We start from the raw sequence: 123,357 nt of genomic DNA on the forward strand, positions 1-123,357 counted from the left end.
CATGAATTCATAGGAAAGAAACATGGGTAAGGATTAAAGAAAAAAAAACTCTTAAAAGAAAAGATAGACAGCAATCTCTTGGACATCAGCCACAGCAACATATTTATGGATATGTCTCCGCAGGCAAGGGAAACCAAAGCAGAAAATAAACTATTGAGACTACATCAAACTACAAAGCTTTTGCACAGCAAAGGAAACCATCAACAGAACAAAAAAAAAAAAAACCTCAGTGAGTGGCCTTTTTGTTATACATCAAATGATACATCTGATAAGGGGTTAATACCCAGGATATATAAAGAATTTCTATAACTCAACAGCAAAAAACAAATAATCCAATTTAAAATGAGAAGACCTGATTAGACATTTTTCCAAAGATACATCAGTGGCCAACACATGGAAAGATGCTCAACATCACTAATCATCAGGGAAATGCAAATCAAAACCATGAGATACCACTTCACACCTATCAGAATGGCTAGAATCAAAAGATAAGAAATATCAAGTGTTGGCAAGAATGTGGAGAAAAGGGAGCCCTCATGCAGTGTTGGTGGGAATGTAAGGTGGTGCAGCCACTGTGGAAATCAGTATGACAGTATCTCAAAAAATTAAAAATAGAAATACCATACAACCCAATAATTCCGCTTCAGGATATTCAGCTGAAGAAAACAAAAACACTAACTGAAAAGATATATGCACCCCTATGTTTACAGCAGCATTATTTACAATAGCCAAGACACGGAAGCAATGCAAGTGTCCATCAACAGACGAACAGATAAAAAGAAGATGGGAGGTAGACAGAGAGATAGATAGATATAAAGAATGGAATGTTACCAGCCATAAAAAAGAATGCAATCTTGTCATTTACAACAACATGAATGGATCTAGAGGGTATTAATGCTAATTGAATTAAATCAGAGAAATACCATATGATTTCATGTATATATGGAACCTAAAAACAAAACAAATGAACAACAACAAAAATAGACTCATAAATACAAAGAACAAACCAGGGCTTGCCAGAGGGGAGAGGGTAGATAAATGGGTAAATACATAAAAGAGATTAAGAGGTACAAAATTCCAGTTATAAAATAAGTAAGTCATGATGATAAAAAGTACAACATAGGAAATATAATGAATAATACTGTGACAACTTTGTAGAGTGACAGGTGGTAACTACACTAATCATGGTTAAGGATTTTGTAATATATATTAACTGTTGAATCATTATGTTGGTCACCTGAAACTAGCCTAACAATGTATGTCATATTATGTAATTAAAAATAAATTTTAAAAATTAAGGTTTCTCCACAACTAGGTATTTAAGAAATTGCACCAAATTTATTATCCCTGTGACTTCCTGACCTACAACTTGTCCAACCAGGCCAGTCTCCTCTCCTTTCCCAGTAAAGCCCACTGAGGCATCCTGACCGAGAGCTTCTGTCTTGCTAGACTTGTCACCTGAAATATCCTCTCCCTTCCCAACCCTTCTCATTATCCAGATCCTACATCTCAAGTCCTTCTCAGGACTCAGGTTGAAATCCTCCACCTCCTGCTCCATGAGGCCTCAAAACACTCCAGTCCACACCAAGTGGGCCACCAAAAAAATTCCTGCACTCGCCAGGCAGACAGCATAATCACAGTACGGTCTGGTATAATGTAGGGGAATGGTGGGAGGTACGGCAAATGCAGTGGACTTGCCCCATCTGAAGATTTTCAGGTTCATAATTTTTTAAGACACTGTGTTAGAGCTCTTAATATTAGGAGCCTCTGGGGAAAGGAACTGGGTAGCTGGAAAATAGAAGAGGAAAGGAAACCTTTCATTGCATATACTTTTATACTTTGTAAAGTTTAAAGTATCTTCACAAAATACCAAATTGAAAAATAAAAATGAGATGGGAAAAAATTTTCATGACTAAAAATACTATGCCACTCAAAACAGATGTATCAACCCAAGGACTGTCAGTGCAGCACCTCTAATTTATTATTTGTTCCAGTTCATTTGGGTTAATTAATTAAATAACGCCTTGGTTCTGCTACTTATCTTCTTCATAAATATATACTCTATCTCTCAAGAGAATGCCAAGTTAAGGAGGAAAAGAATCATGTCATGTTTCTTTTTTATCTCTTTCACTGTCTTAGATTGAAAACACATGTGAAAAGTACTCAATATTTGGAATCATAAACATTTAGAATTTTAAAAGTCCTTAAAGATCTAGGCCACCCTGTCATTTTATAGATGAAAAACTGATGCCTATAAAGACTAAGAAATATATCCAGCTATCACAGGACAACAACCCAGGACATGATGAAAAGAATAAAAACAAAAGAAAAAACAAAAGCACATACACAATTTTGAGTTTACTGTAAAAGTATAAAGGATGCCCACTAGAGGGAGCCAATAGTCCATTAACTTGAAGGTGAGGGTCCTCAAACTGTTTCCTTCAAAAGGATAAGGAAAACTTTTTCCCAGGGCCACAGAATGACTTAAGAGCCACACACCTAAACAATGTAAATTCAAATTTCTTTCACCAGAGGTACAAACAGATTTTCAAATCTCCAGCATTAAAAAATATTTTTAACATACAGTAAAATTGGCTTTTTTTTTTGGTACACAGGTCTATCAATTTTAATGTATGTTTTCATTTATACAACCACCACAATCAAGAAACAAAACAGTTCCATTATTCCCCAAACCTCCTCCTCTGACTTTACAGTCACCCCACCCTACCCACCTACCTACCATCCACCCTGTGCACACAATGGCATTCCATCATAGACGTAAAAATATTTATCCATTCACCAATGGAAGGACATCTGGTTTGTCTTTAGCTACTGGCAATTATTAATACAGTTGTTATAAATATTCATGTACAAGTTTTTGGGTGAAAACAGGTTTTCATTTTTCTCAAGACTGGGAATACTGAGTCAAATGGTAAATATATGGTCAACTCTAAAAGAATATGCCAAACTGCTTTCCAAAGTGACAACCCAAGCTTCCTGCCTAGAAGAGATGATATTTCCAATTGCTCTCCATCCTCTCTAGCTCTTGACATTATCAGTATTTTTATTATTTTAGCCAATCCAATTGACACACAGTTGTATCTTATCATGGTTTTAATTTGCATTTCTCTAGTGCTAATCTTGTTAAACATCTTTTCAAGTGCTCAGTAGCTATCCAAGTATTCTGTTCATTTTTTAATTGAGCTGTCTTCTTAATGCTTAGTTTTGTATATTCTTGACAGCAGTCCACTGTCATGAATGTTGTTTTCAAATATTCTCTCCCCATCTGTACCTTGTCTTCTCATCCTCTTAACAGTGTCTTTCACAGAGGAAAGGTTTTAATTTTGATGAAGTTCAAGTTATTATGTTTGTTCTTTTATGAATCATGCTTTTGGTGTCATGTCTAAGAACTCTTTGCCTAACTCCAGCACGTAAAGATTTTTGCTATTTCTTTCAAATTTTTATAGTCTTACATTTAAATCTTTGAATCAACCTTTGCATAAAGTATGCAGTTTATATTTGAGATTCTTTTTTTTTTTTTTTTTTTTTTTTGCATACAGAGGATATATATCCAATTGTTCTAACACCATTTGCTGAAAAGACTATTCTTTTTCCTGTAAATGTTATACCTCTATCAAAACTCAACCGGGAAGCCGGGGTGGCTCAGTGGCTGAGCCTCTCCCTTTGGCTCAGGTCGTGATCCTGGGGTCCTGGGATCAAATCCCAAATCAGGCACCACAGGGAGCCTGCTTCTCCCTCTGCCTATGTCTCTGCCTCTAAGTGTGTCTCTCATGAATAAATAAATAAAATCTTAAAAAGATAAAAACAAAAAAACTCAACTGGCCATATTTGTTTCTGGACCACCAATTCTGTGCCAGTCTAAGAGTCTATCTCTTTACCAACACTACAGTCTCCATTATTGTGGCTTTATGTAGAAATCTTAAAACTGGGCAGCATGCTTCTTGCTTTTTAAATTAAGAATGTGAAAGTAGCATTCAGTAAGGCTGACAATATCTACATAACAAATTCTAGTTTCAAATTAAAATTAATATTTTGGAAATAGGACAAAAAGAAAGCAAATATGAGGGAAAGAACGCAAAGAGGGAAATGAAGAGAAAAAAGTAAAAAGTAGGAACATGAGATACACAAGAGGTAGAAACACAGAAAGAAAAAGAAGGAAATAGAAAAAGGAACAGGGAGAGGAAGGAAAATAAAAAGAAATGTTCTCTACATATCGGATCTCAACCCCTAAACCTAAGCAAGTGAACTGAAACACCTTCCAATTACTACTATTCACCAGAGCTAGCTAATGAGAGCGGTTCAAGGCTACATAACTCCCCAGACCGGGAACCCCATCCTCCTAAAGATCTACAGTAGGCCAAACACTTTCCTCATTATATCATCCAAAACAAGCAATTATCATAAAAGCCACTTCAATTTTTATGTAACCCATTACAATAGGTTTGTTTTTTTAAAAAGATTTATTTACTTATTTATGATAGACATAGAGAGAGAGGCAGAGACACAGGCAGAGGGAGAAGCAGGCTCCATGCCGGGAGCCTGACGCGGGACTCGATCCCAGGACTCCAGGATCCCACCCTGGGCCAAAGGCAGGCGCCAAACCGCTGAGCCACCCAGGGATCCCCTACAATAGGTTTAAATAGGTTTAAATACTTCTATATAACTGCCTGCTCACATACATAAAGGGACAGATTTGATGGTCAGCCTGGAATTTCCTTAACTAGAACATTCCTGGGTACTAGGTTGAGATGTTTCTCTTTTTTTAAAGATTTTATTTATTTATTCATGAGAGACACAAAGAGGGAGAGGCAGACTTAGGTAGAGGGAGAAGCAGGCTCCATGCAGGGAGCCTGATGTGGGACCCGATCCCGGGACTCCACCAGGATCACACACTGGGCTGAAGGCAGACACTTAACTGCTGAGCCACCCAGGCATCCCATGGTTGAGATGTTTCAAAGAGAAAAGCATCTGGTTCTCTTTGGAGGAAATATCCACCCTGTCCAGCTCCCTGGGTTGCCATGAAGATCAAATGAGATCATGGAAGGGAAACTGCTTCATAAACTGAAACGTCTTTTACAAATATATATAACTGCCTCTCCTTATCAGAAGTGTAGGGCCAGGAAACTTTGTTCGACGCAGATGACAGCAGCTGGCTCAACCATGTAGACCTTTTAGTGAAATCTACTACAAGAGTTTTCAGTAGCAGCAAATTCAGAACTCTTTCCAGACACTGGCATTAGAAACAGGAAGGACGTGGTTCAGGTGGTTCAGTAACTAGTTCTAGGCACTTCTCTGCAACATCTCTGATTTACGGACATTTAGATATTAGGATCTTTCCTTTCTTAAATACTAAAATTCACTCTATTATCTATACTTATCTCTTTGATTCTTGAGGGAAAAAAAATCACAGTTAACAAATGTAAATGTAGTCACAGAAGAAACATGACACACAGTCTTCTAAAACTAGAAATAAGATTGGACACGTTCCAAAATAAAAGCTTAGCTCATAATTTGTTACAAAATTCTTCAACATATGCTGTGTGTGTGTGTGTGTGTGTGTGTGTCTATTTTCTATCTTTAAAAAATGTTCTAAGAGCCTTTGGTATTTCATGTAACTTTCTCTAACTCACAGACCCAAGAAACCACCCACCCCCTGCTATATTTATAAGTGCTTTGGTTGATTATGTTTACCTTACTTCCTTTATTTGACAACTTCCTTGAACACAGTCCTGATCATTTCATGTATTACCTAGGACTTAAAATAATTTAGGAATTCTATAAACATTCAAACACATGTTGGCCAGGCCAAATATTTCTTGTTTATTATTGTGTGTTAACTCATTCAATCACTGATTTATTTAATTAATTAAGTCAACCTCGTGTGAAGGAAATGGAGGTGATCTAGCACACCATAAGAACACAGGCGTCAGACACAGGCATCTCAATTCCAATCCTGACTCTTCTACTACCAGCGGAGAGACTTTGGAGAAGTTAATAACTTTGGCCTTATTAACTTCCTAATCTTTAAAACCAGGATAACACACTGTATCAACCGATGTTGCATTAAATGACAATAATGTGACAAAAGAGCACATCACTGGTCCTTGAATATGTTAGTTCCTTACCTGCAGCAAGAGCACTTGGCTTCCCATTCCAGCCTCCTTGATACTACTTATAAAGGCCCCCCATTCATAAAGCTTGATATTTAGAAGCATGTTCCCTACTCTTCCCAGAGCCCTGGCACACAGCTGTGAGGATCCTGAGAACCAGTCCCGAAGCTGCATGCGTCCAACAGCTGCCTCCATGCTCATTAGCTCATTCTCCATTCAAGGCACATGCTCCTTAAAAATGATTCTACATATCTAAATAGAGTTCATCCCAGATTAATCTAAGAAATTAGCAAACATTGGTAGTTAACTCATAGAACTGCTACCCAGGAAAATGGAAAGCTCTGAGTTTTCAGATGGCAAACAATGGAAGAAAATATGATTATGATTCACAGGTATTAGGAATATAAAGGGAAAAATATTATTTAATGGACAAATGTAATGTGCTTGTGCACCTGATGTTTTAAAGGGGGACACACGATGAAGTCTTCATAGTGACACGAAGCATGCTCGGACAGTCAGCGCTGGATGGTCGGCTCCTACAACATGCTCCGATTTTACTCTCCTGAGGACTCTGGAAGCCTCCTGGGGCACAATGGATATTACACCACTTAAGGTCACAATAGAACAGATTGGAAATTACTCATCCAGAGAATCTTTTAGAAGTGTTCTAGCTAAGTTGTGATGGGGTACAAGCAATTACAGTTTCCCAAGAGAAATAATCACTTACGAATTCCCAATGAAGCATGGCATGCAGAACCAGGGCTAGAGTTTCCACTGCCTGACGCTAACAAGCACTACGGTCTCAGAATAAGCTAAGATCACCCAAGATCCTAATTAAAAGTTGGATGAGCAAGCCAGCCAGAAATAACCGCCAAATGGAGAGACAACTAATTACCCCGATGACAATCCTTATATCTGGAAGCCAGATATTGTCAATGAAATTCTATAAAGAAGTCCGAAGCTGGGGATCCCTGGGTTGCTCAGCGGTTTAGCGCCTGCCTTTGGTCCAGGGTGTGGTCCTGGGATCTGGGATCGAGTCCCGCATCGGGCTCCAAGCATGAAGCCTGCTTCTCCCTCTGCCTGTGTCTCTGCCTCTCTCTCTCTATGTCTATCATGAATAAATAAATAAAATCTTTAAAAAAAAAAAAAAAAAAGAAGTCCGAAGCTAAACATGCAGCAATGTCTGGTCTTAGCCTTGGTGCTGGTGGCCACCCTCACATTGCCCTGCAACCTTTTGCAGCAGCTAGTCCACAAAGGACTCAAAAAAATAGTTCGGGTAGGAATAGATGGTTTTCTCTGCTCAAAACCATGGGTTTTAGTGGCCCCAAACTGCCTTACTAAATGTGTTGTAAGAACATTCCTCATTTTTCTTTTTCTTTCTCTTTTTTAAGATTTTATTTATTTATTCATGAGAGATACAGAGAAAGAGGCAGAGACACAGGCAGAGGGAGAATCAGGCTCCCTGTGGAGAGCACAATGTGGGACTCAATCCCAGGACCTCAGGATCAAGCCCTCGGCCAAAGGCAGATGCTCAACTACTGAGCCACCCAGACATCCCTCATTTTTCTTTCAGAAGAAAAGAAAGCAAATGTTAAGGGTCCATATTCTCCACGTCTTCTTTTAATCCCCCCTGCTTCTCAGCCCTCTGGTGGGCCTCTCTGTCGATAACCGCACACTCCTCTTTTCAGGACAGTGCAGCTTCATTCCTCTTTAATATTGTCCCAGTCCCTGAAGCTTAGGGAGGTCCCCTCTACCTCCAGCAATGAAACAGCCTAACATGTAGGGAAAAGGAAAGTCTAAGCAGAAAAACGTGAATTCTTTCCTTGGATGATCAGGTGGTAAATGTCCAATCACAAAATATCACTAAAACATGAACAGAAACATTTGGAGAAAAGCAGACATACATGCCTGGGGTTCATCAGGGACATCAGAGAATTCTAGTACAGCTCTTCATACAGGCCCTGAGATCCGCTTAAAGATCAGACCCATTCGGCCACTGACTCCCGAATACACCCCTTCTCACTGCTAGAAAGGCCCAACCCAGAGCTGCCCTTTCACCCTCTGAGATCTTCGAGAAGTACTGGAGCCATCCTGGCCGGTGTGCACAAGGCAAGGGCACGCTCTACAGACCCCAGACCATTGCAATAGGCTTTACTGTAACCACACATGGAGTTCCTCACTCAACAAATCCCAAGTAGGAGCATCACACCACTGGACAAGAGAGAGTCTTCCATGTGAGGAAGTTTCCAGAGACTGGCCAGATGCAGTCTCCCTCCCCAAATTCCCACCCCCCTCGAGTTTACTCGTCACCGTTACCTATACAAGTGACGATTGTCTTCAAAATCTTCCTGACCCCATTTTCCCTTGATGTCTTCAATAACATGATTCTTGAGGAATTTTTTCAGCAGCTGGACCGTCTGTTTGCGGGTCACCTCGGGGCCAAAGTTCTGACTGCATCTCAGCAACTCATGCAGCCAATCCACGGCCTCTGCCGCTGTGAAGCAACGATCATAACTCTTGAAACGACAGCGATGTTTCCGTAAGGGCATCCTGGTGCGGAAAAGCTCCACCGTTTCATTCCACTGGGAAGGAAAGGGAGAAGAACATTCAGGAATGAACGGATTTTTTTTTAAAGGTTATTACATCCCAAATATTTAAAACAACGAATGCATTTCTTCCAATGAAAAGACTGCCTCGGTGACAGACCCTTGAATTTTTTTAAATTAGTTCCATGCCCAGCGTGGAGCCCAAGGTGGGGCATGAACTTGAGACCCTGAGGTTAAGATCTGAGCTGAGATCAAGAGTTGTTTGCTAAACCAATGGGGCCACGCAGGTGCCCCAAGCCTTGATAATCTTTTATTTACAACCTTCTCACTCAAAATTAAAAAAATAACTTTTAAAAATGTATTCTACTCATTCATTCAGTGAGTATTTAAGGAGATTTTACCATCAAGTTGTTCCATTATGTGAACTTAATGGATTCTTACATTATTAAGAAACAAATGATCAAAACCATGGGTAAAACTGAGCCCAGTGCTGTGTAATTCACTTCTTGAAGCCCTATGTTTATTATGATTTCACCTCATTCAGCAAATATGTACTGTTTATTACATGAAAAGCATTATAAGGAGAAAAAGAGAGATGTACAAGACATAGTGTCTGATGTCAAAACATGTTTTAAAATTCTGCAAAATATTTTCCTATTTAAAAAAAATAAAACTAGACATCCACCCCTTCATCAGCCTTCCCTAGATTAAATGAAATGTTCACATATGGTATCCTTCCTACATAATTACACCAGCATCTTTTTTGGACCCTAGGCTTCCTGCCAGCCCTCCTAAAAATCCTGGAAACTCATGGTCTTATGCTCATAAACCATTCTCCCCTTCTCCCACTCTTCTCTTTCAGGTGATCATTGCACAATCTTTACTTTTCACTTCTCTTCCTACTGATATCAGAAAATCTTTTTCTAACAATTCCAGTTCTGATCTTGGTATATTCTTTGTGTTTTTTTCCCCCTTCTGGCTCCTTGTTTTCCCTTCTGATCAGGCCTTTTCTTCCAGGTTTCTCTTCATCCCTCCTCCTGCCCAGCCTCCTCTGCAACTATTATCCACTTCTCTTCTACACAACACCAGAGGCTTGCAGGACCAAAGCCACATGTGTGCAAGCACGCAACCTGGCCATGGGGCACAGTGCCCAACACATGGAAGGGATTCAACAAGCAAATGCTTAATTGGTCTTTCACTTTCTCTACTTTCTTGAACTACCTTCTAACTTGATGCGATTTAATTACACTCTGATTCTGAATCATGTCTTTCTCCTAGCCAAATTCAAATATCGTTTTGCCTTATGTATATACTAATCTTTCTACTTCATTTGACACTGCTCTATGCCATTCTCCAAATTAAGTTGGTCCAGATTTAAACAGTTTTTAACATCTTAAAAACACAAAAGAAACAAGGCAAGCCACTGCAGGATAACATTTAACTAGAATTTCTAAAACAAGAGAACAAAAAACTTAAATCAAGAAGGAATAGACAAAAAAAAAAAAAAAAAAAAAAAAAAAAGGAATAGACAAGGGCAGCAGGGTGGCTCTTGCGTCACCTTCAGCCCAGGGCCTGATCCTGGAGAACTGGGATTGAGTCCAGGCTCCCAGCGTGGAGCCTGCTTCTCCCTCTGCCTGTGTGTCTGCCTCTCTCCCTCTGCATCTCTCATGAATAAATAGATCAAATCTTAAAAAAAAAAAGGAACAAAAACTTCTATAGGAAAAAAATGGAAAATGACTTGAACAGGCATTTCACAAAAAAAGATCCTCAAATTTACCATAATATATGCAAAAATATTCAACCTTATTAGTTAGAAATGAAATGCTAAAGAAATCCACAATGCAATACCACTACATGCCTACAAATGGCTCTAATGAAAAAGACAGGCAACACTAAATGCTGGTGAGAATGGGGAGCAACTGAAAATCTCATACATTGCTGGAGGGATCAGAAATCAGTACAAGCGCTTTGGAAAACAGGCTGGCAACCTCTACAAAAGGTCATGATCTCAGGGTCCTGAGTGAACCCGAAGTTGGGCTCCACGCTCAGCTGCTTGGGATTCTCTTTCTCCCTCTGCCCCTACCCCATTCATGCTTGCTCACTCTCTCTCTCTCCAACTCTCTCCAAAAAAAAAAAAAAAAAAAGTGACTTATTCATGCAATGGAATACTGCATAGTAGCAATAAAAATGAACTACTGCCACATGCATTAACATAAATGAGTATCAAAAATAAATTGTAATCTTGATATAACAAGGCCAGAATAAAAGTAAAAACTATATAATTCCATGGGGCTCCTGGGTGGCTGTATGATTCCACTTACATAAAGTTAAAAAGCAGGCAAAACTAATCCACGGTATTAGGAATCCTAACAGTGGTTAGTTTGTACAGAGGTCAAGACCGAGAAAGGCAAGGGCTACCTATGGAGTCTTAGGCATGTTGCATCTCTAGATATGGGTGTCAGTTACATGGGGGTGCTCACATGAAAACTCGCTAAGTTGTACTCATTTCATTATACCACCTCTACCTATAAACACAGTTTTAAACCATCTCCATGTGTTTTTAACCATTGTTGTTTTAATCTCTGCTGACACATACCCTTCATGTTAGTCCTGATCAAGCATGTTAGGAGTGGGGAAGTAGAGTTAATAAAAAAGATTTTCAGGGTCACCTGGGTGGCTCAGTAGTTGAGCATCTGCCTTTGGCTCAGGTCATGATCCCAGTGTTCTGGGATCGAGTCCTGAGTCAGGCCCCCTGGGAGAACTTGCTTCTCCCTCTGCCTATGTCTCTGCCTCTCTCTCTCTGTGTCTCATGAATAAATTTTAAAAATCTTAAAAAAAATTTTTTTTCATACATTTTACGTTGACTGAATTACCATAATCATTATTAGTTAAACTTAATGCACAGTACTTTACACACTACCTAGTAAAGATAATGAAGACAAGGGTCCTTGGGATCCAATATTTCAAAACAGAAGTAAATATGCCTATTAATTAACTCCCAACTAGTGAGTAGTTCCTTTATTTAATTAGGTAAGTAATATACATTGTAACAAATTAAATGCAGAAGCAAACATAAAAGAGCCTGCCCTGTCTCTCCCCAATCTCACATACCTATTAAACATATACACACACATATAGAATTTTTCCCTTTTTTAGATATGTGTTATTATTACTATTGTTGTTTGCTTCCTTTTTTAAAAAATGAGATCAAGGGACTCCCGGGTGGCTCAGTGGTTGAGCTTCTGCCTTTAACTCAGGTCATGATCCCAGAGTCCTGGGATCAAGTCCCACATCGGACTCCCCTCAAGGGAGCCTGCTTCTCCCTCTGCCTGTGTCTCTGCTTCTCTGTGTCCTCATGAATAAAAAAATAAAATCTTAAAAAAAAGAAGAAGAAGAAATGAGATCAATTCTATTGTACACATTACCCAACTTATTTTTGCACAGAACACACCACAGATGTCTTTCTGTGTCAATACCTGTAGATCTAGCCCATTCTTATGAATGAATAAATTCCATAATTTACTCAACCATTTTCTAACTTATGGGCATGTATCTGTTTCCACTTTGTGGTCTTAAAATATTACTCTAAAAGCCTAAAGGACCATGGGGCACCTTGTGACTCAGTCGGTTAAGTATTTGACTCTTGATTTCACCTCAGGTCATGATCTTAGAGTCCTGAGACCAAGCCCCACCTCAAGTGGGGTCAGGCTCCATGCTCTGCATGGAGTTGGCTTGTCCTTGTCCGTCTCCCTTTTCCCTGCTTGCACACACATATGTGTGTGTATGTGTGTCTCTCTCAAAATAAATACATAAATAACCTAAAGGACCAAAGCTTTTATTTTTGATAGAATGGATTTCTAAAGATTATCAGCATATTTAAATCAGATATAACAATTCACAGTCCCACCAGCAATATAAGAGCATGCTGCTTTATCACTGGCCATCACCAGACACTTATCATTCTCATTTCTGCCAATCTGTAGTCAAGAAATGATTATCTCTATATTTTGTTTGCATGTTCCTAAATTCATCTTCAGTAATTCTCATTTATTCATCTGAGACGTGATATTTTTCTATTGGGTTGTCTCTCCCTTTTTTTAATCAATTTTTTTTAATGTTTAAATCTAGCATTTAAGTCAAAATGCATAGAAGTCAGGAAAGTTACTCTATTTTGCTCAGTTCAGCATCCCCACAACTGAGGACAGTGCCTGTCATATGGTATAATGTGTCTCCTAAAAGTGTACTGAGTGAATAAATACGGAATATCAATCCTTTTAAAAATATATTAGAAATATTTTCTCCTGGCTTATCAATTTGTTTAGGTGGTCTCTAGTTATATGAAGATTTTGTTGATAATGATGATGTTTATGAAACAAATATATCTTTATTTTCTTTATAGCTTCACACTTTCCTCCTTTAAGGGAAGGAAGCTGGAGATTTCCACATCGAGAGGTATTAAAAATATTTTCAAAGTTTTCTTTTAATATTTTATAGGGATTTTTTAAAAATATTTGAATCTTCAACTAGAATTTTTTATGGTGGGAGGAGGACATCTCTAACTTTATTTTATTCCAAATGGAGAGCCAATTATGTCACCCTTTTATCAATGAATTGAAATATTGTTACCTTATATAGTATCTTTCTTGATTCTGTTCTAAACTCTCCTTTTTATCCCACTGAGCTGTTTCCATCTTCCTAAGCAATACTACAACATTATGATTATAGTCAGTTAATACTAAGTTCAAATCTCTGATAGTCAAGGTCATCTACAATCTCTTTTGAATTCTCATACTTTTCCTCTTCAGTATGAACTTCTCATTCAATGCATTCTACACACAGAAAAAAAATCTATTATGATTGGGTTTTCACTGATCCTGCTGATAGCTGATTTTCATTTCACAATAGATATTTTCTACTAAGACATCTTTATCAAAGCTCATATCTCTTAAAATATTTATGAGTTTTCTATTTATTTCTGTTGATGTTTTTTATTTCTGTTGATTATTAATGGCATTTATCATTATGGATTATATTTACTTGATCCATAAAACAATTTACAATTCTAAAACATAGTCTCTGTTTCCACATATTTCCAAAAATAGTTATGTTGTTATTTGGCTACTATGTCAAGAAAGAAGAATTACATTACTTGTAAAATAATTCAAAATTCTAAGTCATACTTAGAAGGAAAATATTGTATGCCAACAAAGAACAAGACAGAGCTTGAGAAAGTGATTTTTTTTCCCACAACATATTATTTGAATAGACTTTTTTTTTAAGATTTTATTTATTTGAGATAAATACAGCACAAGCTGGGAGTAAAGGGAGAAGGAGGCTCTACGCTGAGCCAGGAGGCCAAGGCAGACATTTAACCGAGTCACCCAGGTGCCCCTGAAGAGATAATCTTTATAGCAAAGGGAACAAACACAATTGTTTGTGATTTAAAAACGTTTTTGTTGTTGTTTTACTTACCTATCCCTTAAACTAGGGATCTGAAATAAGGAATCATGAAATTGTTTTTACTTCACATCACGAGACAAAATACAGCACTGAGTGTTGAAATGTGCTTCCCGTTCTTTTCTCCAGGATATTTATTCCATTTCCTTCCTTCTTAGTACCAAAATATTTTGACAATGGTCCTATAATGATATAGCACCTGGCCTGGTAGCAGAGACAACCAAACTCTACATCTAGCTGTACTTGCTACAGACGCTGGAGCAAGACAAACCTCATTAAGCCAGTTCACCCCTTTAGGCCTCAAGAAACTGAACTAGACAATCGTTCATGTCCATTCTAGTTCTCAGATTCAATGACAGTTCTAAGTGTTTTAAAGTTTACCACTTACATCAGATGGTATAGGTAACTCAGAATTAAGTTCAAAGAATCGGTAGATTAAAGCAGTTTTTATAAAAGCAATTTCCCTTCCCATTCCTCCATTAAAATGATGAACTACAGTTGACCCTTGAGCAGGTGTTGAAACCACATAGCTCCACTTTATATGCAGATTTTTGTTGATAAATACAGCACAGTGGGGACCCCTGGGCAGCTCAGCGGTTTAGTTAGCGCTTCCCTTCAGCCCAGGGCGTGGTCCTGGAGACCCGGGATGGAGTCCCACATCAGGCTCCTGCATGAAGCCTACTTCTCCCTCGGCCTGTGTCTCCTCTGCCTCTCGCTCTGTGTCTCTCATGAATAAATAAAATCTTAAAAAAAAAAAAAAATACAGCACCATACTGTCAACATATTTTCTCTGCCTTACAATTTTCCTAATAGCATTGTTTCCTCTAGCTTGTTATAAGAATACAGTATATAATACAACATACAAATTATGTGATAATTGTTTATGTTATCAGTAAGGCTTGCAGTGAAGAGTAAGCTGTTTGTAGTTAAGCTCTGGGGGAGTCAAAAAGTTATACATGGATTTTTCAGCTGCGCATGGGTGGGCACTCCTAAACCCCCCATTGTTCAAGGGCCAACTGTATTTATATGTGGGTTACAAAAGTGAAAGCTATTTCAGTGAAGATGCGTGAGTTGCTAATCAACTTCCATATTCACCATCTAATGACTTAGAGCCTGCCATTTGATTTCTGGCATAAAAACTCACCTAGACAAAAAAAAACAAAAACAAAAACAACTCACCTAGTCCATAAAATGTTATTTGCAGATAAGACTTTGGTACTTTAGAAAATGGAGCTGTACATATTTTGAAAAAGTAAGGAGTCATGAAAGGAGGAAGTAAAGGCCTGCTCTTTATATGCTAATAGATTTTCCCAAGCTTTTTCTGAAGACTGTGTTGAGGGTGATGTTGGGACAAGGGGGAAATGATAAGTGGGGAGAGGGAGATGGAAAGGTGAGCTGGGGAAGATAAGAAAAGAGAGGACTAATCACAAACTTTGTGATTTACCTGGGAAAAGTTTTAAGGCACAACTGAATTATGCTCTGGGAAACATTTATAAATTTTATAATGAGGTTAGAGCATCTACAATGATGACAGGTCTCACTGATAAAGCAGGAAGTTTCACTTTTTGAAAAGAATTTCCTATTGTTTTCTGTGCTTTCAAAAATCTTAGTTTAAGATAAAGGGTCACAAACAGAATAAATCTGACAACTGAACCCACTACCTAGGAAATTCTGGTAAAATTGAGGAGCTTTCGTTAATTATTCACATAATTAAATTTCCTGCTTAACTTGATGAGTCTTGGCCAAACTTGACTTGAGTATCACTTCTTGAGGGCTGATGGCTTCGGGAAGACAAAGAACACGTTTCTGTATAAATTCCTCTGATAAGGGGCACCTGGGTGGCTCAGTCAGTCAAGCATTTGCCTTCCACTCAGGTCATGATCCCAGGACCCTGGGATGGAGCCTGGACTGGGCTCCCTGCTCAGCAAGGTCTGCTTCTCCCTCTCCCTCTGTGTCTCTATCTTCCCCTGCTTGTGTGCATGCTCTCTCTCTCAAATAAAATCTTAAAAAAAAACAAAAAAAAAAAAAAACTCCTTTGATGAAATCTTAACATGAATCAGAATGAAGCAGTTATTATATAGGTATTATGCATCTATGAAAAGCAGTGATTCATACAATCCAGTGAATCAGATTAAAAACCATTCCGATTATGGTGTAACTTTTTTTAGTTTAAAGCAAGAAGGATGAGAACTAGTTACCCCAAGATCCTGAGCTGCTGTTTCCCTTGCATAAGTGGTGTGAATTTGGGAGAGAGGGATGTGTTTTTTCCCTCCACAAAGGAGAGCTACGTTTTTGAAAGTCCCTGATGAAGCAAATCGCTCTATCATCCCTCAAGACGGACCTACCAACAGCCCTGATCCCAGATGGTTTCAAACGATAGAAGCACCTGTGAAGTGGAAGTAGATATGAAGACACTATTGTTTAAAAAGCCCCTCTATTTGTTCCCTGTCAGCACCATCTTAGAGCTTGCCCAAAGGAAAAGCTAAATTTATATTTGCCGAGTTGTTTTTTTTTTTTGTTTTTTTGTTTTTGTTTTTTTTTAATGAATGAATCCTTCTGAGTGCCTGTGCTACGTAGATGGTTTTGCAAAGAGGAGTGCAGTAACTCCTCCCACCTCGTTCCTATCTTTTCCTGGATGTCCGTTAGGGTGTACAGAACACCTTCCCAAATGGGAGGTGGCCAGAGGTGGTAACAGACCCAGGAGCCAGGTCCCTTCCTCCCAAATTACCAGCAGGCGTCCACAGAAAAGCCTCTAGGAACCTGCGAGTGGTCACTGGCATTGCCAAACCGTCACCACGTAACTCCTCTACAGCGACCCTCTGAAACAGCAAATCACTGGAATGACCTGCTCCAGGTCGCAAAGAAATCCACTGCGCCTCAGAACCCTGAAGAGCCCAGCTCCCAGGGGAGAGCGCAGCACCTGGGCCCCGGGGTCTGTCCGGACTCTTTCACAACCTCCCTGGGCTTAACCGCTGGGTTAGGAAGCGGGGACAGAACCGGGACCGCCCGGGCCGGAAGGGCGGCCAGGCCCCCCCACTGCTGGGCTGCGGTAGGAGGAGGGCACCTCGGGGTCACCACCGTGGCCCTCGGGACGGAGGCAGCACGCCCTGCCTGGCGGGGGGCGGGGTGGAGGGGGCAGGGGGGAGGGGGGAGCCCTGAGGTTACGGCCTGGGGCTTTCCGCTCCCGGCGGCCGGCGTTCGCTACCAGAGGACAAAGGGGGTGGGGGTGGGGGCGGGGGTGGGGGACGGGGTGGGGACGGGGTGGGGGTGGGGTGGGGTCACCCTGACTTCCGGGCGCTTTAAATCGGAAGGCATCCCTCGCTGCCCAGAACCAGGCCGACGTCTGGGGGACGAAGCTGCCCGCACCCACGACGTGCCGAGCTCCAGACCCGGCAGCCCTTCTCGTGCATCGTGCAGACAACGGGCCGCCCTGGGCGACGCAGGTCGCGCCTCCAAACCCGGGCCCCGCGGGGGGCGAGCGCGGCCCAGTTCGCCTTGGCCCAAGCCCCGCGCGCCCACTCACCAGCTTGGTGGCCCGGTACGGCCCGGGGCCCACGAGGCGGTGCTCCATGGCCGGTACCCGCGGCGGCGGCGGCGGCGGCCGCCCCAGCGCCGAGCCCCGCGCCGCAGTTTGAATCGCGAGCCCGAGCGCTGCGGGCGCTGATTGGGCGGCGCGGCGGCACGTGACGGGGCCCGGCGGGCGGGGCGGGGCCCGGTGGGCGGGGGCGGGGCCCGGTGGGCGGGGGCGGGGCCTCAGCGCGGAGCGGGCCAGACCCCCCCCCCCCCCCCGGCCTGCGCCCCCTCGGCCACCGGGTGGACGCGGGTGTGCGAGCTGGTGACGGGAAGGGCGGCCCGGGTGGTGGGATCCCACGTCCGCTGCACCCAGGCCGGTGCTGCCAGTCGGTTGGGACGGGCGGGCAGGGAAATGAAGCGAGCGACGGCCTCTCCAAGGGGGCGACCCTGAAGCTTGGGGGCGGGCCCTGGGCTCCCGGGAGTGCCCCACGCAGCTGCACAGGAGCCCCGATTCAGCGTCCCTCCCTTTTTTGTCCTTTCGGTAGAGTCCTCCACCTCTTGAATTCTGTGTTTTATGGCAGCCTGACAACTTCTGTGCTTTGCCATGGCGCTGGGTCTGTTTTACTGCTCAGGATTTTCCTCCTGGGAACCGCTGGTCTGATTTGCTGTTGTTACAAGGGATAAATGAGGTCTACACCTGCAACTCGAGTTCAGAGTTCAAATTTGAGGCGGGGGGAGGGGGAGGCTTGCTATTTGGTCACCTCAGTGAATACCCAGGATAAGCTATCATCATAGAAACCTGGGTCAGGGGCGCCTGGGTGGCTCAGTGAAGTGGCTACCTTTTGCTGGGGTCATGATAGCAGGGTCTTGGGGGCTGCTTCTCCCTCTGCCTCTGCTGTCTTGGCCCCTTCCCACCCACCCCCCAGCTCTGCAAGCTCCCCCTCTTTCTCTCTCTCTCTCTCAGATAAATGAAGTCTTTTTAAATATCTGGGTAGAAGACCAGACTCCCAACTTCATAACACCCCTCCTATTTAACTGCATTTTAGAAAGCCCCCTCCCCAAATTCTGAAATGACAGGTATGTATTACTTTTTCAATCAGAAAAAGCAGTAAAGACAATATAAAGATAATTTGTGCCTTCCACGAATGAATCCTTTTTCAAAAGATTCCAATGGGGCACAAGAGGAAGAAGAAAATGACTTCAGAACCTTTTCCATCTGGGGCCTGTCACCACCAGCCACGACTGTGGAACCGGGATTTGAAACAAAACGCCAGGCCTTGCTTCCTGAGCATTTTCTCAAGAGTCCATCGTGAGATACAGACAAGATAATTCCTTTTACTGGAAAATGGTATCTCCAAATGATCTACACATCTGAGGCCACCGTCTTCTCGAATGTACTTTAAATTTGGCTGCTGATAAGCTACCAGTCTTTCAGCATCACATAAAAATGATTGGGAAATTTCTGTGCACATTCTTCTCAACCATGTTTAAGTGCAAGGCCAACAGGATCCTGTAGAAGCTTTGACTCAGCCTCAGAACATCTTTATAAGGTATTGAGTACTGGCAATTTCACCATCACCAGCTGACTTGCCACTGACATTAGGAAATGCCCAGCTGTGGAGCAAAAAGCAGCATAGGCATCAAGTGTATTATGGGGTTGGAAATTGTGTTTCTCAATCACTGAGTAGGGAGTGGTTGGGAGCAAGGCCTTCACTGCCAAGAGAGTTCCTGACTGTCACATTCAATCCTTCTACTGCCTGAAAGGTCTCCCAGCCAGTTGGATGGGTCGTTTTGAAAGAACTCCTCTGCTGAAACCCACATCACTGACTGCTTACGTTGGACTTTGGCCATTTAGATTGTACTGCAACTGCATTCAGCTGTGTTCCTTGGCATTGAAGTCATGAAGACAGTCCATGTGCTGAGGTTCTTAAAAGTTGTAAAATCCTGTGACTTGAGTTCCAGAGCTATTGGTCTGTATTATCACTGCTCTACTGGGAAATGTTCCTCTCCCCCCCCCGCCCCAAAACTATATTAATACTCTTTACTAATAGGGGCATCATATTCTTTGGAGATACAGTCAATGAAGAAAGGCTAAAGATATTTGGAAAATGTAACACCATGCTATTTCATCGAAATTGTTAACTCATTTTTATTTCAGCATTTAAAAAATAAATACCGCAAAAAATAGAGATTTACATGCATTCATTCACTTATTCGATATGCATGAGTTCCTACAATGTGCTGGGCACTGTTCCAGTCACTGGAATATTATTTCAGGAGAAAAGACAAAGTCCCTGTTCCCAGAAGCTGACATCCTAGTAGGGGGAGGAGGCAGCAAGCCAACTATACACATAAAAATATATATAATTTATCAGGCAGTAATTGAGTGTCAGAAAGAAAACTAGAAGAAGAAAAAGGAGAGGATGGTGGAGACAGGGATGTTATTTTGGCTCAGGTGGCCAGGGAAATTTGAGCAAACAATCTGAGTCAAATAAAGGAGTAGCTGTCTAGGGGAAGACCTTCTAAGCTGATGGAATAATGGCCCATGTTAAAGTCTGACGTGAACACATGATTGTCACATCTGGGGAACATGGAAAGGAGGCCTGTGTTCGCTGGAGTAGAGTGAGTGAAAGGGGTGGGGGGGATGGGTTTGGACACAAAGAGAAGAGCTCTTTAGGTCACATTATGGGTCAAGGGATTTGGCTTTTACTCCAAATTGGTTGAAAATGTTTTAGAAAGTTTTGAGAGCGTGTCAAGATCTCAATAGGTTTTTTTAAAGTACCGCTCTGGCCACTGTGTGGGTAATGGACTGGAATGGGGGTAGGTGTGGAGTGAAAGCAGGAAAACCAGTTCAGAAGCTTGAAATACCCTAGGAGAAAACAATAAATGTGGTTGATACACGGCTTGGCACATAGTGCCTTTCAGCAAGTACTTGTTGAAAGAATAAATGGATGAGCAAGTAAAACTAAGCTTTATAAGTTATTTATCTCCTAAAGATCAATTCATTCTGTCTCTAAGTGTATGTCTTACATGCATAGACTCTGCACTATAATAGCTAACATTTATATTTTCAATATAACCTATACAATTTGCTACTGAACCTACTATTCTGTTTTGTCTTTTTTTAAAAACAATTATTCATACCGGCTCCTCCCTTTTGAGTCTGAGGAAACACAATCCATACGTGATGTCTTGTGTTAAAATCACACACACACATACCCCGCTCTTGCCACTTCACAGTCAAACCATTACAGTTCAAAGTTAGCATAATAAAAGCTTTGCCAAGGATATAGCTGACTGGATTCTCATATTTGGGTATAGTTTTATTTTCTCCCACATCCTGACAGTGCCTCTTTGTTGCCATAGCTAAGTATAATACTTTATTTCTAGGAAAGCCATTGGATGACAAAAAGAAAAAAAAATTAACTAACATTGGTCTGGCCAAGGAATATCAGATCAATTCAGAGAAGAAGATCGTGGAGACAGGAAAGCCATTTAGAAGATCATTGAATGAACGCAGAGCTGAAAATCCAGGAGCAGCAGAGCATTATGAACACAGCTATGAAAGCTTGGGCAAGACTCTTCTCCTGTGTGTCAGTTTTTAATTAAAGAAAAAAAAAAGGAAATAGGAGCACCTGGGTGGCTCAGTCAGCTAAGCATCTGCCCTTGGCTTAGGTCATGATCCCAGGGTCCTGAGATGGAGCCCCACATTGGGCTTCCTGCTCTGTGGGGAGCCTGCTTCTCCTTCTCCCTCTGCCTACTGCTTCCCCTGCTTGTGCTTGCTCTCTCTTTCTCTCTGTCAATTAAAGAAATAAAATCTTGAAAAAAACAGAAAATGGTATCTGCTTCATAGGGCTATTGAAAGACTTATTTAAGAAAATACATGCAGATTTCTTAGAATTCTACTTCCCTTGTGCAGGTGAGCAGAATTCCAAGGTAGTGTCCATGATTCCCAGGCCGATTGTACATACTCCTCTTCCTATTTTTTTCTGTCAAACATGACCTCAGGTACTGCAGCAAAGAGAATTTGCCTATGATATTAAGGTTCCAAATCAACTGACCTTGGTATAGGGAGATTATCTAGATGAGCCCGAGTTAATCACATGAGCCCTTTAAGAAGAGAGTTTTCTCCAGTTGGTTGCAGAAGTCAGAGATTCGAAGTGGAACTGAATTCTTTACCGTGAATGAACATGGAAGCAGATTTTTTTCCCCCAGAGCTTCCGCTGGGGAACTTAGCCTGGTGGAGGTCTTGATTTTAGGCTTCTGACATCTGAACAGAGAGCACAGCCACCCCACTCCAGCCTTCTGACCTACTGAACTGTAAGCTAATAGATCAGTATCATTTTGGGGAGGGTTTTAAAAAGATTTTCTTTATTTATTCATGAGAGACACAGAGAGAGAGGCAGAAACAGACAGAGAGAGAAGCAGGCTCCTCACAGGGAGCCCAATATGGGACTCGAACCCTATACCCAAGATCACACCTTGAGCCAAAGGCAGATGCTCAACTGCTGAGCCACCCAGGCGTCCCTATCAATACTGTTTTTAATCATTCAATGTATTGTAATTTTTATATGACAATAGATAACTGATATATCTTGTATACACAAGCTTTCAATAAATGCACTACATGTAGCACATGGTAGGAGAGGGGATAGTAGAAATGTCAGTACTTAATGAATGGTTAGCTATAAGGATCAGAGAGAGGAAAAAGCCAAATGTGCCTCTAAATGTCACCTAGAAGACTGGCAGAAAGACTGGACCATCAGCCACCAGTGAAACAGGATTTATCTGGGTAAGCAAGAAGGAACAAAGAGAAGAGATTTGACTCTTCATAAGAATCACCACAGTAGCTTGCTTAAAATTCAGTTTTATGGGGATGCCTCGGTGGCTCAGTCAGTTGGGCATCTGCCTTGGGCTCAGGTCTTGATCCTGGGTTCCTGGGATTGAGCCCCCTGAGTCAGGCTCCATGCTCAGCAGGGAGCCTGCTTCTCCCTCTCCCTCTGCCTGCCACTCCCCCTGCTTGTGCTCTCTCTGACAAATAAATGAATAAAATCTAAAAAATAAAATAAAATTCAGTTGTATGGATTCTATCCACAGAGGTACCTACAGGTATCTATATTCCATAGGGTTGTTTTTATGGTTTGACTCCTTACCAGTGACTCCAGAATCCATGACTTGCCCAGATTTCTAATTTTGATGAGACAAAACCTTAAAACTCCCACCCTCGAGGCTGATATGCAAGAGTGTGTCATTCTGCTTGGAGGTGAGCCCCGGCAACCACCAGGATTCTCCCCACCCCCAATACGCCCTTGACATTCTCTACTCTTCATGTTTATGCACGTTACGGGGAAAATATTTACTAGCATTTGAGGATTCACCTGAGTCATCGGACCTGTTCCTCCTAGACACCAAAGGCTTTGCAAGAGAAGTTGGGGTTTGGAGGTGCAGCATTTGACTGGCAGTGAAACATCCAAATAGAGATGACTTGTGGTTGAAAATATTAGATCAAAAGGGCAGGGGAGACAGAAGTGGGTGAGCTGGAGCCCTAGAGGTATGTGAGGACTGTGAGGAATAAAAAAATCGAGAGCAAACAGATGGTGGCTTCTCCACTATCCCATATCAGCCCTTTGAACTTACAACTCTGACTGACCTGTCTCTCTGGCCCTCAATCCCGCTGCTTCATCCCTGAATCTAGGCTTCCCTACCCACTCCTGCCACTTCACTTACCATATGTCCCCAGCCTGCCCTGAGCTGGTGACACCTTGATTAGGAGCTGGCCCCATTCTTGGTTCCCTCTCTGTAAGGCTTAAGCTCTGGACATCCTTCAGAGACCTTCTCTTCCATTTTACTGCCAAAGGCACCAGAGTCCAACATTAGCCTCAGCAGAATTACAGATCAATGCATGTTACTGAACTTTTGGGTAACTCCCAAATAGCCGAATAATAAACTCCAGTATCAGCAGATAAACTGTCTTGACCCATAGAACCTAAGCTCACTTTTAAGAAAAATCTACAGGGGCACCTGTAGGCTCAGTAGTTGAGTGTCTGCCTTTGGCTCAGGTCTTGATCCCAGGGTCCTGGAATTGAGTCCTGCATCGGGCTCCCCGCAGGGAACCTGCTTCTCCCTCTGCCTGTGTCTCTGCCTCTCTTCGTGTGTCTCTTATGAATAAACAAATAGAATCTTGAAGAAAGAAGAAGAAGAAAGAAGAAGAAGAAGAAGAAGAAGAAGAAGAAGAAGAAGAAGAAAGAAAGAAAGAAGAAAGAAAGAAAGAAAGAAAGAAAGAAAGAAAGAAAGAAAGAAAGAAGAAAGAAAGAAAAAGGAAGGAAGGAAGGAAGGAAGGAAGGAAGGAAGGAAGGAAGGAAGGAAGGAAGGAAGGAGAAAAATCTTCAAACCAGGATGACATCATCTGCATTTTTAAAAGATTCATCGCAAATAGCCTGTGAAATAGCAAATTTAGTTAATACAGCCAAAAAGAACTCAGTTTAAAAAAAAAAAAAAAGTAGAGGAAGGGGGAAAATGTGCCGAACTTTCAGGAAACACTACTGCCGGGTCTCACTGCCACACACCTGTAAGCAGGGGCAGGGCTTGCCCCCCCCAAGGTAAGATCTTTAATGGGGTATTTCCTACAGCAGCAGCAGAGGGTCCTGAAAGCCAAGGCCCTTGAACCACAGACAAACACAGGAGCCCAGAGAGTGAGGAGCGGGCCAGGGGAGCCCTGCTCAGCCAGAGCAGGGGTGAAGCGGGAGGGCGTGGCGGGAGCTGCTGAGGAACAAGGGAGGCCTGTGAGTTGGGGTTGGGGCCGGCTGTCCATGCCCGCTGAGCTATCTGGAAGGGCTTACAAAGGCAACAATGGTTATTGTGTCTGCCTACAACACTGCCGCTCTTCTTCTCTTTCAGAGTTAAGAAACTGAAACTAGCTGGGATATATATTTTTAAAAACCATTTTAAGCATTTGCCCCTGCCAACAATGATTATTTTCTATTTCATATTTTTCTCTTGTTCATTCCCAACACAGATGCCTTTCCCCTTCCTTCCTTCCTTCCTTCCTTTCTTCCTTCCTTCCTTCCTTCCTTCCTTCCTTCCTTCCTTCCTTCCTTCTCTCTCTTAACTTTTCATTGGTTGTAACCTATATAGACAAAAGCGCACCCATGATCTGGAGAGGGTTTGAGGAATTTTCACAAAGGGAACCCTTGCAACCAGCACTCCAATCAAGAAACCAAACAGGGACAGCTCCTGAGCAGACATTCTTACACCTGCTCTGGTCTCCGCACCCCAAGAATAACTGTCATGAGTCTTTGGCTATATAAGAAAAAAAAAGTAACAAGGAGTTTACCCCACACCAAAGAGGGAACATGAGCCAAGTCACATACTAGGAATTTAGTCCATGTACAAGGTAACCCAAGCACCAGCTGTGAAAGTGGAGAGGGAAGGGATCAAAGGATTTCATTTAGTGGATAAAACACAGCATTCAGGGGCACCTGGGTGGGCCACTTGGCTAAGTGTCTGCCTTCGGCTCAGGGTCCTGGGATAGAGTCCTACGTTGGGTTCCCTGCTGAGCTGAGAGCCTACTTCTCCCTCTCCCTGCTGCCCACCCGTCACTTGTGTACTCTCCCTCAAAAAAAAAAAAAAATAATAATAATAATAAATAAAATCTTAAAAAAACAAAAACAAAAAAACCCCGCAGCACTCAGTTTCCAGCTTCACTGGATATACCATTTGTGACTTTCTCCTTTCATTTAAAGAGAGAATTTCTAGACATTCAAACCTGTTTGACCACATTTTCTTATCTAGCTCTCTTCTGAAAAAATCTCTGGCTGGGCTGCACCTGGAATCAACAATAGGACAATGTTTTGATTCCAGCTCCAAGGAGGGAACAGGAGAGTGAGTGTCCGTGGTGTAGATTTCACTCTGAAGTGGCTCCTCCAAGCGTGTCCACACTTTGGAACCTTCAAAACTTATGAAAACACAGATACCACTCCTGACTCCAGGCTCATGTAAGTAGCTGCTCTGGGGAAAAGGGACAAGAGGATCAACCACAGAAATGCTATCATCTGATCCTCTCCCACACGCCAGCTGACAACCACAGGTAGGGTTCTGCAGGCCCTCCAAGAAGTGTCCTGAGGGCCTGGGCAGCATTACAGCAGGGAGTGCCTCCTGTGGGTTCTATGCTCAAAGCTGAAGAAGCTATCAGAAGTAGCATCCTAAAGGAATGTTCAATAAAGGCCATAAGCAGTGTCAAATCAGGTCTCCAAACTGGGTCAAGAAAAGTAAAGAACCCAAGGAGATGAGAGCAGAGGAGGTACAATGAAACAGGCTTGAGCAGAACCTACAGTAACTACAGATCTGCAATGCACAGACCTAGAACCAAGTCTCGGCCAGGAGTTTTTTAAAGAGACAAGGACAGCAATTCCATTGACCAAGTATTCTTGCCTCCTGTCCCCCAAATAGAACCTAAACCTGACCACACCTTATTATTATGACCCAGCTACCAATTTTCAGGAAATGCAGAGGATGGGAGACTATGGGGGGATGCAACCAGCAAAATCTGGAATTCGGGAGAGTCTATAATGAGCAGGTGTTTGCAACTGCAGGGAAGGGGGAGAGTAGAGGATGGAGGAAGAACCCATAAGAGATTTAAGGGACACATGAACTAATCACACTGCATGGACATTATTTGAACTATAATTCAGCCAACTGTAAAAATAATAAAAATGAAAGCATTTGAAAAACAATTATGAGATAATTGGGAGTTGGAACACTGAACAGATATTTACAGATAATCAGGAATTGCAGTTTAAAGTTTTAGACATGATATTTGTATTATAGTTATCTTTTCAAAGCCTCCTTGGTCTTCTAGGGCAGTGGTTGTAGAACTTTGGCATGCATCAGAGCCACTCAGAGGACCTGTTAATCCACAGATTACTGGACCCTCCTCCCAGAGTTTCTATTCTGTAAGACTTTTGGGGGGCCTGAGAATTTGCATTTCTACCTAGCTTGATGATGGGGACATGAAGGCTCCTATTACTATTCTATGTACTTTTGTTATGTTGGAAATTTCTATTTTTAAAAGTTCTTTTTTTAAATAAGGGAAAAGAAAAAAGCATTTGACCACATCCAACATCCATTCCTGATTTTAAACACACACATGCGCACACACACACACACACACACACACACACACACACATCACAACAAACCAGAGAACAGAAGGGAGTTTTCTCAACTTAATAAGAATCTACGAACATCCTACAGCTAACATTATGATTAATAGTGAAAGAGTGAACACTTTCTCCTTAAGATCAGGAACAAGAGAAGGATGTCTGATTTTTATTCAGCATTGTACTGGAGAGTCTAACTAGTGAGTGTAATGAGGCAAGAAAAAGAAATAAAAAGCATCCAGTTTAGAAAGAATAACTAAAACAGTTTTTATTTCTAGATAACATGATTGTCTATGCAAAAAATCCTATGAGGTCTACAAAATAGCTCATGAAGCTAATAAGTTTTTGCCTTCTAAGCCTATATCCTATCATAATCTGGGGACCCCAGTGAATACTCCGATCCTCACTTAATACTATTTCCACATAGACTTCTTTAGGGTAGTGGTTCTCAAACTTGTCTCTGCATTGGAATCACTTGGGAAGCTTCAAAAACCACTAATGCCTGGGGGCACCTGGGTGGCTCAGACAGTTAAATGGTTAAGCGTCTGCCTTCAGCTCAGGTCGTGATCTCAGGATCCTGGGATCAGCCCGTCATCAGGCTCCCTGCTCCGCAGGAAGCCTGCTTGTCCCTCTGCCTCTCTTCCTGCTCCTGCTCTCTCTCAAATAAACAAATAAAATCTTTAAAAAAAAAAAAAAAAACTAACAGCAAAAAACTCTTGATGTCTGGATTCCTTTTCATATACGTTGTTTTTAAATTGTCCTGAGACTGAACAGCCTGGGCATCGGATTTTCAGGAGATTCTAATGTGCAGTCTAGTTTGAGAACCACTGCCCTAGAAGCATATTTCTGGCCATGGAACTTCTCTGAACAGTGAGTTTAGGAAGTGAAACAGCAAGCCTGGCTCAGGCCCTACTGGGTTTTCTTTGGGATCTGCTTGCCAACAAAGTTGATTAAATCTGTTCTGCTCCCGTGAACCATGAATTTTATGATAATAGGCCCTGTGGCAAGGCGCACGGGGAACAGGAGCTAGGAGAAACCTGTGGCTCTCCAGGGGTGAGTAGGACAAGGCAAGTCTGTCCAATTTAGGCATAGAGAAGTTCCAGCAAGCCTACTTAGTGAACAGGCTTACAGCCATCTTGTCCTAACACTTACCTCCTCGACTTTTATTTGGAAATATTTCAAACCTACAGAAAAAAGTTCAAAGATTAGTCCAATGACACCTCCGTACTCTCCACATATGTTCATCAATTGTTGACCCCCAGCCTCCCCTGCTGAACCCGCAGAGTTCAAAAGGCAGCTCCTAAATACAAGGGCATTTTTCTACTTAACCATAATACCATTTACCTCTCCAACTATCTCAAAATTTCTTTTTGAAGAAAATGAAATTACCTATTTTAAGGATCCCACACTGCATTTACTTGTCTTTTTACTCATCACGCTCTGGAATAGTCTGCCTCCTTTTTACAAGATACTGACACATTTGCAAAGGCCAGAGTGTGTTGCATAATACGACAAAAGCAATGAGGCTTCCTTGTGATTAGATTCATCTTAAATATTTAGCAAGAACACCATGTTGATGAGATTGCATGCTTCCAATTGCATCATATCAGGAAGATCGTGTCATTTGGTCCTATTATCTCTGCTGCAGAGTTTAATCACTTAGTTAAGGTGGCACCCACCTGAACTCTTCATTTTGAAGGTATCCTTTTCCTTCATACTTAATAAATAAATAATCTGTAGGGTGAATCGATGAGACCATATGAATAGCCTGTTCCCCAACAAGCTTATATCCAATGGTTTTAACATCCACTGGTAATCAGTTATTATAACAGTTGTTGCAAATAGCAATTTTCTTTTTTTTTTTTTCCTAAAGATTTTATTTATTCATTCATGAGAGAGAGACATAGGCAGAGGGAGAAGCAAGTTCCCTGCAGGGAGCCCGATGTGGGACTGAACCCAGGACCCCGGGATCACGTCCTGAGCCAAAGGCAGCCACTCAACTGGTAAGATTTCCGGGCACCCCATAAATAGCAATTTTCTAATTCTACCATTCCTTTTACGTTTTTTTTTAAAGGTTTTATTTTATTTACTCATGAGAGACACAGAGCGCGAGAGAGAGGCAGAGACACAGGCAGAGGGAGAAGCAGGCTCCATGCAGGGAGCCCGACGCGGGACTCGATCCCGGGTCTCCAGGATCATGCCCTTGGCTGCAGGCGGCGCTAAACCGCTGCGCCACCGGGGCTGCCCTCCTTTTACGTTTTTTAGCTGACATTCCACTATAAAATAAAGAGCGTTTGTCCCCTTTACTCCACTTCCGGCTTTTTTTCCATCTGCTGCTTTTTTGAGAATCATTAGGGACTCATGAATCTTTGCTTAGTTAACAAATCATGATTCATTCTTGTTATCTCTCTCTTTGAAACCAGCTCTCATCTTCTTTCAATATGTCCTTTGTTGTCTTTAAGAAGTGCTTTTATGTTTACTACAAGATATTTCAAGCTCACTTTGTATGTTTTGTGCCGGGTTAAGCTAAGTAACCAGGATAAAATCTGAAGCAAAACAAACACATTTGAGGCTTTCATGGAGCTTACAGTCTAAGGTGGAGGGTAAATATGAACCAGACAATTGTACAAATATTTAAATCTACTGTAAGTACTCTAAAAATAAGCATGCTATTCTAGAATTCTAGAGTTCTAAGTGTACAAGAGGGGACTTGATATACTCTGAGTAGTTGGGAAGGCTTCCTTAAACATAGGACTATTGTGGACACTGCTGCTATAAACATTGGGGTACAGGTGCCCCTTTGGATCATTACATTTGTAACTCTGGGGTAAATACCCAGGAGTGCAATTGCTGGGTCATAGCGTAGCTCTATTTTCAACTTTTTGAGGAACCTCCACACTTTTTTCCAGAACTGCTATACCATCTTGCATTCCCACCAACACTGTAAGATGGATCCCCTTTCTTTGCATCCTCACCAACATCTGTCATTTCCTGACTTGATTATTTTAGCCATCCTGACTAGTGTGAGGTGGGATCTCATTGTGGTTTTGATTTGTATTTCCCTGATGCCAAGTGATGTGGAACATTTTTTCTAGTGTCTGTTGGCCATTTGTATGTCTTCTTTGGAGAAATGTCTGTTCATGTCTTCTGCCTGTTTCTTGATGGGATTATTTATTCTTTGGGTGTTGAGTTTGATAAGTTCCTTATAGTTTTGGATGCTAGCCTTTTATCTGATATGTCATTTGTAAATATCTCCTCCCATTCTGTAAGTTGTGTTTTGGTTTTGTCTACTGTTTCCTATGAAAGAGCCCAGATGTCCATCAACAGATGAATGGATAAAGAAGATGTAGTATATGTATATACAATGGAATACTACTCAGCCACCAAAAATTGAAATCTTGCCATTTGCAATGATGTGGATGGAACTAAAGGATATTATGCTCAGTGAAATAAATCAGTTACAGAAAGAAAATTACCATACAATCTCACTCGTATGTGGAATTTAAGAAAGCAGAAGATCATAGGGGAAGAGAGGAGAAAATAAAACAAGAGGAAATCAGAGAGGAGATAAACCATAAGAGATTCTTAATCATGGAAACAAACTGAGGGTTGCTGGAGGGGAGGTTGGTGGGGAAATGGGGGTAACTAAATGATGGGCATTAAGGAGGGCACGTGATATGATGAGCACTGGGTGTTATATAAGACTGATGCATCACTGACCTCTACCTCTGAAACCAATAATACATTATATGTTAATTAATTGAATTTAAATATTAAAAAAAACATGAACTGAAAAATAGGAGTTACTCCATTCAGGGGTAAGGGGTTTGTGTATATGCTGGGGCCAGTGGTGGTGGTGGCGGCAGAAAGTAAGGGATATGGTCAGTTGAGCAGGTTTCAGACAGAGGTTAAGAGAGGAACTTGAGAAGCTCAAACAGTGTGGAGGTCTTTATTCAGCTAGGCTAAGGGACTATCTGTGTGGCAGGGAGGCTGGGCAGATGCTGACTGCATAGGGCCCTGAGGGGAAGTTAGAGGTTTTAGTCTTTATCTTCCAAGTAATGGGAAGCCATTAAACGGCTTAAGCAGGAGAGGGAGTCATAATTAGATCTGCATTTTCTTTTTTTTTAATTTTTATTTATTTATGATAGTCACACAGAGAGAGAGAGAGAGAGGCAGAGACACAGGCAGAGGGCTCCATGCTCTGGGAGCCCGACGTGGGATTCGATCCCGGGTCTCCAGGATCGCGCCCTGGGCCAAAGGCAGGCGCCAAACCGCTGTGCCACCCAGGGATCCCCAGATCTGCATTTTCAGACGAATAATGGCTAATACAGAAAAAAATGGGCTGGGGAAAGGATGCGTGTTAGCAATCAGATGGAAGGCTCTTTGCAGTAGTGCAGAGACCTGCCAAGTAATGCATTACAGGGTTGTGGCTGTGAAACATCACTGTCACTTCCTGTCACTTCCTGCCCCTGAAGCTAGCACACACCCATTCAGGGCTCTGGAAAGATTTCTAAAGACAAAGGGGAAATCTAGTTAATGGGCTCCTCCCTAAGCTCTCCCGACCAGCCCCTACTCTCTCTGCTCCCTGGTTTTCTTTTACATCCAGTAGGGAAACACAAAGGTGTTTCCTTTGTGATAAGAGATGATCATGGTGAGTGTTTAGGAGCAGAAAGGTACACAAAGACAAAAACCAAACACCGTTTGGTTTCAAACATAGGGTAGAGGTCTCTGGAGGAAGGGACAGAGATGGAATGGGGGCTAGAAATTTGTTTAGCTCTTTGGTGAGGAGAGGGGAAGGATGGATGAGAGGCTAACGGGGCTGCTGGGCACAGGGCTTACCTTGACCCAACCCTTCCTCCAGAGGATCTGCTCTTCCACCACCATAAGATGTGGCATCACCAAAAACCTGCTCTGTGCCAGCTGTGGAAATGGTTTGGAAGGGGGAGCAGGGGTGATGGTGAAAGCAGAGCGGGAAAGAACAAGGTCTATGGTGAGGTGGGGACAGGGAATGTAGGAGAGAATAATTTCAGCAGTGACATCAACCTGAATGATTCCTTAGAACCACACACAATTCACAGGCTATTTCAAGCATTGTGAGAGATTTTTACAAGCTTTCCAACTCTTTAAAAACACTGACATAACTCAAATATGTTTAAATAACTTTAAAAACAAATATATTCACATAACTTAAAGAACTTTAACATAACTCTGACACCAAATCTGACAGGCAAGGTAAACGCCAAGGGGAAGGAGTCAACATAAAAGCGATTATCTTCACCATTTTGAGTGCATGGTTCAATGGTACTAAGTACATTCACAATGTTGGGCTGCCAATCTCCAGAACTCTTGTCATCTTGCAAAACTGAAACTCTGTACTCATTAAATAACTCCCTGCCCCTCCCTTCCCCCAGCCCCTACCAACCACCCTTCTACTTTCGTCTCTATGAATTTGACTTTTCTAAGTACAACATGTAAGTGGAATCACACAGTACTTGTCATTTAGTGACTGGGTTATTTTACTTACCGTAATGTCCTCAAAGTTCATCCATGTCTTAACCTGTGTCAGCATTTTTTTTTCCTTTTTAAGGATGAATAATATTCTACTGGCCACAAAATATGCCACATTTTGTTTATCCGTTCATTGGTTGATGCACACTTGGGTTGCTTCCACCTTTGGCTAATAAAACAAATGCTGCAGGGTGTCTTGGTGGTTCAGTTGGTGAAGTGTCTACCTTCCCCTCGGGTCATGATCCAGGCGTCCTGGGATCGAGCCCCGCCCGAGTGTGGCTCCCTGACCAGTGGTAAACCTGCTTCTCCCTCTGCCTCCTGCTCCCCCTGCTTGTGTGCGCGCTTTCTGTCAAATAAATGAATTAAATATTTTTTTAAAACCCCAATGCTGCTATGAACATGAGTGTGCAAATATCTCTTTGAGTCCTTCAATTCTTGTGTGTATCTACCTAAAGGTACAATTGCTGGATCATATGGTATTTGCATTTTTAAGTTTTTGAGGAACAATCATAGTTTTCTCCATAGGGAGAGTTCCACTTTCTTCATATCTTTACCATCCCATGTTACTTTGTCATTTTTAAAAATAGTAACCATCCTCATGGATGTGTGTTTTTTTTCCAAAATTATAAAAATATATGTGTTTATTGTGAAAATTGTAGCTTTAGAAAAAAGAAAAAGAAAAAGGAAAGTTAAAAAAATTAAAACAGGTTTCATTTTAAAATGAAGCGAAGTGTTGCTACATAAATGTAAAAAAGAGGCTTTGCTTAAAAAATACAAAGATTTTATGAGAAAAATAGGCAAAGACTGGACACAAGAAAGGTGCCAGGGATGAAATAGAAGTAGCCTATAATTATGTGAAAGGATTGATATCAGGGGCTGTGGTGACAGGATGGGAGCTGGTGTAGTTCTCTGGCTACTTCCAATCACTGAGGACACAGAGTCCAGGGCCGTGGTGTGGCCACTGCAGCAGGAGGGTGGGGTTAAAAAATGCTTCTGTTCTGCTCTGCAAGGGCTGTCACCCAAATTGGCTTATCCATTTAATATGAGAACATGGAGGCTGGATGGCCCAAGGAAACATCTCCCTCCCTAATGCCAAAACTAATGATATATTTGAAATGCTCCAGAAGATATGGAAGAGAATTGAGTCCTTAAAAAGTTCTGAAAACACAAGTGAGTTGATTGAACTATACATTTTCTTTCAGAGAAAGAATGCTGGTGCTATTTTTGGGGGGGAAAAAAAAGCAAGACTCTTAAAGCACTCTGTTCAGACATTCAGACGTCAATGCTGGATGGAAGTTATGATGCACACATGTCAGTTATCACACCCATAGCAAAGCACCGCCCTGGGGAGTTCTGAAGGCACCACAGCGCCCACTGAAGTCTGAAACCATGTGGTGGTTTCAGCCCCCAACACTTTGAAACACCTCTCACTAAGAGGTGACCTCTATGTCTCCTCCTGTGAATCTTGTAGGCTTGTGACATATTTCAACCTACGGAGTTTGGAAGAAGTGATGTCCAGTAATTTCTGGGATTAAGTCCTAAAAGGGCTTGCAGCTTTGCCCCAATTTGCTTAGAATGCTCACTCTACATACGCAGTTCCTTCACTAGGTCCTCCCCCCTTGGGCCCCTGCCACCCTGCTGTGAAAAGCTGAGCTGCAGGGAGGTCAAATGTTGATGCCTGAATGATGGTCCCAGCTGAGTCTAGCCCTAGAGTTATCCCAGCCCAGATGCCAGATGTTTGAATGAAGAAGCCTCCAGATTTCAGCCTTCAGCTTTTCAGGACATTTTGGCCTTTTAAGTCTAACTGAGGCCCTAGACATCAGAGTAGATATGAGCAATGCATGCTGTGTCCCATCTGAATATTTGATTCACAGAACCTGAGAGCATGACAAATGGCTGATTGTCTTTTAATGCTACAAGTGTGGACAATTTGTTGTGCAACAGTAAATAACCAAAACAAATAGTTATTAGCACTACAAAGAAAGTAATTTAGCTACTGATTAAGATTATTGATTGACCTGTACCTGGTAGAAGACTTGGTGGGATCACAGGTGCTTAAAAATCAAAGAATTTAGAATATACAGCTAGCAGTCAAACTTTCTAGGAACTCTGTCTTCATTCCACCGGTAGAGTTATTCTTATGGGTGAAATCTTGTTAGGGCTGGAGGCAGACCCTCTTTGATCTTATGGCTGAGTTTACCATCAGTGGAAATGCCCTGTGGCTGTGGGATTTCACAATAATGTTTGATGACAGAGAAGATGACCTATAGGATTCTGCATGTGGGAAAAAGAAGATATGGTCCTACTGGCTATGAGCTCCTTAGAGCTCAGACCAGAAGAGAATATGATAATATAGTTCCTCATTGAGGACTTGGTATCTTATTGGATGCAGCTGTGGTTGGAATAGGGTCAGGTTAGAGGTAGAGGGCCCAGTCCCCCACTTACAGGGGTTCTCTTGAGGCTTAACAGGAGAATGAAACGGCTAGTTATAGTGCCAACAAATTCTGGGAGTCTGTAGTAAATACAAGGGGAGCAGATTGGGTATGAACAAATAAACCATAGAGTTACTTTGATTATGATTATTCCTGAGGGAGGTGGTGGGGAGAGTGGCTCATGTGGTGATCCTGGAGGGTCTACTATTAAGACACTTTCCACATATTTGTCAAGATCTATTACTGTAAAACACAGTGAATCAAACAAATGTAAGTGAGGAGCATCAATAAAAATTGCTGGAACTTTGATGGGCCCTTTGATCTGAAGGGCAGCTCATGGCCATTACAGAATCACAGGCTAGATACTTGATATACAGTATTTGCTACCAGATAACAACAACAACTACTACTACTGTTTGTCTACAGTTGCTACTGCTCCTCCTACTGCTGCTGCTACTACTACCGTTGTTACTACTACTGCTGCAACAGTATGTAGATATTAAAGATTGGCATTAAAGAAACTTTTAATAATAAAAGCAGTATTCTGGATACAAATTTAGCTCTTGGTTATGTAACAGTTTAAACATGTAAGAGTAGAAAGAGCAGTATAATAAATTCACAGTGTCAGTAATTATCACCTAAGGCCAATGTTGTTCACCTACAGCCCAACCACTGTTCCCCAGCCTAGCTTTCATAGCATCTCCCTGGAAAATCGTAATACCCTTCAGTTCTTCGGTCATATTTGGGGCCCCAAAATAAATCACATGAAGGGGCCCTAACCCACATCTGTTGCTTAGAGACAAACCCACCTGCGTCCACCCAAAACCAGTCCAACCAACCCACAGATCCACGAGTGGAAAGATAATTATTTGTTGTTGTAAACTACCAGGACTCTGAAGTTGATTGATATGTAGCATTTGCCAATAGTTACCTGAAACTTATAACAGAATATTAACAGTGGACTTCTTTTAATGAATAGAATATGGTATATTTTTCACTTTCCAATTGGGTTTTGTGTGTTTTCCCCATTTTCTACTTTTAACCTGTGTTACCTATTAAGTTGAGGTGGGCAAAAGTGATATAATTTAAGAGTAGATGTGGGAGAAAAAACAAAACAGTGGAAATAATTATATTTCTTTTCACTCTATACTTAAACTAGAACAAATTGCTTGTTTTCCACAGGGCGGGCAAGGTTACCATCAGTCAAGCATTGGGAGTTTCACAATGTAAACAGTGTAAAAAAAAATATGACAACTTAACAATAGAACCATTATGGGCCTGTCTTGGTGTTCTTGAAATCTTTCTTTTAATTAGGCAAATGCAGAGACCCTTCTTTGTTCCACTGCCTCTAAACACCCAAACCCCACATTTTTGCCTTATCTAACAACTTTTTTCTTCTTTTATTATAAACGTAATGAAAGGAGAAACTGTGAAAGGATCAATACATTACTCAGTCACCAACTCCTTAGAGGGAAAGGATTAAAAATGTAGCTCTCACAAAACTGAAGAATCACACCTACCTATTTATAAGCCATGGCAATGGTCTGTCCCATCTTCTCACTTCACATATCAGGGTAGAGTAATTTATCTGTACAATCCATGTCTTTTTTTTCCATATTAGCCCATTTTGCCTTTGGTTATAAGAATGTCTTATGTATGTTTGCCACCTGGATATGTACAGCCATAAAAACATATCCCCTAAAAGGATACATTTGAAGAAGTTAATTTAAGAACATTCTTAACTGGGTGACAGGCATTAAGGAGGGCACGTAATGAGATGAGCATTAGGTGTTATACTATATGGTGGCAAATTGAATTTAAATTAAATAAATAAATAAATAAATAAATAAACAACAACAACAAAAAAAACCATCATTCTGTAATCTGGGATATTTGGCTGGCGCAGTCGGTAAAGCATGCAAATCTTGTCCTGGTCCTGAGTTTGAACTCCATGTTGGGCATGGAGCCTGCTTAAAAAGAACTAAAAATAAAATAAAATAAAAATTCTATACTCTAATGTTACTGAAATATTTTAGATCAGTAGCTTTTATTCTTCAATTTTACAATCTCAGTGTATTAGAGACATGACTTTTTATTAAAAGTTCAGAGCGAGGCAACTAGAAGTACTTAAATGTAGATTATTCATTTGATAGCATAATATCTAAGTTTCTCTCTCTCTCTCTCTCTCTCTCTCTCTTTTGGTGGGAAAAAATAGATGTTGTTTATTGTTTATTTTACCCTGTCAAAGGGAACAAAAGCACATTTGGTAAAATATTACTATATGATGTTTAAAAAGAGGAATCAGGGGCGTTTGGGTGGCTTAATTGGTTAAACGACCAACTCTTGATTTTAGCTCAGGTCATTATCTTAGGGTCCTGGTATCTGCCCCACTGGGCTCTCTGCTCAGCAGGGAGTCTCTTTCTCCCTCTCTCTTTGCCCCTCCCCCTTTACTCGTGCTCTCTCTCTTTCTCTCTTTCTCTCTAAATAAATTTTTTTTTTTTTTAAAGGAACAACTCAGGGGGGTTTCTGTGTAGGTCCTCAGCTCCAGTCTGGCTCAAAATGGCTCACATAAAGGACTATCAGGCAAAAATACCTAGCTACCAGGGGGCTATGAGGTGAAACAGCAACGGGGCACTGGGCTGGAACTGTTGGTTTTGCAAAACAAAACACATTCCTTTCCCGCTTTTGCCCTTTCCCCTCCTCCTTCTGCTGATAGCTTTTAGCCCTCTGATTTGAGCAACTTTCCTAGTTACATCCTGGCTTACAGTATCAATTGTGCACTTATTAGAATGGCTATTATCAAAAAGATAAAAGATAAGTGTTTGCAAAGATGTGGAGAAAGAAAACACTTTTTCAATTTTGATGGGAATATACACTAGCACCACCATTATGGAAAACAGTATGGCGTTTCCTTAAAAAAATTAAAAAAAGAACTACCATATGATCTAGCAATTCCACTTCGAGTATATGTTCAAAGGAAATTAAATCATTATCTCAACAAGATATCTGCACTCCCATATTCACTGCAGTGTTATTCACAATAGCTGAGAAAGGGAAACAACTGAAGTGTCCATTGACAGATGAATGGATTAAAAAAATATGGTGTGTGTATATACAATGGAATATTACTGAGCTTTAAAAAAGAAGGATCTCCGGTCTTTAGTGACAACATGAATGAACCTGGAGGATATTATACAGGGTGACATACACCAAACATTGAAAGACAAATACTGCATGATCTCACTTATATGTGGAATTTGAAATGGTCAAACCCATAGAAGCAGAAAGTAGAATGGTAGTCACCAGGGGCTGGGGCTGGGGGGTTGTGGGGAGCAGGAGATATTGGTCAAAGAGTACAAAGCTTCAATTATGCAAGATGAATAAGTTCTAGAGATTTAATGAACAGTGTGGTGACTATAGTTAACAGTATTGTATACTTGATATTTACTAAGAAGGTAGATCTTAAGTATTCTTACCACAAGAAAGGAAGAAAATGGTAATTACGTGAGATAAGGAATGTGTTAATGAGCTTGATTATGGTGATTATTCATAATATACCAACATCAAGTTGTACACTTTAAATATGTACAATTCCTATTTGTTGATTATACCTCAATAAAGCTGAAAAAAAAAGAAAATAAAAGAAAAAGTTACATAAGCATACAATAATGAATTAAACAAAGATAAGGTTAATTGTAGTACAGGTCTCACAACCCTAAACTATTAGAGCCCATTAAGAAATAACAACGAAGGGGCACCTGGGTGACCCAGTTAAGCATCTGCCTTCGGCTTAGGTCACGATCCCAGAACTTCGGGATTGAGCCCCCTGTCTGGCTCCCTGCTCGGTGGGGAGCCTGCTTCTCCCTCTCCCCCTGCCCATCCCCCTGCTTGTGTTCTCTCTGTCAAATAAATAGATAAAATCTTAAAAAAAAAAGAAAGAAATAACAAAGACTCCTACACAAAATAATAGTATGATTATGAATCATAAATAATAAGAAATTCTAAAAGCTGTCGTTATATTCAATTTGGAGATGTTTGTGTCCCACGCTACGAGAGAAGACCAGGAGTCTGCATCATTAGCCCACAGTAGTCAGTAGTGGCTCAGAAGGAAGAAACTGGCGGTTACCAAAGTGGGGAAGCAGACCACTAGATAGGAAAAACAATCACATATCATACCACCACCACCACCTAGCAGCAACAGACACTCTCCTCCTTCTTGTAGCCAGGAATAAGAAATTAAATGCTTAAAAAAAAAGAAAGAAAGAAAGAAAGAAAGAAAGAAAGAAAGAAAGAAAGAAAGAAAGAAAGAAAGAAAGAAAGAAAGAAAGAAAGAGAAAAAGAAAAAGAAAAAGAAAAAAAGAAATTAAATGCTACTCCCTTAAAGTAACTCTGTTTGATTTGACTAGGTCAAAATATAATGCTGTTTTATGCAAAACTGCTCTCTAGTAAATGAATTAAATAGTGACAAAGGGAATGTTTTGAAGATTTACTTATTTGAGAGAAAGAGCCTGAGTCAGGGAGAAGGGCAGGAGAGAATCTTCAAGCTGACTTCCCACAGAGTCCACCTCAGGGCTCCATCTCTCAATCTATGAGATCACCACCCATGAGGTCATAACCAGAGATGAAACCAAGAGTAGGACGCTCAACCAACTGAGCCACCCAGGTGCCCCTGAGAATATTTTAAATGAGGAATTGCCACGCGAGGCTATTTTGCCTGTAGGTATGAAACTGATTCATATTCTTAAAATCAGTCTTAGAGAGCTTCTTTCCTGACAACTGTGATTACTTTTACAAAGAGTAGGGGAATTGTGGAAAGAATTTATCTTGATTCACCTGCAAAACGGTACAAGGAAGAAAGCTGGAAGATTACACAGTACACAGGTAGAGAAAAACACATGGGTAGGAACCATAATGTCAGAAGAACTCTCAAGGGCTAAAGCTGTAAGAATTTCAGCAGTCCACAGGACACCATAGGGCTATGAACTAACAGAAACCAGAAGACACTGCATTGAGCTCTCAGTCAGTAGCCTCAGGTTTGAATGCTGATTCAAAGACCTCCAAGATGTGAGACCCAGGAGAGTTTATTTCGATAAAATGCAAAGCATAAGACCAAGAATAAAATCTGCCCTGTGAGGAATAGATGTAATTTTACATGTCAGATAGGATTCTTGGTCCACAAACACATGACTCCAAAAAAAAAAAAAAATAGTAGTCCAATTTCTAACCCTGACCTTTATTTTTTACTGGTTTGACCTTGTTTATTTTAACAAATGAAAATATACCCTCCATTATTTCCAGTTTTCTCAAGGTATGGGAAGGTGAACAGTAGGGTGGGGAGGAGGAGTGGACATGTGCCTTTTGTCATCTGACTTTCCAGATGGTCCTTGTGATGTCTGTTGATCTTCCCTCTCTCTCTCTGTGCATTCAACAGCTTCTTTCTACATTAGGATCATTCCAAAAGCCCAGGCTTTTCCTGGTCCTGTGTGACCAAATGCCCTATACAGCCACTTCTCTTGGAGTACCACCTCTCCAGAAATAATATCAGAAGAAAGGTGAAGGTCCCCTCTGCTCTCAGGAGCCAAAGGGAACTCTCAGACTCTTTAGATTTATTCCCTACCTGTCCCTAGAAAATTAAAATACTTCCATTTCCTTGAGATTTACTAAGTACATTCTAGTTTCTGAGGGGATTATGTTGTACCTAACCATAGAGTATTCAACATCACAGCAGGGTTTGGGCAGCATCCCACAAAAACACTCATATTTCTGCAGTGAAATATATTAATAGTTACTTTATGGGGATGAATAAAAAGACAAAGGGTCTCTCAGTGCCTAAGTCAGACTTGATCACCAAATATTTGTGCTGAAAACTTGTAATCTTTGGGTTTAAGGACCTTTTGGATTTCATAATCACAGGAAAAGGTGGTGAATCTGTAATTAAGCTTGAATAAGTTAGATGTGAGTATGACTAATTATGATATAGTGCAACCGAAATTTAAAAGAGGAAGGTGTTGCTAAGAGGGCTTAAAATATCTCTAAAAACTTCATGGAGAAGAAAGCACTTGCAAAAGACTGGGGAATATATGGAAACTGGCAAAGATCAGAAAATAAAAGCATCCCCATGTGAGGAACAAAAAGGACTCGATTATACTAAACATCATTTGTCATGGGAAAAACACAATAAAATAAATAAAATAAAAACAATAAGAAACTGATCCTTAACAATAGAGAACAAACTGATGGTTACTAGAAGCAAGTTGGGTAGGGGAAATGTGAAATTAGTGATGAGGCTTAAGGAGTGCACTTGTGATAAGCATCAGGTGATGTATGGAAGTGTTGAATCAATATATTGTACTTCTCTGAAACTAATATTACACTTAATGCCAACTAACTGGAATTTCAATAAAAACTTAAAAACATTCTCATTTATATGGCATTCTGGAAAAGGCACAACTATACAGATGGTAAACAGATCAGCAGGGGCCCCTGAGGGGCTCAGGGTGGAGAAGGGTTGAACCAGGGAAGCACAGAGCATTTTCTAAGGCAGTGAAACTATTCTGTATCATACTGTAGTGATGAATATATGGCACCACACATTTGTCAAAACTCAAAGAGCTTTAGAGCACAGAGTCAAACTTGTAAAATCATTTAGAAAGTGAGAGAGTCCCAGGAAGGAATGCAGAATGGTAACAAAAGAACCTAACTGTATTATAAATATATGAAACAACCTCATTGAAGAGGGTGAAGGGGAAAAGGTGCTGACCTAAGCAATTCTGGAAATGAGTGGAGTCCATAAATAAAAAACAAGAACTCTAGTTGATAAAGTTGATATATTAGAATTGAACTATTAAGTATATGCATGACAGATGTGAGAGCCAAGTTTCTCACTCCTGGAGTTACAGACAGGCAAAGGGCAAAGGCTAGAATGATCCATGTGGTAACAGATAGAATTGGAGATATCAACACGAATTCATTTTTACCTTAAATATATACAGATGGTTACATATAGAAATACAAGTGTGCAGTAGTTAGTATACACACATACAATTCTTTGCTGTCAGCTGAGAGGGCCTAGAAGCAATGACACTTCATAGCCCTGAGCACACCTACTGCCAGCTCTTGGCTTCTAATACCATTTCTCAATGAAAGGGATCAGGATCCCTTAGAGAATTGGCTGATTCTAGAACTAGGGCAGGAAATACACAAGATGAGTCTGGAGCATCTTGCAGTGCCAGAAGGTAAAGAAGTGGGAACATGTCAAAATGACACAGGAGCCATAGAGAAGAACTCTCAAGGGCTAAAGCTGTAAGAATTTCAGCAGTTAAATAAGCAACATAATATTAGATTGTATCTCCAAGTACCAAATGGGTATTCATGAGTCCATACTCATATAAACAGATCATTGAATAAATAAATGAGAGAGAACAGGCAACTTACCCTGGCAGAAGAATTCCAAATAATTTGTGGAGCTACTTTGCGCTCAAGCAATTACCCTTACATGTGACTTCCTTCCAAAGTATAAAAAGAGAAAAAAGAGTAACATTATCTCAACCAGGTGACCAAGGTTAGTATCAACAATGAAAAGTCATATTGATAGTATATAACCCTTAATATGATGTGAGGAGAATGATACTTTACCTCTGTCTTCCTCCTAACAATTAATAACCCCTGGTAACAATTCCCCCTAACAATTAATAACCCCTGGGTAATCATGAGAAAAATATCAGATAAATTCCAACTGAGGCACATTCTACAAAATACTTGGCTAGTATTCCCCCAAACTGTCAAGGTCATCAAAAATAAGGACAGTCTGGAGCACCTGTGGCCCCATTGGTTGATTCTTCATTTCCCCTTGAGTCATGATATCAGAGTTGGAAGATCGAGCCCCACTTTGGGCTCCCTGCGAGCCTACTTAAGATTCTTTCTCTCTTCCTCTGCCCTTCTCCATCCCCACCCCCACCCTGCTCTCTAAAATAAATAATCTTAAAAAAAAAAAAAAAAAAAAAAAAAAAAAGCCTGGGAAACCAGGACAGCCAAAGCGAGCTTAAGGACATAGGACAACTAAATATAGTGGCATTCTGGATGGAATCTTGGAACAGAAAAAGGACAGTAGGCAAAAACTGAGGAAATCTGAATGAAGTACGGACTTTAGTTAATAATAAATTATTGATATTGGGACAGCAATTACAATAAATGTACTATATTTATGTAATATGTTAATCGGGAAACTGGGTATGCATATATGGCAATTTTCTGCACTATATAATTTTTCTGTAAATCTATTCTAAAATCAAGTTTATTTTTAAAAAGAACCCCATTCGTGCACCACCCCAGATTTTGAGGTTTGTGTCATTTTGCTCTTCTCATTATTGTCATCCACTGTCTTCTTGGTGATATCCCACATTCAGAGTACTTTATCATCTAGCTATTTTTCATTCTAAGACTCATCATCATTGAGGCTCTTCAACATTCATGTGGACATTCCATCCAACATCATGCCTAACCTTCATCAATCTGTTCAATTCCAATACCCATCAGACATTTCCTGAATCAGCCACTCATTTCCAGAGCCCTATAATACTACCTCTGCACTTTGAATCATTGACCGCAGATGACAGCCCCCACTATTCCCATTCCCCTCCTTCTTCGAGAGTGATTGAATCCCTGATGTTAGCTTGAGAGTCAGCTAGGATAAAAAGAACACTTCCCAGATTTCCTTCTACTATGTGTGACCCATATGACTAAATTCTGGACACTCTTGTATCACTTTTATTATAGGTCCTTAAATGGAGAGAACAGTTCCTTCTCTTATCCTCTTCTCCTTCATGCTGACTGAAATCTGTGTATTGATGGCTTGAGTTCCAACATCCATTTTGGGTCATGAGTTGACTATGGGAATAGAAGCCACATATGGAGACCTGCAAAACCAAAGGTCCCTGGGTCTCTGACACTATAGTGCAACCAACCCAACTCTGACTGCCTATCTCTGGAACCTTATACGAGAAAGAATTTCTATCTTAAGTAACTGTTATTTTTAGGTTTTCATCATTCCTAGTTAAACTTACAAATCAGTTCATTCCCTTATTCCATCAACCTTTCTTGGCAGCATAGCATAAGAGCTAAGAGTAAGAGCTTCGAAATCAAAGAGATTTGATTTGATATCCAGCTCTACCACCTAATAACTTCCTGATCTTGGTTAAAATATATGTAAATGGTATATTTACATAAATATAAAGCATCAATTCCTTATCTGTAACTACCTCATTGCATCTATCTTGCAGGGATATTGTGAGAATCTTAATGCATGAGACATATAAGGAACTCAATAAGCACCGTTATCCTTTAAGAGTCTCACTCTCAGCTCCCATAATGCATCACTGCATCCAATCCTGCTGGCATTCTCAAGAACCTCCCTTGTTCTGCTGTATCTTCCTTGCAAATCCCCACTTTGGTCAATGCAAGTGTTCTCCATGCCCACATGATTTTGGGCCTAACACAATTATGCAAACTGGGACCACTACAAATGTATGATCTCTAGCCTCAATGGGGCTCTGCTGGAGGCTGGGAAATATTTGAAATCTGTGTCTATCCCTAAGCATATCCGTTTCCCACAATTTATGCAACCTTTTCACTCTTCATTTCTAGAATAAAGAAACATATTTATGCTGCTTTTTTAAAAGAAAAAAATTTCCCTCAGTCAATTTATCCCATCCCCTCTGCATTCATGAATACCTTACTCCAGCTAAAGCAGAAATAACCATAACCTTTATTCTCTTTTGGGCTAGGGACTCACCTTCTTTTCCTCCCCATTTAAATCTGCTGAATCTGTATTCTTTGTGCATATGTTCATATTTTTACCAATTACTATAAAGTGCTTTTAAATACATTATTTCATTTAAGCCACAGAACAATGTAGCAAGGAGAACTTGTATTATTGTTCTCATTTAATAGATGAAGAAACAGAAGCTGAGAGAGGTTAACCAGCTTGCCCAAGGTCACCTGGCATCTAACATCCATGTTTCATGGCTTCAGATTCAGCCCACTTTCCACACTGCCCCACCACTTCCCTAGACCCTGCTAACCATCCCATCCATGGTCAAACCAGATGAGACTCTCCCTTCAGAAGCTCTCTCCCACCCACCTTTCTTTCTAGGTACACATGCTGGCTCTCCTCCACCCATCCTTAATCAACAAATTTAGCTCTACTGTTAGTATCTAAAGCCACCACCCTACCCACCCCCCAGAAGCCTCTTAAGTACTGCTTAGATCAAACCTCATCTGTCTCAAAAATAGTCGAATGTTATCAATTTCCTGGAGAATCAAGCCCATGTGCCACAGCCAGGTGCCTCCAAGGTCTGAGCCTGCCTCCTTTTCTGGTCTCATCTCTCTGTATGAACTGCAGGGAAGCCTCACTATCATTTGGTCTATTGGCCATTTCCTAAACTTTCCTCTCCCTGGGCCTTGATCTGTTATCTCTTTTCACTTACAATTCCATGCCCACTAACCTACCACCCATTTTGAAATTCTGTACATCTTAAACACACAAGATCTAAGTCCTTCATAGAGCCTTCCCTGCTTTCTGAGTGGCAGAAAGTTCACTCATATGGCACCTAGATGCCCTGTCACATAATTTCCTCTGTCAGTTGGTAAGTTTCAGGAAGCCCCTCTGTGCCCAAGGTATCTTTGTATCACTCTAATACCTAGCGGGGCTCTGAATATACCAAGTATGCAACAAATGTGGAAAATGCTCTGGTTACATAAGTATTCAGCATTAAAATCACCTAGCATGCAAACATATGCAGTTAGATTCCAAAATAAAAGAGACACACACCACACTACCACAAATATATTATAATAGACACACACGCACACACACACACACACACAAACACAAACTTTGACAATATCCATGGAGTTTCCCATAGTCTTTAAAAATTTAACAGAAATAAGAGATAACTGAGGAAACATTAACTCATAATTTTATAATTTAGGGAACGATATATTCCACCCAATTAAGAATTCAACTCAGTTAAGATTGACCAGCGGCATCCCATAGACATTTAAAATTTTGTATTTGTATTTATTTACAGTACAGACATAGGTTTTCAAGGATTCATAGAACTTCATGTTGTAAACCAGGTTTTTTAACTGGTCTCTTTGTTACGTAAGCAAATCTAAAGGCAATAAAGTCCTGAAAAGTGGATGAAACCTTAACAGAAACTCTGTGTGACCCACAGAGCCCTTTAATAAGACAATGTCCATGTACAACCTACATCCAGTGATATTCATTTTGATCTAATGATGTTTATATGGAGGATACTTGTGCTAGCTGTGATTTCTTTTCATGTAATGTTCCAGCTCTCCACTTCTAGTCACATCATTTAGAACATGGTTCCATCACATGTTGCTGTTAGTTCACAAGCAAATCAGACATCTTAAAGACAACAGGAAGGTTACAACAGGTTGTACAATGCAGGGCAGAAACTATTATGAAAACCAAACTCTCCTTGCCCATCTTTTCTTTGGGCTTTCTTTTGGTCTTTACCCTGCTTGGGTCTTTGGGAGTTGTGTGCATTGGGTAAAGTACCTAGGACACCGTCTCATTTTAGCATAGGTTGGCTGGCTGTGAAGAGCTAAAATGGGAAAAGAGTTAAGGAACCCTGAGACCCTCAGAGAAATAAATTATAGCTGCTGTTCTTTTAACTCTGCTTTCTGTTAATTTTTTACTTAAGAAAAATAAGATATTTCCCCCTTTATCAACTCTCACCTTCTCATATTGTAAGCAAGTGAAATAAGTAAAGGTCACTTACAGGCAAATAGCCTTATAAATCTGGTAAGTGTGAGAGAAGAGGCCATGGTATAGATTAAATGTTTGGGGTGATATGCCTAACTACAGGAGTTTACAAGGAGTTTACTTGAGCTTTGATGTACAATGCTATCACTGTGTGTTACATAACTGTGGCCCATAAGGACTAATTGTTTAAAGTCATATAAGCATAAGTAGTTCTTCAAAATCGAGTACAAATATAACAAGAATGAAAGCAACAGGGAAAAATTCAGAAATGTCCAAATATCATTGCTTCTGGGGCAAAACTCTATTGACCAGTATTTTTGGTTTGCCAACAAGAAAACGTGAGAACAAGAGAATTTTAGAAAGCAGTAATTGTAAAGAAACAAAACTAAGCAAAAATGAGTTTCAGGTCTTCATTATATAGTTTATATAAATCCAGGTTATTAATGCATAATTCTGGGCAATGGCTTTCCATGCACTGTATCTATAACAACTATTAAACGGCCTCTCTCTTTCTCCTCTATTTAGACACCCTTACATAACCAAGTAGTCCCTAGAGAATTTCTGTGCCACCATTTGCTTCCAGTTGCTTCACAAATGACTCTAACCCACCTCTGGAAACTGTGTATAATGGGCGGTCCGAAATCATTTATGATTTAAAAGTGCTTGTAGTGTGCTAATGATATGAACATTTATATACCTCACCAAAACATATTTAACCAGATAATCCTTTAAGCCAAGACAATATGAGAAAGTGACATTGTAACATACAACAGACCACAGATTTTTCCCACTGAGCTACAGCCTACTTTTTCCATTGACAAATTTCACTTCCTTCCGGAAGTATACAAAGTTAACTATAAAATAGTAACAGCACAGTGTTCATTAAGCCACAGAACAAATCATCTTGTTTTCAAAATATTAACCTAACCTTAGTGTCATATGCATTGATGTAGTAACCGAAAGAACTGTTACTTCCAAACAGTATATACAACAAAAGTGCTGTAGGGAAGTCTTACCAGCAGAACTATTGGTAGCTACACAAGAGATCCATTAAAAATTACTGTTAGTGACGTTAAATGACAACTTATCAAAAATTCACTTAATTTTCACCAGTGTTAGCTCTTTAGAACAACTCTAGAGTAAACAGAGTGTCTTCTGAATATAATCAACAAGCAACAAAGCCAGAACCCACAGTTAGAATTTCAGAGTTGGTAGAAGGAATCTATAGTAGAGCATGGATCTCTGTCTGTGTTCAAAATATCTAATGATATTTTTCATCTATACCGGACTTCTTTGAAAAGTACTATACTGTTTCATATCCTCCTTTCATTGTAACAAATGTATTAAATAAAACCTTTAGATTAAGTTTAAAAGCAGCTGAAAAACTGCCTGCTTTAGGCTCTAATTAGACTCTGTTATCTGGGAGCTTTGGCTCTCAAATATCAGAAACCCCAATAACTTATCATAGAAATACAAGCTCTTGGTTTTGAAAAATATACAAAATGCACTTCACATGGAAATAGCTCTTGATTGTCAAGGAAAGTAAGATACCAGTCTCATTTATAGATTCACGTTGTGCTTGCATTTCAATGATCTTTGTTTTTGCAGATTCCGTTTTTCACAGTTTTGGGCAGCCTCTGGCCTTTGGTGTAAGCACGGTACCAAAAATGGAGAAAGAGCAGCAGAAAGATGCACCCATAACTCATAATGATGTACAGAAAGACTGGAAACTGGTACTTGCAATCTTCCATGAAAAAGAACTGGCCTATATGGATGGTGACAATAATGAACTGGACCTAACAGATGAAAGAATGAAAAATATTATTCAGATATGAAGTCACAAAGGAGCAATTATTTAATGCATTCTTTGGCTGCTTATGTTTAAACACTCTTCAACCATATCCAGGCTACTGTTGGGTATGGAATTTTATCTTTATATCTAGCCTCCATGGGTGTTAGAGTGGGTGGGACAGAGTCAAAATCAAGATGGAAATGGGGAACCACTATTCAGTTCTGCCCAACTACACAACTCCAGTGGGCCCCACATACATGGCCCTAGAGCTGTGCAGTGGGGCAGCCCTTTTGTACCCAAAGAATCATCAGAGCAGGTTTTCTTGGCAAGTCTTCGTCTTGAGTCCTGAACTTGACAAAATGCACATGGGACTCCTATATTATGGCCTAATTTTCTCTAAGAGTTTTGATTTCAAATATTCTGTCTTGCTGTTAGATGAGGTATTTCAATTTGGGGGAAATACAAACATTCTAATTAGAGCCCCAGCAATTCTGTAGGAACCAAAGCATCCCTGGGTCCTTGTACCTGCCACTTGTCATCCACAGCTATATCAGGGTAAAAATATATCCTGCTAATGACAGCAGAGAATCTGTAAGGAGTGAAACAGCATTGATGACTGTCCTCATGAGGCCCGGGAGCTCTTTGTTCCAGGACATTCTACACAGCTTAATGGGAAGATTTCCCAGGCTAATGCCCAAGTTTTTTGCATATCTTTTTTCTCCTGATTAAAAGGCAACATGTGCTCTGTGGGAATGTTAGAAAAGTAAAACGCCATAAAGAAAAATAAATAACAATTACCTATCATCTATCCAGTTATAACCATAGTTAAGCTTTCCACAGTTTCTTTATGATCATCCTCAAGCTTCCTTTCATTATCTTAAGAAACTTCGATGACATGCATATGCAGTTGCTACACTTATTTCTCTCATTTTGCAGACACAAAGATGATACCTTTGGGACCCTTGGCTCGGTGACACTATCAATATTCGACTCAAGTGTGTTTGTGTATAACCAACATATTCAAGATAATAATAAATATCTATTATTTGTTCTATTTGAGTATTTTGCCACATAATTAAAAAGGTTTTATAACATTCAAGAGTAGGTTAAGTGAAAAAAAAAAAGCCCAATACAAAATTGTCTATGCAGTATAATGCAAATCAAGCAACTGGTATACACATATATGTGGAATTATGTTTATTTTTTCTTTCTCTTTGCTTAATTAGATGTTCTAATTTCTCAGCAATAGTCATATGTTACTTTATAATCAGAAAAAAATACTTAAAAAGAAAGCAATTATGAATAATTTTCTTGCAAAGTAGGAATTAAAATAATTTATAATTTATTTCACTATTTCCGTGCACTTGGTTATTTAGAGCATTGTCAATTTTGTCAATATATATGATATACTGTGACTCTACCTCTTTAATCAGCAAGTATGTTTACCATTTAGAAGAAAAACAGACTCACAGGCAGGGATGGGGGAGACTTATAATGCCCTCATAGTTATATTCTCTTCCTCAAAATCATTTAGACCAAGAATATGGAATGTCTAACTTCTAATTTAATATTATGCCTGTTGTGATTCAAATAACCTTGAGATTATCTTGATCATAATTATATTTATTTTATATAAAAGCATAAAATGGTATAAAGATGGCATAAAGATATACATTCTGGTTTAACTGTCTGAACTCTTGGCTACCAAATACACTTTGTTTTCAACACAGTGCTGGACAAAAGTTTAAATAAGATGGAAAGGATAATGATGGGGTGCAATATAGGGGCTATACATTCTATATTCCTATTTTTTTATGACTTTTGTGCTTTTGTTAGTATCCTGATTCATAGGGAAGAGAAATGACTCCAGTTTAGTTTTATATCTGGTTTTAAAGAAAACTAATTACTCACAAGTTGTAATGATGTCAAATACTTTTTCCACCACAGATACTTCTGGAAGGCTGGTCCCAGTGCAGACAGCCCATAGTAGGAATACATGACTACATGTACAGCTGTATTTAGAAAGGCATGGAATGTTCCCAAACCACCTGGAAAATAAAATTATTGTAAAGTGGGGGCAATGCTCCTTAATATATGATTCATTTTTGTCTGAACTGAGATTTCAGAATAATTATTTCTTTAATTTTAGTAAAGAGAAAAACATATACAACATCAATGTTGTTAAATAGTTACTAAATGAGAGGGAACTGGATAACACGTTCATTCAGTAAAATGAGATGTAAATCTTCAAAAATAAGTTAGAATGCCTTTATTTATTGTTATATCTTAACCTTAAGATGGTCTTTTGATTTAGGTTCACTTTAACAAACTAAGTTGAGTTACTTTTTAAAAATGGTATATGCGTAATAATAATAATAATCAAATTCATTTTTTTAGTAAGGGTTGGCATATATAAAGTATACAAATACATTAATCTTAAGTGATGATTTTGCACATAGGTATACGCACCCATAACCATCCACATAGAACATTTCCAACATCATGTACAGTTTCTACGTCTCCCTTCCAAGAATATGCTCCTCCCAATGTAATCTTTATGCTGACTTCTATCATCAAGTACTAGTTTTCCTGTTATTAACCTTTATATAAGTAGGATTATACAGGATAATCTTTATCCATGTTGCTATGCATATTAGTAGCTTCCTTTCTTACTGCTGTATAGTATTACAGTATTACACTGTAATGCATCACAATCCATTCTCTTGTGCTACAAAACTTTGGCAATAAAACCACTGGCTTTTATTAGTAGGCTATGCTGAGTTTGCCTTAATTATTTAAAAACAATTATTGTTTTCCCAAAATAAACATTTATTAATTGTTAAGCCACCTTTGTTTACACTTCCATTTGATTACTATCAATTATGACTTCCTATTTTGGTTTTCTTCTTCTAACCACTACATCTCCCACTGATCACATTCAATTTAGAACAGAAACAAATAACCCTGGAGAACAGAAGCAAAGATCAACTCAATTGTCTTTTTAGCTGGACTTGTGTAGTACAGTGTAAGGCGTAACAAGGTGACTAGTTGATAGTAGGGCAAGAGACCAAAAAACTCCTCCTTAGCATCTTTCCTAAGAGGCACAATCTGGAAGAAGCTGCATTCTTTATATATAGCCTGATTCAGCTTAGTGATGCTGATCTGGGATTTAAATTTTTCTCCAAAATATTCTACTTTTTTTTATTTCAGTCTTCTTTAATTCCAGAAATAAAATGAAATCTCACAAATGTGGAACAATTACATTAGAAAAAGGACCAAATTCATAAACACTACATATTACAGGAAATTTAAAACAAAATAAAAATTGTTGCATAGTAGAAACAGATTACATTTCAATAATCATTCATAATTGCAGAAATTCTGGATACTTCTAGATGTTACCACTGGTAAAGTACTCCTTTAAAGTAACCTGTTTTAAAAAATTATTTTTGAGTTATTTAAATATTCCCCCAGTGCCTCATTTATGCTGTCCTGTGCTTCATAAACTTTCTTCTCCTAAATAAATAAAATTGCAGCTAATTCTTTAATTTTCATAAACTTCAAGTCAGAAGAAACTGAATTAATGAAGCTTATTAACAACCTCCCACCTTTTATTATTTACATTTGGGTTAGTCTTTTTTCCCCAAAGAAACTTGAGTTAATAAATTATAGTGGTGTGAAAACACCTTTTCTAGGGTGATTTAAAAATATAGTAGTTGTCTATTTCTGATAGTTTAGGAGTCAAGTTGCTTAGCATAAGCCAAATACCTCTCACGTCCATTTGTGTCTTGTGATTATATAAACACACAGGAAACAAACTACATCAGAAACTTTCTAAGATGCCTGCCCCATTTTTTTTGGTCGAAGACTATTTTCCATCCAGAATCTTTCACTATTTAAATGTGCTAAAATGAGAAGGATCCAATGGGCAGGAATTTAACAAAGCACTAGTGTACCTAACAGGGTTTAGTTAAGGATTACTAATCAAAATCAGCTTCCAAATAAAATTAACTTGCTGATTTTGTCTAGTTATTATTTTCTCAGATATGTTAATAAGTTTGTTCATAGAACAGTCACGTTTTAATTCATAATGTTTTTCACATCTCCTTTGGAAGGCTTTCCTAATAAAGTATTTTCTAATCTTGCTTTCTCCTTTACAACAATACTTTTGCAAAGATAACATCCCTGAATGAATTACAATTAGTGCCATCTCATTTTATTCCTTTGGTTTAGAAAAAGGAATCACCTGGGTAGTAATCACAATTCTACATATCTCTGGAAGGGAGTATGTACATAACGAATATAAAAACCTGCCAGAGAAACATTTGCATCATATTCCAAAGAAAAGTTGGAATTCTTATTATGCCAGAGAATTGTACAACAGGCAAACAGGAAATTAAATACTAGATAGAGATCAGCTGTGCTCAAATTTTTGAAAGAACAGTTTAAACTGGAGTTTCATTTTAGGAATGAAAGTCAATGCCAGACCACATTTCTGGAAATATCTCAGCTCTTGTTGCTGTACTTGTCACTAAGTAGATATTAGGTGTACAAGTATTTACTAGATTCCACATGCAAGACTGAACAGAAATGCCGACTTGAGGAACATATAAGAGAGAAGAAAGTATTTACATTTTGAAAGCAGAAGGGGGATTAAGGTGTGGACAAAGAACTCATTACAAAGTGTTTGATGTCTACAAACAGGGTAACATTGAAAAACCAAGGAATTTCATGTCTAAATTTTCATTATTGAAAGCAATGCCTATTTGGAAATGGAAGCCATACTATCAATGGCTCAAGAATAGACACTAGAAAAGTACTCAACTCTATTCTTCAAATAAAGTTCATTTTTCCCATTATAGAACTAATAGCTATTCAATACAGAAAAATCAGAAAATACAGAGGAAGATAATGATGGAGAGGGAAAGCTCTTTTTTGTGTCAGCACCTCCAAATAACTGTATTTTGGGGGTACTGCTCCCCAATCTTTTTCCTATTTATACTTATTTTTCAGTGTTGTAATATTCTGGTCTCAGAGAAGAATCTGAATAAATAAATTATAAGGGTGTGAAAGAACTTTTTCTAGCATACTTTAAAAATAGAAGAGATACCTATTTCTGATAATTTTGGAGTCAAACTGCTTAAAGGAGAAGATGAACTAGATGTCAATATCATTTACATTTCACAGTTATATATATATATATACACATAAGAATTCATAATCATTTTATTAATGGGTAGTTAGGTATTTTTCAATTTTTGGCCAAAGAATATCACTCTACAAAGAACTTATGTGCATGTGAGAGAAAACAAATACATACAAAGATAAGTAAAATAATGGAAATTAAATAATATAGCTATCCTTGATTTGTAAAAGGACACAAATGAGACTATCTTATCATAACATGAGCTACATTTTTACATCAACATACATTATAAGAAAAACCAGCAACATTTACTTTTTAAAAATTCATGACATATAAATGCCAATTTGGGGAAAGGAAACACCTCACATACTGGAAAATCTGATGCCCAAAAGCCACGTTAGGAACCGTCCTTCTGGCTCTGCTAAGGTTCTGGTATCTCTTTCATGCCAATGGCTTATTCATGCCCTCTCATTCTCTGGGACATGAAGATTTTCCCCCATGCCTAGAGACTCTAAAACTCATATAAGAATTCTTCAACTGTGGTTTCTTATTTTAGTCCTGTAAAGTCAGAATGCCCAAAAGAAATGAGCTACTCACAGAAATTTTAAAGCTTTGTCTAACATGGGCTGCAGATTTACTCAAAGACTTCTTAAATTTAGGAAAGATTTATTTTTTATTTATTAAGATATATTTATTTCTTAAATCTTCGGACCAACTTTTGCTAATAAGTATACGTACTTGGGGGATATCATTTATTTAACACTTTATGATAGGGCAAAATTATTTAAACTGTTTTTTCCGATTCTAGATGTTCAGAGGCATAAAACCAATGCCAAAGGAACAAAAGAGTCTGATGCCAAGCTTTTGATTTAAACCAGTTTTGACTTCAAAATAATATCAAAACAATATCCTTCCACCACAACTTGACACATCTTTAAAGAGTTGGTAGGGAATGAGATGTGTATCAGTTACTGGAGTTTTGAAAGGAACGAAGGCTGGAACTTGAGAAAAACATTCTAACTTTCTAGAAACCTGGAAGGAACTGATACCTAACTATATTTCTATAAAACTAAGGCTTCTACCATTTTATTTGTTTGCTGTTTATTTATTTAAGGATATTTAATAGAACTATATGGGAAAAGAGTAAAATCCAAACAAAACAATGAAAGGATAAAAGTAGGAGACCGTACCCAAAAGTCATGAGTATCTAAAGAATGGGGGGTGCGGGAGGGATCTAGGTTGAGAGTCTCACATTTATCTTTCAGGTAATAATGAAAGTCAGAAGTTTAACCAAAGTAATTCTTTGATGTTTTGAGTTTCTTCTAAATCATATATAAGGACAGAAGAATTTGTGTTCACAACATACAGAAATGTAATTGTTTATAACACATGATCCCAACTCTCCCTTGGCTACCTGCGGCAAATTTGACTCCAAACCACCAGGTCCATGGCATGATGGTATGATGGAAGACATGCAGGAAAGTCACTTGGCTATTTTTCTTACGCAGAACAAAAAAGATCTGAAATAATTTTAAAAAAATCAAGTTCATAGAAAATCATGCAATGATTTATCTACTGTTACAAAAATACTGGCAAAGTACAAACATCATAATTTACATTCAAAGGGCTGCCTTAGAGAATGCTCATAGAAGCAGCTGATTCTCCAAGGGGCAGCTTAAAAGCTAATTAGTATTAAGAAACTTAGATATGATGACTAGTCATGGGAGAATCAATAAAAAAGTGTTAAAGAAAATGTATGCAGATTTGAAAATCAAAAATGGAAAGTGAAGAACTTAGCCAAATATCATTGAAAGAAATGTTACTGGTAGGAAAACATCCACGTGGATTTTAAAGTATATGGGAAAGCAGAGAGTCTCAATTCTTAGGACAGAAATTACTTTATATTGCTCTCTAAGATAGCCTACCAATTTAGATAAGGGAAAGGAGGACTTGCAACAGAGCAAAAAGTTAGCATATAATTATTAAAGAAAGATGAAAAGGGAAGAACTCAAGGGGATTTGGGGAAATAGGATGGGGGGAAAAAGCAGCCTGGGAAAAATGAGAAAGGCAACAAAGGCACTATCCAGACTGAATGTACTCATGGTTTGCAGAAACCCTACAAACAAACAAGGAGGAGAACTGGAAGGCTTTTACAGGGGAGTGGGTTTTAAAAAAATTCAAAAGCAGAATTAAGTGTTCAAGAAATATTCAAAATTCAGAATACCAGTGATGAGTCAGACTTCTAAATATAGAACTAAGCAGAACAGCACAAATAGAAGTATCCATAGCAGTATTTGAGAAATGCGGTTTAGGGAAGGACATAGAGGTAGCAACAGTTTCCTTATGGAACCTGGAAATGAGCACAGGCAAAGCAGAACAATGAAGCCAAAATGCATTTGCTTATGCACATGGAAGAAGGCAGCATGATGCAGGATGCAAAGGAAAAGCCCCACATCAACTATCTGGGGTCCTGGTCCCAGGCAGTAGCGGCATTCCTCTGGGTGAGTTACTTACCTTTCTGGCTTCAATTTATTTTCAGATTGAGGGCTCTGGACCAGATCAGTGGTTCTCAACCCTGGCTGCATATTACAATGTCCAAGAAACTTTATAAAAATTGCTATGCCTAGTCTCTGACTGTAGACCATCTGGCACCAAATCTCTAGAGGTGAGGGCCAGGGTTTTTTTTTGTGTGTGGTGGTGGTGGTTGCTTTTTCTAATGCAGTTAATTCTCCTGAACCATGATGGCTTAGAACCACTGAACTACAACCAGGGTCTCCCAGTGTGGACCCTGGACCAAGAGCAACAACATCACCTGAGAACTTAAAAGAGATGCAACTTCTTGAGCCCAATATACTGAACCAGAAACTGTAGGGGTGGGGTGCATGTTATCTGTGTGTTAACAAGCCCTCTAGGTGATTCTAAGGCATGCCCAAGTTTAAGAACCACTGTATTCTATGCTCACTAAAGTCCCTTTCAATTCTAACAGTATGTGATCATTCAGCTGAGAAGGTGAAGCATGTTGAGATTTGCTACAAAAAATACACAATCTGTAATAGGTATTTATAATATGTATTCTGAGGAGAGAACACAGTTGTCTTAGACTCAGAACTGGTTCCAGAATAACTGAGATCCACATGCCCCAACAATGAAATAAATGTCCAGCTTTCCTAAGCGACTCTGAAAACAGAAGTAGGTTTTCTCCTTTCATCATGGACCCTAATCCATGGCACTTGCTTCTCCCAGAGCCCAGTCACCAAAATTCAGAGTTGATCCTCAACAGGATCTTAAGTTGGAAGAGAGAAGATCTAGTAAGCATAAACTTCAGAAAGGCAGATGGAGATAGTTTTGTTGTTATCAAAATTACTGATATCCCAGGGCTAACATCCTAATGTAAGTTTATGAATTTTGAAGCATTTATCCTCTTAAAGGAATATGGATGACACAGTGCTTTGGTTTATATCAAAAGAACGCAAGGTAAAATGTTCTCTGTTCTTTGCTTCATGAACCTGCTTCCCCAAACACTAGTTATCCATCTCCATAAAGATGCACAGTTTTGCAGAATATGTGACAGTTACATACTTATCTTAATCAGGTAGTAGATACATAACAAGAGCTTTTGGAGTTTGCAAAAGATTGAAAAAAAATGCTTATCCGATTTTCTAAAATTACTGATAATAAAAGGTAAAAAATAATTGGAGTTCTGCCGGAAGTGGAAAGATAACAAGAATTATCAGACAGATTAACTCCAGCAGTTTATTGCTTCCACTAAAAGATCAAACATTTACCAAATGTGGTAACCACATACTCACAGTATCTAACAGCTCAATAAATTTGGAGAAGTAATAAAGCCAGCAGGTGCGTGCCATCTGCAGAAACACACATAGATACGAATTTATTTTATTTTTTATGTGGAGGAAATTTTTATTTTTTTTAATTTTGGCAAAATATACATACTGAATTTACCATTTGTAAGTGTTCAGTTTGGTGGCATTCTCATTTTTGTGCAACCATCACCACCATTCATCTGTAAATCTCTTCTCATCTTGCAAAAGTGAGACTCTGTACCTACTAAATAATCACTCTTTACCTCCCTTCCCCACCATCCCTTGACAACTACCATTTTACTTTCCGACTCTGATTCTAACTACTCCAGGTATTTCACATAATAGAATCATACAGTATTTGTCCTTTTGTGCCTGGATAATTCCACTCAGTGAAATGTCCTCCAGGTCCATCAGTGTTACAGCACATGTCAGATTTTTTTCCCTGCTAAGGCTGGGGATTATTCCATTGCATGTATGTACCACATTTTCTTTATCTGTTCATCTGTCCGTGGACATTTGGGTTGCCTCTATTTCTTGGCTACTGCAAAAAGTGCTGCTGTGACTATGGGTATACAAATATTTCTTTGAGTCTCTGTGTTCAGTTCTTCTAGTTAAGTATCCAGAAATGGAATTGCCAGATCCTATGGTAATTCTATCTTTAATTGTTTGAGGAACCAGATATGAATTTATTTTTAAATCCAGGAAGGTAAAAAATAAGAGCACCAACTTTCATTTAGCAGTAAACCACATACCTGACTTTATGTTTGATTCTTTCTGATCATTTTTAGCTTTTTTTTTCTGTACATATAATTTGATAATCGAGTCATTTACTTCTTCTGAGTTCACATAAGTGTTAAAAAAAGAGTCTAAAATGTTTTAACATTTAATTTGAATTATGAGTTTTTCCAAAGAAAACTCACCCTCAGTGCTGAAGGTGACTGTGAGTAGTCAACAATTTCGCATCGAAATGAATAACCTGTGCCCCAGCCAGACATCACAAACTGGAAGAGAGCATATGTACATTAAAGGACGAAGCATCTGCTCAACAGCTATAACAACAGGACTTTGGATTGTGTCTCTTTACCACAATCACAGTTGACTCCGCATGCAGTGCAGACGAAAAGGCAGGCTAGAACAATTACAGACTGGGAACTCCTTTGATAATCAAAGCAACAAGCATTTTCAAAATTGTATACTCATATATTACCTACATCAACTTTTTTCTGACTCAAATGTCCATGTCTTGGAATGATTATTCTGATACAGTGGAGAATAAAACATTGGGTGTTTTGCCTATATAGCAAACACTGGTTGGTATATGCCAGTATACGTACACATATGTATATCTATATATGCCTGTGAATACGTTTACATACTCTGAAGGGGATAGCAAGGTCTGAAAACAGTCTTTTCTGGTGATGTCTAATCTTCTCAATCAGTCAATAAGTAAATGGGCAAACCAGAATTTCTCACTGTACTCATTAGATGGCTGCCACAACTGGGTTTTCCTGTTCTTGGCTAGTGTGTGTAATGTGAAGTGGTAGTCCATGACTCTTAAAAATCAAGATTGATCAAACACAAGACTCAGATATCAGTTAATTTTGGATTCCCATGATGAGTAAGAGAGGAAAATGTTAACAAGAAGAGTGCAAAATGGCATGTCTTAATTCCAGCACACCCACAAAGTGACCTTAGACTAGTGGTGAGAAGAAAGGGTCTATTGTTGTTATCTGAACCTTAATTCAAAGATTATTTTGACATTCTTTTAGTAGGATGGGGGGAAGTTCTTTTAAAAGAGTATCTGATTCAAACAGAAACTAAGGAAATGAAAAAAAACAGTATCTGAAAATGAAGAGCTAAGGGCTCTACTTTTAAATGAGTGTATAAATTAAATGGTTGGCTTAACTGAGTGTTCTGACAATACAATCAGCTCTTCTCTAACATCCTATTCTCACAAGTCCCAGCATCTTCCCTGGAATGTCTTATTTCTCAGTACAATGGTTACATCATTTTCTGCCATGAGTGCACCTTCTAAATTTCTATTTTTAATTACTATTAAAGCTAAAATGAAAACTTCACCATAAATTAGTTTTTAAAAGCAAAAATTTATGAGGTTTATCAAAATATTTTAATGCTGAAAACCAATAAGATGCATAAGAGAAAGAACAACTCTTTAGACCATGGTATTCAAACTCATACCATCCTTTCCTGATATTAGCTCCTACCTTGATTCCTAAGATATTTAATTCCACTGTCAACTTGGTAAATGGTGAAATCTTTACAAAGATGATCAGAAAAGACATATTTTATGGGTTAGAAAAATGACTTACAAAAACAAATCAACAAGTTTTTCTCAAAGGAACAAGGGGATGTGTATAAAAATAGCTAATTCTACAAAATCCTGATCTGTCAGTGACCATCATATTCTCTTCCATTCAGATTCTCTTCTGATTGCTGCAAGTAAAACTGAAAGTCCACTTACTTAACTGGGATGATTGGCTTTCCACTTTACCATACCTCAAAAAAGGACTGAGCTGAACAACAGAAGCTCTGTGACATGGTCTCCTGTGAGATCTTCACTGGTCTCTCTTTATCAATGTCTGACTGGTGCCAAGTAACTAGCACATTCAAAAACCATCACTCTACAGTCAGGCATGTGGGTTCCCTTTGTGTGATATACTCCCCTTTCATCTTGCTCATGTTTTCAAGATTTATAACCCATCTTGTTCATATTTTCCCTAACATTCATAAGTGGAGGTGTTTCCTCTGTATACCTAATGTAATTATGCTCTACCCAATAAACCATGTGTTCAGTGTCCTGTACATGATATGCTGACCAGCTGCCAAGAGTCTTTGTTTAAAGAGAGAGTAAAATTGGTGCTTTCCTGATACTAAATTTAAGAACATTCTAATAGTCTATGGAGCTTTTGACATATATTTCTATGTTTCAGGCTATCAAGAAGAAGGAGCAATAATTTGTATTTGGCAGGTAATAAACCCCAACTTTGGCATATAAGTAACTCTAGTATGAGTGATTAATGGGAAATAGAAACTGCCAAATTCAGATATTTTCAAAACTTCTTTTACACTGTATTTGCTAAAGTAGGAACCCAAACTTAATGGCTATAATTAAATTCTTTTCCTGAGAAACATATTTGGGGACATCACACTGAATAACATAATCAGACATAGAGTATAAAGGGACGTGAGAAACAATTTGGTTTCACCTTGACTCTATAAAATGGGAGAACTAAGGCCCAGAGAGGTTAAATAACTTGCTCAAAAATCAGGCAGTTGGTTAGTAGCATGACTGGTATTAATAGCTCCTTGTCTCCTGGCTTCTAGGTCTGCACTTCACTGTCCTATAGGCTGTTTCCCCGCCCTCATAACTTGGTAAGAGCATGTATTTTTTCTGCTCCTCACCTCTACTAACCCTTCCCTTTCAGTTACTTGTGATCCATAACAGTAAGGTAGCCTGTAGTTAATTTTGGTAAATACGTAGAAGAAATAGAAGGTAGCAAGGCAAGTCCAGACTTTAGGGAAGCCAATGAGAAATGAAGCTACAACAAATATAAGGTGACTCAATCAGGTAGATTTGCAGTGGGAATCAAGTTGGAGGGATACATATGGAGAGGTCAAGAGGGGCTGCAGGGGTCATGGTGGGCCCTCAAGAGTTTTTCAGTTATGTGGAAGCACAAGCTATGCAGCAAAGAAGTAAATAAGGAGTGGAAGATGAGAAAGCCAGCCAGTATTGGAAAAGAAGCAAAGAATCCCAGAAAAGCAGGTAAGTGAGGCTGGTGAAGGTTGTTAATAGTACAGTAGGTGAGAGAGAATCCATGAGTCTACTCTTGGGCCTGGAAGATCCCACTCTCTCTTATTGACAAGGGACAGGTTCCTTCACCTACTGCTTTGTATGAATTTAAATTCTCTGTCCCCACAAGGGCCAGCTAAACCAAACCTAAACAGTCCACCATCTTATAGCTCATCAGAAGTTCCTACCATGGTGATGATAACTCATTACAGAGTCAAGATGAGCTCCCAATGTCAGACAGACCTGGATTCAGATATCAGTTCTCCAATAACCAGGCATGTTATTTTGAATGTTACTTTGAGAGTTACATAACTTCAAGTATGAGTTGCCTTAAAACCAACACTTATGGATTCATTCAATCATCTGTTAAGATTAACTGTTGCAAGTTACCGGACTTAATGTTAATTTTTCTCACTACTTGTGAAGTAGACTATACTGAGATCCTCTAAATAGCTCAATATCTGGTCCATACATAACAATTTTTTTGGCAAAGATTTAAGATAAATTTCTAAAATTCCTTATATCTCAGTTATCATTATAATCATAACAAGAAACAATGACAGAAATACAGGAAGATTCAAGCAAAATTCTCCCATTAGGAATACTGAAGACACTTGCCTCATAACACATATACACAGAAAAGAGTACTATGGAAAAATTGTACGTTATCATTGCTTTCTTCAGTTCATAGGGCTTTCGATTCTCCATGAGCTTTGGTCCTAGAGAAGTGACAAAATAGACATAGAGTCCCAGGATGATGGTTTGTGGCAGAGGTGAGGACATGAGGAGCCAGTCTTCAACTCTTGGATCTAAAAACAAAATATAAGTGCACATCCATTTAGTCAAGAAATAACTGACAGCAACCAGCATTTCTTTAAGCAAGCACCTAGATTCTAATATTGACAGCAGACTATTCAATGATCTACTATCTTGCAGAAGGATAAAGGGAAATCACATTTTAAATTGTTTAATTTTTTTTAAATTTTTTATTTATTTATTTATGATAGTCACAGAGAGAGAGAGAGGCAGAGACACAGGCAGAGGGAGAAGCAGGCTCCATGCACCAGAAGCCCGATGTGGGATTCGATCCCGGGTCTCCAGGATCGCGCCCTGGGCCAAAGGCAGGTGCCAAACCGCTGCGCCACCCAGGGATCCCACATTTTAAATTGCTTAAAGAGGAAAAGAAAAAAATGAAATCATTCATAACGTCACCATCCATCGGTGACCATGTTAACATCCCACCAGTGGTCTTCTTTGGTCCTGGTTGAAAGTCCTTCTTTCATTGGAGGTAAAAACTAGACATATTCGTATGGCTTATGATGTTCCTATATTCAAACTTTGGATTACCCACTGACTGAAGAAATTCTACAAAGTTCAAGCAGTTCTGATTCTGTCCTTTGGTCCCCATTTGTGTGACAACTTTTATTTACTGTGACCTCCGTGGTGAGTTTCTGGCCCCTGGCTAGCGCTCCTCCTGGCCATTTCAACTGCACTTGGCACCCACATGTCCCGGAAAATTTGTTGAAGGGCAAGAGGGAACTAATAATAATAATAATAATAATAATCATAGAAGCACTAAAAGATTTCAGTGCAGTGTACCTAGATGGCTGATTTCAAAACTTTTTCTGAGTTAATGCTGTGACGATCTTAATATGAGGGGGAAAAGTTTAGTTTTGAGAACTCTGTGTTTTTATAAATATCAGTGTAACCCTTTGTTAAATTTCCAGCTTGTGCAAGATACTTTACCAAAATTGTTCCTGCTAAGAGCATCAGTGACTTCCTTTGGAGATGTGTTTCTGTTCTTAACAGACATCATAGGCATGGCTGAAAACTAGATTTTCTGTGTGTCCGTAAAGGAATTCCTGAATTAAAGATATATTTCATTTTATTCTTTTAGTGACTCAGCGGGGGGAAAATATCAGATGACATCATCTTTCTGTTCTTCCTCTGGTAGCAGCAGAAAGAACACAAGCCAGGAAAAGCATGCTGGGTTGGCTCAGGAAGCAGAAAAAAATAACTTTAAAATAAATAATTTTTTCCTGTAATTTAATATTTTAAGCATACACCTTCCTTTAAAATCTTACGTGTGACTTTCAAGTTCTATAAACTTGAAAAGATTATGGTGTCTTTTGGGAAAAACTGGCTAATATTATGTTACTTTCATAAAACAATACACCAAGTTTGTTTTTGTTTTTGTTTTAAATCCTATTTCAGCAAAGCTTTGGAGTCAGCTTGGCCTGAGTTCTGATCCTGGCTCTCCCACTGACTCATGGGATCTGGGGCCACCAAATCCACATCTCTGGACTTACTTTCCTCATCTGTGAATCGGGCATAAAGCAGCATATATGTCCCAGGAGATTTAAGGAGTTACTATATGTAAAGAGCTCAGCACAAGCTCAGGGCTCAAGGATTATGCACTGCTACTATTACCGCAGATATAAATTCTGTCAGCATAGCAGAATCACCCCTGTAGTATTTAAAGGTCAAATGATCACAAAATGACCCTGCTCCAACTGTCTCAGAATCCAGGGCCATGGGTCCGAGGCATCCATAAGATGCTGAGGTGACCCTGATGAACTGTCAGAGTTAAGAACCAGGGGTTCGGTGCTTCCCTCACCTATCCTGGGGACCTCAGCATCCCTCACTAGGTGCTTGATAGTTGTCTTTCACGTGGTTTCCATGCCCCTGATCCAATCTGCTACACCTTGTTTTCTAAACAACTGCTAAATTCACTTTCTAAAAGTACAGCGCTGCTCGGATTATTCCTCTGCTTAAATCAGCTCTCCCAACTGAGCAAATGAAATTCAAAGTCATTAGTATCTTTGATGTTCATGACTCCAGCTATTGTTAATGACTCTGACAACTGTTCATGTTCCCTGCCTTCTTGCTCAGTAACAGTTATATCTTTCTGAATAGGGAGACCACTTCCATGTGAGGTAGGGGACACCCCCTGACAAGATGTCCACAAGTCAAGGCATGGATGGTGACTTGATAGGGAAGTTTAGGGGGTACTGCTCAATGACATTTGATGTCTCTGATCAGACTAAATTTGAAGTCTGTGATAGAGACTCACTCTGTGATTCCACAAATTACAAAAGATTCAGGGATGAGGTGATCTCTGTTTTCCCCAGACACAATAGGCTGAGGGAAGAGCGTTTCATATACCTTCTCTTTGGCATCAGGGTTGGGTTTAAGTGTCATGAGTAGGGCCAAGATGAAATAAGAGGATGAGAAGGCAATTGTCTGGAGTCCATACCCCAGTCATTACTGAAGTTCTGACTTATTGCTAGCCTAATAATTCTTTTCTAAGAGTGTTCCAGAGAGAGTAGAGGGAAAGGAGAAGTGCCCCATACATAGAATTTTAATGAGCTTTTCCATCAACTACTTGTAAGAGAGTGTTCTCTTTTTAAGTAGCATGTACTAGCTCAAGTACACCCTTTAAAATTCAATGCACCAACCAGATGAAGAAGCTGGAAGGAAAAGCAAACATGTACCTCCACCACTTTGTGAAGTATTAAAGTTTCAGAATGGCAGCCAACCTTACTCATACTCCATCTTCTTGTAAAAAGATGATAACTAGGTTTGAAAAGCCATTATTACTAATTCAACACAAGGAAAGTTGCTTTTAAAACATTAAAAAGTTTCCCTTTCTCTACAGTCCAAAATGCTCCTAGAGCATTACTTCAAAATTTGACATTTCATATCTAAGAATCATAATAAATCCTCTTATAGCTTATGTGTTAATTAAACCGTATTTAAATCTGTAGCTGTGGAATTTTCCATGTGAAATAATTATGCACGACCACTACATCTCTAGCAATCAGAAAATCAATGAATAACAGTAGGTTTCCCGAATGCTACTCAGAAACAGGGCCAAAGCCAAGAATACACTTGAAATTCTTGGCCCTTGATCATGGGTTCAGACCTTCCCAGGGTAAGCAAAATAAATCTGAACTAAGATGGCCAGGAGTGATTTCTAATGGCTCTCTGAGATCAATATCACACTAAACAGAAGCAAAAAAAACACCTCTCCTGTTATACCTGATAGTGTTCTCACAGAGTTGCATATCTAACACAAAACATTTTTAACCCTCTAGGTCCTGATTTTATATATATATATATATATATATATATATATATATATATATATACACATTCATACATATATATGTATATACATGAATAGGCATTTTTAAAAACACATGCTATATTAAAAGTATTTTCAGGGATCCCTGGGTGGCGCAGCAGTTTAGCGCCTGCCTTTGGCCCAGGGCGCGATCCTGGAGACCCGGGATCGAGTCCCACATCGGGCTCCCGGTGCATGGAGCCTGCTTCTCTCTCTGCCTGTGTCTCTGCCTCTCTCTCTCTCTCTCTCTGTGTGTGTAACTATCATAAAAAAATAAAAAAATAAATAAATAAAGTATGTGAAAGCATCAGCAGTCTTCACTCTCCTTAAAAAAAAAAAAGTATTTTCAGATAACAGCATTCTTTCCATCATCTATAACAACCACCACCATTTGTGTTGGGATATTTCCTAAGTTGCAGAGTACTTTCATGCATATTGTATGGTAGCTTGCAGGTACCATTTTCACCTCTGTTTTGCTGAAAAAGAAATGTCTATTTACCACAGACAATAATTTGTTCAAGATCACCTAGCCAGACCATGGAAGTAGAACTTAAATCTAGGTCTTCCCATTATACATCTCCATACCCTCTCTCCTCCCTTATGACTTCAAATTAGAGTAACCAGAGATATAGCACTGCCTGCCTCTCCCTCTCCCTTTCCCTATACTGCTTGGAATGCTTTTTCATGGGGCTCCCTTTATCTCTCTCTAACCACCTCCAGCCCTTTAGCATTCCTTTTTCTGACATAATGTAGCTCAGCTTTTCAAGTAAGAATTCCTAATAAAAAGCAGAGAGTCATTACATGAATAAAAGTGGAAGTGGAATTCAGAAGTAGTTCATTTAAAAACATTTTATACTTCCAGCTCTATACAGATATTAATTATCATCTAAATCAATTTGGCTCTTGAGTTAGGATATCTGAATTTCTTGAGGTGCTGTATTTGGTATAGCGAGTAGCAAGAGACTTTGGGCTTCCAAACAGGTCCATTTCAAAAAATGCACCCAAATCTACTTGGCTCCCAAGTTCAAATCATGACATTTCAGGTAGCAAGGCATACTCCTACTTTGAAAAGCAATTAAAATATCAATATCTTTTAAAATGCAAACAAAAGTGAAAGCCATTAAAACAAGACAAATAAATAGTACTGACTTTATGAGAATTACTGTGAACCTTAAGAAAAAGGTGACCTCGGGATCCCTGGGTGGCGCAGCGGTTTGGCGCCTGCCTTTGGCCCAGGGCGCGATCCTGGAGACCTGGATCGAATCCCACGTCGGGCTCCCAGTGCATGGAGCCTGCTTCTCCCTCTGCCTGTGTCTCTGCCTCTCTCTCTCTCTCTCTCTGTGACTATCATAAATAAATAAAAATTTTAAAAAAAAGAAAAAGGTGACCTCTAAAAAAATCTGTATGTTCTCAGATTCATTACATAAGTTGAAAAACTAAGAAAAAAAGGAAGAAATATGGAAACAGTCATTCTCCATTTCCCTACCAGATTGAAATTTCTCTATTTATGGGATACTTAAAACCAAACCAAACCAAAACAAACAAACAAAAAAAAACAACCCTTGGCATTCTTCCAGGGCAAATCTGTTGGGACCTTTTTTAGTGAAATAAAATGGGTCTTTAGCAATCTCCTGAGAAAAATGGCAACCATCTTTGCTGAAATCTGCATAAATTGGAAAATAATTCCAGTTGTGTTAAATACCAAGAGATGGCACTTATCTTCCTGAATTTGGTGAACATGCAATTTCTGATTAATAGGGAAGAGCTCATCTGAAGTGGTGATGCTGGTGAATATGTGTAAAATAATTCAAATGTGAAATATCAGAAATCTAATCAAAATCAGAAAACAGGTTCTAGTCTTTTCTGCCAAAAACTAACCACAGCTTCAACAAGGTCACATCTCTAAGCCTCAGTGTCTTTAATTCTAAAAAGAGTTTGCTTTGATGATACCACCTTTGATGAGGTCCGCCTCAGCTCTGATTCCTTGTTTATTTAAACATTACTTTTTTATTTATACACACACACACACACACACACACACTCTGAGAGAGAGAGAGCGTATGTGCAAGTGCCCAGGAGTGGGTGGGGGAGACGTAGATGGAGAGGGAGACACAGAATCTTAAGCAGGCTCCATGCCCAGCATGGAGCCCGATGACAGGCTCAATCTCACAACCCTGAGATCATGGCCTGGGCCAAAATCAAGAGATGGATACTTAACCGACTGAGCTACCCAGGAGCCTCACCTTTTTTACATTTTTAAAAATGTTCTTTGATAAGTTATAAAAGCAATACACATTTGTGTGGTATAGAAAAAACAGACATAGATAAATAAATACAAATTACCCATAATCCTATCACAGAGGGACAAAAGCTCTCACAATAGAAATGTATGTGGTGTATTATAACCTGTTTTTCATTTAACACATTTAAACTTGATTTGGCATTAAATGTTCTCCTAGAACATTGATTTTTTTTTTTTAAATGGGCAAAGCAAGAAAGACAGACACTTCAGAATTACTCATGGATGACCCTATGAAACACTCTCAGTCCTTTCTGATACACCCTTGAGGGGGCAGCCCCTCCTTTTCAAGAATCATCATTGTTGGCATTAACTGCTATTTCCCTTAAGAGCATGAGGGCAGAAGCAAGCCTTAGAGGGAATGGTAAGTTGCAGTCTCTCATTCTGTTTCAGTAAAATCCTATTTAATATTGGAATCTGATGTAAAAAGGAAAGATGCACCTTAAGGAGGAAGTTTGGTTACTCACCAGCATCTTTGATCCAATTATCATAAAGACGTACAGTTCTTGATGTAAGCTCACTGAAGGCCATTTTCCACAGGATTTACTGGCTCTTACACTGCGTTCTTCAGTACAAGAAAAAAAGAAATGAGTTTATGATCTATAAATGCAAATAAAGCCAAGTTCTAATAAAACAATATTATAAATGCTAAATATTTAATAGAAATACTTGGCAAAACAACAAACTTACACTGAGGGTAAATGCATTAGTAAACCACAGTAAACCCTGATACTGTGGCAAACATTTAAGATTTTTCATCATTATAAGAACAATGCTTACTTTGCTGAAAAAGGCTAACTAACATTCTATGTACAAGATATAAAAGGAATAAACAATTCTAAGAACTTTATTAAGTGTATCTCCCTTTTATGGCAACAATGCAGATCAGGAAAGGATTGTACCTCCCATGGGAATTCTGAAATAAAAACCCAGTAGAAGAAAGTCAAGAAAATACACAAAACATTCAAAACATTCTGAGAAGCTACTCTGAACCAGGACTTACAGCTGATCTTCAGGCATAACAAGGTCTTCTACATGCAAGTCTTTACAATCTAAGTGGACTACTACTGGTAGAAAGAGGGAAGGAAAGAAGATCTACAACAGCCAAGGAAAAGTTGCCTCATTTATCTGGACAGATAGATAAGAACAGTTGGGGGAATAAAATCAACAGGGAAAGGAAACTAGCTCTATTATACATTAAAAGATAATCTAAATCTTCCATAATTAAAACAATGTGACACTGACACATGAAGAAGCAAACCAATAGAATAGAGCAGAAAATCCAGAAATACACCAAATACAGATAGGAATTTAGAACTATATTTTGTAAATTCTCAGATGTATGTTTTCCCACATTTTAACACCCCTGAAATCGACATATGTCTTCTATAAAATGAACAGTGTATTTGATTCAAAGTCATAGAGTGGGAAGATGAAATAGCTCTGGAGATGGATGGTGGTGATGGTTGCACAACAATGTAAATGTATTTAATGCCACTGAACTTCACATTCAAAAATAGTTAATATGGTAAATTTTAAAGAAATTCTTTAGGCCTACAACAGGAAAATTTAAACTTTCTTCTAGCATTTTGAAAGCCATTTTAAAACATATATTTACATTATAAGTGTAAATATATATATAATATATAATAGAATATATTCTAAATATATAACATATACACCTCATATAGAATATATTCTTTTACATTTATATTTATAATACATATATAAACTTGTATCCTCGGTATAAGTTTGTTGTTTTTCCAAGTATATGATAGAAAATATTGTATTATACAATAGAATACATATTTATATTTAGAATATAAAATATTTATTTTTAAAACATATCGTATATGATAAAGGTAGCATCTCAAACTAGTGGGCACTGAATTACCAGCAATTCCTCAAAAAATGATGTGATACTAGATAGCCATCTGGAAAAAGGACATTGGATCCAAACATTATACTGTAAACGAAGATAGACTCCAAGTAGATCGAAGATTTACATAAGAAAAACAGAAAAAAATAAAAAGGAACCATGGAAGTACTATTTGACAACATAAAGAATACTTTTCTAGCCTTGGAGTGGGGAAAGGACTTTCTAACTTTGATTTAAAATACAAAAGACATAAGAGAGGGACGCCTGGGTGGCTCAGTGGTTGAGTGTCTGCCTTTGTCTCAGGGCATGATCCCAGGTCCAGGGATCGAGTACCACATCAGGCTTCCTGCATGGAGCCTGTTTCTCCCTCTGCCTATGTCTGTGCCTCTCTCTCTCTGTGTCTCTCATGAATAAATAAGTAAAATCTTAAAAAAAAAAAAAAGACATAAGAGAATAGTAACAAATGTAACCACAGGAAAATCAAGAAGAAAAAATTAAAAAGTAGAAAATGACAAACAGGAAAAAATATGTTCAATTCATACTACAGACAAACGCCACTCTCCTTAATATACAAAGAGTTCAAAAAATTGATAAGAAAAACACTTATAAGTCAAGAAAAATATGGGCAAATTTCATAGGAAAGGAAATAAAAATGGCTTTTAAATGTATGAAAAGTTGCTTACCTTTAATCATAGTAAGAAATCTACAATTTTTTATTGCAGTGGATGGGCTAAAGTCCAAACATTTTATCATTCAGATTGGCCTAAATCCAAAAATGTATTGAAAGGACTGTGGCAAATTCATACAGTGCAAATGATCATAACCCTTAGTAATGGTAATTTCAGTAGAAACTATAAATGCATATTTTTTAAGCTAGCAATGCTACTCCTAGAAACTCATCCTATAGATACACATGCACATATACAGAATGACATATATTCAAGGTTATTTATTGCATCAGTAACAGCAAAAGACTGGAAATAAGCCAAATGTATAATAAATGTGTACTGGATAATAAATAATACATCTAAACCATGAAATATCATGCTCTTTTAAATAAGAATGAGGAAGTTTTCCATGTGCTGATATGGAAAGATATCCAAGATAAATATCTATATGAAAAAATCAAAGGAAGTTACAGAATTTTAAAATGACTTTTCTATATAAAAAAGGAGGGAAGGAATGAGGATATAAATTTGCATTTATTTATGTCAGCACAAAACAAACTGAAAAGATATCCACAGGTAAGCGAATGGGGTACAAAATGGGCTGAAGGGGTAGAAGGCAGACCTCATACTGTTTGGTTTTTAACTAATGTAAATACGTTACCTCTCCAAAAATAAAGAATTAAAATATTTTTGGAAGATTTTATTTGTTTGAAAGAGAGAGAGGAGGGAGAGGGAGAGGGAAAGCACAGATGGAGAGGGAGAGGAAGAAGCCGACTCCTTAATGAGCAAAGAGTCTAATGTGGGGCTTGATCCCAGGACTTTGAGATCAAATGCTTAACTGACTGAGGCATTCCAGTGCCCAAAGAATTGAAATATTTTATATTTCTTAAAAAAAAAAGGTAGGATCAGCTGCACCTTTGCTAGAACATTCCTATTTAAACACCCATACACAAATGCACATACACAGACAAAACAGAGATTTTTTTTAAAGATTTTATTTATTTATTTATTCATGAGAGACAGAGAGAGAGAGAGAGAGAGAGAGAGAAAGAGAGAGAGGCAGAGGGAGAAGCAGGTTCTATGCAGGGAGCCTGATGTGGGACTCAATCCCAAGTCTCCAGGATCATGCCCTGAGCCGAAGGCAGTGCTAAACCGCTGAGCAACCTGGGCTGCCCAAAAGAGAGATTTTTATCTTAATTCCTCAATAGTCCATCCAAGGATCCTCCAGAGGATCTCTCCAAGTTCAGGAAGTATCTCAGCATGGCTTTGGTACATCCTGTGTCCTTAAGATGAGTTCAGACTCAAGACTGGCTGTGGTGATGTTGGATCTTTCCCAAGTCATCCTAGACTCTTGCTTCCCCATGGATTCTTTCTACAATGAAGATGGGGTCAGAAGCAGGGGCTCTAGGGTCACAAAAGCCTTGTTTTGAATCTCACCTTTTAATAGCTGTGTGACCCTAGGCAAAATGAAAGCTTAATTTCCTAATCTGTAAAATGACGTTTCTACAATCTACCAAGATAAAATAAGGTAACTCAGAATTGTTTTGGGGACCATGTGAGATAATATATACTCATAATGTTTAGAGCACAAAATCCAATAAAGAATGAACATTAAATCAAAGTCAGACATCATCACTTGCAGAGATAAGTTGTGCCAATTTAATTGGAGAGTATCTTGCCAAACTTATTATCTAGTAGAGTTGAATGGCATTTTATGCAACAAATCTAGAGAAAACTCTACTACTTTTATTTTAAGAACAGGGATGTTGATTATACATGATTCTTCCCTTGATATTTTTCAACTGTTTTGGTATAAGTGGGTTTTTAAATTTTTACTTATTTAATTTTTTTAAAAAAAGGTTATTTATTTGAGAGAGAGAGAGAGAGAGAGCGCACAGGAGGGACGGAGGGAACGGGAGAGAGAATCTCAAGCAGACACCACACCAAGCATGGAGCGCAATGTGGGGCTTGATCTCACCACCCTGAGATCATGACCTGAGCTGAAGCCAAGATTCACACACTGAACCAACTATACCACCCAAGTGCCCTGGTGTGTTTAGACCATGCTAAAAGCTACTTATCTGTGCACCTTAACCACAGATAAAAAAGACACCAAGCCACTATTCTCATAATTAAACTGCCAAAATCATGCTGTTTAAATTACTCCAAACCAGAGTGAGATTTTAATTATATATGGTATACGCTGAAGTTACATTTCAAAGTATTCTTCTGTTTTCTGTGCAATTCCTTCCTCTTCTTTTTTCCCCCACTCATTCCACACAGGACATTTTCCTCTCCTTAACCTCCCAAAAGCACAGAAACTCAAGAAACCACAGTCTTCTGCAGGTCAGAAATACTCATGGGCAATAAACAGAGCTGGTTTCTCTAATCCCAAACATTCTCTAATCCCAAACACAAGCCAGAGATAAAGGGAGAAGGGAAGGGTAGTCAGATGAGCAATTCGTACTAGATGGGAAGAAGCAGCAAGAGCAGATGTTGTCCAGGGAGGTGAGAGATGGAGCACCAGTGAGGTAGGAAAGGGATCCATTAGCCCACATTCCTGGAGTGTGGTCTCTCTCCCTGATCCTTTACTTGTAAATACTGGTATCCAACAGTCCTTAACACTTGTAGGCCCGCCAGAAGAGAAGGAATGTGCATATCTGTGTAGAGATGGGAGATGAAAAGAAAACCTGATCCTTTAACCCTGTTGGAAGTGACAACACACAGCTGAGAGTTTTCTAAGCTGGGACAGGACTGGACCGGATGCCAACATTACCTTATAGGGATTGGTCTAGAAAATTGTTAACTGAATTTGGGGAGGCCTTGGTGGTCCTGGAAAAGATATAGTGCTACTCCTAGTCTAGAGTCAGGCATCTCCTTGACCCCTAACTATCCTGTGATCTAACATGGCCACTTGACTGCTAGACAGTCGTATATAGAGAAGAGAAGAAACTTACTCCATGTGGTGAAGTTTTAGAGATATCTTCTAGCTAATAGCACCCCTGGGACCTTAATAACCAATTTTAAATGCTTGATAGCATAAAATTTCAGGATTAGTGATGCCGAAAAATCAGGGTTCTCATGTAGGTGAAGCAGAGACTTAAAACTCAAAAACAGGAGACAAATGACCACACATCCATCAAGGGAAGAGACAAGGGAGGAACTGGAAGGGTCCACCCCCACAGGCCTTGTTGCTGGAGTGACACTACCTACCATTAACCCATGAATTCTCCTTGTTTTTGACAGTATCACATGGTGACTGGGTCATTTGGTAAAGAAGAGACTGAAACCGCCCAGACCTTAGGTCTACATTAATGATGTCAAGTTCAAATGTGAGAAATGTACCTGATGCCAATGGAAGGCACTTCCGTGGGTGGAGACTATTCAAAGCCACAGGCTGCTTATGTCTGTGGAGCATGGACATAACGCCAGAACACATCAGATACCACAAGTGTGTGGTATCACTTCATCCATTTGGCTCAAAGCTATCTTAACAGTAATCGCAACACAGAACTCATCTGAAAGAACTTCTTGGTGGGATTTACCCAGATAAGGACAGGACCTTAGAGCTGTCTGTGATAGGAAGTACCTAGCAGAAGTCCAGAACTCTAAACCCGTGGCCCACAATTTCCTGGCGAACCCTCATGGGTAGAGATTTATCCAAACCCTGTAAAATATGTACAGGATACCTTCTCTGGGGGAAAGGAGTGGCAGAGTCAGCATATGGCTTTCCTGGGGCATGTCTATCATCCAGGAACAAGGCCTTATGGTTTTACCTTCCCCTTGGATGTTCAAAAGGTTCTGAGCTCCCCTCACTGATATTTGCTTTGGAAATGTGACATCAGGGACAACCCTGCAAGAACAGATCTGGTTAGCCACAGATACTGCTAGAGGACACAAAAGGAGCCTACAGGAAGGTACAGCATAGGGGTGGAGGTCTATCGTGGAAATAAGGACAGCAGCATAAACACAAAACAGCTGGCCTTCCTGTGGAAAGCCAGGTCTGGCCTCATATTGAGGTGTGGTTTGAAATTTTACCCTTGTACAAAGCAAAGAAGGGGGGGTGCAGGGCAAATCAAGCCATTACATAGAAATCACAATGGCTCATCGGAGAACTGATCAGGGAAATGTGCCTTCAAATGCGGACGGCTTTCTAAGGAGACAGAGCAGAGCCAGCTTGGAAAGGAAAAGGAAAAGGCCCTCAATGCTGACTCACCAGAAGAGGACAAGGGGGTTTCAGTAGTGAGTCAGAGCTGGGTGTTGGGACCTCAGCCGACCGGGTGGTAAAAGGTCTTCAGCTTAAAGTGTCAGACAGCCTCTCTCTGAGTAATGAAGCTAGAAAACCAGAGTCCACATGGAGTTTTGGGAAGAAAAAATGCTGACAGAAGAAGTAAAAATTGCGGGAAGAAGTCAAAGACTGCTAGAGAAACTTCCACCTAGATATTAATCTTCGGGTTTCCTGTCTATCTCCCGCCCTGCCTGTTTCCTCCCTGGATCCGGTTTCCCCTGCCACCCCCATCCGCTGTGTAAGCAGAAAGAAAGCTTCAAAGAGCTCCCGAGTCTAAGCATGGACAGAAGGTTTGGGCATCTGAGCTTGTTCCATCCCAGTGGAGAGGCTAGGGGAAGGGGAGCAGAAACTTTTAAGCACATTAAAACTTGAGGATGGACTACAAAATAATTATTTATGGGGCATCTGGGTGGCTAGGTTGGTTAAGTGTCTGGTTTCAGCCCAGGTCATGACCCTAGGGTCCTGAGATCCAGCCCTACATCCGCTCCCTGCTCAGTGGGGAGCCTGCTCCTCCTTCCTGCTTGTGCTTTGTCTCTCTCTCTCTCTCTCAAATAAATAAAATCTTTGAAAAAAAATTGTTTGAACCTGGACTTCTGAACCTTGGCTCTCCTGGCACTTGGGGACAGACAATTCCTACCTGTGGGAAGCTGTCCTAAGCATTGTAAGATGTTTAGCACTAACCCTGGCCTCCACCCACTAGATGCAAGAAACTCCCCAGTTGAGACAACCAAAAAATTTCGAGAAACTGTCAAGTTGCCAATCCCTAGTTGGGAACCACTGGTTTAAACTAAACTAGCAACATTTATTCATCTGGATAAGAATAGTTGTTTCAGAGTCACCACTTTAGCAATTATACATTTCAGTGACACTGTCATTCAAAAATATTTTTGAGCTTTTCTTTACAAATTGATTTCAATGTTTTTCAGAATGTCATTTAAATGGCTTTAAAGGAAAAAAAAAACATCTTTGTCTATGACTTCTAAAAATCAGGTCATAAACCAATTATAAGTTAAGAATGAATCTGGGGGCACTTCGATGGTTCAGTCAATTAAACATCTGACTTTAGCTCTCAGGTCATGATCTCAGGGTCCTCGGATGGAGCCCCAAGTTGGGCTCCCTGCTCAGTGGAGAGTCTGCTTGTCTCTCTCACCCTCTCTTTGCACCTTTCACCCCCACTCTCTCTCTTTCCCACTAATAAACAAATAAAATCTTTTTTTTTTTAAAGAATGATTTTGAAGGTAAATGGATGAAGCTGAACTTCACCATGTTAAGTGGAGCAGGAAGAGAGGGCAACAGAGTAGCTTTACTTGTAATTTACTACTAACATTTTCAACTTATGCTTTGTAGCATTAAGACAATTAAAAAAAAATCCAGAAATGTTTAGTGTCATAGCAACATTAGTGGGAAAAATGTATAGTAGCCTCAGGTGACTTAGGAAACACTCATTTATATGTGTACATTTCAGCATATTATTTTATTTTATTTTTTAAATATATTTTTAAATATTTATTTATTTATTCATGAGAGACAGAGAGAGAGAGGCAGAGACACAGGCAGAGGGAGAAGCAGGCTCCATGCAGGAAGCCGGACGTGGGACTCGATCCCTCGACCTGGGATCACACCTTGAGCCAAAGGCAGACACTCAACTGCTGAGCCACCCAGGCGTCCCTCCAGCATATTAGTTTGAGTCTTTTTTCTCTATCATCTACTATGAACTCCAATGAAAAGAAAGTGAATTTAGAACCCAAAATTTTTCAAATGACAAATTTTCAATGTTGCTAATTACCACACATGTGTATGTGAGTGTACTATAATACACACACACACACACACTCTGCAGAAGCAAAAATACATGTTTGACATACCTTCCATATGGGATTTTGCATTTTATTTTAATTTTATATATTTATGTTTCTTCTTGGGATTTCCTTTATCACTTCCCCTACTTTTTTTTTCTATTTCTATTCAATAGCTAGGTTGTATAAATTATCTCAGGAGTGAAACAGAACAACAGAAAGCAGATGAACAAAGTTTTATCCTGGTTTTAGAGTTAGGAAAGCTTAGGCACTTAGCCATACAGAAGAACCGAAGGACATAAACAAGAGATCTGAGAGGAAACATCTGAGGTCTCCATGCCTCCTACCACAGAAAAGCAAGCTTCAGGACTGAGGGAGGAAGAGTTGGAGGGAAAGCAATTAGTGCCAATCTCAAAGAGAAGGACAAGAAGCCCTGGCTAGGTGCCAGGTAGGATTATGGGAGAGAGCAGGAGTGGTCAGGCTCAGTTACCTGGGCAAAGGAGGAACAGGGATGATGGGGACTTAATCTGGCATGGAGAGTTTCTCTTACTCTGGCATGGAGCAAGAGCACCAGAAACACTTCTGATTACCCTCCACAGACCCAGAAAAAATGCAGAAAAGCTGTAGAAAATGAAGCAGGCATGCAGCTAGCAACAGCATGGATCTTTGAGGACAAGTGGCCAAAGTGTTGATGGGATGAGACCCTGGATAGCTCAGGGGATAGCAGTGTAGACAAAGGACACCGAGGACTAAAGGGCTCCTCCTTCCAACTAACTTGATCTCACATAAGCTTGTTTTAACTTGCTGAGGGGGACGGAGAGGGTTAGCCATATTTAGAATTGCTTGAATTAGGTTCCTGCCACCTGAAAGAATAAAGAAACTTTTATTTAAAAAATAAAAATCTCTAAAGAAAAGAATTTTGTTCTTACATAGCTGACTTTGTCAGCTGAGATTTGGAGCCATTTACTTGAAGTATGGTATCAGGTCACTACAATTTTTCTCCTTCCTCTATCCCTTCTCTTGGTGGTTGCCAGACCACTGAGATAATCAGAATTACTTGGAAAGAAATCTGGATTCAGTTAGTGTATTTGGGGAGATTCTGGTGATGGGTCAGGTTTGGGAACCTTTCTAAATGCTGTATAAGCCATTCTCAGAGACAGCAACACCCACAACATGAGGAAATGGCCTAAAATTCGTGACAAAGGATCCAGTTAATGAATGTCATCTGGATATGATAAGACATCTGGGTCAAGGAGGGCAGGAACAGGAGGCGCAATCAATACTGGAAAGTTCTCTGATGATGTAAAACATCCCATAAGAGATGTGAAATTCTGGGAGATCTTTTAGTCAGCACATACACCCAAGATAGAAGGAAACTAACCTATTTTGAGAGTGAAATAAGCTTGAAGTGCCCAAACACCTGGGAAAGGGAAAATCATCGCTACATCTTAGGTTTTAATAAATTACAGAAAATTCAAATATAAGCCTTGTCTTTTAGGCAAACAAAACTGACCACAAATATCAAATAAAGAAACTAACTTCCTGTTTTGCAAATAGGAATGTTATAGTATCAGGGAAGAGATTTTTGTCTGTAAGAGAACACTCAATTTGAAGTGGCTTAAGCAGTAAAAGGATGAGTTCTAGAAAAAGAAGTCTAACGGTAGGGAAAGGTCTTTTGAGTTGATTATTATCAGTTTTGTTGTTTTGGTGGGAAAAGATGGTGGCAGTCATTCCAAATATCACATTCTCATACATCTTCATCCAGACCATAAAGGGGTCTTTTCTTTGTGTCTTCTTTTTAGGAACTTCCAACTCCTTCCCCATGCTCCCTAGAAACCATTGAAACGTCCCTTCCCAGAGGTGCATCCCATCCTAAGCCAAGCACTGAGAAACGACTGGGATCCCAGTGGCTTCTTTAGGGTAATTGGTACTGCATTTACCGCAACCCCACAGTGACATGGGGAAGCACAGGGCTTCAGAGAGGAAGAGGAGCCTGAAATAAGGAAAGGGGGTTAGCTTCGAGAAACAATGTCTGCTGAAACTGCCTTGAAGAGATTACCTGTAGTGACATTTTTTTTTGAATATTTTTTTATTGGAGTTCGATTTGCCAACATATAGCCTAACAACCAGTGCTCATCCTGTCAAGTACCCCACTCAGTGCCCGTCACCCAGTCACCCCATTCCCCCTGCCCACCTCCCTGTAGTGACATTTCTAACATGGACTGAAGTTCTGAGAGTGAGCCCATCTACGTGCTGCTTGTACAGCTGATAGGTGCTCAGGATAAGCTAACCTTGACTTTTTTGTTTGTTTAAATAAGACATGGTTAATAAGTTAAGCACTCTTTGCAGCACCACAGAAGACTTTCTAGTCACTTTTAAGTATTTGCTATTTATAATTATCTTGTGCCACAGTCTCTTTGATGATACAGATGACACATTCCAAATTCATAAACAGGACAGCATAGGGTTGAACTCACAAGTGTAATCGTTATGCCACTTCCATGAACTTACATTTTCCTGACTGGTATGCAACGAGTGTTTCTCACCCCCAGTAACAATGACATGATAGTACATACTAACACACTCTCTATATGGATAGACCCAGGCCTGCCCTTCGATCAGGTTTAAGAGTTGTGATTTCCATGTCAAGCAGGATCTCAAAACAAATATCTTTACCATACATTCCATTTCTTACTATTCCATTGTTTCATCTTGATTTCTACTTCTCTACTTTCCATTAATAGAGACAACTATACATGCAAGACCCAGCAGACTAATTCAGATTACATTTCTGTTGGGCTTGAGCTCTACAACTTTATCAGTACTGCTGAGTTTGAGCAAAGAAGCAGGTAAACTTTGGATGCTCTTTGAACAACTTCAACATGTTAATAGGACAAGAAAGCAGTGATATTAGCAACAGGCTCCACCAGGAAATATAAATCATGTAAAACTTCAGCACAATGCTAAACATGCTATTTATTGTGCTTACTCTCACTCTTGTGGGCTTCCCAGAGGGCTTCTCAATCTAAGCAGAGCCATTAGTATCCTTGACAAGTCTCTGGTCCCAATTCAGCATTTAACACTGGAAACATGAGGCAAATTTAGAGAAGACTCAGAGAACATTTAGGGTAAATAGAGAACCTGCTTAAGTCATTAGCAGGTATAAAACTCAGTCTGAGAACATGAAAGACTCCTAACTCTGGGAAACGAACTAGGGGTGGTGGAAGGGGAGGTGGGCGGGGGGTGGGGGTGACTGGGTGACGGGCACTGAGGTGGGCACTTGACAGGATGAGCACTGGGTGATATTCTGTATGTTGGCAAATTGAACACCAATAAAAAATAAATTTATAAATAAAAAAACTAAAAAAATGCTTTAGCTTTCTAGAAAATTCACTTGTGTAGAGACACATTCTGTCAATGTTAAACAAATTAATTTTTTGCATAATAATAAAAAAAAACTCAGTCTGGTGCAGTAGGGAACAGGACAATAAAGACAGGAACCCTGTCCTCAGATAGCCTCAACATGAGGAAAGATTCTAGAAGACGGGATGAATAAGTCTCAGAAAAGCATCCAAAAAAATGTACAGATGGAAGTGACCATCAGGACCAACAGGACTTGATTCTCTGTCAGAAGAACTGAGGAATACCTCAAGGACAGTTTAATTCCTATTTGTAACTTAAGTCCTAGAACAGTGGCTTGAGTAAAATAGTTGCTTGATAAACATCTGCTGAAAGAATTTTGAAATATTGCAAACTCAGGAAAAGAAGAAAGAAAGAAAGAAAGAAAGAAAGAAAGAAAGAAAGAAAGAAAGAAAGAAAGAAAGAAAGAAAGAAAGAGAAAGAAAGAAAGAAAGAAAGAAAGAAAGAAAGAAAGAAAGAAAGAAAGAAAGAAAGAAAAGAAAGAAAAGAAAGAAAAGAAAGAAAGACAAGGCAAAGGGGCCAGAACAAATACCCCATCCCTTAGGCCTTCTCCACTACTTTTTTCCAACAAACGCCATACTCTCTTGGCTCATTTCTTCTTCAGACCAAAGGTGTTTTTGAGCATTTGTTATTGTGCAAGGAAGTGCTGAGCAGGATACGATATTATTTTAAAACTGTGGTCCCTCAATTCAAACAACTTTCGATTTGGCAGGAAAAATAAATGCCTACACAGATACCTAAAATGCAAAGCAGAACACAGGGTCACACAAACAGTTCACAGAGAGTACTACAGCTTCTAGGAATGAAGGTTCACCTCCTGCACACATGACCAGGAAGAAAGGCATAGCGGAGGGGAGGATACATTACCTGAGCTATGAGAATAAGATTTCAATAGGCAAAAATACATGCACCTGGGAGAGAGGAGAGACATGAACTGCAAGCAGAGGGACCTCCAAGGGGAAACTCATTCCTTTGTTTAATCAACTAATATTATTGCTTTTTAAAATTTTTACTGGATAGGATTGATTGATCTTTATTTATTAAGGTATAATTGACATACAATATTATGTTAGTTTCAGGTGTGCACCATCGTGATTTGACATTTGTATGCATTGTGTAATGGTTACCACATTAAATCTAGTCAACTATCGCTCACCTTACAAACCTAATACAATGCTATTGACTACATTCCTCATGCTATATATTCCCATGACTTCTTGTATAACTGAAGTTTGTACCTCTTAATCCCCTTCACCCCCCTAATCTCCCTCCCTATGGCAATGACTAATCTTTTTCCTCTATCTATAAGTCTGTGTTTTGTTTTGGTTTTTAGCTCCCACATATATAAATGATATCATGCAGTATTTGTTCTTGTTTGACTTATTTCACTTGGCATAATACCCTCAAGTTACACACACACACACACACACACACACACACACTGTATCTTCTTTATCCATTTACACATTGATCATTGACGAACACTTAGATTGCTTCCAAAATCGGTTTTGTTTTGTTTTTTACTGGATATGGTTGATTGATTTTTATTTATTGTAATATAATTGATAAGGCAATATCAGCTTTAGATGTTCAACATAGTGATAAATAATGCTGCAATTAACGTATATATTTTTGAATTAGTGTTTTTGTTTTCTTCAGATCAATACCCAGGAGAATTGCTGGATCATATGGTAGCTCTATTTTTAATTTTTTGAGGAACCTCTCTACTGTTTTCCATAGTGGTTATACCAATTTATATTCCCACAACAGTACTCAAAGGTTTCCTTTTCTTCACATCCTGATTAATACTTGTTACTTCTTATCATTTTGATTTTAGCCATTCTGATTGGTGTAAGGTGATATCTCATTTTGGTTTCGATTTGCATTTTCTTGATGATTAGTGATGTTGAGCATCTTTTCTTGTCCCTGGTGTCCATTTGTGTGTCTTCTTTGGAAAAATATCTATTCAAATCCTCTGCCCATTTTTAATTGGATTGTTCATTTTTGTTGTTGTTGTTGTTGAGTTGTAAAAGTTCTTTATACATTTTGTATATTAATCTCTTATCAGATACATGATTTGCAAATATCTTCTCCCATTAAGTAGGTTCTCTTTTCATTTTGTTGATGGTTTCCTTCACTCTGTAAAAGCCTTTTTAAAAAAAAAAAGTTATCTATTTTAGAGAGAGAGAGCAAGTGAGCCAGGGAAGTGGCAGAAGGAGAGGGACAGAGAAAGCAGACTCCCCCCATAGAACCTGATGTGGGGCTTGATCTCAGGACCCCAAGAACACCACCTGAGCCAAAACCAAGAATTGGATACTCAATGAACAAAAAGTTCCATTTGTTTACTTTTTTTGTTGTTGTTGTTTCCTTGCCTTTGGAGTTTACTTTTTTTGTTGTTGTTGTTTCCTTGCCTTTGGAGTCAGAACCAAACAAACAAAAACTACATTGCTAAGACTGATGTCAAGGAGCTTACTGCCTATTTTTTCTTCTAGGAGGATTATGGTTTTAAATCTTACATTCATGTCTCTAATCCACTTTGAGTTGATTTTTACATAAAGTGTAAGATCGTGGCCCAGTTTTCTCAATACCATTTATTGAAGAGACAGTCTTTTCCCCATCATATATTCTTGACGCCTTTAACCATATATGTGTGGGTTTACTTCTGGGCTCTCTGTTCTGTCCTATTGATCAATATGTCTGTTTTTATGACAATACCATACTGTTTTGATTACTACCGCTTTGTCGTATAGTTTGAAATCTGAGCGTGTGACATCTCTGCCTTTGTTCTTTCTCAAGATTGTTTTGGCTATTCAGGGTCTTTTGTGGTTCCATACAAATATAATTATTTGCTCTAGCTTTGTGAAAAATGTCATTGTAATTTTGATGGGGATTGCATTAAATCTGTAGATTGCTTTGGACAATATTAATTCTTCCAATCCATAAGCACAGGATACCTTCAATTTCTTTCTTCAGTGCCTTATACTTTTCAGTGTACAGATCTTTCACCTAGTCAAATTTATTCCTTCACATTTTATTCTTTTTGATGTGATTTAAATGTAACATTTTCTTGATTTCTCTTTCTGATATTTTGTTATCAGTATGTAAAAAATGCAACAGATTTTTGCACACTAAGCTTGTATCTTGAAACTTTAGTTAATTCATTGATCAGTTCTAGTAGCTTATTTGGTGGAGTCTTTGGGGTTTTCTATACACAGTATCATGTCATCTGCAAATGGTGGCAGTTTTACTCCCGCCTTTCCAGTTTGGATGCCTTTTATTTTTTTCTTTACTAGGTGATGTGGGTAGGACTTCTAATACTATGTTGAATAAAGTGGGGCTAGTGAGCATCCTTGTCTTGTTATTTACCTTAAAGGAAAAGCCTTCAGCTTTTCACAGTTAAGTATGATATTAACTATGGGTTTTTAATATATGGAATTTATATATGTTGAGATATGTTCTCTCTATACCCACTTTGTTGAGAGTTTTTATAATAAATGGATATTGAATTTTGTCAATTGCTTTTTGTCAATCTACTGAGATGATCATATAATTTTTACTTTTCATTTTGTTAACATGCTGTATCACATTGATTGATTTGTGGATGCTGAAACATCTTTGCATCCCTGGGGTAAATTCCACTTGATCACAGGGTATGATCATTTTACTTCATCACTGAATTCAGTTTGCTAACATTTTCTTAACATTTTTGTATCTAGGTCTATAAGGGTTATTAACCCTTCTCTGGCTTGGGTATCAGGGTAAGTTGGCCTTGTGAAATGAGTTTGAGAGCCTTCCCTCCTCTTCAATTTTTTGGAAGAATTAGAGAAGGATAGGTATTAAATCTTCTTTGAATGTTTGGTAGAATTCACCAGTGAAGCTGTCTGTTCCTGGACTTTTGTCTGTTGGAAAGCTTTTGATGAATGATTCAATATCCTTACTAGCAATGAGTTGATTAAGATGTTCTATTTCTCCCTGATTCAGTCTGGAAGACTAAATGCCTGGAATTTATCTCTTCTAGACTGTTCAACTTTTGGTGTACATCATTCATAGTAGTCTCTTATGACCCTTTGTATTTCTATGGTATGAGTTGTAACTTCTTTTTAATTTTATTTTTTTAAATATTTTTATTTATTTATTTGACAGAGCGAGAGAGCACAAGCAGGGGGAGCACCAGAGAGAGAGGGGGAAGCAGACATCCTGCTAAGCAAATAGTCTGATGTGAGGCTCGATCCCAGGACCCCAGGATCAAAACCTGAGCTGAAGACAGATATTTAACCAACAGAACCACCCAGGTGCCCCTTCTTTCTCATTTTTTTTATTTGCACCCTCTTTTTCTTGGTGAGTCTAGTTCAAGGTCTTTCAATTTTGTTTATCTTTTCAAAGAACTAGCTTAGTTCCATTGACCTTTTTTTGTCTTTTGTCTCCATTTCATTTATTTCTGCTCTGATCTTTATTATTTCCTTCCTTCTAATAACTTTGGATTTCATTTATTCTTTTTCTACTTCCCTTCAGTATAAAATTAAATTGTTTGAGATTTCTCTTGATCTTGAAGTAGGCCTGTATTGCTTTGGACTTCCCTCTTAGAACAGTTTTGCTGCATCCCAAGGTTCTGGTAGGTTGTATTTTTATTTTCATGCTAAGTGTTTTTATTATTTCTCCTTTGATTTATCACTCAGTAGTCGTTCAGTAACATATTGTTTCATCTCCAGGTATTTGTAGTTTTCCAGTTTTCTTCTTATACCTGATTTCTAGTTTCATACCATTATGGTCACAAAATGTGCTTGATAGGACTCCAATCTTCTTGAATTTATTGAGACTTTGTTTTGTGGCCTAACATGTGATCCATCCTGGAATTGTTCCATATGCACTTGAGAAGAATGTGTATTCTGCTGCTTTTGGATGGAATGTTCTGTATATATCTATTAAGTCCACCTGGTCTAATGTGTTATTCAAGGCTGATGTTCCTTTATTAATTTTGTCTAATATATCCATCGATCAAGTGGGATGTTAAAATCCCCTACTATTATTATATTGCAGTCATTTTTCCCCTTTAGGTCTGTTAATATTTGCTTTCTATATTTTGTACTCCTATGTTGGATGCATTTCTATCAAACAATATTCTTAAGTATCTGTTACATGTCCAGCACTGTTTTAGGTGCCAGTGATATAAAGAAAACAAAACAAAAGTCTGCCTTCATAAAATTATAGAAGAGCTCCCAGCGCATTTCCAAAATATTTGTTAGTATATTCTGGTAATGCACAGAATTATGGAAGGGAAGAAAAGAAAGATCAAAACAAGAACGGCAGATTCCAGTGGTGGTACTTGACTGTGGAGGCACCAAAAGCCAGGACAAAGAATTTTTTGGGGTTTGTTCTGTTGATGATGAAGAGTCATTAGAGGTTTCTCAACCAGGGAATGTCTCAACTAAGGTGGTACTTGGAAAGATTAACTGGGTGGCAGAGTCCAGGGCTGGGTAACTGTAGGTGTGGTTTGGAAGTAGGGAGAGCAATTATGCAGCTATTGCATCCTATTGGGAAGGATCCAACATAAACATCACTTCCTCTGAGATGTCATCTCCGATTTAATCAGTCAGGATTAGGTGTCTCATGGAGATGTTCTCATAATAAGCTGTCTTATATATGATAGCACTTATTGTGTAATATTGCAGATGCCTGTTTATTAATTCTTATCTTTCCATTCATCAAAAGGGAAGAAACTGAGCCTCATTATCTTTGTGTTCCTAGTGCCTAGACAGGTGCCTGGCTTGTGGCAGATAAGATTTGTGGTATTGGTGAAAAAGTCAAGTATTATACATTAAACTGTATCCCCTTAAAATTCGTATGCTGAGTTCAAACTCCCAGTACATCCGAATGTGATCTTATTTGGAGAAAGAATCTTTATAGAAGGTAAATTAAACATATCTAGAAAATATTCACATAAAAACCTATATGCAAATGTTTATAGTGACTTTATTCATAATCACCCCAAACTGTAAACAACCCAAATATTCTACAACTAACAAATGGATAAACAAACCGTGGTATATCCTTTCAATGAAATGCTGCTACTCAACAATAAAAACAGAGACTACTGATATTCACAACATGAATCAATCTCAGTTATGTTTATGCTAAGTAAAATATACCAGACTCAAAAGATCACATATTACATGATTCCATTTATGACATTCTGAGTAAAGCAAGACTATAATGAGAGAACATAGTGGTTGCCAGGGGATGGAGTTTGGAAGGAGGGGTGATTACAAAGCACAACACAAGGAAATGTTTTAGGGTGATAGAAGTATCTGTATCTTAACTCTGATGGTGGTTACCTGATTCTATGAATCAAATCTCACAGAACTATTGGCTAAAAAACAATGGATTTACAACTTACTGAATATAAATTAAAAAGATTTTCAAAAACCGCCAAAAGCAAATCATGTATAGATTTTTAAAAACCCCCAAAAGCAAATCATGTATAGAAGGAAAGAAATTTAGGCTGCATCAGACTTCTTTAAAGCAACATTCAACAATAAGTGAATTAATACAAAATTTTGAGAGAAACAAAGTATAACCCAGGAATAAAGGCAGCAGAAATACTTCTTCAAAAATGGAAGAACTTAGGGAATATAACATCCATCAGCTTTCCTGAAAAAAACTATATGATAATAAAATCAAGACAATTTAGAGATGAATAAAAAAATTCAGGAATAGAGAAGGCCTTTCAAAAAGACCCATTTGGTGTGCAGAACCCATTTAAACATGGAAAGAATATCAGGATTACAGAACAGAATGCAAATACTGTAAATCCCTCTAACATAAAGCCATAACTGACTACAAATAATGTTTAATGAATGCTTATTATACAGCTGATTCTTTATGTCAATCAACTCATGTACATTCACCAACAACTCTATCCTACTCTACAGATGAGGAAAACCAAGACAGAGTGTTGAATAACCCGGTGGTCTGGTCATTGAACCAAGCTCCACTAATCACTACATTATACCGCCTTCTCAAATTAAAATAACTTAAGACACATATCTGAAGGTGGGAAGAAAGAAGGGGAAAGAAATGTGAGATGCCAGTATCCTCATATTTTATATTAGTGAGTCTAAATATGGCCCCAAATCATGATTGTCTAAAATGGTTTTTTTTAAAGATCTTATTTATTTATTCATGAGAGATACAGAGAGGGAGGTAGAGACATAGGCAGAGGAGAAGCAGACTCCCTGGGGGGAACCTGATGCAGGACTTGATCCCAGTGCCCTGGGATCACACCCTGAGCCGAAGGCAGATGCTCAACCACTAAGCCACCCAGGAGTCCCTAAAATATTTTTTTTTAGAGAATTAACTCCAACCTTTTTACACGATTTCACAATCTCTTTTCACAATTTAAGGACTCATTTAAGAAACCTATCTGTGGGCAGCCCCGGTGGTGCAGCGGTTTAGCGGGGTGTGATCCTGGAGACCTGGGATCGAGTCCCACGTCAGGCTCCATGCGTGGAGCCTGCTTCTCCCTCTGCCTGTGTCTCTGCCTTTCTCTCTCTGAATAAATAAATAAATAAATCTTAAAAAAAAAAGAAAAAGAAACCTGTCTGTTTGGGAAAATATTTGTTTAAATTTCAGCAATCTCCTCAGGTTCACTTCAGTTTCTTTTTTGCCTCATACAGTCAATCAGAATTAAATTTAATATGTTTTTATTACAAGTAGAATGAATGACTAATTTTGTAAAACTCTGTCTAGTTATCCAGCTAGTCACCCAGAACCAGCATTTTATCTTATTCACACCTAGAAAATATACCTGAATGATGTTGATATAATAATAACATCTAATAATGATATTATTTCTATGATTATTATAACATACTATTTCTGGGTGGTTGGATTTGAGGTGATTTATTGAAAAAAAAATTTTTTTCCTTGTGTTGTCCTCCACTGTTTAAATCCTCTATAATGAGTATATACTATTTATGAGAAAAAGATGATTTTTTTCTTTAAAAAATCATATTAAGAAAATGATGAAATGTTGATACTTTTTGAGGAAACATGGTGGTACCCATTGGATATTAATTATATATCTGTAGTTTTCTGCATATCTGAAAGTTCCACTTTAAAATATTTTTTAGAAAAGAAAGAAAAGGGATCCCTGGGTGGCTCAGCGGTTTAGCACCTGCCTTTGGCCCAGGGCACGATCCTGGAGTTCCGGGATCGAGTCCCGGGATTGAGTCCCACATTGGGCTCCCAGCATGGAGCCCACTTCTCCCTCTGCCTGTGTCTCTGCCTGTGTCTCTGCCTTTCTCTCTCTCTCTCTCTCTCTCTCTCTCTGTCTATCATGAATAAATAAATAAATAAATCTTTTAAAAAAAAGAAGAAAGAGAAAGAAGAAAGAAAAGAAAGAAAGAAAGAAAGAAAGAAAGAAAGAAAGAAAGAAAGAAAAGAAAGAAAGAAAGAAAGAAAGAAAGAAAGAAAGAAAGAAAGAAAGAAAGAAAGAAAGAAAGGAAGAAAAGGGGTGCCTGGGTGGTGCAGTTGGTTAAGAACAATTCTTGGTTTCAGTTTAGGTCATGATCTCAGGATTGTGGGATCCAGCCCCCAGTTGGGCTCTGGGCTTGGTGCAGAGTCTGCTTGAGATTATCTCTCCCTCTACCCCTCCCCCGCCTCAAATAAATAAATCAATCTTTTTTAAAAAAGAAAGAAAGAAAAGAATGTTAAACAGCTAGTATTGGTAGTGTACAAGAAGCTATGGAGGAAAACTCATTCTCTAGTGTTGAATGAATTAAAATGGAGAAAAAGACTAATGAATTCTGAAACTAACACATAACCTGGAAACTCTTTTAAGTATACTGCACAGTTGAGTGGTAAAAATCAAATCTAGGTCTCTAGGGTTAAGGAGTAATTGAAACTAGTTTGTCTAAATATATATAAATTTTATCCTTGAGGAAGATTTAAGCTGGCGGGACCCCAAGCGTTGATCCAGTTGTGTGGACCAAAGCTCTGAAAATTTTTCCAAAAAAGAGCTGGGCCCAACTCTCAGCTCTAATGACTTCTCGGCTTTTTCCTATTCCATGCTATTACTCAAGATACTTATTTATAGGAGGAAGGAGATAGAAGTTGGTAGAGTGAAAGATTTATTTTAAACATGGAAACATCCTAAATACATTTGTAGGACCAGGAAAAGGTGGTGGTAGAGGAGAGGCTGAAATTGTGTAAATATGTGTGTGTATATGCCTAGATGAGAATTTGGATTTCACAGAAGTCAGAACAAAGTAGGAAGAAAACGAAGCGATGCCCTGGCCGCATCTGCATGGAGTCAGGCAACAAAAAGTCTCTATTTCAACACCTTGACCTCACCTGTAAGAAGCTGGATTTCTAAAGTGCATTTATATTTCATTTGTTGGGAAATTCAAAGTATTGCATCAAAACGAAATAATAATGGACACTTAGTTTTCTAGAAAAGCCACAAATACTGATTTAGCCCACAAAGTGAATATATATAGTTTTAGCTGGAGTTCTGGCTCTGAGAAAGAGAGATTTCTCACACAGCAGAAGAAGAGGGTACCTTTCCTAGGTCCTCAAGATAAACTATATTTGGGTACATCTTATTCCCAGGGCATTCTGCCCTAAATCCCCCAATACAACTATCTACCAAGGCCTTACCCCCACCAAAAATGTTCCAAGTATACAATTACCTAATCCTTCAAACAATAAACAGAAAAGTCAATTTATTAATTGCAACTCAAGTTGGCTAGATACTGGAAAAAAAAAACAATTTCATTGTTAATTAGAATAAGAGAATAATTCTCAAACTTTAATGTGCATTAGACTTTCCTGAGATACTTATTGAAAAGGCATATTTCTAGGGCTTCCACTCTCCCCACTCTTCCCCCCGCCCCATTGCCATGGCAATCTCATTCCGATGGGCTTTCAATCATGCTTAGGTAAACACTGCACTCTTACTTTCTGGTTTCTTTAAAAAAACAAAAAAAGCAGTGCTGTTAACACAAATGAGTGTTTAACTGAGTGTTACAGGTACTTAAGAAAATGAAATAAAGCATTTCTTATAGCATAAAGAAAAATGTTTTGGGATAGAACTATGGAAACAAGTTGGCCCAACCTAGGGCAGTGCCCCTAGGATCCTCTTCCTGCTACGTATTAATACTTAATACACACCTTCATTTCACATTCATGGGTGAGGAACCTGACATTAGAATTCCATACGAAAGGAGAAAGCAGAAGGTGAGTTCATCCATTCATTAGAGCCTTTTCACACACGGGTGTTTCTAAGCCTACTCCGTAGCTTATCCCAACTTCTGCTGAAAGAGACTCTATGGAAAATTCATAATGTTAGAAATATTGTTCTGTCTATAACCAATGACAGATTAGTCTAGGACCATATATTTATTATTCAGGTGAATCAATTACTAAATTATACAAATTATATACAATCCTACAGCACAGTATATATAACTAGTACCGATATTCTGCTTTTCGGCACTGGGACAGCCAGGTCAGTTTTTCATGGCTGGCATCCTATCTGATATCCATGCCACATTGTTTGTTAATATTCTGGTTCTCACTCATGCACGTACTTCTATATCTGGTAGTCATCATAATGCATTTTATGTTGCTTGTAAACTTGTCTTACATCACCTAAAACTTCATAAGCTCTTGTGGAGCAGGATGGAAGTGATGTTATATACAAATTTTTAAAAATATTTTTATTTATTTATTTATTTATTTATTTATTTGAGAGAGAGAGCGCGCGCATAAGCAGGGCAAGCGGCAGAGGGAGAGGGAGAAGGAGGCTCCCCACTGAATAGGGAGCCAGACCCAGGGCTCAATCCCAGGACCCTGATATCATGACCTGAGCTGACAACAGATGCTAACTGACTAAGCCATCCAGGTGCCCCTGTTGTATACAAATTTATACTTTATACATGACTAACCCAGGGGTGGTAAAGCAAGGAATGTCTAAGGTATTAATTAATAAGTATAGAAAACTATCATAACTGATGATCAAACTTTGTTGCACTGGCTAGCAGGAGACCCAACTTTCTGACCTTCAAAATTAAGTTATAAGCATAAGCTGATAAGTCATATATATCTGTAAATAACTCACGTGACAATGTCAACTTTTCATCATTTTGCTGTTTAATTTTATACTGCTTGTACTTTTGACTTTTACTAAAAGGCTATATTTGATCTTCTCAAAAGATTTCCTTTAATAGGATTTGATTCTGAGAAACTTGAGGAATGAATTTTCATTAAGGTCAGCTGTACTTTTTTTTTAACTCTAAGGATAAGATTAGTTGCATTTTACTCATTGAATTTATGACCATTAACTAAATCCTCATGACTTAAAGAGAGACATATGCATTAGAGTATGTGTGTGTGTGTGTGTGTGTATATATATGTATATATATACACGTATATATGTATTATATGTTATAATACATATATACTATATAACATGCATGTATACTATAATGCTATAATTAGTAATAATTATATAATACTGTATACCATAATATATGTACATATACTATAGTTTACATATACTATAAATATATACTTTTACATTGTATGCTTAATATTATGTATAACACAGTCTAGAAGATAGTATTGTTGAGCTAGTGTACTGGGAATTCTAAGATTTCTCTTTATTAGCTTCAGTGTCTGTTAATTCATTCAACTTGGTTCCTGATAAGTAGCAGGACTAATTTGAGTTTTTTTCTCTCTCTTTCCCACTATACTTTGTTAGAAAGGCTAATGAATAATGAAATACCAAGAATGAAGATCAGGAGCTCAGAAATTGGGGCCTGGGTAACCTAAACCTTCAAGGTTTACTTGCAAAAATACAAAAGGTGCCAAAATTCAGTACTGCTATACATAGGATTTATCAGAAACACATTCTTTGCTATTAGTAATGTAAATTTCCCAGAAATTTGGTGTGTTTTCCCTTTTGGGCAGTAAATCAAAAGACAGAGTATTGCAAAGTTTGAAGAATTTGTAATTAATCAAATTGTACATAAAAATGTTTCCTTATCCTTTGTTTACTGTGTATCCCTCATTTGACCAAACATAAATCCTGTATATATCTAAAAATTTTTAAAGTGAAATAAAAACCATGAAAATAATTCTGGCATAAATAAGCACAAAATCTTCAGAGTAACTAAGGCCATACAACATCTTTTTCAGAATAGCTTCCTACAAGATACTTATCACCTACAAATTTTCAAATTTCAGATATCCATATAGCATAGTAGCTTGCTACTTTTTTGTCATCTAGAACTTCTTTTTGATAGACTTCAATAGCTGAAATAATCAATTGTTATATAAAAATGCAGCCCTACCACTAAGCCACACCATTTAAACTATGAAGGATTTCACCTTCTCTCTTCCACTTTTTCCCCATGCAAAATAGATTCAATATTAAAAAAAAAGATAGATGCAATATTCTTTGGATTTCTTCCAATGTGTCATCTGAGCTATAAAGTTATGATTCTTCCAAATAAAATTTAGAACTATAATTCTGAACCATGTTTATATTAAGTGTGTTGATTTACATCTCTCACTCAAACATCATTCGTGGAGCTCTCAGAAGGCTGAACTATGTTTTAAGGATAGTAACAAGGCAATCTCTTCCTTAATTCTGTAAAACCTCTTCCCCAAGCCACCATTGTCATCCTACGCTTCTTATGACCCCAGCGCCCCTTTATTCTCTATTAGAATACTGCTTTATTTACCTAGTCTCAATCTTAACCTAAGACAAGCCCTAGAAAAAAAGCAAAGATGAGAAATATAAACAACAAAAACTTATCTTGAAAGGCAAGGAAAGAGCACAAAATAACAAAGGGATCCTTGCCAATAAGTTGGACAATGGAGAGCAAAACTTATTGTTTGTCATATACTTACTTTTCATTAGAAAACATGGGTTGTGATAGGACAAAGTTCAACTGTTTGTCACCTATGTTAGTAAATCAATATCAGCAGGAAAGAGCCCCTCACCAGGCTGGAGCAGACAATCTAAGTGGAAAAACTAAGAATAGGCATATGATGATAAAATAAGGGGAAGAGATTGTTCCTGAATAGATAAAATAACTGTGATGTATAACAGTGGGGATTCTGGACCCCATCACCTCTAAGTGATGCTTAGAGGAGGGTGTGATTGTCCTCAGATAATCATTTTGTTTGGTTAAAGGTGTCCTCTTTCAATGGAGTTGTACACAAAGATTAGGGTCCTCCCTCTTGCTAAACTCAAAGAAAGACTTTTCCAGAGTTCATATCTAACCCTGATTTCCCTGCAGCCCCACACTGCTGATCTCTCCTTCCTTTCTTAAGTCCTGACTTTGGCTTTCAGGACATAGCACTCTTCTAATTGGCCTCATGCCTATCCATTGATCAGCCCTTCATCATTTTGTTCTGCTGAGTTTTTTCTTCATACTCCCACACTGGTGGTTTCTCCTCTCAATCTGTGGCATTTTTCCCCTTTTCTTTTCTTTCTTTTTCTTTTTTTTTTAAATCTACTTGCTCCTACTACTATGGTAACATCCCAAATCTATACTCTGAACCCCAACCCTGTACCTATGCCAGAGTCCACCATTCTGAACTGCCAATAAACATTGTAACTTGGACATTCCACCATCGCATGAAACCTAACTAATCCCAAAAGGAATTCATCTTGTCCAACTCTTGCCACCAACTGGTTTCATTACCCAACACTGATGTTAATGGCTTGACATTTCTTCTGATCCACAATATGACAATCATGTTTGACTCTGTTCTTTCGCCTCTAACCTGTGAGCTACTAAAAATTCTCTGACTTTTCTTAGATGAAACTTTTCCCCACCATTCTCCCTGCTAACAACCAGAACCCCACTGAACACCTGTATTACTGCAACTGGGCCTGGATAACTCCTGCCTACACTCTTATTTCTTTAAATTCATGCTTATGGTTAATATTGTTACCAGAAAAAAATTCATCCCAACATATCGGCTTTATCTTCCTTTCCCTCTCTTCCAGAACCTACAATGACACCCTATTATAAATCACATCAAGTCCCAAGTTGTTAGCTCCATTATCTGAGTCCACTTTCTCCATTCAAATTTACTTCCCACCACTCTCTTCTACTCTGATGTTAAACACTCCCCCTTTTTCCCTTTTTTTCCAGTAAGCTATTTCTCACCTGTCCCTACCAGCCCCTCCCAACCCCAAAAGTCATCAACTGTTTGGTTTTGTTACTATCACATTTTTTCTTCTTACTAAAATAGGGACTTGGAAACTTCAGAGGGTACTTATTCACAGGCCATGAGCTCAGTTTTAGCACATGAGGATCTGTAAGGAGAAGCAGTAGACAGGCAGAACTGGACAGGCAGTTCAGGGCTGAATAAAGAAGATCCCTAAGGGCAAGTGTGTCACACTTTTTTCTCTTAAAGACTTAGCTCTCAGGTAAAAACAGTGACACAATTATGAAATTACAATAAAGCACAAACAAGTAAAACAAATTATCATCTCCCTTGTGACTACTATATTAGAAGATTGGTGAGAACAAACACTTCCTGCCATGGGAACTTTGCCACTGTGTGCCTCAGATGAAAGCAGTTCCTCTGCTTTCATAAATTGCCCAAAAGGTTCAAAAGCAAGGCAGCAACAAGTTCTACTAGGCAAGGCAGACCTTTTCTCTGACAAAGGTCAGAAAGACTTTCCTCCATTGCCCAAATCAACCTGTGACAACCTGAAACCCTTACTGGGGATTTTTGCAATGAAAAAGTTGTCTTGGTTAAAGTTTTAAAAGTTGGTACTCCAGAAAAGGATACCATTTTAATAATGAGCTAAAAGATGCAAGCAAATAATGCAAGCTTCAACAGCTGGTTAAAGCTTAAGTAGGAATTCATAGGGAAGAAGCAGAACCAGAGATGATAATCAGCTTTCTCATCTGGCCTCAGGAGTCTTGGAGTATTGCTCAAAAACCAAAAAGGTGTTAACAGATCCTATGAGGAGGGAGTCTTCTTGAAAAATCAAAGGGAGCTGACCTCACATACCATTGGCAGCGCAACCTCAGGCACATCTGAAATCAAATGTTGCCTCTATTTCCTGAGGCAAGGGAGAGCCAGTTGCCATCCAAGTTATCCGAGAGAATAACAACAGCACCCACTTATCCAGGGCTCTGCATCAAGTACTAGACTAGGTGTTTCATTCGTATTATCTATTTAATCTTCATAGCAACACTATGAAAGAGATATCATTATTTCTATGTTACAGATAAGGAAACTGAAGCTCAAAGAAGTAACTTGTTCCCAATTACACAGTTATTAGGTTCCAGAGCAACTGTTCAAAATTTAACAGGACTCTAGTCTATGCTCATCTCCTCTAGCACCCAGCTCTCCAGTATTGAGGGTGGTAAGAGGAGCAAGATGGCCAAAAAAGAAAGCCAATCAACCAATGTTTGTTAGCCCCATAGTAGGCCCCGTGCTGGGGATTCAAAAGTGGACCAGAAAACCACTTCACACCCACTAGGATGACTGTAATAAGAACAACAGAGGTGTTGGAACATTCACACATTCATACAAATGCTGTTGGGATTTGGAAATGGTGCAGCCACCAGAGAAAACAGTTTGACAGTTCACCAAATTACTAAACATAGTTACCACATGAGCCTACTCCTAGGTATATATCACCAAGAGACCTGAAAACATGTGTCCATAAAAAACTTGTATCTAAATGTTCATAGCTGCATTATTTATAACAATCAAAAAGTAGAAACAACCCAAATACCCACCGGCAGAGCCAATAAATATAATGTGGCATATCCATACAATTAAATATTATTGAGCAATAAAAGGAATGAAGTAGTGATTCAGGCAACAACATGGATGAACCCTGAAAACATGCTAAGTAAAAGAAGCAAGTCACATGACATCCCTATCATATGCTTTCATCTACATGAAATGTCCAGAAAAGGTAAAACATAGAAACAGACTGTAGACTGGTAATTTACTTGGCTGGGGAATTGGAAGGGGTAGTGAAAAGTGACTACTAATGGGCACTGGGTTTCTTCTGGTGGTGAAGAATATGTTCTGAATCTGATTGCAGTACTGGCTGTACAACCTTGTGAACATACTAACAACCACTGATTTGTACACTTTGAATGGGTGGATTGCATGGTATGTGAATTATATCTCAGTGGAGTTATTTTTAAAATGTAGACTAAATGGAGTGCTTGCCTTCTTGGAGTTCATATACAAGTAAACAGTTATATAGCATATGCTCTACAAGAGCAATGAGCCTAGAGTGTTTTTGTAACAAAGAGGAAATGGTACTTAATCCAGCCTGGTAGCTACAGTCATGGGCAGAGATAAAGAAAGTCTTTCTGGAGGAAGTCATGTCTGAGCATATTGTTGAAAGGATAAGTAGGAGCAAGGCTGGTGTATCCTGTAGAAATGTAACCTGGGGATATCTAATAAAAAAAGTTAACACAGACTAGTCCAGCTGAGACTTTTACACCTGACCTTGCTTGTATTCTTCCTTTGTGTTAATCTCCCTAGTCCACCACACAGAAAAATTTCAAAAAGGAGGAAAGGATAGAAACTCAGGGAAAGAAAGTTCAAGTCTTTTAGTGAGACAAATCTCCAAATTCAGGAACAAAATCTAAAAGTGTGAACCACCCACCCTCACAGAGACGTTAATGCCAAAAGTCGTTGCACGAAGAGGCCTGCCCATATAATAGATGGGGAAAGAAAGACAGCCTGCCTATTGTTAGCAGTTAGCTGCCACCCTTCATATAAAAGAAATAATTTAAAATTTACATGGTGAGTAAACTTTAGTAGATTATGATAGTTATATTAAAATTATAGAAGCTGATGTGAAACAATGCAAACCATAAGGCAGAAGTCTCTTTAAAATGTCAAACACACAGGGGTGCCTGGGTGGCTCAGTGGGTTAAGTGTCTGACTCTTGATTTCAGCTCAGGGCATGATCTCATGGGTCGTGGGATCGAGCCCTGTATCGGGCTCCATGAGAATCTGTTTAAGACTTTCTCTCCCTCTGCTCTCCTCTTTCACAATTCCTTTTCTCTGAAATAAACAAATCTTAAAAAAAAAAAAATCCCCCAAACACAGTTGTGATTACTCACCAGAATTTTCTAGCACTGAACAGAAGGGTGAGCAGGGTGATGGTTTCAAAAGAGAATGAGCTCTAGAGAGAAGAACAAGATTCATCAAGCTCTTTTTACTTTCATTTCACCAATTTTCTCACCTAGACCTGGATCTCCTAAGCAGAATTACCTACTTGCAACTTTGCCCAATCTTCACTTTGTCTACATACATAACCAGTCTTAAATGAATGACAGGGTGATTCTAGTTTATACATCAGTTTCCTGAGTGTGGCTGGCCTTGCATTAACTCACTTATGCCCTAAGAATATATTTCTCCCTTCCAAGCACACTAAATGACTTTTGTATCTAGGTATCCAAATTGGCCAGTCTGAGGGCTGTCCATGGAGACTCCAGACACAGCTTCCAAGAGAAGTGGGCAAAATTATCTGGAAGACCTTACTTTGCTACAGCAATAATTCTTAACATTTAAGTGGAAAATTCAGAGCTGGAGACCCACCTGCTTTACTGATCCTAAAACCTAAATTCTAAAGCATCACATGGACTACACTGTAGCTAACAAGAACCTAGAGGATCTTAAAAGGGTGTGTGACCTGATAACCTTAGCTTCAAAGCACATACAGAATTTTAAGTGGTGGCCTTTAAGTATTTTCAAGCAGACTAATGTAATGAACTAAAATCCAGAGTACTTTTATATTATACAATAACCAGCCTACATGACTTCTCCTAACAGATGTGATTTCTAATTGGATTAAAGCATTTCTAACATGTTTTCCCTCTAAATAACCCACATGAAAATACTTGTCATTCTTTAAATGCTTTTGTTCACTCCCTTCTATACAAGAACATAAAACTACAGAAAATATGAGCAAGATTAAAATATATACAACTAGAATCACAGATCTGGGTAAGAATTTAAGAATTATCTAAATTATCTAAGTCCCTAAACTCACATAACTAGATGGGCAAATGAGTATTATATTTTTCCCTTAGCCTTGTTCAGAGTGAAGTCAGAGAAGTCTTAGAAAAGTCATCTGTCTTTCCCTACCCTTCCACTGAAAAGGAGGAGCTAAAAATGGTCACAGCCTTTAAGTTTGCTAAAGCAGAGAAGGAGTTATGCTCTAGCCCAGAGTTTTTATTTCAGATCAATGGAGTGAAGAGGCATCTCAGGAAGAGATGTGAGTCATGTCCTGGAATACAGTGTGATAACGCCAATCAATGCCAATCACAAGGCCAGAATCTGAGTTCCCCCAAGTTGCTCTATGACCTGAGGTCTAGGCAGTTCCAATCTTTCTGAGTCTCTATTTCTTATCTACAAAACGAGGATAAACCCCTTGGAAAGGTTTTGTAAGGATGAACTGCATGGTTAGGCTTAAGTGCTACATATGGTATTACCTTAACAGATTGGGATCAATAAGCTTAGATGCACTCTTAGAGGCTAAGAAGTGAATGTTACTCACTTGTATCCTAGCACAACCCACAACACCACAAAGTCAATTCTAGATGAATCGGCCAAACTATGCCATTATACGATTTTGAAAGAGGACCTGCCCTGATCACCCCAACACGTAGCTCTTGGAAAAATACACAATGACATTTCAGCTTCTCTGCAAGTTGTGGCACTTTAAATATTTAAAAAACTGACCAGTATACTTAGGAATTTAGCATATGATTGATATATATTCATTTTAGATTACTGGAGAAAATATAGATTATTCAGTAAGTAATGTTAGGTTGAATAGGCAACCAAGTGGAAAAAAATAAATTAGAATCCATATCTCAACTTATACAAAAAAATGTCAGATGCATCAACAATTTCAACACAAAAACTAAAACCATAGAAATACCTGGTGGTTGGGGGAACTGAGCAAAGAGAGTACATGGAATCTTTCTGTACTAACTTTAGTTTCCTATAAATCTACACCTATTTCCAAAAAAAAGGATAAAAAAATATTTGGTGAAACCTGAGGTAGTTATTTTGTAATACTGAAATAAGGAAGACCTTTGCAATAATAACACAAAGTACAGAAGACAAAGATGTTAAGATTAATTAAATATGCCCACCAACAATTAAATGTTTATGCATGTCAAAAGTCTAAGCATACAAAATCAAAAGACCAATCAAAGAAAAAATACATGTATCTTATATCCCATTTCATATCCTGAAATACATGTATCTTATAAGCTAATTTCCTTAATATACAGACTACCAGTAAATTAATGAGAAAAAAGCCAATGTCCAAGAGAGAAATGGATAAAAGATACTAACAGTTTAGAGAAAATGAAATAGCCCAAAAAAAAATCTAAAAAAAATCTAAAAAGATGACCAACCTTATTTAGCCATGTGGCAAATGCAAATTCAAGCAAAAAAAGTAGAAATACCACTTTTTACTAATGAGATTGGTAAAAACCATAAAGTTTGAGGATATATTTTGTTGGCCAAGGTGTAGAAAAATAGTTACTCTCATACATTGCTGGTGGGAATGTGACTTGCCATAACTTCCATAATTTGGCAATAACTGTTGCAATATAATTGTTCTATGTGTATACTTAACATTTGTGTGAAAGATGAATGTACAAGATTTTTTACAAGAATCTTTTAATAGCAAAAGAAGTAGAAACTAAATTTCCACCAAGGTTAAGCTTCTTAACAAGTTGGTATATTCATACCAGGGAATCATATGTTGTAATAAAAAAGAATGAAGTAGCTTTACCTATCTATAATTGATAGACTGTTTAATTAATGCTGGGTACAAGACAAATACTTCTTTGTTACATGCATAAAATGTCTCTGGAAAGATCAATAAGAAACTGAAAACACTGGTTACTTATCTGAATAAAGTTAAAAATTAAAACAATGATATATGTATTTACTAATGTTTCCTAAATTTTATGACCACACATAGAGGGAGTAAACCAAGCAGTAATGACCATAACTCTATACATTTACTGAGTCCTTCGTACAGGCTTAAGGCCACATCATACTAAAAACAGATTATTCACACTAAATAGGGACGGTAACATCATCAATATAAGTCAAAGTCATCAGTAGATGGCATAGACTTAAGAAAATTTTATGGGAGACTCCAAAGTATTGAAAATTAGCTGACACAAATCAAGTGTTATTTATCTTCGTAGCTCACTTTCTTCCTCATTGCCCAAACCAGCACAGACTCTTGAAATAAAATACATATTCAAGGGCTTATGAATGAACTAATGATAGAAAATGGATAGAAAATGGATGAATGGATGGGATAGACAAATAGATGGATGGGATGAATAAACAGATGGCTAATTAGAAGAAAGAATAGAAACTGAAGGCTGTGATCTACCTCTGCTCCCGCTTCCTTCTGTTGCTGAGTAAGACTGACTCTCCTTGTACTTCCCTGCACAAATAGGAGGTGCCAGAATGTATAAGTGTTTAAGAACTATGATGATCCCTACATGACTTGTTGGATAATTACTAATACCATTGGCAAAATAATGCTCAAAATAATACCCCTGAAATGCTCATGCCCTAATCCTTGGAAACTGTGACTGTGTTAAAGCAAAAGAGACTCTACAGATATAATTAAGGTTATAGACGTTAAAGTAGGGAGATTATCCTGGATTATCCAAGTAGGCCCACTGTAATTACATGAGTCCTTATAAATAGAGAACTGTTTCTGGCTACAAAAAGAAGAGAAAGACAACAGAAATGTGGCAGAAAAGAACGGCAAAGAGATTTGAAGAATGGGGGTCCAAAGCACCTTTGTTGGCTCTGGGATGTAGGGGCCCATGTTTGAGGACTGGAGAGAGGGCCCTAAGTGTGCCTTTTCTGGCTGGCAGCAAGCAAAGACACACAGACCTCAGTCCTCCAACCACAGAGAACTGCATTCTGCCAGAAACCTGAATAAGCTTGGAAACAGATTCATTCTAGAGCCTTCTGAGAAAGGTTCAGATGGGGATCCCTGGGTGGCGCAGCGGTTTAGTGCCTGCCTTTGGCCCAGGGCGCGATCCTGGAGACCCGGGATCGAATCCCACATCGGGCTCCCGGTGCATGGAGCCTGCTTCTCCCTCTGCCTACGTCTCTGCCTCTCTCTCTCTCTCTGTGTGACTATCATAAATAAATAAAAATTTTAAAAAAAAGTCAGAAAAGTCCAGATGGCCAGTGCCTTGTGAAACACAGAGTAGAGCAATCAGCCTTGCCAACGTGGATGTCTGACCTACAGATGAAAATAAACAAATAATATGAGTTTTCAATTTCTGTTGTTTTAATCCACTAAGTGTGTGATGATTTGTTATGGCAGCAATAAGATACTAATACACTGCCTTTCTTTTCAGTTTTAGAACCATTTGTTGAGCCTGTTCTATATGTTAGACCCTGAGCCAAATGTTTAGGATAGAAAATTGGATACAGGTTCTCAAGGAGCTTGCCAATACAGAAACCAACTGACCAATACAATGACAGAGGTTAGCATAACACATGCCAGGACCACAGAGAACAGGCACCTAACTGGTGTGACCTTCTCAGTTTGCTTATCACTTCTCTAATCCCTTCCCCATTTAAAAAGATCTTCCCCAATGAGTTATACCATCAACCTTATCACAAGGCAGAAGTTGCAAGCCATCCAAAACTCCACTGACCCCTCAAGATCTGTGGTTTACATCACCCTAATAATATTTCTCATTAAAGTTCCTTTCCCTACTGCTTTTCTCAATCCCTGACTGCTCCTTCCCGACACTTAGCATTCTCTTGCCTGGCTTATTTACCTCTCAACTAACCTTCCAGATTCATTAGCCATCATTTCCCATAATCCACCTGAGCCATCCCTCCAAGAATTAAACTGATCATGCTGTGTGCCAGCTCAAAAATCCTTTGAAGACGGCTTACAAGTAAAAGTCTAACTCCTTAGCTACCCCTAGCAACTCTTCTAAGCTCCAGTAGGGCAAAAAATGCCTCTCCTTGGCTTCTAATCCCAGGGCCTAGGAAGGATCTGCTACATAGCTGATTCTTAGCAAGAATTAATAAAAGTCAACCCAACTCCAGTCTCATCCCTAATATTATAGCAGCCCCCTTGCACTATGCACCTACTGTGATAAACTTAGTAGTCCCAGGCTGCTCTATGCTCCAATTTTTTCTCATAGCTAAAAAGCCATGTTTACCTAGCTGATAAGCAGATCTCATTTTTTAAGATTTTGACCTCCTCTAAGAGGATTGCTACTCCCCTTCCTTCCTCAACCATTCAGGGAAAGTGTTTGGTCTCTTCTGAGCCCCTGATGTAAGCTGTCTTGTCTTCTACCATCACATTGACAGCAGAGCTTGAGTGCAGTGCTACTCAAACATAGCCTGTGGACTGTACATGTACAAATGGCTTATTACCTGTGGATCAAGCTAGTTCAGAAATCAAGTGTAAACATTTAGAAACATTTATTGCAATTGGACACTGCAGTGACATCCAAATATGTGATACTTGTTAAACAAGATATAGACCAGTTTGGGTGTTGTTGAATTTGTGTGAGTCACATGTGGCGCAAACTGCATTTTAATCACATGCAACAAGACCACTTCTTGGTCCATAATAGACCAAAAACAACAAAAAGCTCAATTGGTCCACGACAGACAGTCTGAAAAACACTGCTCTAACGCACTCGAGTATGTTCTCATCTCCCACTTCCTGAGATGTTATTGGTTGCCTAAAACAATTCAGTTGTCCAATAAATATCAGTGAATAAAATCCCTACTGACATGAATGATTAAAGACTTCCTGAAAGATATGAGATCTAAGCTCCTTCTTAGTGATGGGGAGGAAGTGAGCACTTTGAGGTACCAGGATGAGCAAATGCACTGAGAAAGAAGTGCCAATAAGGAATAACAAGAAAAGATATTGCACAGGCAATAGAAAACTTTCAAAAGGTGAAATATTACATAGAAGCATAATTATGTAAACTAATTCAACTGGACAATTCTTCCAATGTCCTACCACATCCCCCAAAGCTTACCCCAAAAGCAACCCCTCAGTGCTCACTGAAAGCCTTAGCTACAGGCAGAGGGAGCTTCTGATGGATTTTAGACCAGTGTTGTAACATAGCTGGGTAAAGAATGAATGTGAGGGGGTGATCCTAAGGGTAGAGACATCAACTAGGATTTAACTACAAACATCCCAGTGAAAAATGCTTAAAAGCTTCAACAAGGGTAGAGATAGTTGGGTGATGTGCAGTGGTGGTAGACACAAAGTCAAGAAATATTTATGAGTCAATATAGGAAGGGTTAAGTGGTTCACTAGACAGGATTAAGGAAAGTCATGTTGAAATGACTGAACATGACTGAAATTTCTGGTTTGGTTTGAGAGACAATGTGCATGGTTGTACCACCACCAGACAAGATAAGGAACACAGGAAGAAGAACAGTTTAAGTGACAAAGGATTTGTAAATTTCAGTGGGATGAATCTATGGAACGTTCAGGTGGAGATGCCTAGTAAGTACCTGGGAGAAAGGTCAAGGTGGAAGAGACAGATTGTGAAAGCTTTCACATCTAGATGGTGATTAAAACTACATTAATGAGTGAATGAGGGAAAGGACAAGTAGTATAAGGACAAACCAAGGGAGAATACCGTCCTTTATAAGCCATAGGCTAAAGGAAGAAATTTTACAAGGGAGATGACATCAGAAGAAATGAGCACATACAGAATCACAGGAAGAAAAGTGGAGAAAACTCTGAGGAAGGAACACCGATAACACAGCCACATGCACAGAGAGGCCCATGTGACAGAGCTGAACAGTCTTCACCAACTTAGGTCAACCTGGAAGCCCCTGTGACTTTAGGAAGATAAAGCTGAGTGATGAGGGAGAAACCAAAACATAAAAGCTGATGAGTAACAGAAGGCATCGGACAGGCTGCTTTCAAGAGGCCTGTGTGAGAAGGCAGAAAAAGAGAAAGGAGATGCAAAACCAAGTTCTATCATTTTGGGAAAAACTTTAAGTATGTTTACAGTGAGAGGAAGAAACAATAGAGAGAAACAAGGAGGAACAACCAATGCAGGTCTGAAGGAGAAATGGAGAGAATGGAGACAGATACAAAGATGGTGCTCTTCTTCCACTGGAGCAGGGTGACGTCTCATCCTCCAAGAAGGGAAAAGAGAAAGGAGGCCAAGACATAGAAGAGTTTCCTTAAGAGGGAAGTAAGGCTTCCCCAGGGTCCATGTCTGGATTAGGGCCCTACCTAGCTGCTTCAGTAGCACCTTATTACCTCACCATAGCACTTACCATGTGCTAGAATTGCCTCACTGATCTGCCTGTATGCAGCACTAGCCGGTAAACTCCAGGAAGGCATTGGCTATGTCTGTCCCCTTCATCACATCTATGCTCGATGTCTAGCATTGAGCCATGCCTGGAACACACTAGGCCCTAACTAAATGTTTATTGGACTAAATGAGGACAAAAAATTAAAGGGATTCAGCAACAAAAGCTTTAATTTTTCTAGCAAAGTAGGAAGTGAGGCCAATGGCTGAGAGTTTATAAAATCGGGTTCAATGGGGTGGTTCTAGAGAGCATGTGAAGACTAGGATAGCTTGTGACAGGAATGGAAAAACTAAAATCCTTCAAGGACAAATTTAAAGCAGTGCTTCTCAATCTTGGTTGCACAATAGAATCACCTGGAGATTAAGAAATACAATGTCTGAGTTCCACCCCTGAATTTCAGATGTACTAGGCCTTGGCAGCCCAGGCATTGGGTTTTTTGAAAGTTCCCAGAGACTTCTATTGTGCAATCAGGATTGAGAGTCACTGAGCAGAAGGATGAAGTAACTGGAGGTCAGAGTTAAAATGAGACTGGAAACCCTGAATTGATAGATTCACCATTTCATCCAATCTTCTGCAATACTGTTCAGCTGCCTCGATATATGTACAGAGGACTATTGTAGGGTCAATCAGGAGACAGTGGTTGGCCAGAGACATATGAAAGTTGAACCAAGTATATTGCTGAGAGACTGAGCAAAAAACTAAGGTCTCTCTGAGAGTGAAGAGAGGGAGGCATAAGAAGTGAAGTGACACGATGGTTTGAAGAGGGAATAGTATAGGTCTTTCTTCTGGTGCAAATGAGAAGGCTTAGGGAATGGCTATGAAAGCAAGTGGCTTCAGGGCTGTAGATAGGATCACAGCTGGGGCAGACAAGGAACTCTGACAAAGCTACTCACATGCTGGCATCAAAAAGGATTTTTGAAGTCTCCCACAGTGACTGCAGGTGTGGGGATGGAGGTGGACAAGTCAGATGCCAAAGTCCACAATGCATTATTGGACCCAGGAGGAAAACTATAAGCAAAGAGGGTTAAGAAAGCAGAAAGTTCAGAGTCCCATAGCAAGACATTTAGAGAAGGAGAATTTTGCTTTATTTTATTACAAAAGTGAAAAAGTAACAGTTTGATTCAGATGTGGCAATGAGAAGAGAGAGAGGGGAATTTTGGCCAGTCTACCTTAGTACATTTCAACATGGGAGAAAGCCTCCATTTCTCTCACCTCAACATCAAACCCATCAGCAAATCCTGACAACTCTGTCTTCTAAACATGTTCTAGAATCCAGCCATTTTTCATTCCAATGGTGGTCCAAATCACTGTTGTCCCTTATCTGATTTACTACTATAGCCAGCCTCCCAACTGGTCTTTCTGGTGTCGCTTTTGTTCTTCTTCAATGTATTCTTCATACTAGAGGAAAAAACCAAACAAATAAAAAATACCCAAGTCCTATCACTTCTCTGCCGAAAACATGGCAACGTCTTTTTATCTCATAATGGGCCATACTGCTCTCCATGATCTGGGCCCTGACAAGCTCTCTGGCTCTTCCTCCTTTCCATTTCTTTTCTTAGCTTCAGCCATGTTGGGTTCCTTGTCCTTCCTTGGACACATCAAGAATGCTCTTGCCTTAAAGCATTTGAAACCACTATCCCCACCACCTAGAATTCTCTTCTTGAAGGTATCTGCCATGGCTGTGGCTTTACTTTCTTCAGATGTCTGCGAACATATCACCTTCAGAACTCCACTACTACGAACTTTCCTATCTTTATTGCTTTATTTTTCTCCCTAGCACTTTTACCATTATTTATCTACATCTCACCAATATTCTATGTGATTCCCCCTACTTCTCCATAACTTTCTAGAATATAAGCTCTTCAGAGGCAGGAAGGTGATAGGACTGAGGACCAAAGAGAGTTCGTGAACACAACGGAAGATGGTTTCAAAGCACAAAAGACAGAGATGAAAGTGTGGCTAAGAGTAGAAGACAACAGAAAGGCTGTAATACCCAGTAAGGGGTTTCTCCTTAAGGCAGTAACTGAGAATTCCAAAAATGAGGGGAAAAGTGGGAGTCAACTGGTCTCTAACACCTTGCGTTTCAGACACACCAGAATTGGCAGTAACAGATTGGGTCCAGGTAGGAAAAGGAATATAGGGCAGGGGACCCATTAGGGGAAGGAAATGGTACCTAGAGGTAGGTCATGTGGATTGATGAATCCTAAAGAACATAGTAATCATACGAGTCTTTCTCACTACTTGAACACGGGACAAGTATTATACAACACATAATACACATCCACGAAATATACAAAAAAGCCCATAAAAGGAAGAAACACAAGTGGTTCCAAAGAAAATTGTGAATAAGAAAAGTAACCAATAGTAAGATTAAACCACTTCATCCTGCTTTTCTATTTATGGGTACAATTCATTTATTCAGCCTTATCCACTGGAATGCAGTGTTCCGTTGAAGTAAACATTTTAGATAACAGAAATGCTTATCTGTAGGTATAATTACTTTAAGAAGTACTTAAAAAAAAGACAAACATCTTTTGAAAGATTACAATCATCTTCTACACTGCACTTGCCTGGATGGTTTGGGGATATTATTGAGAGCAGTGGTATCACAGCAGTGCCCTCTGTGACTATCAGGGCTAGAGCTATGACATTTGCCCTACACTAAGAAGTTCCAAATCGCCAGGCATTTCAGATACCTGCCTCTGCTTTTAACAGATTTCCTGTCTCCTCCCTATGAGCTTGTTAGCCACCACACTTGGCTTCTTACCAGCATTCCCGTTTCTGTAAGATTATACTCATTCTAATTTGCTGTCCCTAATCTGCTATGGGACAGGAAATGAAATAACCAAGGATGTTGGAATATTTAAAACAATGCTAAATAGACTATTATTAAACACCAGAGGCTCTCCCTATGGGTCAAGTATAGATTTACTCAATGGACTTCAGGATATAGTTTTCTCTGCTCAGGGATGATTTCTCTGCTTTCTTACTAATTTCCAACAGCACTTAGGTATCTAAACTTCATGATACATGTCCTCTGAGTTAGCATGCTATTCCTGTATCTACACAACCTTCATCAGTTTTCATAAAATGATTATTATTAAGGTTTCTCCATTTTGTTTAACAAATTAAAAACTAATATAGATTTAACACAAGATTTGCATTTATTCCACGAATGCAAAAGATATCTCCAATTGAAAATGAAATATATAATTTGGTTATTTTAACCAAAGAAAAGATTTTCCCAAGGAAAGTACAGTTACATTCCTAGGCTAGTGGACATATTGATTTAATGCATAATGTATATAAAATATATTTGTAATACAGGATGGTATTTCTAAATAGCATTAGTTAATTTTTAGGTAAAATAATTTCGGTATGAAAGATCTCAGAAGCAACAACTTACACTAACATTCCCCCGCCACACACACACAATTTGTCTGGACAGAAAAATATGGCTTAGTTCAATATTGTCTCAGTGTGGCCCTTTCAAACAATAGCTCGGCATCAGCAAACAGAAATGGCAGGTAATATAAGATGAGAACAATAACTCTTCTATAAGAGTAGTCATGGCAAATATTTACAAATGTATTTCTAGATAAACAAAGAAAGACTTTTCTTCTTAATTTTACATGAGATACATAAGTAACTTCCATGGATTCTCCTCCTGGTGGGAGAGAAGAGAAGCAAGGGAGAAATTCTAGTTCTTCTGGCTTTAGGTACCATTATGAGTTTCAATCACCTGATTTGTGAAATATCTCACAAATACAAATTATAACTGCCCCATCATAAAGGAATTGCTGGAAGAGGCTCCCTTGGTTAAAAGTCTCAGATTCTATAAATGAGCATTTATTTTATTCACTTAACCTGCAATGATTACCAGTGAACAGAAATGAAGAAATTTCCAGAATCTCAAGAAAAGCATTTACCTACCCACTTTTCCCAAGACCTATTTGGACACCACAAATCACCCATGTTTCTAGGCTTGAAACCTTGGCCTCCTATCTTTTCCTCATCCAGACCTTCTCCTCCACTTTTCCTACACTGTCTCTGTCCTTAGTCCACAGAGGCTTTGTGCTGCTTCAAGGGATCAACCTCCCTTATTTTTATACTCTAGTTTCCTCTCCACTGACAGGTGACAAGCCAGCAACCTGAATTGCCCAACTCAGAACACTCTGACCAGGTCTCTTCTCTTTTCAGAACCCTCCAGCAATTTGTAACGTAATTTAGAATCAAGCTCAAAATTCCTGATCATAGACTGGATCAACTGGATCCCGCTTACCCTTTACCCTCCCCTGTCACTCTGATTCCAAATCAACTACTCTCTCAGCCAAGAGCCATGAGCCATGAGCTTGGTGATGTGTTCATCCTGTTCATTATATTATTCTACTTTTACAAATGTTTGGAAATTCCCTTAATATGAGTTTTCTTTAAAGGAAGAAATAAAATTCCCATGTTACAAATGTTTGTAAGGTTTTTTTTTTCTTCAAATACTTAGGTGATTCTTGTTCTTTATCTAAATAGTTGTCAGTTCTTTTTCCTCAAGAAAAAAACTTCAATATTTAAAAAATTGCTTTAAGAGACTGCAAAGTAATTTATCAAAATGTTTAGAAATGATAATTTCTGTTTGGTGGGATTATAGGTGAGGTCTGTTTTTGTTACATGCTTTTTTGTTTTGTTTTGTTTTGCTACTTTTTGTTATGTTTTCCAATTTCTAAAGGCAACAAACACTGTTATCATAGAAAACAATCTGATTTTTCTGATTACATGAAAGTATGATTTTTCACATCAGGCACAGAAAATCTGTCTCTGTCATAAATCTCTATACTTTCTTTTATATTTACCATGAAAAATATTAATGAAAAACATGAACATGAAACTCTAGTTATCTACAAAATGGCCTGTAGTTTGACAGCAGGATGGAAAAGGTGAGTTTGAATGCTCATTGGGGAACTACATGCTAGATATGTTAATTCTGGAATGATAGATTGGTAAGATTATGGACTCATTTTGGCAAGACATTCTTTAAAAAAAAAAAAAAGATTTTTTTTATTCATTCATGAGAGACACAGAGAGAGACAGAGACACAGGCAGAGGGAGAAGCAGGCTCCATGCAGGGAGCCCGACGTGGGACTCAATCTCAGGTCTCCAGGATCAGGCCCTGGGTTGAAGGTGGCGCTAAACCGCTGAGCCACCCGGGCTGCCCATTGGCAAGACATTCTTGTTGAATAATACGATTGAGGGCTCATAATGGACTCTCGAGGAGCAAATGGTCCAGTGGAATTAGGAATTTCTGGGAATGTGATATATAGTATCATATGCCATTTTCATTTTAAGCTTAGCTTGGGCAGGGTTCATGCCTGGATATTGATATATAGCTACATTTTTGTTTTCTCTTATGCTTTTTGGGTTTGTTGTTGTTTTGTTTTTTTAGGTGAAGAAGGAGACAGAAGAGAGAAAAGTTTCTCTCAATTCTTGAATGAGAAAAGAAGAAATAGTTCATGTGTTTTGACTCTTTTGGCTCTCCTTCTACTACTCCTTACTCACATCATTTTATTTTGTGCAGAACTAGTTGCCCATTCTCTGTGTAAGACCTAGCTGAGAGGCTCTCAAAGACCTTGCGAAGAATTACAACCGAGACTGAGACTCAATAACAGAAACCACAAGGTCCTTGGGGGAAGGGACTACACCTCCATTCATTTATTCAACACATATTTGAACAACCTACTATGTGCCAAGCACCCTTCTCCACACTAAGGATACAGCAAGATCTCTAGTCTCATGCAATCTACCTTCATGGGAAAATACACAAGGAAGCAAAGACAAACACAAACATAAATAAGACAAATAATGGCAAAAGTTCATAAGAAAATGAAATAAAACAGAGTGATACAATAGAGTCACCAAGGGCAGGGGGCTCCAATAACACAAGGGTAGTCAGAAAGAGCTAGAACATTTGAGAAGATGTGAAGAAGGGCAAGCGGTCCTGGAGGAGACAACACGGGTAAAGGCCTGGAGGCAGGAATACACTCAGTAAGTCAGAGGAACAGCAAGCAGAGCACAAGGAGGACAATGATGCTGGATGCCTCGGGGATGTGGACATGCAGGATCGCGAGGCCTCAGTTAAAGAGCAGGGGTTTTATTCTAAGTCCAACTAGGGAAACCATGGGAGGCGTTGTTGTTGTTGTTGCAGATGATTTATTTTCCTTTTTTAAACTTACAGTAAAATACACATAACATAAAATTTACCATCCTCACAATTTTTAAGTGTATTGTTCAGCAATATTTAGTATATTCATGTTGTGCAACCACAGCTACCATTTACCTCTAGAAATCCACATCTTGCAAAATGAAATGCTCATCAGAGGCTTTTAGGCAAAGTAGTGACAGGATCTGACTTATGTTTTTAAAAATGAACTTGGTTGCTCGGTAAAGCATTGATTGCAGTGAGACAGAAGGATTCGTTTATTGAAGTTGATAGATTCAGGATATGTTCTGCAGATGTCGCTGACACAATTGCTGCTAATTTGGATGTGAGCATAAGATAAAGACAGAAATGAGGAGAAAATGTGACTTCTAGATTTTTACATCTCCAGTGTCCAGCCCATAGCAAATGGGCAATGTTTATTAGTTCATAAATAAGTAGAAGCCTTTATTTCTAGAGAGCTAGGACAACAGAAATGAAAACTACCAGGCATGCAGATGGTATCTTTTTGCAAGGCTCTAACTATCTGTACTAACTGCATTCTTATAACATGGATAAAGTCTACACTGTTGGTTTGTGTCAACATTATATGCTTTATTCCACCGTAACATTAAAGGCAAATTCTTTTCCAGTTAAATTTTATTAAGCATTTTACATATATTATTTCATGTCTTTCCTAAATCAATAGCTTTTATCCTTTGAGACTAAAGTGCTATATGGGCCATGTTTCTGATCACATGTGTATACAAATTTGATGTTTTGGAGAGTTACAGGCCTTCTGAATTCCATCCAGAGACCAATGTTAGATTAAGAAGCCCTGCTCTACCTTGTGTGAGTTATTATTGTCTATCATTATGAGAATCTAGGCTTTACTAGCCCAGCCCTAGAGACTTTGGAGAAACATTTTCAAAGGGTTTACTTTCATTAATGTCCACGATAAATGAGTTATCAAGAACCAATACTAATTTAAAAAATATCTCTGTCTTTAGCAAAACTGTTGTTCCAAATATTACACATGAGTTATTCAAGATCTTTTTTCTAAGAAGCTACATGATAAATCCTTCTACAATTCATGTCTGGGGGAAGATACCGCCTGACACGTTCATGTTTTATTTTTATTTTTTATTTTATTTTTATTATTATTTTTTACTTTTTAAAGATTTTTATTTATTTATTCATAGACACACACAGAGAGAGAGGCAGAGACACAGGTAGAGGGAGAAGCAGGCTCCATGCAGGGAGCCCAACGTGGGACTCGATCCCGGGCCTCCAGGATCACACCCTAGGCTGCAGGCGGCACTAAACCGCTGAGCTACAGGGGTTGCCTTTTTTTTCTTTTAAAAAAACCAAACCATGAGAACTGTGGAAATATTCTCTTACTTCTTAATACGAGCTCCTAGCTAATAGTTAAAATTTAGTGTTCCACTCACCACAACTATATTACCTACATTTTCCCTTTTTATGCTTGGATCTTAATATATTTGTTATGAGCATTTCAAATCTTTTTTGAAAAAGTGGAATGTAAATTATATATTAGCATATACAAACTGTCCTCTTTACAACTTCACAACTGTCCTCTTTCCTAGGCATACCCTCTGCCCTCTTCCATGGTATTTTTCTAAAGATGTGGAAATCGACTCAGAGGTCACACACAGTGGCAGGATGTAGAGTCAGAACATCTGTATTGCTGACCCAGGTTTACCACTCACCACCTAAGTGACATTGGCAAAAATAATTTACATTTTCTGGAGTCTAGATTTTTGGTTTCTAAAATTGAGTTAATAGCGCATATCACACAGGGTTGCAATAAGGACTGAGATGATTAAGGCAAAAGGATTTGGGACACACAGAGCAAAGAAGGAGGAGGAGAAACAGCGGCAGCTGCTGCGACACCTACTTGCCTGGTCATAAGGAGATGACTAACAACCATCCTTGCTCTGTCTATTGATGACTTGGTGAAGACCAATGGTTGGGGGTTGGCAGATTTTTCAGTGAGTGCCCAGCCGAGCAGTGGACTAAAGAAAGAGAACGCGCACAGGAAGGGATTGCTCCATGAGACAACATGGCTTGAGCTGGATGGTTCAGCCATCTTTGCTAAGATAATACATTTTTATTCCTTTACATTTTCAATTATCGCTCAGGATTAAGTTTTATAATCCATAGGCGTGAGGATATCATCGTATTGCTTTGAGCTTTAGGTTTTCCACATGTAACATGGGGAAACATAATCCTTGCCCCATTCATATTCTACAGTAAGGTATAGGGAGTAATCAATATTGTTATTTGTAGACAAAGATGGGCTGGGGCAATTTAGGAACTTCAAAATTCAGTAGTAAGGGCATGTTCAGAATTAAGTCTAATAAAGAAAAAAAGATGAATAGGCTAGTAAGGCACTTGGACTCTGATAAGGAGAATTTGTTTCTGGCCCCAGGATGATAAACAGGCCTGTGGCTGTGGCTTAAATGACTTGGCCTCACTGGGCTTCAGGTTCCTCATCTGTCAAAGACAAAGTTGGCCTAAATGATTGCAAAGGTTCTTTCCAAGCCAAAACACTTTAACATGTTATTAAGAAATTATCTACATGCTCATGTCCCAGCAAACATTCCACCTCTTTACCCCTTAGGTGCTAGTACAACTTTGAGGCATTAATCCAGTGGGAGTGAAGCCCAGGAGCCTGTAGCCATGTGAGAGTATCATCTTCATTAACACATCCTATACTGGCTGCCTCTTTTCTCTCCTTCTGCTGATAATGTCTAGAATCACCTCTCCAAAAAACCAAAAACCAAAAAACCTCTCTATTGAAAATTCAGGTGAAAAGTACTTCCTTATAAAGTGGTGAGAGGAGGGGCTCCTAGGTGGCTCAGTCAATTAAGTTCTGCCTTCAGCTCAGGTCACGATCCCAGAGTCCTGGGATTGAGTCCCACTTTGGGCTCTCCATTCAGTGGGGAATCTGTTTCTCCCTCTGCCCCTGCTTGTGCTCCCTCTCTCTCACTCAAATAAATAATTTTTTTTTTTAAAAAGTGGTAAGAGCATGGGCATATGAGCACTAGGGTTCAGAACAAAATGGATCTGATGCCTAATTCTGTTACTAACCACTTGGCTTTGGGCATATTACTTAACTTCAAACACTGTATCAGTTTCCTTGTCTAGGAAATGGGAACAATTTGACCTTCCCAGTAGGGCTACTATGGAGATTAAAGAAGATAAGGCACATGTAAAATGTATTCTAATGCCAGGCATATAGCAAGTATTCAATAAATGCTAATACTACAAAAATGTACTTTTATTTTTTTTTATTTTACAGGTTTGGTCTTTTTTCACTAACTTGCCATAATGGTTCAGAAAATAATTATTATAGTTCTAAAATTAGTATTTGAATCTAAAATAAGTAACACCCTGCCTAATTCAAATTGTGCAGCTTAGTAACACTAAGAAACATATTAAGTTTAATAGACTTTAGCTAATACTATAAGCTTTATTTTTTTCAATTTTTGATTTTAACTTTTATGGAACTCAAAGGAGATGGAAATCAGCCCTAGGATCTATATCCTGGTTTACATTATTAAAATAAACCTAAATGTTATATGGTTGCTAAAAACCTAATTTAAAATCAGAAATATGAGTTATGTGCCATTAGGACGATGCAGTAAGCAAAGACAAAAAATCTCCATGTGGCAAAGTTTTCTTTTGTTAATGTAGGCCCACGGAATAACTACAGAGGCAAAGGCTGTGACTGCTTAGCATGCTATGGCACCAAACATAACAGCAGCAGCAATTTTGACTGGTTCTGGCTGGTTAATCAAAAAAATTGTTTGGGGTGCCTGGGTGGCCCGGTCGCTCCAGTGTCTGATTCTTGGTTTCAGCTCAGGTTGGAATCTCAGGCTCCTGGGATGGAGCCCTATTTCAGGCTCCAAGTTCAGCATGGAGTCTACTCAGGATTCTCCTTTTCTCTCTACCTCTCCCACTGCATGCATGTGCTTCCTCTCTCTCAAATAAATAAATCTTTAAAAAAATTGCTTTTAAAAAAATTGTACATACCGTAAACATTTACTTTACCTTAAGACATATAAATATGTATTAATTTCCCAAAGTAATTCCAAGATTTTCCTTGAGGAATTCCTCTCCCCAATTTTTCTTATACAAACCACAGTCAGGATTTCCTACAATTTCCAGTTTTAATTTTCTTAGTGGACTGAAAACTAAAAAACAAAGACAAAACAATAAACTTGCAAAGTCAGGATATTTTCTTTCAAATCTTCACAACTTTCTCTCCAATCTTTCACAGTTTTTCTGCTCACTTTTTTAGTTACTCCCTTGAATAGACCCTCTGTAAAGAATTCAATATTCCTTTCACAGAAATAATACTCTTTCCTTTTGCACTTATGTGTCATAGATTTACATAACTATTACTGATATTTAAATGGTCTAATCACAATGACAAGTATAACTGGCACCAACAGGTTTACAATAAATACAATAGACTTCTGTTGAGGCAGTTATCCAGCAGCTGGATCAGGAAACAGGCAATAGTAGCCCATGTTTGCCAGGCCTGGCTGCACTTAGTCTGTTATCAGGGGAAATCAAGAGTGTAGGCTCAGCTCATCGCGTCAACTGGATAGATGTCAAAACGACTGTCTTTTTATTAGGATAAACCATATGCAATTGCCAACATCTATCTCTGACCTAGAGAAATGGCAAGTACTCACGTATAATCTAATATTTTTTTAAGAAACATGAGCTATATTTAATGTTTATCTACTACCTAATTCTTCCCCTCCCTTTGAACAATGAATAGTACTTCCTGCAATGTTATTTTTCAAATTCCACTCTACATTTATTCAGGAACTCTCCGCTAGGGAATAATCGGTATCTGGACTCTGGTTGCCTAGGAATGTGACTTCCACCTCCTATCTCTCTTCAAGTTAAAGTCACACCTGTTAGAATTTAAGAAGCTGAAGGTATAAGCATGTGTCTTCTGGCTAATTGAATGAAAAGCATCAGGGGGGTGGGTACTGGGGTGACTCAGTGGTTGAGCATCCGCCTTTGGCTCAGGTCCTGATCCCAGGATCCTGGGATCAAGGCCCACATCAGGCTCCCTGCTCAATGGGGAGCCTGCTTCTCCCTCTGCCTGTGTCTCTGCCTCTCTCTCTCTCTGTCTCTCCTGAATAAATAAATAAAATCTTAAAAAAAAAAAAAAAAAAAGAAAAGAAAAACAGTAGAGGGATTAAAATGTCAGGTCAGCACTAGTTTGTTTATTTGTTTGCTTCTGAGACACAAATCTTTTTAACCCACAGGATCCAAAAACAGCAGTATCTGCCTAGAGAACGTAGGAAAAAGATAAGAATGGGAGTAGGCAAAGAAACTTATGGACAGACCTGGGATAAGTCATCCTTAAATATGAGCACCCTTTACTGTTCTTGCTCTGTCCCTATTCTATCATTTGATTATAATAAACAAATAAGCCATAAATGTGCTATTAAGACAAAATCCAGAAACGTGAGACAGAAAGGAGGAGGGGCTGTATTTACATGAGGAACTACTAGCGAAACCTTCTTTTACTAGTTTTTCCATTTCTATCACTGACTCTAAAAAGCCTAAATCAAGTTTATCTGTATGGTTGCCCATATCCCCTCATCAAACTACCGGTCGATATCAGAACCCTAGTGTGTCTTATACCCTCTAAAATATCAACCCACGGAGTTAGTAGGCAGGGTAGGAGGAGCCTAAACATTGTAGCTTTTATCTGCATTCAAATGGCGCTGCATGCTTCCAAGAGTGTATCTGAGCACTCTTTCTGCTTTCTTGACTTGAGCACCCCTCTTCAATTTTCTGCACCCATGTGTATGATGAGAATCATGGTACAGACCTTGCCAGCTTCAGAGGATTCATGAGAAAATGCATGTAAAGTACCTTGCTCCAACAATGAGGCTACCTAAAAGATGCCAAAACGTTTGACTCCGGGCAAGAGAAGATTTAAAACTTTAATGCAAGCTTAAACACTTTATAAACATGAGGCAAAAGAACATTCTTAAAGCTTATTTTCTGTTCCAAAACTGTTTTTGCAAACAGAGCATAATCAAGACATCCAACGTGAACGCTGGGGGAAGCTGTCCTTTCCAAAGAGAAACAGCTAAGAGCTAGGACTCAGGTAGTGGAGAGAGAGAGAGAGAGAGCCTCCACAAGAGGAGGAGAGGTTTCAGGAAGGTGAAGAAGATATAAATGTCGGAGAGTCGCTTTTAAAATTCAAATGTGAACAAGTCCCTCACTTTCTTCCTGTCTTCAATGGGTACCCACTGATTTTAAGATAAAATCCAAATCCTTCGGGTCAAAAAAGGCTCTCAGCAAACTGGCCCCTGTGGGTTTATGCAACCTCACCTCACACCCTCCTCTGCAGTTGTTCTACACTATTTCCACTTTCTGCAAGGCATTGGCCTTCTCTCGGCCAATCAGGATCTGATTTCCTGCCCTCACCTCATTTCTATGCTGCCCTAACTCCCACTCTTTCTTCTTCTGGCTCAGGAGGACTATTGTGTCTGCCTTCTTCCACTCGGCTTCCCCAACACTCCGTATGGCTCATAGCTGATAGCACTGCACTGTAATTGTTTATCTCCCTGAGGCCCTGGCCTGGCTTTAGCATTCTGCTGGCCACTTTACCTGACACAGAACTGGCACTCATTTAAATGTTTGTTAAATATGCAACTTCTGAAACTCCCTAATTTCGGCTAGATTTATAGCTTTATTACCTTATTTCGGAGAGGAAAAGAAGAGAGGTTGCTGGTGTTCAAAAGGCCATGAGGTTGCTTCCCAAGATGGATGAAAATTTGTATTTCACACGGCAGACTTATGTCATATGTGATACAGTAACTTAGTTCATCTGAGTAACAGCCTGTTTAGAAATATTTATGATGGTGTGGCCACTTCTGTCATTAACCCGATAATTTTACTTTGCAATGTAATAAAATGTGCTTTTAATATATTTAAATTAGGAATATTTGAAATCTCAATATTTTTAGAAAACCAGTCTTATAAAATACTAAATTTGCATTCATTTTTAAGTTTTTCATAACTAGGACACCTGGGTGGCTCAATGGTTGAGCGTCTGCCTTTGGCTCAGGGTATGAGCCCAGCATCTGGGATCAAGTCCCACATTCAGCTCCCTCCAAGGAGCCTGCTTCTCCCTCTGCCTGTGTCTCTGCCTGTGTCTCTGCCTCTCTGTATCTTACATGCATAAATAAATAAAATCTTAAAAAAAAAGTTTTTATAACTTGTGAGTGGTCCAAATTGGATGAATGACAGAAACTTATCTAAGATATACTCATCTCTCAAAATTTACTTATGGCAGGCTTCTTTCCATGCTATATGATATGTTAGATTGAAATTCAAGGTTAGTTCTCAATTTAATATGCCAATATATACACAAAATCTCCAAAATTGTTTGGTAAATAGCATTCTTCTATATCCTAAAACTGATGTTTGTACACATAGTACACCATGGAGAATAAACAATTAAACAAATTAGAAAAACTCCTATTTCGTCCACTCAACTACAAATCATTTGAGGACAGGGATTTTCTTTTATGTACATTCCAATATCTGACATAAAGAAACAAACCCCAATTCATTAAGTGAAGTATCTGCAAAGATAAGTATCACTGTAAATTAGGTTGTTTATGATAGTTGCTAATACACCTGTTCAACAGTAGAGGCTTAGTTTATGAAATCACATGACAATTGCTGGAATATAACACAAAGAGTAGGAGTTTGAGAAATTAGATTTGGAAATCAGAGAGGAACACTGGCTAATAGAAAAAACAGAGAGAGGGCAGCCCGTTTGGCTCAGCGGTTTAGCGCCGCCTTGAGACCCAGGATCGAGTCCCATGTCAGGCTCCCTGCATGGAGCCTGCTTCTCCCTCTGCCTGTGTCTCTGCCTCTCTCTCTCTCTCTCTCTCTCTCTCTCTCTCATGAATAAATAAAATCTTAAAAAAAAAAACAGAGAGAGATAAAGGCAAAATTGTAAAATATCTACTGTGGTCGAATTAAGCTCCATGGGTCAAAACTCTCTTTGGTTCCCTAGTCTCATTATTCAGGCACCTCCTCTTCTCCTCACTTCGAACCTCTGCCAAGCACAGCCAGTTCTTTCCTGACAATTCCTCTTGGGACTAGTCCAGGCTCACATCACTTTATACAGAAGTTTTGGGAAAAGGTTCCTCCTAGGCATGTCTGCAGCTTCATCCCACTACCATCACATCTACTGCCATAATAAGACTGTTATTCTACTGCTGTCTACTGCGGTAATCTTTTTTTTTTTTTATGTTTTGTGCATGTTTATGTATGTGTTAAATTTTGCAATAAAAGATGGTGCTTTTGAGTTTTTTGTAAGTTACTGTGGTTGGTTTCGTATCTTGTTTTGCTAAAGTAAGATTAGGATTCATAATTCTCTGCCGATTTGGTCCTACTTCTACAAGTCTGACTTTAATGCTTAGCCAGGATAACTGGATTCCTCTCTGCAGCAACAGAGTCAGCAGAGGCTTTTCTACCCTTCCCCAATGCCTGCCAGCAACTCCTTGTCTACCAACGCAAATTCCTTAACACTTTTTAAAACCTGGCTTAACATTTTCAAAAAGTTTCTACCATCACCAAACCCACCTGTGTACTACCTTAAGTCATACTGCATCATATTCTGCGAACGTTTACCAAGCAACTACTACTTGAAAGGACTGCAGATGTAGTGTTCTAAGCTATTTACAGTATTTCTGTGGACACGGAACATTTACAAGAGAAGATACCGAAGAGGAGAAAATGACAAATGTTAAGTGATAAATGAGCGTTCAGAGGTAGGGAACAGGAAGACTGGGAAAGAGAGGTCAAGGGACGGGGTAAGGCTCAATGAACACTAGAAGGAAGACACAAAGTAGAAGGTGGAGAGATTTCATGATTGGGAGAGAGGTGACATGAGACAGGACCGCTGAGTTAGGATAATGATGGGGCCCCTGACATAAAGGATATTAACCAGAAATGCTTTGCGGCAAAAGAGGGCAAGTCCGCAAGGAGTATTAGAATAGCTATTAGAAATGACAAATACCCACCATTTGCTTCAACGTGGATGGAACTGGAGGGTATTATGCTGAGTGAAATAAGTCAATAGGAGAAGGACAAACATTATATGTTCTCATTCATTTGGGGAATATAAATAATAGTGAAAAGGAATATAGGGGAAGGGAGAAGAAATGTGTGGGAAAAATCAGAAAGGGAGACAGAACGTAAAGACTCCTAACTCTGGGAAACGAACTAGGGGTGGTAGAAGGGGAGGAGGGTGGGGGGTGGGAGTGAATGGGTGACGGACACTGGGGGTTATTCTGTATGTTGGTAAATTGAACACCAATAAAAAATAAATTAATAAAAAAAAAGAATATAAACTGACAGATGATACTCTAAAAAACTGAGTAAAGACACGTGGAAAGCACAGAATCTTAAATCAGATAACTAGAGGTGATACTGAGGTAGCAAGGTTCTGTGAGATCTCTAAAAAAAAATAAATAAATAAACATACAAAAGAACCTAAACTAGTACAAAACCACACAAGAGAGATCTGAGGATGAGAACCTGGTCAGCGATGCTTCAAAGAGCTCAGGTCAGGACATAAGGAGGAAGAAAGGAATTCTTGGTGAGGCTGTAGGGTATGCAGAGTGGTTGGGCCCAGAGCCCCTGAGCTGGAGTCTCTTCCAGCTCCTTGCGTGATCCGGGACAAGGGACGCCGTATCCGTTTCCTCGCCCGTAAAATGAGGATAACAGAATCCTTTAACCTCACAGGATCCTTGCGAGGATTACGAGGTAATGCAAGTTCTTGGAACAGTGGCCGTCTGTCTGTCTGTCTCTCTCTCTCTCTCTCTCTCACACACACACACACACACACACACACACACACACACACACACACTACAGAAGTGCCTGCCGTTGAGGGGAAAAGATTCCTCTAGTCCTGGGCGACCTTGGGGAGAACCATTTCTGGCCGGTAGCAGGAGCAGAACTGCCAAGTAGGGAACCCCCGAGCGAGGGAGCGGTGGGAAGGCAGGGGCGGTCTCGGCGGACGATGATCCCTTCGCGGCGCTGGGCGAGAAGTGCGAATCGGGAACCAGGGGTCCCCTGCGGCCGGGGTGCAGCGGCAGCGCTTCCCGAGGGGCTGCCCGGCCACGGGGCCCAGGCCTGCTCGCCCCGGCTCCCCCTCGGTGGGTGGGGCGCGTTTCCCGCCCCCACGGGGGGCTGGGCCGGGGCAGGACGAGACCCCTCCCGCCCCGGCTCCCCGGGGAGCTCGAGGGGCGCCCGCTCGGCGTCCGGGAGCCGAATCAGCGCCGCCTGCCGAGGGGAAGGCCAAGCTCGCCCGACGGGAGCTCGGAGGATGCAACCACGGGCTTCCCCACCCGCTCCTGCGGCGCGAGCTCGGGGGGCGGCCCCCCAAGTTCCCGCCGGCCCCGGAGGGCCAGGGAGCAGAAAGGACGGGGCTCGGGGCGGGTGGTGGCCGGCGAGGCCGGATCGGGAGCTGGGGACGTGACCTCGGTGGCCAAGGTCGAGCCGGGGCTTCGCCCCGCGCGCCCAGCGAGCCCGCCCGCCCGGAGAAGCAGGGCCCCCGGCCCGGGCAGCGCTCGCGGAGGGTCAAGCCCCGGGGCGGCCGGGGGCGCAGGCCCCTGGAGGATGGGGGGCGGGGGGGCTCCCAGGGAGCGCGCAGGTGAGCCCGCCCGCCAGCCCGCAGAGGCGGGGCCCCCGGCCCAGGCAGCGCTCGCGGAGGGTCAAGCCCCGGGGCGGCCGGGGGCGCCGGCCCTTGGGGACGCAGGGGGCGGGGGGCGCAGGGGCCCCCAGGGAGCGCGCAGGTGAGCGCGGCGGGAAGGGCCTTCGCCCCCCGCCCCAAGGCCGCGGCGCCACAACTTCCGAAGCGCCGGCTCCCGGGCCCCCGCACCCCGCACCCCGCACCCCGCACCCCGAGCCCGCGCCCGCGCCCAGCTCCCTGCGTCCGGCTGCTCCGGAGCCCGGCCGCCGGGGGCTCCCTCCCTCCGTCCGTCCCCCCATCTCTTCTCCGCGCCCCGGAAAAGTTTGGGCCCGGCCCCGGGCTCGGAGTCCCGCACTCACCCCGCGGGTTGCGGAGCCGAGGCGGCGGCGGCGCGAGCTCCTCACAGCGGCCCCTGCTGCCCCGGGCGCCCCGCGAGCTGGAGCGCGGGCGGAGGCCGCCGGGTGTCACCTGCCCGCCCCCCCCCCGCCCCCGTGACGCCGCCCGGCGCCGCCCCCGCCAGGTACCGCGGGGGGAGGAGCCGCGGGGGGGCCGGCCCGGAGCGCCGCGGCTACGCGGACGGAGGCGAGGTCGAGCCTTTGGATGCGGCGCGTCCCTCTGCTCTGCTCGCGCGGGCGGTCCCCCGAGCTGGTCCGGGGGCGGAACGTAAATAGTGTGAAAGTCGTCGTCATGCATGACTCAGGAATGAATGGGAGAAACATGTGACATGAGGAAAACCTGGCCGCGGTGAGGCTGGAGTGCAGAGGGGCAAAAAGAAAAAAAAAAAAAAAAGAGGTCCTTGCTCCCCATAAAGCTATGTGGAGGGTTAACTCATATCTAAAATGGAGGCCAGACTCCACCAAGGAGAGAAGGCCAATTTGGGTCAGCTCCATCCCTGCTTAGTAAGACACTGGACAAAAATCCCTGCAAATACTGGGAGCAGAGGGGAGGGGGGTTGAGAGCAGTGAAAACAAATATGAAAATCTAAGTTAACTTTTCTCCTGGTTAGTCACACCAGATGCTGCAGGGAACAAAGTCTAGCAAACTGATTTCTCCTTATCTGCTACCGTGGGCTTGGGGAGTGGGGTGAGGATGAGTGTCAGGGGTGTGTACTCCCGCTCCATTATTTTTTAACTTACCTGGCCTTGTGTCTAGTCATGATCCTCTTAACCCCTGCTACGTTTTGAGATCATGGCATCCACAGCTGGGAGACAGACTAAGAGTCCGAGGAAGTGACGTGCTTAGGAAACAAAACCAAGAACCGCAATCGAGTGGTCTTCTAGAAACTTGAAGAATAACCTGAAGGTTGCAGTCCTGACCCAGGCTCCTCACCAACGTGGCCTGTGGGTTTGTGCTGCAAGTTTCCAGCATGGAATCCCCACAAAGGAGCCAGGTACGGTGGATAGGGAAAACATTCAGTGGGCCAGAAGCATGTGTTCTGCACATACACAACTTGCCTTCACACCTAATCCTACTGCACTGAAAGAGGTTTTAAATATTTTATGTAAAATGTTGAGAACCCACATAGTAGCAACTGAAAGGAATGCAAAACACATGACAGCTCAATTTTAAGAGAATGTTGAAGTCAAGGAAACTGAAGATTTCTCCTTCCTTTTAAACTCTGCTTTCATAATAAAAACAAATAAATGCAGTTTAGTAGATTTGGAAGGTCCTTTGCGAATTGGAGACACTTGCTTAATTGTATTTCCCTTTGAGTCTATCTCTCTAGTCTATCTCTACATATCTACATATATTGATGAAATTTCAAATACACAGAGATGGATTCTTTTAACAAATGTTTATTAAGTACTGCTATATTCCAAGCCCTCAAAGTTCAACACATACAAGAATACAGATGAAAAAAATAATTCTCTCTTGTGGAATGTACACTCATTCTAATTGGAGACCATAGATGAATAAATAAAATATGTAGTGTTCATGTTTTGATAACCGCTATTAAGAAAAATGAAGAGGGGAACGGGATGGGGAAGTTGGAGATAGGGAGGTACAATGTTAAAGTTAGGGAAGACCTCAATGCAAGGAGGCATTTGAGCCAAAATATTAAGGACGTGAGGTGGCAAGCCTGTGTGTCCAGGTAGGTAACAGCATTCTAGTTGGTGGAATAGCAAGGCTAAAGGCCCTAAAGCATGCGTGTGCCTGGGATATTCATGTTCACAGAATAGCAAGAGTGGTTGAATTGGGATGAGGACATTAGTAATAAATGAGATCAAAGAGTTAAGGGAAGTGTTTTTTAGTAGAGAAGTGACATTATCTGACTCAAATTTTAAAAATAAATGCCCACAGTGGAAAGGTAAGGAGAATGAGTAGTTTGCTGAACAATGACCCCAACTTTTATCACAGCCAGGGGAAGAAAGTGTTTCAAAGTGGAGGAAGTAAGTGCGTCAAATGCTGTAA

At 39.4% G+C, this 123,357-nt stretch overlaps 2 protein-coding genes and 1 long non-coding RNA gene across 7 annotated transcripts in view; 1 reads left to right on the forward strand and 2 right to left on the reverse strand.

Moving 5' to 3' along the window:
* Positions 1-17,777, reverse strand: part of DEPDC1B (DEP domain containing 1B) — an 82,226-nt gene extending 64,449 nt beyond the window's left edge. For both annotated transcript variants that reach the window (XM_072826578.1, XM_072826577.1), the window contains exons 1-2: positions 17,658-17,777; positions 8,448-8,713 (exon numbers count right to left, since the gene is read on the reverse strand). In XM_072826578.1, coding sequence (XP_072682679.1) covers positions 8,448-8,713; positions 17,658-17,705 — 314 coding nt within the window. In that variant the 5' untranslated portion in view covers positions 17,706-17,777. The remainder of the gene's footprint in view (positions 1-8,447; positions 8,714-17,657) is intronic.
* A 145-nt stretch (positions 17,778-17,922) lies between these two features.
* Positions 17,923-19,838, forward strand: LOC140633651 (uncharacterized). 2 transcript variants are annotated; one of them, XR_012031230.1, is made up of 4 exons: positions 17,923-17,957; positions 18,193-18,261; positions 18,612-18,724; positions 18,812-19,838. It is a non-coding gene; the product is annotated as an uncharacterized lncRNA (long non-coding RNA). The 2 variants fall into 2 exon arrangements; XR_012031229.1 differs by lacking the exon at positions 17,923-17,957 and having other exon boundaries at positions 17,976-18,261.
* A 25,959-nt stretch (positions 19,839-45,797) lies between these two features.
* On the reverse strand, positions 45,798-121,436 carry ELOVL7 (ELOVL fatty acid elongase 7). 3 transcript variants are annotated; one of them, XM_072826520.1, is made up of 9 exons: positions 121,305-121,400; positions 96,718-96,779; positions 68,002-68,099; positions 61,728-61,918; positions 58,219-58,299; positions 57,284-57,340; positions 54,889-54,994; positions 50,240-50,376; positions 45,798-48,332 (listed from the first exon to the last, which is right to left on the reverse strand). In XM_072826520.1, the coding sequence occupies exons 3-9, from the start codon at positions 68,063-68,065 to the stop codon at positions 48,123-48,125; spliced, it is 846 nt and encodes a 281-aa protein (XP_072682621.1). In that variant the 5' UTR covers positions 68,066-68,099; positions 96,718-96,779; positions 121,305-121,400; the 3' UTR covers positions 45,798-48,122. The 3 variants fall into 3 exon arrangements, with proteins under 3 accessions (XP_072682621.1, XP_072682620.1, XP_072682622.1); XM_072826519.1 differs by lacking the exon at positions 96,718-96,779 and having other exon boundaries at positions 121,305-121,436; XM_072826521.1 differs by lacking the exons at positions 57,284-57,340; positions 58,219-58,299; positions 96,718-96,779 and having other exon boundaries at positions 121,305-121,436.
* Positions 121,437-123,357: the final 1,921 nt, after the last annotated feature.

This window comes from Canis lupus, chromosome 5 (assembly GCF_048164855.1).
Source record: "Canis lupus baileyi chromosome 5, mCanLup2.hap1, whole genome shotgun sequence".
NCBI lineage: Eukaryota > Metazoa > Chordata > Mammalia > Carnivora > Canidae > Canis > Canis lupus.

What these genes read in the sequence shown, in the direction of transcription:
- ELOVL7 (XM_072826519.1), bottom strand. Translation starts at nt 68,065, where the DNA reads ATGGCCTTCAGTGAGCTTACATCAAGAACTGTACGTCTTTATGATAAT. An exon ending in AGTCACCTTCAGCACTGAGG is followed by an intron (nt 57,341 to 58,218) that starts GTGAGTTTTCTT and finishes GTGTTTCTGCAG; the next exon opens with ATGGCACGCACCTGCTGGCT. An exon ending in TGGAGTCAAATTTGCCGCAG is followed by an intron (nt 50,377 to 54,888) that starts GTAGCCAAGGGA and finishes TTTATTTTCCAG; the next exon opens with GTGGTTTGGGAACATTCCAT.